Source organism: Micropterus salmoides, unplaced genomic scaffold (assembly GCF_014851395.1).
Source record: "Micropterus salmoides isolate LMB-PRFRI ecotype aquatic unplaced genomic scaffold, ASM1485139v1 Ms_hic_scaffold_22, whole genome shotgun sequence".
Classification (NCBI taxonomy): Eukaryota; Metazoa; Chordata; class Actinopteri; order Centrarchiformes; family Centrarchidae; genus Micropterus; species Micropterus salmoides.
The window spans coordinates 5,385,871-5,530,049 of NW_024041373.1; the positions used below are offsets into that span (position 1 = coordinate 5,385,871).

General features: G+C 40.9%; 5 protein-coding genes and 1 non-coding gene across 9 annotated transcripts; 3 read left to right on the plus strand and 3 right to left on the minus strand.

Annotated features, from left to right (window-relative positions):
* Nucleotides 1-5,721: 5,721 nt before the first annotated feature.
* rel (v-rel avian reticuloendotheliosis viral oncogene homolog) lies at nucleotides 5,722-20,301 on the minus strand. The gene is made up of 11 exons (XM_038737702.1): nucleotides 20,166-20,301; nucleotides 19,765-19,803; nucleotides 18,089-18,228; nucleotides 17,726-17,874; nucleotides 16,889-16,980; nucleotides 9,836-9,976; nucleotides 8,998-9,102; nucleotides 8,567-8,785; nucleotides 8,360-8,425; nucleotides 8,155-8,229; nucleotides 5,722-8,028 (listed from the first exon to the last, which is right to left on the minus strand). The coding sequence occupies exons 1-11, from the start codon at nucleotides 20,167-20,169 to the stop codon at nucleotides 7,118-7,120; spliced, it is 1,941 nt and encodes a 646-aa protein (XP_038593630.1). The 5' UTR covers nucleotides 20,170-20,301; the 3' UTR covers nucleotides 5,722-7,117.
* Nucleotides 20,302-23,366: 3,065 nt separating this feature from the next.
* On the minus strand, nucleotides 23,367-49,114 carry papolg (poly(A) polymerase gamma). Of its 4 annotated transcripts, none has more exons than XM_038737686.1 (24): nucleotides 48,222-49,114; nucleotides 45,102-45,260; nucleotides 44,742-44,808; nucleotides 44,491-44,572; nucleotides 41,168-41,277; nucleotides 40,302-40,355; nucleotides 38,048-38,159; nucleotides 37,690-37,779; nucleotides 37,383-37,521; nucleotides 37,179-37,251; nucleotides 35,544-35,664; nucleotides 35,257-35,341; nucleotides 34,323-34,376; nucleotides 33,968-34,087; nucleotides 33,522-33,631; nucleotides 32,977-33,098; nucleotides 32,702-32,859; nucleotides 32,378-32,496; nucleotides 31,887-32,089; nucleotides 31,703-31,780; nucleotides 31,559-31,618; nucleotides 31,319-31,422; nucleotides 31,093-31,196; nucleotides 23,367-25,642 (listed from the first exon to the last, which is right to left on the minus strand). In XM_038737686.1, exons 2-24 carry the CDS (start codon nucleotides 45,254-45,256, stop codon nucleotides 25,467-25,469), a joined length of 2,496 nt encoding a protein of 831 aa, XP_038593614.1. In that variant the 5' UTR covers nucleotides 45,257-45,260; nucleotides 48,222-49,114; the 3' UTR covers nucleotides 23,367-25,466. The 4 variants fall into 4 exon arrangements, with proteins under 4 accessions (XP_038593614.1, XP_038593613.1, XP_038593615.1 ...); XM_038737685.1 differs by lacking the exon at nucleotides 48,222-49,114 and adding an exon at nucleotides 45,983-46,434; XM_038737687.1 differs by lacking the exons at nucleotides 31,093-31,196; nucleotides 31,319-31,422; nucleotides 31,559-31,618; ... (1 more) ...; nucleotides 31,887-32,089; nucleotides 48,222-49,114 and adding an exon at nucleotides 45,983-46,436.
* A 198-nt stretch (nucleotides 49,115-49,312) lies between these two features.
* LOC119917390 (3-hydroxyanthranilate 3,4-dioxygenase-like) lies at nucleotides 49,313-55,681 on the plus strand. The gene is made up of 10 exons (XM_038737709.1): nucleotides 49,313-49,561; nucleotides 49,776-49,854; nucleotides 51,391-51,474; nucleotides 51,755-51,861; nucleotides 52,975-53,064; nucleotides 53,162-53,205; nucleotides 53,296-53,441; nucleotides 54,834-54,902; nucleotides 55,023-55,102; nucleotides 55,251-55,681. Exons 1-10 carry the CDS (start codon nucleotides 49,473-49,475, stop codon nucleotides 55,321-55,323), a joined length of 861 nt encoding a protein of 286 aa, XP_038593637.1. The 5' UTR covers nucleotides 49,313-49,472; the 3' UTR covers nucleotides 55,324-55,681.
* Nucleotides 55,682-61,142: 5,461 nt separating this feature from the next.
* Nucleotides 61,143-65,198, minus strand: LOC119917395 (transmembrane protein 229B-like). Its single transcript, XM_038737715.1, has 2 exons — nucleotides 65,017-65,198; nucleotides 61,143-63,363 (listed from the first exon to the last, which is right to left on the minus strand). The coding sequence occupies exons 1-2, from the start codon at nucleotides 65,156-65,158 to the stop codon at nucleotides 62,879-62,881; spliced, it is 627 nt and encodes a 208-aa protein (XP_038593643.1). The 5' UTR covers nucleotides 65,159-65,198; the 3' UTR covers nucleotides 61,143-62,878.
* A 3,303-nt stretch (nucleotides 65,199-68,501) lies between these two features.
* On the plus strand, nucleotides 68,502-72,907 carry hcar1-3 (hydroxycarboxylic acid receptor 1-3). Its single transcript, XM_038737706.1, has 2 exons — nucleotides 68,502-68,736; nucleotides 71,131-72,907. Exons 1-2 carry the CDS (start codon nucleotides 68,537-68,539, stop codon nucleotides 72,215-72,217), a joined length of 1,287 nt encoding a protein of 428 aa, XP_038593634.1. The 5' UTR covers nucleotides 68,502-68,536; the 3' UTR covers nucleotides 72,218-72,907.
* A 1,947-nt stretch (nucleotides 72,908-74,854) lies between these two features.
* Nucleotides 74,855-74,948, plus strand: trnai-uau. Its single transcript has 2 exons — nucleotides 74,855-74,892; nucleotides 74,913-74,948. It is a non-coding gene; the product is annotated as a tRNA-Ile (tRNA).
* The last annotated feature ends 69,231 nt before the right edge of the window (nucleotides 74,949-144,179 follow it).

Below are 144,179 nucleotides of genomic sequence, written 5' to 3' on the forward strand. Positions count from 1 at the left end.
TCAAGCTCTTGCTGGCCGGACAGCGTTCTGAGCTGTCAGCGCAACACTCCGGCAAGATGAGAGCAGGTGGACTCTGTGTCGATGATGCTTGGTGCTCAAACACAGATGGACACTGTTTCCCAAATGTCAGACATTTTAATGTGAAGATGAAACTTTCATATTATTGTTGCTGCTGTTTACATTCACCTCAGACGCAAATTTAAAAAATGCACCGCAGAATGTTGTATAAATAACTGTACATACATGTTTTTATTTTATATGTTACCATGTTTTAATATACATTTAATGTAGCTTGAAGGGACAAGAAATTTCGTTTCATAATCCAACTTTGTGCTGTTAAAGGACAAAAAAATATCCTTGTACCTTGCATATAAGGTCATTAAGTTTTGAACTTCAGAAGACTATAGATTATATTGAAAGTTCAACAATAAATATGCTGTTTGCAAATGAGTTGTACCGGTGAAATGAAAACCAAAAGCTTGTGAGTGGATTGTTGACAGTATTCTGTGCGCTGAGGTTAAATCAAGGTTCACTGTGGTTCCTTACAACAAGACAGGAAGGAAGCTACATACAGCAGTTCACCTCAGTCTCCTAATACAAGAGAAAACAAACATCTCCCATGTAGCACATCCTGGATTCCTTGGTAATGACGCTTCAGGACACACTGCTTGAAAAGTACCTTGGCGATATCGAATGCAGAGGTTTTCAAGAAACAAGATTAGAATCTAAATGTTGATTTGTTTCCTATCAACATTCTTGGCATGTTTGTGATGAAAATGTGAGTGACACTGATGTAAATAGGAAACTGTACAACACATTCACAGAATTACCATGAATGTCATTATAAATATTGGCATATTTGCATTGTCATTGTGGGCTTGGTTGTTGACATTATTATTTAGCTCTATACAGCCTCACAGAGATTGTAGGCTGTAGTTGAAATGTAATACGTGAATAACAGCTTGTTTAACAGAGAAAAGTGTCTTTGTAAAATGCAAATCATGTATATACCTTTTACCAGAAGTACTTCAAATAAAATATGTTTAGAAAGGCTGTCGTTCAATCCCTGAACGTTGGATTTTGCTCGTGTCAGCAAGCATCTGCCTTGTTGAAGTGCCACTGAGCAAGACACTGAATATCCATAAGCTCCAGTGGCTGACTATGAAGATTTTAGAAAGATATTCAGTAGATATTTTTCACATTCTTGCCACCAAATTATTGAAACCTTGACGTAACGATCAGTTTCACATGTGTCAGAATTGCACGTAATTTAAAAGAAATGACAAACCCAAAATGATTTTGCTGCCCAGCGATGACATAGTGACTTTGTCATCCTACATTTTATCTGATGTAAGTCATTACAAAGGCATGAGATAGATTATCATCTGTTTTTGGGTATAAACATGAGGAAATCTTATACAAATAAAAGGTGAGTAGATAGATTTCATATACTGTAAGAGGCATTGTGAAGCAACATTTAATAAGAGAGACTTAAAAGGGCATCTGTAGTTAGGCCAATATCTGCAAATGTGATATGGATAATTACTCATCTTTGTAATAAGAATTTAAAAGAAAGAGTCCTTTAGTAGTTTAGTACTAAAAATAAACACAAAAGCACCTGCATTTATTAAATTCAAATTCTAAATATTGTATGAATGCTCAATATCAAAGAACAGAACGACAATATGTCTTGTTGATGTCAGAGGTCAGAGGAGAATGGGCAGACTGGTTCGAGATGACAGAAAGGCAACAGTAACTCAAATAACCACTCGTTACAACAAAGGTATGCAGAATACCATCTCTGAGCGCACAACATGTCGAACCCTGAAGGCCACACCGGGTGACCCTCATGTCAGCTAAGAACAAGAAACTGAGGCTACAGTTCACACAGGCTCACCAAAACTGGACAATAGAAGATTGTAAAAACGTTGCCTGGTCTGATGAGTCTCGATTTCAGCTGCAACATTCAGATCAGGTCAGAATTTGGCGTGAACAACATGAAAGCATGGATCCATCCTGCCTTATATCAACTGTTCAGGCTGGTGGTGGTGTAATGGTGTGGGGGAAATATTCTTGGCACACTTTGGGCCCCACTGAGCATCGTTTAAACGCGACAGCCTATCTGAGTATTGTTCCTGGCCATGTCCACCCCATTATGACCACAGTGTACCCATCTTTTTGTGGCTACTTCCAGCAGGATAATGCAGAGTTCACTGTGCTAAAATGGCCTCGACAGTCTTTTGAACTTCTTATCTTAATAGAGGCTTGTAGAGATAGAGCTGTTTAAAAGTATTTAGAGCTAAACATTGTATCCAATTACTCAAGTGACATTACTCAACATAGTGACTGTAATTATAGTCATTTCCTTTATTGTGCAACTGGTGCCTTCTAAATGCGACCATACTCTGTACAGAAACCTGATCATTTAGAAACAGACTTCATAGAACACAGACATACAACAAGTCAGATTTTGTTAGCTTCAGACACGAACGATGCTAGCTAAGCTAAGCTAATAGTCTCCTGGTTTCATATTTGATTTACAAGTATAAGAGTGGTATCTTCCACTCTTACTCTAGAAAGTCATGAAGTGCATTTCCCAAAATCCCAAAACTATCTTTCGAAGGTAAGCAACTGATAGCCGTTATAATATCAGAATGTAAAAGATAGTGATGTGCGGATCGATCCTAAAGTATCGATATTTCTGATACCAACATTTTCTGCTCTAGGATCGATACTCATATAAAAGGATCAATATCTAAATACAGTCATTTGGAGTGAATGTGTGTTTTATCGTAAGTATCTTTCTATCACCAGGATGGTCTAATTATACTCAGTTGATAGGAACTACTTTTCCTTCCGCCTGTCAAAGTCATGCTTGCGCTACGGCTCTGTGGAGCTTCTTTGAAGTTAGCTGCTGCAGCCCTTGACATTTCCCGCGATTGAATACTGACTCTAGCTGACTGTAAAAACAGTCAAGTCAAACTTTGCTAAACATCTGAGAAAGTCTGTCACAATAACAGGATGATGTTATGAAGCGGCAGTTCTGAGCAGGATATTATTATTATAATTAAAGAATATGACTTTATTATGCATTATGCACTATTATTTTGAATTGGTAAGGCTACAGCCTACTCCTTATTTCTCTCATAAATACATAAACGGAAGGGGGAGGTCACATTAAACTAGAAATAAAATATGTATAAGTATTGATATCGGTATCGGCAATACCAGCCCGGGTATTATTTGGTATTGGATCGTATAGGAATTAAGTGGTGTCGCACATCACTAGTATGTAGTCTGATATTGTTTTACTGAGGTTAAATGTGGTTGCATTCTTCTGTTTTGTGCTGTAAATTAGGCGTGTTGGCACAAAATGTAATCCTGAAGGCAAAAGTGGCTTGTTAGCCAAGGGCTAGGTCAGGCCACAAAAGTTTCACTGCTCAGACTTTTCATTCAAGTTCAGTCTAGCTTAGTTAGGGTAGATTTGTTGTCATGTTTTTTGTCTGATTGAGAGGAAAGTGATGTTTTGACTAAATCATGATGAGGTAAGGTGAGGACAGGCTCAGAGTATCTCAAATTGAAAGTACAAAGTCATGTGGCTCTAATCACGTTGTTATTATGACATGTTAGTCAGAGTCAGAAATGCTCACTGTCAGGCTATCACCTTATTATCTCCACTACAGTAAACTGTTTATCACACCTAATTGCCGGAACTGTCTGCCATGCACCACAACCACTACTTCTCTATCAGGTGATTGCATTGTTTACAATCTGGGAATTTTACTTCAACTAGCTTCTACATTGTGATCTCTCAATGTATCTGTCCATCCCCCAAATTAGGCTTGGTCATCATTTAAGATCAAAACTGACACTTGCCAGACATTGTAGTGTTCTAGTAATTGATGATGTTGTCACTTATAAATATGATAAAATAAATGCTTTTACCAGGACCACAGAAAATACTTGTTTGATATTGCTTTAGTTTAAACAATCTTCTAAATCATTACTTCAGTTATAGGTAACCTGTTGTCAGTATCTGTTGACAACATTTATATTACCATGGAGCCTCATTTTATTATTATAACAGCAAGCCTGATAACAACATCTACTGACCTGCATCTCTAAAACTCACAAATTAACACATTCAGTCTCATTTGTCTAAAGCACACAAAGACCCATGTGGAAAAACTACACATTGTGGTTTTGCCAGTAACTTTCAGGTTAGCCATTTCCCCCATTCAAGTCTTTAGCGGCATTCAACACAATCTCCCCATGAAACTGATCAGCAAACTCAGCACTCTGGGTTTAAATACAACACCCTGCAACAGGATATTCCTCACAAACAGACCCCAGTCTATTCGGATTGGTGGACACACCTTCTCCACTCTAGTGCTCAACACGGGGAGCCCCCCCAGGGCTGTGTGCTCAGCCCCCTCCTGTTCACGCTGTACACCCACCACTGCATCCCTCGACATGAAGAGAACTCTGTTGTGAATTGTGGATGACACCACCATCATTGGCCAGATTTCAAACAACAGTGAGACTTTGTATCGGGAGGAAATTCATAATCTTGTAGAGTGGTGCTCAGAGAACAACCAACTTTACTGTTCAACGTCAGCAAAACTAAGAAGCTGATTGTTGATTTTAGGAAGAAGGAGATAAAGACACACACCCCTGTCTACATCAGCGGAGCTGAGGTGGAGCAGGTTCTTGTCAGCTTTCACAGAGGAGCAATAGAAAGCATCCTGACTGGAAACATCACAAACTGGCATGGGATGTGCACGGCCCAAGACCGGAGGGCTCTGCAGTGGGTGATTAAAACTGCCCAGAAGATTGTTGGTTCTACTGCCACACCACCAGACTGCAAAGCAGCTTCCCCCCCCAAGCTATCAGACTCTTAAACTCTAATTCATCCTCAGCACTGCTCCATTGATGATAGTTTATGATATCCATGCGAAGCTTACATTGATTTCAGCTCTTAGTGATTGCATGTGGGTGTTTTAATGGGAATGTGGATCCAGATCAATTTGTGAAGTACTTATTATCTCGTTCCACATTTTATTGCGTGCCATGCAATGCAGGGAACTGGTCTTGGTCTTGACTCGGTCTCGCCCTCCCTCGGTCTTGGTCTCGACTTCTCTCAGCCCCTAAAAGTCTTGGTCTTGTCTCAGTCTCGATAAACTCCGGTCTTGGTCTTGACTTGGTCTCGGTTCGGGCAGTCTTGACTACAACACTACTTTATATTGCCATAAAGCCTCATTTTATTATTAAAACAACAAGCCTGATAACAATCTTATTTGTCTAAAGCACACAAAGACCCATGTGTAAAAACTACACATTGTGGTTTTGCGGGATTATATGCCAGACTTATAATTTCCCCCATGCAAGTCTTTATGCTGAGCTAACTGGTTGCTGGCTCTCGATATATATTTATTAACCATACAGACACTTGGCCAGAAAGAAAATAGGTGCATTTCCCACAATGTCGAACTGTTCCTTCAACTGGCCATGTTATAATTGTGATAACAGACTCTGAGGTGACCCAATATAGAAAATAATACACTGGGCCTCCTTCCTATCCATTATGATCATGTGTCAGGGCACCTGGCCATGCTTTATCATTTGCATAACTGTATGCTTCCATGTGAAAAGCATGTAGAGCATGTAAAGTATAAGAGATGATAATTTGATACGAGAAACATATAATTAAATGACAAAAGATTTGGAATAAGACATACTTTGTTTATTAAGAACTGATCTGGTAAAAAATACATCCAAAAATATAAAACATTACAAATTACTTTCATTTAAAACACAAAAACACAAAAAACCCAAAACGCTCAAATGAGCTAGGCTTGAGGTGACAGAGCAATATAGGCTGCTGGTGCAGGTCACATTATTTGAAACCCACAAAAGAGCCAGTGTTTGTTCATCATCAGCCATGTATCCTATCACAATGTCCTCGAGCAAGACGCTCTGTGAGGCTACCAGTAAGAGCCTCAGTTGAATGAAAGAAAATTGACATGTGTATCTATAAAACATCTGGCAGAACGCTCTGAGAACTCTAATTAACACATGTGATCACTGGTATGACATAGTCATTACAAAGGAAAGAAACACTGAATGTGCTTCCTTCCACTTCCTCAATGGAAATTTCAGTACCTTGCCAGTTTTTGAGTGTTTCAGCATGGTTATTTGCTTTCACTCTCAGCTATGGCTAACATGTATGTACAGAGTGCTCTCAACTCTGCTAAGAAAATCAATAAAACAGTGAAATATGTAAGAATCCTTTACAAAGCAATAAAAAGTAAACCCATGATAATAAGCCATTTTCCTCTGTTTTATTTTCAAAGTCCCCCCACCCCCCACGCAGGTCAAACATAAAAACAAAACATAGATTTTTATACAGTATTTTGACAGTGAATCCAACTTCACCTGAGAAAGACAAAGAAAGAAAGTAGTACATTCACGTCTTCATAAATCTTAACTTTAGCCTGGAAGCCATCAGCATTTTGTTTGATGAGGTTATCGTGACACCAGCAGCTGGGAGCCGAACCAATAACTGAATTAGGGGGAGTGACTACAATGACGACGTAACTAGGCACCTCTTGAAACACCACAATGTTTTAGAGGGTACAGGATTGGGTTGGAACCTCTACAGAATCACACCATAAACCAATCAAACCATAAAATTCGGACAAGGCATACTTGATATAAAATGTGACGACGTTCTGACACTGCATGCTCTATTTCTTGTCTCAAATTTACAAAAAAATCTAATTTGATTGAAAGTTTTCAGAAGAAAGGTGTCCAGATTTTCCAGATATAATAATGGGAAGCAAAGAGCAATGACAGCTCACCAAGGGCCACGTTTGGCCAATTAGGTGTAGGAAGCATTCTTGGTGATGTCTTTGCTAAAGAAGGACCTAGTACGTAATCAGTTGTGCCACTTACAAGCCCAATTATGCCCACTGATGTAATAACCCAAGCAAATGCCCACTGGGCCTTACCAGGCCAGAATGGGTGAAGCATTTCTGGCTTTACAAGTCTAAACAAGACCAATGTATTCTTTGGAGCTGCTTCTGTTTATTACTTGATAACAAAAATGTCACTCCTTTTAGTCGTTTTGATGTGTTGATTTGATCCAGTCAGCCAAAGTTGGATAGTGGCCTTCGGTTGCCATGCTGTTTGAGTAAGGGTTTTGCACATTTTTAAGAGGCTGGGTGTTGCCACTACTGCCTGGCCTCATTGGATCCATGTTGGTACCATTGCTCATAGGACGAGGAAGCAAGTTGGTGTAAGTATTTTCTTGGCTTTCCCTTGGGGACTGCATGAGAGAAGCACGGGTCTCTTCCACTGTGATCTGGGGCTCCTGCTTCAGCTGGAAGCCTGTCTGAGACCCTGCTTCCACCAGGCCCTTCAGAAAATCGTCCCCTTCAATTCCCTGTAGGAAAGGGAAAGAGCCCATCCCCTGTGACCCCCCTCCACCTCCAGGTACTGACCCATTAAAGGTGTTCTGGGCTGGACTGAGGGTAGTGAAATTGGGCCACACAGTCTGGAGACCCTGGTTCTGGTTGCCAAAATGGTTCTGGACCGGGGTCTCAGAGGCGAGCTCCCCACTTTGGTGCTGCATGTGGAAGGTCTGCTGGGACTCTGACTGGATCATTCCGGTGGCCTGGGGGGCTGTATCCAAGCACTGCAAGTCCCTCATGGAGAGCTGAGGGAGGGTGTTATTCTCAAAGCTGCTGTGCTCCACTCTGTGGGGGTAACCAGATCCACGGTTTGGCTGCTGTGGCCTGCTGTTATTAGGGCGGGATAGATTGCTCATGACACCAGACGGGTTTATGGTGACTGTATTCATTGAGAGTGCTGGGTTGGGATTTGCCCATGAATGGCTGACTGGTACATTAGGAGCCTGTGATGTCATCATTACGTTCTGAGTGTTTGGTTGGTAAGGCTGGTTGAATACAGCAGGTTGTTGCTGCACCATAGGTGTAGGCTGTTGCCTCATGTACATGTTGCTGGGATCTGGAAAACACACAGTGACATTTAGTGTGATAACAGAGCAGTGTTCTCCTGACCTGGATGGAAATGTTGTATATGGCTTCACATTGAATCATTGCTATTTGAGGGAAACCAAGTTAAACCAGCTACCTTTCCGCATGTGACTCATGGTACTCTGTGGCACTGCTTTTGGCCTGTTCATAGCCAGACCAGCAAAAGGACTGCCTAAAGAAATACCAGAAACCTTTGTTACAATACATACATGTATACTGACATACAAAGGAAATGCTCCAACATGGACATGTGGAATCATATCAGATGGGTTGTACTGTACATACAGCACCATATATGTTACCTGACAATCCTGATATCCTCATCAAGTTCTCTCTCCTGCGCTTCTTCTCATTGTAGCCATAAGGATCTATAGCAAACACAAAACATTCACATATATATATTAACTGAATCTAAGTGAGAACTGGGCGCCAGTTTGTGTACACTACTATCTGAAACAAAGGAGTGTCGATAGTTTACCAATAATAGACAGAAGGAGATCATTGCTTACCTTTGTCGTCGGGCAGATATCTGAAATCCATCGGTTCACTGACTTCCTGATCAGAAGGTCGCCGCAACTGCATTTGCACAGTGACCGACTCTGTTATGGAGGTGTTATAGTAGGACGGAGTCTTGAAGACGATAGCTACTTGGCGATGAACATCGGCCTGGGAGAAGGAGCCTTTGGCCTCCCAGCCGTCAGGGGAGAAGAATCGCACCTCAATGTCATCTGGAGGAAAGGGGGATGATGGGAGGACAGGAATGGAAAACTGAATGAACATGCCAAGAGATGGCCACTAAAAAATGGATTAATGGATAAATGGATTGAATGACGATGGATGCAGGGAAAATAGATGAACGGATGAATGAGCAAACATACAGTAAACTGTAAAATGTGCAAAATAATAAAATGCTGATCAATTGACATTGATAGTGATTTACCTTTCTGCACTTTGTCACACAGTAAGAAGATCTCATCCCCTCCCTTAACAGTGCCACTGTTCCTGTTGACCCGACAGATCCTCAGCTCGGCTGTGTTCGGGGCCCCTGATGATGCAGAAAACAAGTTGTGAACATGCCACCCAACAAAGACAACACCTCTAACAAGTCAGACCTGATATTGCAAGTAAGACAACAATTGTTTCTTTTCCAAGAGTGACAATGTCAGAATCTGCCTTCACTTGATCTAGCTTTAGTGGCTCATTGTAACTGGTTCAGTATTTGCCTCTGTTTAGAAAAAAGACCACATTCAGTTTACGGTTGAAGCCTCACCAGGTTGAGTCACATGTCACATGCCTGCTGTCAGAAGAGGAAGTGCTGCTCAGCAACGGTGTTGTTGGAGGGTAAGTGTATAAAGAACTTCCCCTTTCTCAATATGTGTGAGGAACACTGAACTAGTTCACAAGTACAACACAGAATATCTACTGGACACACATACGCAGGTCTTGCTTTAAACACACCTGCACAGCTACAGGTATATACTGTATGAACGTATGTGTAAACACAGCTACTTGTGTAACTTCTCAATTCTGACATAGTATTATTAACATTACCTTAGTTCAATTAGTAGAACATATATAAAAGTTGAGGTAAGGCTGGGAAATGGCATGAATATTAGCACATTGTTTGCAGCTGTTATATGATCATCAGGTTAGGGATCAGTTTAACCTGAAGGTAGACACACCTAACCCTAGGCAGCCTTTTATTCCCGTCAATTGTAATTACCTAACATGACATCAGCAAGAACACATTGTGAAGCAGACAAAGCTCGGCCACTCACTGTTGTCGTAGATGGGGTTGGTGACGATGGGGCTGAGCGGTCGGGTGCAGTGGCCGTTCTCGTCCTGCAGGAAAACCTGGATGCACAGGCGAACCACGTTCAAGTCGTACTCCTCTGTTTGCAGCAGCTGCTCACGTGGCACTGAAGACACGAAGACACACACACACAAACACACACACACAGGTGTCAGTATCACAGCTAGGTGAGAGCAAATACTGTCGCTCACCAAAGGCATTATTACCGTTATAAGACAAACAACCAGCAATATAAGCAATTAAAGGGTCAGTTCAGCCAAATAACTGTAGGATGCAATGCTCCATGACCATTTCACCTTGGCCCTAGTGAGCTCAGATGGTTCTGGTTTTATGTGCTTAGGTTTTCACTTATTAGTCTCCAGTTGAAGAAATATTTGCATAAATTACTTAAATTAACATTAAAGTGCAGCACTGAAAATGATACATATATAATTAAATTACTGTCAGCAAAACATACTCAAAATTAAAAGTAATACAAATATAGATTACTGATTATTATTAATGTGTAAATAGCATTTTATAGTTGTAATTGGTAGAGGTGGAGCTAACTTTATTTTATATAGCGTTGTGTAGTTTAATCTGTTTTTAAATGCATCTCATCTTTTTGCATGATCTGTACATTAACTAGTAACTATAGCTATCAAATTAATGTAGTGGGGTAAAAAGTACAATATTTCCCTCTGGGCTGTTGTGGAGCATAAAGTACAAATACCTCAAAACAACAATTAAATGGAAGTTAATGGACTTTCGTTTGTGGTGCTCAAAGCACTGAAAAATCCGTCCATTAGCTACTGTATACCTACTTATTGTTCAGAGGGTTGCGTACGGGCATGAGCCAATACCGGTTGTCATTGGGCGACGATGGACAGGTCGTCAGTCAATGCATTGAAACATAACAGTTGATGACACCACTAAAAGTAAGTGGACATATACCTCTTTTTGTAGTTTGGGTGAACCGACCATTTAAGATTTAACATGGTTTAGGATTTAGCCTAGACTGCATATAACAACATATGCGTCCTACAACTGCATAATAATTGATATAATAACAGAATGATATAATAAACCGTGTGTTTAAAAAAAAAGTGTGTTGAACGATCAATGACATAAATATGTCAAACCATCAAAGCATAGATAGATGGATAGATAGACATTGACAGTCTATAATGTTCTCATGTTTGTCGAATGTGTAGGCTTTCTTTGGATCAACAGAAACACGTCACAGATAAGCTTTTTTTCAAGTGTCCACAGCCTACATTCTCATCTGCACACACACTCACACACACATACATACAAGCGTCACACATACCGCCCTCAGAGGCAACACACACAAACACACACCTTGCAGGGAGAGCTACTGAGACTCCCACACACCGACACACACACTAGGCTTTCACATCTGCGTGCTTTCTCTTCCTCCGTCTCTTTCGCGCTCATGCCGAGGCCATACTCGCCTACAATCTGTTGCCACGGTGACGCTCTGCGACGTCACCTCGGAGTGGAAAGAAGTGCCTGCGTGTGCCTGTGTGTGTGTGTGTGAGTGTCTGCATAACACAGAGGCTAGAGATGAGACTCCCTGCATGAGTGACCATGGTGGCTCCTGACGTGTGTGAAAGTGGTGGGACAGGAGCGGGCGTCAAGTCAAGTGTCAAGTCTTTACTTTTTGAGTCCTTCATCATTTGTTTCTAGCCCATTTTAATGTCATTGCAAAATGTTAACACCAACAGCATAAAACCAGAATTGTTTTTTTTTGCTGTTCCAAATGTATTCAGTGGTAATAATATGTGGATATTCCTAACAGAAACAACAAAAAACTGCAGTGCAGTTAGACATGAGCAGTCAACTCCTCATCCTTACTGAATGTGTCACAGGGCATGTTCAGTGCAAACAGCTAGCTAAGTATTTTTCCTGCTCTGTCTCTGCATGCATTGCATCACCAAGTGAAGTCACAGGTAATCAGTGCAGCTATAGGTCAGTTTGGATTTAGCTTAGTAAGAAGTCATCAAATGGGTGACTTGAGTCTGACTTGAGTCCACAGCTGTGGAATTAACAGCGACTAACATGTGTCTACCCAAGGATTTCCCCCACATCTCCTTGAGCATTTTTAGTGAGAAATTATACAATACAAACGTCAGCCTTGACCTGAAACTTCAAGCTTTGATTCAGCTAAAACATGTCAGCCTGGCTCTAATGTTTATAACAATGTTCTATATTAGAAGGCATAGCATTCAGACTGTCTGACCTGCTTTATATCATCTGCAGTTTAGTTTGGATACATCCAGCCATACAGAAATAGTTTGACATTTTGCTTTCTTTCTGAGAGTTTGATCAATACCACTGTCGTAAGTGTCTATTCCGCCATGAAGCTACATCTAGGAGATAGTTAGCTTAGTTTAGCACAAAGATTGGAAAGGGGGGGGGGGGGGGGGCGACAGTCTTGCTCTGTCAGAAAGGTTATAAAAAAACATTGCTGCCAGCACCTCTGAAGCTCACTCACTAAGATTTTATTTCTTTAATCCATACAAAAACTGAAGTGTACAATAAGACAGAATTTGTCACCTTCTGACAGAGCTATGCTAGCTGTTTCCCCTGCTTCTAGTCTTCATGCTAAGTTAAGCTAACAGTCTCCTGCTTGTAGCTTCATATTTGACGACAAAATCTCAGCAAGAAAGTAAACTATCTTTCTAAGGCTGATAGCTGCAACCATTTCAGAAGTATGTAAAAGAATGTGTAGCATACTACTTATTAATATATAAATGATACATCATGGAATAGCCTTCAGAGAGCATATTTGGAGTATGCAGTATTTACTACATAAGGGGTTCCCTTTCTGTTTCAAACAAAAAAACAAAAACACTGTGAAAATTAAAACATCTTGGGGCTGAATTTTCTCTCTATAACAATCAAGTCATGCAGCTGCATGCAGCTCTGCTCTACTTCAGATTTCTGTTGGGTCATCAGTTTGTCTGTTGTAGGTGGCAGAGACAGACACTCAATGGAGAAACTGAAGGAGGGAGAACTGAAGCCTCGCTTAATGTATGAAAGTGGAACTCTTATAGCAAATATTGATGGAACATACCATGTTGGTCTGTATGCGTGAGTGTTTGTGGAGTGTGTTATTAAAGGAGGCTGATGCTGGACAGGTGCAGGAAAGTGGGCTGTAGGTAAAAGTAGGGGTGAGTGAGTGTGTGCGGTGGAAAGAAGCTGGGCCCAGAGGCACCGGGCATCCTGGCTGCATGAAGCTGCACCTGCAGAGGGACGAGGTCGTCGGCTGTGGTGGTGAAGAGGACAGTGATGGTGGTGGGTCAGGGGTGGGTAGTTGTGTGGGGTGAGGGGTAGGCGGGGTGTGAATGTGGGAGAAGAATGTGAGAGTGAGAAAGAAGGGGAGGCGCAAGGCAGGTGCCAAGCTTTCACCACAAACAGCGTCTCCACTGCATGACTCACAATTTCAAGTTTCATGGCATGCATCTTTCAGTGTGTCTTACTGAGGCTGCGACAATGACTTCTGAATCATATATTACAGTTACATCATATATATATATATATATTTATGAGCTAACACACCGGTCAGTTTTCTAGTGTTGTTGCTTTACAGCACATAGGGAAATTGCTTTAAGTCGCACAAATTATATAGGATGGTTTGGGTACAAGTTGTAATGAAAGTATTTTGGCAATGGCAAATAACAGTAAGAGTAAAAGGCCACTGGAAAAACCACTTCTAACATGTTAATCCTCTTCAGTCCATCTATCACCGTGGTGATATCTTCTTTGCAACAGAAAGCTTTCAGGGTTATGGAAATTATTAAACCTCAGCCAATATATCTCTACATCACTCTCCTCCATGATCTTATTTGTGTACACCAATTATGATAAGGTAAAGCAATGAGTCTGGTTATGATGATTGGATTCCACAACTAATTTATGTAACTTGTTCAAAGTTGGGCTCTAAAGTAACACTGTTATAATAACCTATTATTTAGCTGCAGCAGTAACTGAGTAAACTATTAATTTAATTTAAAACAACTGAGCTATCTGCTCTAAGAAACAGTCCCTAGTAATTTAAAGTGATAGGTGCGGCTAGGCGGGCTTAATCGCTATTGTTTAAGAGGAAAAACTATGGGCTCAAATAAGGATCAATACGATTATCCGTTTTTTCTTTTTGTGAGCCTGCAAAAAAACTATTTAATTGTTGAAAAAAAAACCTAGTTACATCAAAGGTGAGGTTACAGAAAGTCTGAGAGGAGCGTATAAGAAAGCACCGTGACAAACGTTTACCAGGTGTACCACCACACCACACTGTGAAATGTGAGGAAACAGTAATACAGAAACATATTACTACATCACACACACACACACACAGTACTCAGTTCTGTGTCATCACCAATACAGGTGAGCTGAGCTTACTGCTAATAGAGAGTGACTTCATTTACTCTGTGAGCTCATTAGGTCTCAGACATTTCCCTTTCAACCACAAGGCTGTAGTGCAAACAACATCTCACATGCATGTAATGAGGTGGGGTCAGGAGGGTTTGTGTCTAAGTGTGTAACATGCTTGTGTGTTGGGGGGGCATATCTCCCCCTGACAGGAAGCAGCTGAGTTTCAAAGCAGAAGTGAGTTGAAGAGAGGGGAAGGTTTGAGACATGAGAAAAAGACATCCAGCTGCCCATCGCAGCCGCGTCTGCGGCAGTAAATACATTTTGTCTGTAACTGTTGTATTACCATGGCGCCCTGAAATCTGACATTCAGCTCCTATATACTACTATACTATTCACTTAGTTGAGCTTCACGTGACGTTGTCTCCATCACAAGACTCTGAATATTTCTCTGATTGCTTGTAATGTTGGTTAATTTAGAAATGGAAGCTGCACTCATTGTAAGTCAACAGGAGTAGACCTCATACAAAGTGGCTGTATCCAACTTTTAATTCCACCTTCAACTCCCCTGTAGCTAGACAGAACATGATCTGAACATGACAGCCCATTTCCCATGAACGGTTCTTCATGGACAAACTACTGACGAGAGTACTTGTGGTGCGATCTCATCCGCGTTAGAGGTCAAAGCCCGGGTCACCTCCAACCTCACTACACTCCCATTTAAATTAATAATCATTTTAAATTAAAAGTCCACCACTGCTAAAACTCCTCCATTAAGAAATGACATGGGGAAGATGGTAAAGTTTTAGTTTTTTTATAATCCACTAAATCAAGCTGCTGAGACCACCTCCGAGACCACTTGATTCACACAATAAAATATCTTGAAGGGTAGCAGTGAGGGCAGGTGTAAAGTCATAGACATCACTGCAAAAGAGACTACCGGTGTTTCAAGTCTTCAATTTGACAAGAATAGAGATGAAGTCACATATGGTGAAGCTCAATACACCGAGCAAAAGACTAAAATTGTCAGTCAGGGTTAGGCGTCGATATCACACAGGAGCCATCTGTGTAGAAGTTTTACGCTCCATGGTGTTTGCCTCTGTGTGTAGTGCTTGGGCTTTGCAGGATTTGCCCAAGTGAAAGTGAAGTATCAAGTATGAGCACTTTTGCAAACTCAGAAAGTCATAAATGAAAGCGTCAGAACAAGGTACAAACAATCCAGCAATGTGTGGTAAACAGAACCAGATGACTGCTTAATGAAGTTAATTCAAGCAGTTTCAGTCCCCACCTATTTGCTATTTGGACTTGCCAGCGTGCACTTTTGCTTAGTGCAATTATAAAAAAATTTATGATACTTTGTCATATTTGTAACAACCATACTTTTAGAGATCAAACACTAAAACTAGAAGCCTGTATGTCTTAATCAAACCTGATCATAAAACCTTCCATTCCCTCAATGGTTTTACAGTCCTATAAAAGCACCATAGCATACTTTTATCATCATGTCTGTGAGCCGGGGAACCCCCTCGGTCCACCCTCCCCCCTTTAATGAATCCTGCATTCCCAGCTCTCACGTGGCATCCTCCACTGTTCTGAATTGAGCAACTGTGACCAAGAATGGGGAAGTAGCTCAACGCCTGTTTGTACACGAGAACCGCTGTCTGTCTAAACCAGAGGACCACAGAATAGAAGCGCATTGAGGAAATGGCGTTAGTGTAGACGGTGTGGTGGCGAGAGAGCGGATTTTTGACTTGGTGTTAGGAAAATCTTCTTGACTGCCTAAGAAGTGGGTCAACAAGAAAGGAAACAATTCTTCTGAACACGCTTAACAGTATCAAGAGCAGTAAAAGCAAGAGCAGCAACAATAGTACCAGCTACAGTCAGTGGCAGTGCTAACAACGACTGTAGCAGCAGCAGCAGAATACAAATTATTCCACCTAAACACAATGACACTCTTTACTTCATTCACTAATTACAGTCCGAATGACATATTAGTGAACTGATATTATGAGCTGATATAGTAATGGCAGAAAAGAGATGTTAGTACTTCATTTTTTTAAATATATATTTGACCCTTACTTTTTAAAATGTGTGCTTAAAACATCTTTACTGTGTTTGTGCTTTCATTTATTGCTGTTTAATACTGAGTTAATGTCATAAATAAAAGGAGAGTCACAACGTTAGCGAACTGACTCAGCAATGTCCGTTACACAGCATTTGTTGGGGTCCTATTTTCAGCAGCGGATTTATACACAATTGGCACTACAGAGAGTATTTCCAGCAGCAGGACGGTGTATGTGGGATTGACTCAACGTAAACTACAGTAGCCATGTTGAAAGCGGTGAGGGAACATGTCATCCAGTGCAACAGTGTGACACCGTTTTTAATAGTTTTTGTACAATGGAGCTCTACGTCACAGAGGAATTATCAGGCTTTGGACACACATACAATACTTGTAGGTAGGATACATTCATTGTTAGCGTTTGCTCTTTTCTTTGGATTTATTGACTTTTAACTGTAGTATATGCTGCCTCAGTCCAAGATATGTGACAGAAACAGCTGCTGTCAGTCAGTGTGTACCCCCAACAAAACAGATGAAAACAGACGCAGACAGAATGTGGGAATTCGGAGCAGGAGGACTCACCATTGAAGGGGTTGATCCCTCTGGTAATTCTCTGGACGATCGCATCTTTAACTTCCCTCCTTCTCACACACTGGATCCCCAGATTCTGGAAACTGTGTGAATAATAATACAACAGGGCTGTGAGAAAGCGACCGGCCCTTACAGTGCTGCAACAAGCTGCTTATAATAAACAAAACACATGGGGCCACACGAGAGTGAAGTGTGAACTCAAAGAAGAATCCTGTTGTGTATGAAGTGTGTTTGAAGGTCAAAGTAATGATGTAATGACTCTAATCCATCTGGTTTTGCATGTAAAAGAGAACACCGCAAACTGACAATATTTTAGATAATGTTTGAGCTGGAAGTCTAGATTAACCTGAATTTACTACAGAAGTCCATGAGGGATTTGAAAATTACACACGCCAAAAGATACTGACTCATTCACACTCTCAAACACATGCTCGAGTACACACACACAAACTCTGTTTTCTCTCTCAAACACACAGCAAATATGGGTGATTTCACTTGGGGAATTCCCATATTACCATCCTCATCACAGACATGGTTTGACTAGCTTTGTGTGTGTGTGTGTGATTTGCTGTGTGAGTTTCCTCCTCTGTATCTGAGAGGTCACTGATTTAAACTCCTGAAACCATCAAGTGAAACATGAAATACTGTTAATAGAGAGCAAATTGATTACGTTGTGGTGTGTGTGTGTGCAACATAGAGGATGTGTTTACTTATGTTGATGACAGCGTGCTGATTAAGACTGAGACTGTTACTAATTACTCTGATGAAGACAGTGAAGTCAATGAATACAGCTACACCGAGTGTTGTTGGACAGAGGTGAGAACTCACGCGATCACTCTGCGGTCTGGACCAAACTCAGCCTCATAGAATCCGTCTTTACAGTCCTTCCCCACCAGGTCGTGTGGATGTGGTCGGTACGGCTCGTTCTTGGTCACCAAGTAGACACGCACCTTCCCTTTACCGCAGTAATTAAGGATCTGCGAAGGAAGATGAGTTTGCTTTAACAGAAGCTGATACGTATATAGATTGACAGACATGCATGCCAACTTGTGGAAAGAGGAAGAACAAAATAGGAAAAAATCAGGTGCTTTAAGGGCGTTGCACATTTTTCTACGATACCAATACAGCTAAATGTGCTCCATATGTGCTTTTATGTGTAAATATATATAACGATGCAAATATTTGACTGACCTGCAGACTGGGGTAGGTCCTGTTGTTGTCGGAGCTCTTCTCGCCGGGGATGCTTCCAGCCGAGCGACCCTCACACTTGTACCTGAAGCGCATTCCCCTCTGCTTGGGCTGCTCGAAGATCTGGATCTCTGGTTCAGGCACTAGAGAGCACAGATGATGAAAACAGACAATTAAGGGATGTGTAGGGGCAAATAGGGAAGGAGACGATAGTGCAGAGGCAAGGTGAATCAGTACCCAAATAAGACAGAAGTGTCTGCTTCTTGTTTTGCCTGTTTGGATCGCCACTAGTGGCTTTGTGCTGGGAAGGTGGAATCACCAAAAAACATCTTTTTGTATTGAATAAGGATCAATAAGTCAAGGGAAGGTCTTCTCAGTTAACGGCCATGTTTCTGACATTAAATAACCCAGGAAGCATTGAATTTGCAGGACAAAAAAACCCCACTCAAAATGTCTGCTTTGAAAAAAATCCATTAAATCGTTTGCTTAAACAAAAGTGTTAAAAAAATATAGCGGAAAAAATGTCCCAGCCTGTGTTTTGAGTTAATATTTTACTTCTGTTTTTGTATGTTGCCTAAAGCTTTGTGTAGAAGTGATATCTACCACCTGAAGATAGCTGCAAGTAAACCACCACTATGAGCCTCCTCATAGACACTGTCAACTGTCTAAGCTTCATGGAAAAAATGACTTATTGTACACCCTTCAGCTACAGAAAGATGAGAGTGAAAAATACAAGATGAAATGGGACTGATGAATGCTCTTTTATGTGTAAAACTGATTAGCACATCCTAATCTTCCTGTTTTTGTTTTGCTGTCACTGTTAAAACTGTCACTGTCTGGTTCAATAGTTCAGTAAGCTTATATTCAGTGATGGTTAAAATGTTTTGAGATGTTTTCAGAGTTCAGTAATGCTTCTCACTGAAAGAGTTTCTGACATACAGTTGGAATAACGTTATATGTAACCTAGATGTCTAACACTATTTCAGTGGAAAATGTAGCCCTGTTAGATGTACAGGCAAATTTTAAACTACAAATCATCAAATCCGGCAAACCTCCGCTGTTGTTCTGCATTCAAAACAAAGTATGATATTAGTTCATACTACTTAGACCCTACTGCATGAAAAAGAACTTGCACCACATGATGCCTGTGTGAGAGAGGAACTAAAACTGATCCGGGAAATGTGTCTGTTTTGGGTTACAGTACTTCCAATGATTTGACAACACGAGAATCAGTTTTTCTTGACATGAGAGCTGAGTGGCCAGCGTTCACACGCAGATGCTATGTAGGGCAAGTCATGTTACATTTTTGACATATATAATACCGTTTGCCAAAAACTAGGCACTTTCATAGCCCGCCTTCCTCATTTTGCAGCTACGCTCCAAACACAGAAATGAGAGAAGATGTAGCTCTCTCTCTCACACACACACACACACACATATATATAACACTGAACTCATACATCTCAAACTATGAAGACGTTTCCCAGCACCTTTGGTTGTCACACACACACAAGATGCTAAAACACACACACACACACACACACACACACACACACACACACACACACAGACAATGCTTAGCAATAAAACTAAATAGGGAAGTGAAAGACCCTGCATATATTCAAAGACTGTTTGACACATATACATATTGACTTGTGACTTTGTTAAAATTTACTTACTTAGGTGTGAATTGTCCCCTAGCATGGAGGGCATAAGATCTGAGGAGGAAAATGTGACATACAGGAGGAAATTAGGCAAATATACATGTAAATTAGATCCAAAACCATACGGAAGCATATTTCACTCAAACTGGTTTGTAGTGTTTTGTAACCTTCTTCACTGTGATTACAAGCACTCCAATCAATCATTGCAACAAGGAGGAAGTTTCGCTGTGTTCAACAGACTTACAACAAAGCCAAACTGTATTTAACTTAAGAAATAAGCACTAGTGTTGCTATTGTACATTTAAAATAAATAAGTTACATCTGAGTCACTACATGATTATTCATTACATTCTGTCTTACCTCTCATTCTCCGCGTAACCGTTGTTATTATACAGTAAATATCTGTTGCTACTCACCCATGATGAAGGCGCACTCACTCGCTTTCTCTCAGCCGTACCACAGGTTATTGTCTCTTGGAGAACCCCGAGCTCAATGAGTGACAGTGGACAGAAAAGTAATATTTGTTAGAAGATACCAGCGGGGGGGGGGGAATTCCCTCTGCCCCGCCCACTTGATCTGAACTGGCCAATGAGAAGCCGCATGACTCACATGAGCGAGAGCGCTGAGGATTCGCTACCTGCGCTGCGGAGAGTTCACTGCGTATCCTCCAAGAGCAGAGGCAGACTGAAGGCGACGGAAGGCTTCAGTTTGGAAGAAGCCGCGACAAATAATAAAAGCAAATACACGTGTCACACTGTGTAATGGATCAATATTCAACTATCAGCAACTCTTCACACTTCCTACATGTCACCACATGCATCAGCACTGGCTATACTTACTGTAAAGCACGGAGGCAGCAGCATGCAAACCTGGATGCCTGATGTCAGCCAACACTGACCAAGTTAACATTTTGGGTATATCATCTTGCTAGTTTGTACCTTTGTGAAATATACTACATGATCTATGAAAAACCCATGTCGTTTTGGAATAGTTCGGTATATAATGGAAAAGCTTTCTTGCTTAGAGTTCTCATATCTGTCAGCTACGTTGTCGGGGGCCAGCAGCCCACCTGTTAGCTCCGTTTGTCCAAAGGTGATAAAAAGAAACACACCCCACCAGCACCTCTGGAGCTCACCAAGCTTTTTATTTTTAAACTTTGTTTAACCCATACAGAAAAAAAATAATAATTTGCCTTTTTAGGGGTGTGGAACTTCCTGGAACAGTTGCCAGGCAATCTGTAGAGACTCCAGGAAGTTACTGCTGCCAGCCAAGAAAGTGGCCACTACACCCGTAAAACAGCAAAATAGGTTCATTTCTCAAACTGGACAACTAGACTAAAAACTATTTTAATAACATTCTTGTGTTGCGCAAAATCAATCATTTATTTCAGTAATTCAACTTCAAAAAGGTGAAACTCATGCAAAGTGAGATATTTCAAGCCTTTATTTGATATAATTTTGATGATTATTGCGTACAGCTTATGAAAACCCCAAATTCAAAATCTCAGAAAATTAGATTACATGAAATCAAAAAAAAAAAAAAAAGGATTTTAAATACAGAAATGTCAGCCCTCTGAAAAGTATAATCATGCATATGTACTCAGTACTTGGTTTGGGCCCCTTTTGCATGAATTACTGCCTCAATGCGGCGTGGCATGGATGCCATCAGCCTGTGGCACTGCTGAGGTGTTATGGAAAACCAGGATGCTTCAATAGCGGCCTTCAGCTCTTCTGCATTTTTCTCTTGGCAATGCCCCATAGATTCTCTACGGGGTTCAGGTCAGGCCAGTTTGCTGGCCTATCAAGCGCAGTAATCCCATGGTCATTGAACCAGGTTTTGGTACTTTTGGCAGTGTGGGCAGGTGCCAAGTCCTGATGGAAAATGAAGTCAGCATCTCCATAAAGCAGCATAAAGTGCTCTAAAATGTCCTGGTAGACGGCTGCGCTGACTCTGGACACAGTGGACCAACACCAGCAGATGACATGGCCCCCCCAAACCAACACAGACTGTGGAAACTTCACACTGGACTTCAAGCATCTTGGATTGTGTGCCTCTCCATTCTTCCTCCAGACTCTGGGACCTTGGTTTCCAAATGAGATGCAAAATTTGCTCTCCTCAGAAAAGAGGACTTTGGACCACTGAGAAACAGACCAGTTCTGGTTTTCTTTAGCCCAAGTAAGACGCTTCTGACGTTGTTTGTTGTGCAGGAGCGGCTTGACAAGAGGAATACAACATTTGAAGCCCATGTCCAGGACCCGTCTGTGACGGGTGTGTCAGTAACTCCATTCTCAGTCCACTCCTTGTGAAGCTCCCCCACACATTTGAATGGCCTTTTCCTGACAATCCTCTCCAGGCTCCGGTCATCCCTGCTGCCTGTGCACCTTTTCCCTTCAACTTAACTTTCTATTAATGTGCCTTGATACAGCACTTTGAGAACATCCAACTTCTTTTGCAATTACCTTTTGAGGCTTTCCCTCCTTGTGGAGAGTGTCAGTGATTCTGCACAACTGTCAGGTCAGCAGTTTTCCCCATGATTGTGAATTCCACTGAACCAGACTGAGAGACCAATTAAAGGCTCAGGAACCCTTTGCAGGTGTTTTGGATTAATTAGCTGATTAGAGCGTGACACTTTGAGCCTACAATACTGAACCTTTTCACAATATTCTAATTTTCTGAGATTTTAAATTTGGGGTTTTCATAAGCTGTAAGCCATAATCATCAAAATTATATCAAATAAAGGCTTGAAATATCTCACTTTGCATGTAATGAGTCTATATTAGTTTCATTAGTTGAATTACTGAAATAAATGAACTTTTGCACGATATGCAAATTTTTCAAGTTTCACCTGCACTTTCCTACTACCTGGATGGGAAAAAGCCACAACTTGAGAGACCTGTTATGTTTTTGTAGCCTACTGTGAACTACATTTTTTGATTTCATATGGTCAAATGGAGTCTTGAGGATTCTGGAAATACTTTGAGCAGGTCCAAGTTTAGTTAAATAGCCTTCAAGGTAGGGTGAAACCAGCCGCTGATCTGTCTTTGCATGTAAACACAAATACAAGCGGTATGACTACAGCGGATTATGCAGACGAGAAAGCCACTTAAGTTTTATCGGTTAACTCTGATATGCATAATGAGACCAAAAGAAACCATGGACTAATCTTAAAATCACAAAGTGCATTTCTCATTGAGATTAAAAGTTCATTCTTGACCTTAGAAACAGTCATTGACCAAACAATCTTCCCATTAGGTCTGTTAAGCTCTGCAGTTCTCAGTAACTTCACATTCAATTTAACGCTAATTTATTAAGCTGAACTGACACAGACACGAAAGCTGGGGTAGGCAATTATTACAGAAGCATTTTCTATTTGTTGAAATTCACTTTACATCCCGACATCAATCAATAAAATGCTCTGACAGAAAAACTTCAAAAAAATCTAGTATCTGTGGCTGCTGCAGGACTGTTGTAAGCACGGCTGTTTACCTGTGTGCACTCCTTTGTGTTGGTAATAAAAAAAAAAAACTCCCATCACTGCCAGAAGAGGTGAACGTGTCAATTTATGACAACAAATAATTGTATAAAAGACATATATAACAAAGAACACAACATCAGCGTAGTTTTTAGGGGTTTAATGGGTGTACAGATTCATTTAAAGGAAGTGATAAACACATACAAAAATACCCTTTCAATACATTTTAGAAACAAACATCTAAATGACTTGTTTTGTTAAATGTTTCTGAACAGCAAAACATGAATTGTCTGAAACAGAGTGGTGCAGATTTCATTCAAAAAGAGACCTACCTGCTATGAATGCTATTTAAAAAAAGATCACATGGTACAAATATGCAAATATAAATAAAGTGATAAGAAAACCCCCAATAATGAAGAATATGCCTTTTGAAAAACAGTTCTCTGTACATTTAGTTGGGGAAAACTGATGCTGGAAAATAGAGCCTGTGTTAACTCGCTACCTGCTCCGAAGAAGAGGGTACCTCGTCAGCATCACTTTATAGTATACATATATCTTCTGTGCTGAACACAGAGCTATCCAGCTTTAGACCATAAAGATGGAGGGTTGGGGCCAAAGGCAGGAAAAGAGTTGTCTCCTCACTCCCCCCCCCACTGGTGACCCCAGGATGCCTTTTAAGAACCTCCACAGGAGGCGCAGAGGGTAAACACCCAAAACGAAGGGAATTCTGTCTCTCTCCAACACATAAACACAACCGTCTATGCATGCACGCTCATACAGTCAACCACACGCATGCATACACACACATACACACACACCAGCACAACTCCTCAAAAAGCTTCGAACCATTTTTTCCATTAAGCACCAAAAACTTTCATGGACACAAAAACAACCAGGACCTGGCTTCATCAGGAACAAGCTGCACCATTAAAACAGACCACGGTGAACTGGTGGGGGTGGGGGGAGTCAAGCAGTTTCCCGAACAAATCACTTTTGTTGTTTGAGGTTAATTTTAGATGTCAGACAATCTGCGAATCACAGGGACACACAACCGATGTTTAAACACTTTCTTGTGACTGTCTAAACTATCCAGTGCTCACCGACCTGACATCTAGGGCTTAAACTCAAGGCAAGTGCACAGAAAACCCAGCCTTTAAATAATAATTACAAAAACAAGATCAACAATAGGCGTGACACTGAAGCTATACTGAACAGAAGGATTAGTGTAGCATTTTGATGGTTCTTCCAATGTTCTGTACTAATCCTTCCACGTGCTAAACAATACCTGAAAAGATGTGATCACTTCCAGAAAATGCACAACGTTTCCTGTTGTCTTAAGGATAATTTATTTGCGGTTACCTGCACCTGAGAAGCACTGGTGTCACTGGGTGTCTATGATCATCTACACATTGCAAGTCCAATACTAACCTGGAGTCCACTTTAGGTAGTTGTGGTGGTCCAAAGAGTTGTGGTCGTGATTTCCGTCATATCCAAGCAAACCCTCAATAAAGCATCCCTGCAACTGTATCCAAAACCTATACAGTGTTTACAAAAAATATCCAGGGCTTGAGACAAAGTTGTTTTGGGACAAGCAACAGAGATAAACAAAAAATTAAATTTTTTTAAACTTTTTTTTCTCATTTTTAGATAAAACTACAATAGAATGGTCAAAAGACTCAACAGTGATCTTTTGCTCTTTTTTTTTTAAGACAAAAAAGTTATGTACATCAACATTTACTGTACAGGAGATAAAGAAAAAAAAACAAACAAACAAAAAAAAACAAATCAGCATACACCAGAAGTGTGTAGCAAGCGTCGATAAATGTTTTGGGCCGTTTTAAAACATTAACGGGGAAAAAAGGGAAAATGAAAAGATGAACAGCACATTTTCCATCTGTACTGTGTACATTTTTAAACAGTGAGGGAGAAGACGAGTAAAAAAAAAAAAACACTTGCTGTAGTTCTCATGTCAGATATCTCCACGACTGCCGTGTTAAATGCCCTCTGCCTGTGAGAGTGACAGAGGGCGCTGACAACATCTGGTTTAACCAAATCACCTATCCACTGGCAAATCTGTAATCTCTGAAGATTTGAGGTGAGGTGTCCGTCCTGCTGCTTCACACTTGAGACTGACTGACCTGAACACGCTCCCTGTCCCTGTGTGAAGTCATCTTCTTGGTGTTTGACTTAAACTGTAAAAGCCCCACCCTCTTTGTATGTATGAATCCAGTCTACAGTTGTGTGTTCAAGCTATGTGGATTCTGGCCTTTTCTGTTTCTTTCAGCCTCTTGGCCTGCTCCTCCAGAGAGGGGGAGTGGGGTCTCTTTGAGGCCGCGCCGTTCAGCGGGTCAGCTCCTCGGCTCACCAAGGTGGGGATGGAGCTGCCAACTGGGGGCGCTGCATGTTTGGATCCCACGTGTTCTACAGAGAGAGAGAAAAACGAAAAAGAGACATTTTGGCACCTGATGCGGTTTTAGTGTCACTGTGCTTTCAGACCAAAAGCAAAATGAGCGTTCGGGTCATTAAGTTTACATACAAAGTCAATGCAAAGTTGCATAGAGCCGCGATTTCCTGTCGGGCGGTGCGAAGGGACGTGAAGCGTCACGAAGGGGGCGGTGCCTTCTCGCGTTGTGTGTGAACACTTGCAGCGAATGTACTCACGCGAGGAAAGCGTCGCGAGGATTAAATACGCGTTTGGTCTGAATAGCACCATAAGTCTTTTGACAAAAGTGGATCTTAGTTTTGTGTGGGCATGTTTAGTCACTTGATTTTTGTAAAACAAAATGAAATGGTCTCATTTCTGAGTTCCTTCGCCATTATATATAATAATAATAATAATAATCCTTATTTGTGGAGCACTTTTCAAAAACAAGTTACAAAGTGCTTTAACAAGTGTAAAGAATAATACAAAAAAAAGATAAGAGCATGAAAATTTAATATAAAATTAGTAAAATACAATAAATTAAAAGGGATAAAATAAAGTCAATAAGATCGGGAAAGGCTCTCCTATAAAAGTATGTTTTAAGAAGGGACTTAAGAGTTCACTGACTCAGCCGACCTGATTTCCTCGGGCAGGCTGTTCCAGAGCCTCGGGGCCCTGACAGCAAACGCTCTGTCCCCTTTAGTTTTCAGTCGAGACTCTGGAACAGACAACAGACCTCTGCCCGAGGATCTCAAGGTACGTGTGTTCAGCTGTGTTCTGGACAGTCTGGAGTCGATCAATAGATTTTTGGGTTAAACAGGTGAAAAGACTGTTGCAATAATCCAGGCGTGATGAGATGAAGGCGTGTAAAATGGTCTCGGTGTCCTTAAAAGTTAACATAGATCGAATTTTAGCTATATTTCTAAGTTGATAAAAACATGATTGAACAAGCTTTGTGGTGTGCTGCTCGAAATTTAAATTACTATCAAACCAAACACCAAGGTTCTTTGCCACAGGGTTAATGTGATTTACTAGGGAACCAGCAGATGGCAGTATTTGATTTGCCATCTGCTGAGACCCGATGACCAGGATTTCTGTTTTGTCTGAGTTCAGCTGGAGGAAATTATTTGACATCCATTTTTTAACTTCACAAAGGCAGTTGTTAAGTGAACTCAGCATTCCAGGGTCTGTGGATCTGACGGGCAAGTATATTTGTGTGTCATCAGCATAAATATGAAAAGAAATGCCATGTTTATGGATAATATGTCCAAGTGGAAGCAGATACAAGGAAAACAAAATGGGTCCTAAGACCGACCCCTGAGGCACACCATATTTAACTGGACAGAATGAAGAGACATGGTTGTTTACAGACACGCAAAACTTCCTATTTGACAGGTAGGATGAAAACCATTTTAGAGCAGTACCAGAGATCCCCACCCAGTGCCTCAGTCTGTCTAACATGATGTTGTGATCAATGGTGTCAAAAGCAGCGCTAAGGTCCAGGAGTACGAGGACTGAGCACATACCTTCATCAGCAGACATTAAAAGGTCATTGGTGACTTTAAGCAGGGCAGTCTCAGTGCTGTGGTACTTCCTAAAACCAGACTGAAACTTTTCAAATAATTTGTTATTTTCCAGCACAGTGAGCAGCTGTTTGGACACAATTCTTTCTAGAATCTTTGCAATAAAAGGCAGTTTTGAAATTGGTCTAAAATTATGTGGGAGGGAGGGATCTAAACCAGGTTTCTTTAAAAGTGGGTTCACGCAAGCCGTTTTAAAATAATCAGGGACACAACCAGTAGATAGGGAGCTGTTGAAAACAGAGATCAAATGGGGCCCAACAGAATCTATTACTTTCAGTAAAAATTTTGTAGGTATTATATCAAGTGGGCCGGAGGACACTCTCATTTGTGATACTGTTTTTAAAAGCTCAGACAAGTCGATGGGATAAAACTGGTTAAAACTCTGTTGTTGCTGGTGAGGGACCTCTGAGTAAGAGGCCACGGGGGTAATAGAGGCTCTGATTGACACCACCTTATTGGTAAAATAAGATAAAAACAATTCACAGTCATCATTACTTCCAGCTGAGGCACAAGGAGGGGTTGGGTTTACCAGCTGATCCACAGTCTTAAACAGAAACCTGGGATTGTGTTTATGTGTAGTAATGAGTTCAGAAAAATAGTGTGTTCTCGCATCCTTAACCATTTTATTGTAGTTAATTAATAAATCCTTCAGACTGAGGTAATGGACTTGGAGACTGGATTTTTTCCATCTGCGCTCTGCTTTCCTGCATTCCCTTTTGAGGCTGCGAATGCTGTCATTTATCCAGGGTTGCTTACTAGCTTTAGACGTAGGCCTAACCTTTAGAGGAGCAGTAATATTTAGTGGCGACAAGCAGATATGATTGAAGTGATCGACCAGATTGTTGGTGTTGGAATCAGACAGGTGTTGGCTTTGGCTCTGAAAGAATGCGCAAAACTTTGAAACACTTTGTTCATTAAAGATGCGACAACACATGGAGCTTGGTGAGGCGGCATGAGTAACAGGCGAATCGCAGCTAAAAACAATACATCTGTGGTCAGATATGGTCATGTCCACTAATTCCACAGAGGAAATGCTGACACCCAGGGTAAAAACCAAGTCCAGTGTATGACCACGGTTATGTGTTTGCCCTTTGACATGAAGTTAAAAGAAGTGGCCATATTTAAAAAGTCAGTTGCATTAGGGATGGGTATCGCTACTCGAAGCCTTTATGGTCTCGGTACATTTTTATTTGAATTTCACATCACTTGTCACGATCACTGCGTTCCATCATATCAATTAAAAGGCTTTTGTGGCGCAGCAGCGATCAGCTGATTTTACTCACGAAGCCTCCGGCTGCAGCTGCTTCAGGTGTAGTTGGTTTGATCGGTTGAACGTGCAGCATCTCTTTTCCTCTCAGTCTTTAGTGTAGTTTAGTCACTTGTTTAAACAGACTCCTTTCTCGTGTTATACTTGTTACTGTAGTTTTTGGAGGTTTGCGACTCACCAATAAAAAGGCAAAAGCACTCGCAGAGATCTTTCCATTCAGGTTATTGATCGAAAGTTAATATCATTTTCCGTTGTTTACTTTCAACACTCAAAAAATTACTTTAAATTCATTTCCCACAACTTATTTGGTCACTAAACTATTTCACTCCTCCTCTCATTCAAATATAAAATAAATTGCGAACTGTAGTCTTTCACCATATAAGACACATGAGGATGAACTAATTAGGATGAGGAGGATCTCACACAATTTCCTAATACTTTTAACAGTTATTTGAAACAAAAGATATATAACTTGCTTGTCTATAAAAAAAAAAAAAAAAAAAAAAAAAAAAAAAATAGGCAACCAATCAACTACTTTGGTTTCAACAGGTGGCATTTTATGCAAGATATCGAATTAAGTACTCTATTGGTATCGTTATCACTTTAAGGGTACTGGTTTTGGTATCGTAAATTTTAAGTAATACCCAACCCTAGTCGCCATCTTTATTGTGTACAGTTACCGTGGTTCCAGGTGTTGTTCTTTCACAAATCCCATGTCACCCTGCTGTGCAGTAATACAACAGATTGTAGCTGGAATTATGCTTCCCTGGGCTGCACGTGGGCCAGCATGCACAGGGTTTGCTCTGAGACATTTACACGGATTACCTCACTAGTTCACTACAGAGATGGAGACTCGAGTTTGAGACTCTGACTCGAGTCCCACACAGCGACTTCAGACTTGACTCAGACTCGAACAAAGAAGGGCTGAGCACAAAATAGGTTAGTAACCTGAGGTTAGTGAACATGTTTAGCTCAGCATTGACCATCTAACGTTAACTTGCTTCTTGCTTTAGGAGGTTAACGCCATCTGTCGTTAGTTATGAAAAGATGAATGAGCGTTTGCTTGCCAAACTTGTGGTGGTCGATTAACGCAATCATTTATGTCCCGCTTTGCTGCAAACAGGTTACGGGTTTTATTGTTGATCATGTAACGTTACAGTTTTACTTAGTTAACGTTACACTGGGCTTGAGAGTCTGGGGGTGTGTTTTGGATTTTTCATTAGTTTTTATTTTTTGGTCGTTCTTTGTTTTCAATTTCAGTTTAGTTTTAATTAGTTTTTACTGTGGATTTGCTAGTTTAGTTTTTATTTTTTGAAAATGCTTGGTTTTAGTTTGCTTTTTATTAGTTAGTTTTAGTCTTTGTCGCTGCATGATGCCAAGCTCAGCTCAGTTTTTTCACAACACATTAAAGTAAGTACAATCAGTAGAAATAATGCAGATTTGTGAAAAGGGACACCCTTTAAGCTATCTGAAGCTTGTACGTAGGGGCCAAAACACTAAGCAAATATTTTTGGTCTCTAGTATCCTGATGGCAAGTATGACTGGAAAGCAGTTATAAAATCTAAACCTTTATTAATAATAAAAAAAAAAAAAGGTATTAAAACAACGTGAAGCACAAAGACACACTAGCTGACATGCAGAACAAAACAAGGAAAAGAAAACCCAGACAGTGACTCACTACCTGCAACCAAACTAAACAACTCTATACAGTTGTTGCATTCATATTATTTTGTACACATGTGTAAAAGGTAATAGAGAACATGTTCAAATCCCACCAATTACGCAGCCGATCCCTACCTGGCTCTCCCCAACTAAGTTAGCCTACCCCTAACGTTACATGGGACAGCGGTCGCCAGCTGCTACGCTGCAGCCAGACGCCGCCCTGACCCCAGACTCTCGACGGACATGCAGCTTGCCAGCTCTTCATGCGGCGGAGAAGCCCAATACACCCGCTGCTCACCAACAGGTGCTTATTGGCTAATCACCGCGCACCACTGAACTGCTGGTCAGGCCCATAGGTCCGGCCAGACCAACTGACCCACAACGTCAGTTCCGCCGACTTTATATCCAATCAAAATGTAGGCTTATTAGGTCCTACAAAATAAACGAAAACTAAGGACATTTACATTTTAATTTTAGTTAGTTTTGCAAAACTACAATATAGTTTTAGTTCGTTTCGATCGTTTTTTGTAGAGACTCGTTTTTTATTTTCCAGCTCAGACTTGTGAGCATCTCTGGTTCACTAAAATACTGTTAAGCAAACAGCTAAAATGTTAGAGAACTTGTTAGCTTACTTAAAAATAAATAAATGTCTGCGTGCAATTTTTTTTGGTTTTGTTGTAGATGCAACTAGACACGAGACATGACAACAGTCAGTCAATACACTATGATTTCACATTATATTATTATTATTATTCATTTGGCCATTTTTTCACAAAATCATTTATTTATTATTGGTTGATGAAAAATGAAACAGTTTTCGTCTTGAGAAAAAGGTTAAATATTTTTTGTCATAGTTTTCTTTAACAAAATGAGCCCTGGACAAAAAAACTGACTGATGAATTACCAAAACTGTAGTGACTGAAAACGAGAGACTCACTTGAGCCAATGACAGGAATGGACATGCCCTTTTCTTCGCTGGCACGGGCTGGAGCATCAGTGGTGAGGGTGCCCTCAAACACTGGGGGCTTAGGAGGTGTGATGCTACATGAAATTGAAACAGACAGGCCACGACATACGTTAAGTTTAGTTAAAACATCAGAAAATCAAAGAACGGCAACATTTTTAATTGCTGCGATGGTGCTGGGAAAACAGTCCGAGCTCACTTGTGGCGGTTGAGGGCCAGTTTAATGGAATTTTTCACGACACGACAAGTGTTGCTGGCTGGGAGAGGCGAGGAGGCATCTGGCAGCTCCATGCTGGGAAGTCTCTGAGGTGGGAAACAGTGACATTATAAATCGCCATGCAACCTAACCTAAGTCCTTCACATAGAGAATGTTATTACTGTTAATTAAAATCAAACCATCCAGGTATAAAATGAAGCTAATGGTTTAGAAAGACTTTACCTGTGTTCTTGAGGTATCAATGGTTGGAATGGGCTTAGCCTTTGATCCAGAAAGGGGGATCTAACAGTGAAGAGAGACAAAATGTGATGTTTGTATTTCATCTAGCTTTACGCAGTTAATGGAAGCAGAGTTAATATCACCTACAATATTGGGTCCTTCACTGTGTGTGTCGGAAGATGGTGGATATGGCTCTTTAAATGTAGCATCATCATTGGACACCACCTGCAGCAAAAACAGTAGCATTGATAGTTGAATTCCATTTTTAAATCCAACACCAAAATGTACTCATACTGTAGCTTCTGGCCTGAACTCAGAACAACCTCCTTACCTCTGTGTCTTTGTGCCTCTTGGCCAGGTCCTCCTGTGTAGGCGAGTGTGGTCTCTTTGCAGGAGCTCCATTAACAGAGTCCTCCAGGCCGTTGGGCTCCTCTTTTGGGCTGCTGGTGGCGTTGGGCTTCACATCTGCACTCTGCACTGTGGTGATGGAACTGCTGGCTGGTGGGGAAGGAGGTTTGGCTTTAACCGGAGGCTCTTCAGAGTGAGAAGGAGACAGACTTTAATATCAGTGTAAGGACATTCTTTCAGCACTTGCAAAATCAACATGCCTTTTGTTATTATTGTTCTCTAGATTTAAAGTTTCAGTTGGTATTCATTATTATGTATACATATGGTGGCTATGTAACGGGACCATCTATTCTGCAATATGACTCTTAATGCTATTTCTAAAATATTAAAACAGCCTATCTCACAAAAGGAAATTTTAATTTTCAATACTTTATAGATAGTATCTGTGTAATAGTCACTGGAAAAATGACTCACTTGAGCCAATGACGGGGATGGACATGCCCTGGTCTAGAGCAGCGGGTGCCGCGCTGGGCGCTGGTGCTGCGTTGGGCGCTGGGGAGCCCTCCACAAAAAGCTGCTTGGGAGGGCTGACGCTGAACAAAAGATATTCAGAAAAAAAATATTCACATATTGTGGATTTGAGCCTCATCATTGTCAATAGTAATATATGACAAAGAAAAATAGCATATGCATTAGAATAGCTGAAGATACAAAAAAACTTATTAAAGCAATACAACTCTTTAATGTACAAAAGCACAAATAAACATAAACTACACTACAAGAAGAGGTGTATCACACCTATCATCTGTGTCAGACACAGGCTTGGAAGGTTTGCTGGTTGGAGAGCTAAAGGGAGTCCCCGAGTCCGTGTCTCTGGAGCTGTCCAGATGACTGCTGTCCAGAGAGAGCCGCTTAGAGCTCCCACCGTTAGAGCTACGGTTCAACTCAGCTATGCTCTGCAGAAAGTAGAAAAGGGGGAAATAAACACAAAAGACTAGGAGGGACAATATTAAAGACCATCATTTAAAATGATTAAAGGGCTTTGTCCCCACATGCACAGGAAGATATCTCACCCTCTTCTTCTTCTGCACCAGTTCAGGAGGCAGGTACTGATGGAGCTGTTTCTTCTTCACATGTGTTGCTTCAATCTTCATCCCTTCCTTCAGCATGTTGATATTGTTGGCTTGTCTGTACACTGCAGAGAACAACATCTCATGTTTGTGATCACTGGCTACTGGAACGAATGTATAAACAATTTACTGACTGTTGGCAATTACTTCAATTTTGACACTTTGGAACTTGAACACTAGACATTGCTGAATTAATATTTTCAAATACTTCTTACAGTCTCACAGTAACAGAAGAACTGACACAGGGCTAAGGGTTGCGCAATATTGAGGTATTAAGTAGTACTGTACTTATTTTAAAAGGATCTCTATATCTCAGACATATCTCTCTCTCTCTATTATCTCTCTCTCTCCATCTATCTCTCTCACCAATTACAACCTTTTAGTCATTGTGGACACTTGCACACAGTATAACTGTGCTGTAGCCTATTTTATCTTAAATGTTCAGTTGTTCCATGACCACCAACAGAAAGTGATATGACAGGACCTACCAGTGTCTGTAAAGGACTGGATGTCGTATGTCAGGTCAATGTTCACACTCTCCGCATTCTCCACTTTTTTGAAGATGATCCCAATGAACCACATGGACACAAAGTCGTTCCTGTTACACAACCAGCAAAATAAACAACAATGTTTATTTCAGAACATGTTTGTGATGCTAGATCAAGTAAATGCATACACTTGTACTCTCAAAAGGTCAACAGATTCCATGAGCCTGCCTAATAATTAACAGCAAGACCCTATCCAATAATGATTTCATGGCTCACTGACTTGGCAGTAGCAGTATTCACACATGTCAACAGGAACCATGTTCTAATTACTCAGGGACAAAAACCTTGCAAAAAATGTCTGATTAATGATTAGTAAGATTTGCCTTTGCTAATCTAGAACTAATTCTGAATGAGCTGTTTCTATGTATGGATAAAACTGGACTCACTCGTTGCGGTTTTCTTTGGACCCAGGGAAGGACTGGGGGTTGACATGAGCTAGGGTAATGTACTCATTCCTCTCCAGGTTTCCCACCAGAACACGGATCTTTGACTCCACCAGACCAATCCTGAGGGAAAATATCAGTATTTTTTCCAGAGGCGTCGGTAACAGAAGTTATCTTAACAGTACTCCAGTACAGTCTCCTGCCAGCATGAGTTCCGTTTTTGGGTTAGATTATATGCATTTCTTTTGTTATATTGTGACAGGTAATGTGCTACACACCAATTTAAACTCAAAAGAAATTCTCAGAATGTTGCACAGCCGACGCAGTTTAAATACAATAAAGGTTCTTTGACACTCACCATTCTAAGTGGTTTTCTTCTGTGGACGCACTGGCAGTCAGAACGATGTAATGCCTGCATAACAAAACAGAATATCAGACAAGATGTAGAATAACTCAACCCAAAAGGTTCCTTCTAAAAGACTAAATCGTTGTACAGGGACTGGCAGCATTACAGCAACGTCTGCCAAACCCTCCCTAGGGTTTAATTATGATGAGCTTCAGGACCATCCGAATGAAGACCTCCCTCCATACAATCAGTATTTGTGAAAGACTAGTGTGCAAGCATAATCATCTTGTGTCCAGCTCCAGTACTTCATTACATATATGATTCTAACCATCAACCTTAATTATACTGTACATGTGATATTAAGCATTTAATGATGTGATTCAGCAGCATTTTGATAATCAAAACTCCTGGGTTCAATGTGTTAAACAGAGGAACATTAAAAATAATCAGTCATATCAGCAAGTTGCTAACGTAGTGCCAGTGGTGAAACTGCAGGGCCAACAGAACCTGGCAAACAGTTGTGTTACTTGAGCTGCGTGGGAGGAACTTTCATAAACAAATGAGTCACCAAACGCTACTGACCACTGTTAGGATGAGTCAAATCTGCCCAAAACCAAAAAAGTGAAAACAGTAAGTTGTTCAGGGGAAAAAAAAACAAAAATACAACCTTCATCTGGTTTGAGTTTTAATTGCACAATTTTATGGCCTGCCAAGACTGTAAATGTCACAAACAGTTCATTTCCACACACCCTTCTATGATACTTACCAAGGTTCACAAAATGAATACAACTTGCATTAAAGAATTGTGATCTTCCTTCTAAGCAAGGAAACCATGATTGCCATATACACACACAAAACTTGCAGCTCTACATGTTTTATTCATCTTGCATTGATTAATAAAATGTTCCATCCATCAGTCCATTAACTGACAAAAATCAACACCTACTTGTACTTTTGGAAAAAGTTGGGTGGCTCAAAGAGTTTGGGCCATTCTGCTTTCCCCTGAAGAATCTCATCTGTGACGCTGAGGCCTGTTCACACCAGACACAGTGGGACAGAGACATATCAGGCTCAACAATTCAACATGCAAAATGACAATGTAAAATAAAAAGGTGGAGACTATAAAATAAAATCCATAGAAATGTACTATCACCATTGCCTTTCAAAAATCTAGGCGATATGAGATTTTAAGAACTGCATAAAGTGTTGTTTCAGTCAGGCAGTCTGCATTACCAAATTTGAACTCCTCGCTCATAATGGTGCGCGTAGATGTGGAGACATTGTACGTGGAGTTCTGCTGAGGATAGGCAGGTGTGATGATGGGCATCAGGTGGTATCTGTCAGATGGGTTCACCTATAAACAGCACAGGGACCTAGATTGGTTCACTGCAGACATGAGAACTTCCACTAACACATCTACACCCTCCATCCACCATACAGCATGATAAAGGCAACTTCACACCCACACACTAATGGCATCATAAAACCAAGGGTACACCCGATCCCTGCCGCCCCCTCACTCCCACACACAGGGCACATACCAATTCACTTCAGTCTTTACATTTCCCCTCATTTTCATTTTTTCCCCTCAAGTAACATGAGAAGCAACTTTCTCTCAAATGTGTGAAGTGATTTGTCAGCTAGTGATGGAGCCTGTAACAGAGCTTTAGCATCAGTAGTTATTGTAATGCATTACACCCAAAACAGTGAGTCATTTTAGCAATTTAATTTTTATGTTCTCCAATAAGACAAATATATATGTATTACATGTAGCTTACATTGAGCTTTAAAATAAATTGCCTGATCAGCACCAACACATGCATGCACAACCCATATTTAGATTGTGTACAGATCGGCCAAACCACAATTATATTGCACAATACTTTGTGTGTTTGTTTTACCCCGGGTGCCAGCCACTCAATGACCTCATACCACCAAAAGCTCTTTTGGGGTGAAAACAGAGACCGTAATTTGAAGAGCTGCTGGATGCTATCTGCACATGGCTTTAAGCCATTTCTGAAAGCAGCAAAGCATTTTATTATTTTTATGCACATTTTGTTCATAAACTTTAAGTCTACCTTATAATGAGCATGTCTCACAGCACACAAATATAACTAAAGTAACCAAAACATTTGTGTGTAAAACTGTATTTTCTGCCCAATGCACGGTGATTGTTGGCCGTACTGTGACTGAACGGAAACGACACCAACAGAAAATTAAAAAGTGTTTATTACTGAAGGGACACTACAAACATGACACAGCAATTACAACAGCTACAAGGTTTTCAACTAACTGAAAAATTCGTTTGGGATATATAAATGTATATCATATGATAAACAGCAAGAAAAATCTAAAGTCAAAACAAATATATCAAAGCCATGGCCGGGGGGGGGGTGAGATATCAAATAGACAGTCAAGAAGGGTGTCCTTATTTACTGCACAGAGGACTGTCATTTATCTGCCCACGCAGGTTTTTGATTGTAGTGTTGCACTGATGCGATTTAAACAATTGTCAGATCTGTTGTGCTATTCTACTGCTAATGCATTTTTACTGAAGGGGTGTTTCTGTCTGACAAAAAGACATCCACGTAGGAAATCTTCCTTGCTCCATGCTGCTCTGGCAAGCCTCCTCTGAGCAGCGATAAGGGCATTGGAACTCATTTAGGGGACCCGGTCAATTTCCGGGTCGCATGAGGACAGAGGAATGAGGAGACAAGAAATGAGAAAATAAGATGTACCTATACTCTAACTGTTGAGCTAACAATAAAATACCAACAAACTTTTCACAACTCAGCAGAAAACCGTTTCCTGTGTCTGCAACACACACACACTTATAAACATAACATAAAACAATGATGTCATACTCACTCTGGGATCCCACACAGGTAAATTCAGATTACTGTCCTCAGGCTGTTTCAATAGCACAGGATTTGGCCACTCCCTGTAGGATGGAAATGTAGTCAAATGTGTGAATACTCAAATACAATTGTTTGCACAAGGCTGTGAAATACTGCCATCAAGTGGGACAGGAAAGTATACGGTTATAGAGTGTTGTGAGAGCTAAATTCTCACCATTTGGAAAACACCAAGAAGAACTTGTGGACCAGCGTGGCAGCCACAGCGTTAGGGTAGAGCTGGCAGGTCCTGGCCACCAGCATAGCCCATGACACTCCACCCAGAAACCCCAGCATGTTGGAGTAGATCCCACGACCTGCGGACAGAGGACACATTACAACATCTATATCTTCAAATTCTACACATCTCCACACTTTTGAGCATTTATTTATTTGTATTTTTCTTAAACTGTGACAACTACTGAATATGACCCATGGATTGCAAGCAATAAAAACAGATTACAAGTACATTTAAATCCACATACGTTTTGCCCACAGTTTGATGGCTCTCAATGTCAGCCTGAAGTTTTCTTTGTTTGGCACGAGGTACAAAATTTCATCGGTCACTCGGCAGCCTGAAAAACAACGTGTCAGAAACCTAAAAACACTGACAGTAGTACAGTAAATTCCTAGTAAGAGAATGGTTAGGTTTCAGAAGAAAGCAAACTTACGTTGTTTAGATTCCTATACCTGCCACGACTAGTTGCTACAAATGTGACGTACTAAAAGCTTATTCTACTCTTGTACTTATTAAAAACAGCACCAGCATCAAGTATCAGGGATCAAGTCAATATCAGCTTCTCTACTGTATGTATACAATCCAATAGAAGTCATGTAGTGTACCATTAAGGCTGCGGATACACCGAATATCCAAGTTTCTCAGGATGGAGTCCCCCCTCAGGTCCAGGTTGTCGGGAATGGACTGTAAGGCGAGTCTGGCAAAAAGCAGGTCAATCTGCTCAGACAGACAGAAAAATAGGAGTAGAGATCAAACATAATTAGAAATCATCCATCTTCTATAACTGCCATTTAGGGCTGAACGATTAATTGCATTTGCGATATTATCGCGATGTGATAAAACGAGATTTTCTAAATCGCAAAGGCTGCGATTACGCTCTGGTTACATGACACGCAGCAGTAAACAAGTCTGAAGAGAAAGCATCAACATCGCACATTTCGCTGTATCCTGACTTGCTGAGTAATGGCCTAAAGCTTGACAAGCCACTAGAGAAATTTAGTGTCACACAGGGAAATGAAAGTAGCACTCGCCACCCGCAGGTAAATTGGTGGTGGGTGAAATGGTCGGGCCATTTGCCGCTTTAACGGACAGAAAGACACGTGTAGTAAGGTAAGGGTATTGTGGCGATCAGTGCATGTGTCTCACACACAGCCAGAGTTACAGCCGGTGCCCTGCTTACCTGCATCGGAGGCTGCGGGGGAGCCGGTGTTGTCGGAGAATTACTAAGCTTGTCTATTAAACACGAGACGCGATGCTTGGTTTTATTTTTGTTGGCCAACCTTTGAACTGAACTATTTTTTTGTTTGCTTACTGGGATATAGAAAGATCGACTAGAAGATTTGAACTGAGATAAGGACTCATTAATTGGTGGTTGAACTGTGGGTTTTGTATCGAGCGCTTACTGTAGCCTATAGCACAGTGTGCTGTAGTTTTTCTTGTTGTCTATAGGTAGGCCTACCTGATGACATGTGTTGGTTGTACTATACACCAATTTATTGCATGTCCATTTTGAATAAAACAGAAGGCAAAGAGCTTTAAAATTAATCACATTAAATCTCAATTGCAATATTGCTAAAAAAAAAAAAACAAACAAAAAAAAAACGCTGAACAGTCCTGTTCAGGGTAGCAGGGATGGATCTGAATCAGAGCAGATACACAAATTATTTTGCACTTTTGTTACAAATGACCCATCTCACAACGTTAACACTGACCGTCCATTATGGCAATATGCATGGAATTCTACACAAACCCGTCGTAGTTAAAGTCAATGGTGTGCTGCGACTAAGCACGCAAAACATAACAGCCACCTTAAACATCATAATGGAAACAAATGCTGCAGGTATGTAAGAAACAAGCAGTCAGATGTGATTTTCCAACCTGCAAAATACATAAATGCACTGCTGAGATAAGGCTTCAGCTAGGCACAACCATATTTCAACATAATGTAATTCTAATAGTTTTGGAAATATACTCGGCAAAAAAAGAAACATCCTCTCATTTACAACTGCTTTTATTTTCAGCAATCTCAACATGTGGTATTATTTGTATGAACATAAACAAATTCAACACCTAAGACATAAACTGAACAAAGTTTCACAGACATGTCAGAAACAGAAATGAAAAAAATGTGTCCTTGAACAAAGGGGGGCTCAAAATCAAAAGTAACAATCAGTATCTGGTGTGGCCCTGTGCAGGTGTTGTTACATGTGGTCTGCCACTGCGGAGACGATCAAATGTCCTTCTCGTCTCCCTGTAGTGCTTCCTAGGCATCTCACAGTACAGTGCAATTTATCGGCCTGGCGACATTGGCAGTCCTAATGCCTCCTTGCAGAATGCCTAAGGCACGTTCCTGCAGACAAGCACGGACCCTGGGCATCTTTCTTTTGGGGTTTTTCAGAGTCAGTAGAAAGGTCTCTTTAGTGTTTAAGTTTTTAACACCGTGACCTTAATTGCCTACTATCTGTACGCTGTTAGTGTCACAACAACCATTCCATTCCAGGTGCATGTTCATTGATTGTTTATGGTTCATTGATCAAGCATGAAAAACACATTGTGTAGCAAACAGTTACAGGTTACTGATATTTACAATCTCCGTCCTACCTATGCCTAAGAGTACAAATACACTCCCTATAAAAGCTTTCTCAAAATGGTAATTATTTCCAAGTACGGTGTATTTAGTGATGCAATACCCCTATATGTAGACAGCACGCACCACTTGGATCTCAAAGTGACATACCTCTATACCTATAAAAGTGTTGTCAAACTGGTAATTGTTACTGCCAAGTAGTGTGTATTTAGTGACGCGGCACCCCTATATGTAGAACAACACATATCACTTCAATTCTTTAAGTGACTTACCTCTATTCCGTCAAATTTGAATTTTATCACTGGTACAAAAGCGTCCTCAACAGCCTTAAAAAAAAAAAAAAAAAAGCACCAAGAGACAATATCACCAACAAATATGAGACAAGCCCAAGTTGCAAGAAGACACAATTTGCATACAGTAATATTCCAAAGACATGTAAAGTTATGTATTTCAGCATGCTCCTTAACACCTTAAGACCTAACACCTACGGTGTTTGGAAAATGTTTAGGGACAGTTCAAATTCAGAAAATATGAGCATAAAGTGGAATGAGTGTGTTGCTTATAGATGTCTATGGAGGCCAGGGCTTCAAGATTCAATTATCATGCTCCTCTTACAAACACAGGGTTATTCTTGCAACATCCACCAGTGAAAGTTCGCTGAGCTGTACCGCTACATTTTTGTATATGATCAGCAAGATGAGAACCGAAATAAACGCTTCAACAAAAAAGCTAATTTGATAAATGTATTTAAATACAATTTAGTGTCACCACAAAAATAAACTAAAGGGGTTTACACACTTTTTCCATCATGGTATTAATAAATGCACCTTGGGAAATTAACACTGATAATCAGTAGCCCTATCACCACGGGTCTCACTCATCTGCTGAATTACTACATTACTCACTCTAGTACAGGGCTTTCTTATTCCTCCACCTATTCAGCAGAAGTACACTTAGACTCAGCCATGCACAAGAAATACAGCAAACTAAACCAACATTAGGTGCAGTTTTGAAGGTCAGGGATGAAACGGGGGCTTCCCTCTAAATAACTTTGTGTGGGACATTTGACATAGAAACCTATACATACGTACATTTTTTTTAACCTGTGCTTTAATGACAAAATGCCACATAGACTTACCCTCAGGTCTTTGATCTCTTCGTGCTGTTTCAATTTCTCAAAGAAAGACTGGAAAAAGTCACTTCTCTCTACATGGCGTGGAGCCACACATAAGGCATCAATATCAGCTCCTGGAAAAAACAGTATCTTTAACCTGTGTAATCTGTGTTGCCTAGTAGAAACAATCTGATAAATGAACACAACAAAGTTGCTGCATTCTAGGCTAAAGAGAGTTCATGTAATAAAACATCACGGATAAACAAGTGAAGTGCAGAAAAGACCCCTAACAAGTTTTCTGACTGTCCAACTGCTTTGGACAGTCCCAGCCTATAAAATGTGGATTTAGATATTTTTTAACAAACAAAAACTACAAATCAGAGCTGGTTTTGCTGCACACTGATGAACTTGTGAACTTTGTAAAAAGCAAAAATGAAATCAATTTCAAGTATTTGTTTGCGTCTGTAAGACTAGAGGTGAGTCTAAATCTTCCATTTGCTGTCCTGACACCATATCCATTTCTCTATACTAATGCATCATCTGTGAACTGAAACTTGAGCCGCTTTTCATTTGTTTTCTCTCCTCTGCATTTCACTTGCTCACAACTGTGATACAAAGAAGTTCAACTGATTCAGGCTACGTCCACACTAATACGTTTTCATTTAAAAAAAATTTTAAAGGAAAATGATCTCTTTACACAAGTGTTTTAGTACCATTTCAAAAATTAATCTCCACACCAACACGCCTGAACACGCATATCACGAGACAATTCACATACATCCACGGGAACCCTAATATTTTTGCTAGTCCTTGCACACGCGGACTGACTGTATTCAGACCAAATGCGAATTTAATCCACACAATGCTTTCCTCGCAGGGGTTTTATAGCTGGACATCCCTGGAGTGTTCACACACAATGCAATAACACAAATAAACACAACTTGCCATTACTACAGCTGTATGAACCCAAAGTAAACATTTTGCTGTGATTAAATAGCAGTGAACGGATCAAACTGATGCCGAACTAACTACAATATGATGCAGATTTGTTAAACATATGAATTCACGCTTTGTCAGGTCTGTCAGCAAGACAACATCTAAAATGTTTATTTTCTGAATGGAGTTTGGATCAATCAGGGCTATGCTATGCTAACTTGGGCATAGTAAAGTACAACGATAGCTGTAATAAAGTTACATACACATGTTTTCTGAACTCACCAGGTAGTTCAACCTCCTCGCTTTCTTTTCTCCCAGCAATGTCCAGTTTTGTCCGTTTTTTATATAAATATGAAGTAGTGCCAAACGACGCTAACACCACCACTGGAACCGGGTGTGCACGGAATCTAGCTGCTGAGAAGTTCGAGTGAAGATAAATAAACGTTGTAATCCCAAAAACTAAAGTAAAAAGCTAATTTAATAACAGCAGTTTACTCCGAGCTCCTCCCTCGAGCAAATGGCGTAGTTGTCAGAGCATAATCCAGTTCACGGGTGTTTACTTGTCCAAAAGCTGGAGCGCAGCTCCCTGCTCCTCTCTCAAGTTTAGCAGATCTCTGCCGGCCAGCAGATTTTCAATCGCCCGCTCTGCCTGGCCCTCTCCACACAACGCTCTGAAGCTGTCGGTGACGTACAGACAATCTCAGCTTTGATAGGCTAGACTCAGCGTCATGCGAATTTCTCGCTTGCGTTGAAAATATTCAACTCATGCGAATTCCTTCGCGTTGCCGGCACGCCCCCTTCGCGTCGCCTGACAGGAAATCGCAACTCTAAGCGTCCTTGCATTGACTTTGTATGTAAACTCACCGCCCCGAACGCTTGCTTTGCTTTTGGTCTGAAAGCACCATTAGGCTCTACTATGTCTGTATGGACAAGCAGCATGCACATAACTCAGAAGAAAGCTCGCGATATGGTGGATTTTAGGTGCAAGAAAGGGAATCTGTGACCAGATGATAGCAAGGTAGAGAAGAAAGCAAACCACATGTTTATAGTGGCTTTTGTGGAGCTTTTTCGTTCACCACGGCTTGGTCTACAGCAGAACTGTGACAAGAGCTGGTCTAGAGTGACGTCAAAGTCGCATCAATTCCGGTGTCCAGGCTCAGGTCGCATTTAAAAAAATAAAAAATATACGATCTGTATCGGATTTACACATATCAAAGTGGCCCAAATCCGAACTGGAAAAGATCAGATTCCATGTGAATTGGCCTGTTCACACTGTTGAAACAAAATACAGCTAATCTTCACCTTGCATCACCTAGTAGATGGACCAGAGTTCGGCCTTATCAAGGCGCTGAGTCAGTCAACCAGAGACTTATTGTTTGAAAGTCACAGGCCGTTACCTTTGGCTTACTTTAGCTCAGCAAATGATCCTAACGTGACCTGGGGAAACCTGTTTGATATTACCATTACCAGCTGACAAATCAGGGAAGGACACGTTGTGATTGATAAGACCCAATCAGGCAGTGAACCTGGATGTCTGTTTCATCTGAAAATTCTCAGTTTTGCGCCAGTCCAGAAAAAAACGCAACCCCAAAGTTATCAAACTGAAATGAGTTGGCAACATTTTCAAAAGTCTACAATGCCGGAGTAGTGTGGAAGCTAGGCGTAACCATAGCAAAGTCAAAGTATTTGTGTGGATGTAACGTTAATGACAAACAATGTGGCAATTCTCACGTTTGACTTTTCCAGAAGAGCAATGGGTTGTTATAAACAAAGCACTGCAAATTGATCACCGGTTGGATTAGTGGATATCAACCAGTGAATAGAATAATTCAACCACCTCCAGCACCATTACCAGTTATGCAGATTTGTTCGGAACATCCTTAATTATTCAGATTGATGGCACACACCATAGTGTTAAAAAATGAATAGTAAAAAACAGCATTGTATTTTTTTGTTATACATCTAATTATTTAAAGAATATACTTTTTGATCTCACTTGCTGTGTCCGTTGTTTAAACCATATTCACACAAGGGCCTTCAGTATACTAAGCCAGTGTTTACCAGCTTTCATACCCTAAAACTGGCATTGTCATGTTCTTCTGCCATTGACTGTTTTTGAAAAGACTAGCCACGTGCTTTAGTATAGTTAGGGTGAACTGAACTTCTCAAAAACAATGAAGCATGCCAGCTTAGACAGGGTCGACTGCTGTGTGGCAGTAATGTTCTGTTACTGCTGGGTTCTCTTTGCTCCATTTGAAAGTCAATATAGCCAAGCAGACCGTGCAAGTGTTATTAAAGTTTAATGCTGTCAGTCACCTTTCCTGGCATAAAAAAAAAGTGTTGAGTATAGTTGATTGATGATGTTGCTGCAATGAATGAACACTAAAATATCAAACATCAACTAGACATACCTTTTGTGTGCACTCCAAGCCGGTACGAACCAAATGTAAATATCTTGCCTCCAACACAGCTTATAGCTGATGGTGGAAGGTTCTGTAGAGGAGAGAAAGGTATACAGTGAAGTCAATATGGAGTCATTTCCTCTTTGTGGCTTTACTATAGAAAGCTTTAGTGTGTCTTGTGATTTTTTGTCCCCATTAACAACCCCCATGTTACATCATAACTTACACTTAAAGGCATTCAACACCACAAATGAGCATACCTTTAGTTCACTGATCTCTGCTATCCATTCTTTAACAAAGTTATTCAACTTCCCAAGAACTGCAAGTCTGAAAGGAGATATAAATTTTAGCAGGTGCTTCATTCACAATACACACACCTCTCACTGATCATAGTGTGAGGATGAAAATGATACAAATATACAACACACATTCAAAAATTCAGTTTTTAGTAGTCTTCAGTTGAGACTACCAAAGAAGTGCTGGGGCATTATTTTACATGTGTTCGTGTTACTATTGGCACTACTTCTAAGTGCAGGTGTGCTTGCTGCAATGGAAGGGATGTAGTCTAGATACCCAATAGTTGTCTTGTTGTTAATAAAATTATACTTGCTGTTCCTCACCTATGGTTCAATTCCTCTTCATCTTCAAACACCCCAAAAGGTTTCATAGCATCACAGAGCTTCTGGGTGTACTGGTGGTCTATTTCTCGCGGGGGTGCAAGGCTAATGGCAGAGGTGATGCCATAGTGTTTCTGAGGCTGCTGCCCACCAGGCATGGTGCTGAGAGGGACACGACATGGAAAACATGACATGAAATGACAGCTACTACACCACGTTAATTTTACAATGTCATGGTTTCTAAAACCAATATATGAACTCACGTAACGTTAAGTTAAGACATTTATCAGCCAGTCAAAATGTATAAGGTGCTATTCTTTACTAGTTGCTGTCGCTCTCCTTTAAGTTACCGCGAACCCCATGTGTAAACACTTAGCAAAGTGACACATTTACATCACTTAAACAACAAGCGTATTAAGGTTAATTGTTTGTGATTCCAAATCTGAAACGTGAGTTTACCCAAACTGCAGAAACGTGTTTGAAATGTGCCACTATTGAACCCAAGCTGGCGGCGAACGAACGTTAGCCGAGAAGCTACAAACAGGTTGGAAGCGCTAACAAATTGGCTAATTTAGCAAGTTAGCAAACGCTAGCTGGCTGCTGCGGAAGAATTGGTTTTACTAATGACTCGCTTTCTGGTTAGACCTATTTCAGAGTTGACATTTTCTTAAAGAAAAATAAGTGAGCCTTTCGTTTTTTAAGGCATATTTACATTATAGTTACCCAACAACAAACAAGCGACGCGGCCAACTATCGGTGGCTGCAGGCCTTGTTTGGTTGTTGTGACAGTTGGCTAACGTTAGCTTTTAGCCTATTCTTTAGGACTCTCTTACACGCGAACAAAAATGTTCATAAATGGACAATGTGCCACATGCATGACTTACCTTGACATTTCTTTCATGACACTCTAAAAAGCTTGCACTGTTTTACTGCTGTAAACCCGTAAAAAACTAAGAAAGTCAGCAAGTGGAAATGATAACAGCCTCGACCTGATTACAACAATGGTCACTTTCCAGAGAGCGGTTCAAACCTTCCCACTGAACCGGAATCACTTCTTATAAGATAACGTATCAGCTCGTAAGCTTGAAAGAATATTCATATCTAATTAATTTACAAAACGCACGAGAGCTTTTGGATGCTAGCAGCTAAACACGCGTTTAATAGCTGTCAGGCCCGTTTTTAAATTCAAAACTACAAAAGTAACGGCGTTTGTTGGGACAACGTCTGCGTGCAGCACGCTGAGCAACCATCGTCAGGAGCCAGACACCGCCTCGCTGAGGCCACAGATCACGTGACCAGGCCTGACACTGCTCAGCCAAACCAGACCCGATCCTGCACAGCTAGCTGCAACATGTTACCCTCACCTGTCGCACACGGTGAGTATGAACGAAGTCGTTAGGACGAGATATAGCTGGACATTTATAGTTTAATATCTTGAAGATTATGTAGCATAAAAGCTAATGTATAATGCTTAGGTGAAAGGGTACTTCGGAAATGTAGCGTTATGTTGGATAATACTGGCTATAACCGTTACATTTTAAACTGTAGAACTTAAGTATTCCCCTGCTGCGCAAACCTTTTTGAGAACCACCTAAATGTTAAGGACAAGGGGAATGTAAAATAATACACTTTATTTGTGCATAGTGCATGTCTGTATGGAAAATAAAAGCATGTCTGAAAAGTAAACTGCTGTGTTGTGTTCAATATTGCTGTGTCCACCTGAGAGCAAGACACACTGAGGGAAACAAATAAAGGTATAAAACTAAAAAGAAACTAGATGAATAAATGTTGAGGTGTACTAATATGTAATTGTAGTGCCAATAACTTGTTTTTTGGAGGAAAGTATGCTACATCATAGGCCTATATCATTTGTGTTTCCTAAGAATATATTTAAAATATAGCCTATATATCTATGATCAAAGGTGTCAATGTCAGTTTGGTGTGGTGGGAGGTGGCATTTGTGGGTCCTCTGGGGTTCACAGATAGCAGAGCTTTGTCAGAAAATCGTAGGGGTCACCATGACAGGACCAGTGTTGGCTCTCTTCTCCCCCCACCAGCTCCTTCATGTCTTTCTGTTTACTTAGGGGTCATTCTTGTATCCAACAAATCTTTCCTCATTGAGTAGCCAGAAAGTTTACCTTACTGAGACAGAATCGGTCATTCCATTAATTAAATCTGCGTTGATAAGCAGTTGGCACCTTGCATGGCAGCCATTGGCATTAGTGTATGAATGTGCGTGTGAATTTGAAGGTGCTTTGAGTGGTCAGAAGATAGTAAGGCACAATAAAAGGGCAGTCCATTTACTGTTGTTCTTGTCAGCCATTATGCTGATAATTAAAGGATGTTCAGAAATATAGAAATGAAATGTTTTACTTTACACTGTTGAAAAGTAGACTACCTGGCTGAACCGGTTTTAAATAGTCTATGGCCTGAACATACCAGACTTCTGTATTTGGCAGGAAGGCCCAGCTAGTCCTTCTGGTTCTCTGAACCAAAGATTGTATGTAATCTCACCAGATTAAGCAGCTCTATCTAGTGGTCAGTTTCAATTATTACACTTAGTGTACAGTAAACTAAAATGAATAGGTTTGATCATCAGCCTTGATCGACTTTAGTGTATCAGTGAATGATCAACACTTGGTTACAGTCCTTGTCAAACCTCTGCTCTCTTTGGTGCTATGGAGATGATGTTGACACGTGAGATTACACTGCATCATTTTCCAATTAACGTTTGACAAGAAGTATAACTAATACAACTATAATATGTGGTTGTTGGCCAATGTTTTAGATTAAATATGACATTTGGTTTTCATTGATCAGTGTATTCTTTGCTCAACAGTGTTTAATAACCAAATACCTCATCAAAATGTGGTTGTGCTCTATGAATTTACACCAAATTATGTAGGCTATTGTAGGCTATGTAAAAAAATATTGTGTTATGTGTAGGCCTATAGCCTACTTGCTTTCAACCACCAATTATCCCTATTGTAATTCATTAAAAACCTTTTCTGTGTTTGTTTAGTGCATTGTTGAAGTTTTGATATTAATGGCTTAGTATGTTCCTGACTTCCTGTCTCAGGAACTACTCTGGGCATCACCCTGAAGACCTGTGAGATAACTTACCTTTCCAGGAGAAATGTGCTCAGTGTTGCCAGCTTGATTTCGTGAGTGTTGCAATGTATTCCAATAGGTCAACATAGTCACCGCAGGACAACACTTGGGCTGCATGCCAAGTCTCTTAATTGCACTCCACGTTTCCCTCACGCGCGTCTTTTCCTTGCAAGGAGAGAAGAAACGAGAAGCGACGTCAGTCGGCTCTAACAGCTGTAGAGCCTTTTGATGGAGATGTCTGCACACACGCACTGTGCTAAAACCAATAAAGGCACGCAGTTATCACTGCCAGAGCAGCGTGTTTCCCTTTGTAGCTGTTACCTGTTCAACAAACAAGCACATTCTATAGCCTATTTATACTATGTCCTGCTCTTTTCTACTGCACGGTGCTTTTATATTAGGCTATCTAATTGTTTGCATATGTATTTATTACTATTCTGATGTGAATTAATTATTGAATAACAACAATATGATTATAGTGTCTTTTGATCATTGGAAATGACTTAGTAGGCTAAATGTTCCAGAGAAATGTGATGTGATGATGTGACTCATCAAACCGACGCCCAAGAATGCCATGATCAGCCTCACATGTGATGTCATGGAAATGAAATGTAAAACATTTCTTGCTGACAGACTCGCTTAGTTCAGTTGTATCCATAATAAAGGATAATGTGGGAATAACGGATAATGAAAAGAAAAAAAATCTTTCTAATAAATGACAGTTGTTTGTGGTCCTTTAGTTGGTCAGACCTACAATAAACACAGATTTTTATCTAGATGGTGAATCAGACAACAAGTAAAATATAAAGTAAAATATAAAACTTGGGAGTTGAATCAGTTATAATGTCTACACTCTGGTATGAAACTCCAGCAACGTTGTGATGTCAGATGAGTACGATCAGCTGCAGCGACCAATCAATAACTTATATCCAAAAAGCGGGCGTGTCGGCCAGTAAAAAAAAAAAAAAACTTCCTGAAGGCTGCTCTCGTGTGTCTTCGCTCATGGCTCCTCGCTCTTCCAGCAGAAATAAGAGCTTCGAGGCGATATCGATATCAAATAGGGCCTGTGTGGCTTGGTTTACCCTATATTAACTTGTGCAAGCAACCTTTAATCTTTCTGGGACAGACTCCTCCCCACTTGTCCTACACCCACTTCTGCATTTTGGACTTTCAGTGTGAGTCAGATTGTTTAAAGTAGTCAGGCTAACAGACTGGTCACAGGGTCTGAAAAGTGCACGAAAAAAAGCCGTGTCAATTTCAAAAATGAGCAACAGCCCACTTCTTGTGAATGTGGAAAACTGGATTGCAGAGAACCAGAATGCTTTTCTGCCACCTGTGTGCAACAAGCTCATGTGAGTAATTTTAGGAGGTGCTTCTTTGCAACAACTTGTGGGATTACATAATGTGATGAACAATCAGCAGGTTATTTCACAACTTTACAGCAATTCAGATTGAAAAATTCTATAAATTAGTGTACAGTTTTGGTAGATATAAACAAATGAAGGACTAACACTTCCACAGTGAGGACATGTTGTGAGTACACTGTTTAATTGGTCTTTCTCTCAGGCACTTTTCCCAGTTGAATATCATGTTTGTTGGAGGTCCTAATACCAGGAAGGATTATCATATAGAGGAAGGGGAGGAGGTAAGAAAGAAGTGGGCTACTGATTTATTCTGCATAATGTTTTAGATTATTCCATGGATTATTTAATGCAAAATCTAATATTAAAGCTGGAGTGCGGGGTTTTTACATGCCCATTACATTCACAAACAAGTTCACACAATGCTGATTAAGCCTATCACCTCCAGGTAAATCCCTCCGTATTCACAGTGTGTTGTTTTTAAATCTGGTGTCTGTGGTGACTTTCCTGCACTGGCACAGGGGTAGTGATGCGTTTTACTCCAAACAGCAATGATTGGTTTGCCAGATCTGAAAGGGGGGAGCAACCCAGAGCCATGTAGAGAGCGCCACGGTCTGCCAAACAAAGTCCACTGGAGAGAACGTTTATTATTGAGAATTGTTTATTTTGTTTATTATGATTGTATAGGTTGTGTTAATATGCTTTGTAAATGTTGTATTTTATGCAGTCCTGCCAATAAAACCACTTGAATTGAAACTGAACAGAGATAACACTGCTCTCTCTCTCTCTACATGGCTCTGGAGCAACTGTAAAGATGGAGTAGGCTATAGCGAGTAGGAGTAGCCTATTGCAAAGCCTATGGAGAAGAAACATAAGAAGTGTCCAAGAAAAAGTGTCCCTGAACTGTGGAAATGTCTCTGTATTTTTGTAACCATTTCTGAAGATGAGCCTGGGGCAAGTTCACCTGTGGGCATATATGGTTGACAGTGTTTGTGTAGTTACACTCACTGCCAGAAAGGGACACAAAAGTTCTGCACTGTCGGTTTAACTACAACAATACAAATCACTTAAGTATAACTTTTTTTCTGTGGTTGCACATCATCAGGGGGAGGAGAGACATATCAGTATATAGGACATTAAATTCCTGCTGTCAGTTTAGCCTCCAGCTCTTGATTTACCTGCATTACATTTACACCACATGACCATTAACTCCCCCAATTTCCTCCACATAATAACTTCCTCTTAAAGCAAGACTTTCAAGACTATCTGCTTTTTCTGGGTGGGTTCTGTTGATTGCATCCTTTGCTGTTTGGCTTTTTGAAGTTTACAGTGTCAAAGTATAAAGGTTAGTCAAGTGACAGGCACATAAAACATACACCAAACCGTAGCGATAGTTGAGTAACAATTTTAGAGTTGTGGTCATTTTCTGTACTATCCTAAATTATGACACTAATACGGCAAAACCAGAGATATAGTCTTTTTTTAATCCATGGATTCTTCTTCATTGTAAAAACCAGGAACTTGCATTACCCACAATGTGACTCACCCGCCAACAGTTTGTGTGTGTTATGCTAGTATAGTGGCTAATGTAGCTAGATAAGGGGCTGGCTACAGAGGTCTTGGTAAGCTCAGTCCTTTCTAAATTCACACCCCAAGACAAAGATCTCCCTGGAGACACAAAAGGCATCATACAACATTTGTTCACACATTTTTCATAGTTGTTTTCCCCAGCACCTTTAAAAACACTTTGATGTGTTAAATCAGTGGCGTTATCCTGTAATCCAATACTTCTTTTGCCTCCTATCTTCTGTTTTAAATAGCTGTTCTTCCAGCTGAAGGGGGACATGTGTCTGAAGGTGATTGAAAATGGCAAACACAAAGATGTGCACATCAAGGAGGGAGAGGTGAGCGCTAACATACTTTTATGTACTGTTATTTTCTTCTTCGGCACAGTTGTAGATTTGTCAATATAGTCAATTATAACTATAGTCCACCTTGAGGCAGTACAATTCACTCTGTCATGGCTCCTTTCAACGGTTTAGGATTTTCTTCAAATGAAAATGAACTGGTCATATTCCACAATGCTCCAGAGCAACTTTGTCAGCAAAATCAGTGTCAGTGTCTCATTCACATAGTTTTTTTCCCTGTCCGTCTGCAGTGCATTCATTTCTTCCCTGCTTTTAGATGTTCCTGCTGCCTGCTCGGATCCCCCACTCCCCCCAGAGACAGGCCAACACTGTGGGACTGGTGGTGGAGAGGAGGCGGCTGCTGACTGAGACGGACTGCCTGAGGTTAACTACTGTACCTCCCCTTTTCTCCCCCTTTGTTTTACTCGTCTCTTCTTAAGCAGATAATAGCAGGGGATACAGAACAAATGAACCAAATCACAATTACAGGAAAATGAAAACTCTGTTTTGTTGGAGAAAGCATAGGTACAGCTTTTCTTGATTGTTTTGATTCACTGTCTGAAACAAAAGAGCAGTTCTGAGAACAAATTTCCAGTTTCCATTCGCAAAACATCAAACACATGTTGTAGAACATGCCGTGTTTCCAAAGCTCTTACATCATCCATCAGAAGCACATACTTGTGCACGAAAAGAAGATCCTTTAAAGAAATAAAAACCCTCATTCAAGACAGCAAAAAGAAAGGCAACCATCTTTTCATCAAATCACGAGATCAAACCTGCAGTCATTTAGAGGTGATACACAAAATTGAAAGTAAAAACTAAATATTTTAGGCAGCCTGTTTACTGCTCAATATCTTGTCTGTGAATTACATTATAGGTCATAGACTTTTATCCGCATAAACTACTGTATTATTGTTCCTGACTGGACACCTTAAATAAGATAGTTTGTGTGAGACTTCCAGTCTTAACATGACGGTACAAACATCATCACAGGCCAGTTTTGGCTTTGCATCCATGCATCTTTATCTTTTTGTCTCCGGGTGTTTTCACACGCAGAATGAGTCAACACAATAGAAACAGATAACATATCATTGGGACCAGGACTAAAAATATTCCGAGCAATAAATTCATTTCACTTGAAATCTGCACTCTGTCTAAACTTGGGTTAAATGTTTTTCTATGTGATGGTTAAGTGGAAAAGGGAACAGTTTTTCACAGTGTGAAAAGAACCAGAATCCATCATTAACAGTGAAGGGAATGCAAGTAGTGATCACTGCATTTGCAGTCTTAGAGCACAGTTAGCAGAAATGGATCAAATTAGTATAAAAAGGTAAAAACTACACTATGACCTGAAATACAAAGACTATTTTGTGTCTCAGAAGTATACTCTGTCCAAATAAAGCATACGATTCAGTGAGAAAGTAACAAAACAGACCTATACTGTATGTAAGAGTTCAAGCAGCATTAACATTACACTCTAATGTTTGGTGCTTTCAGGTACTATGTGGAAAACACCACTGATATCCTGTTTGAGAAATGGTTTTACTGCCAGGATCTCGGAACCCAACTGGTGCCGGTAATCAAAGAGTAAGACGTTTTTTTTTATCTACACATGTCATCTCCATCAGATCAGGTTATTTGCTTTCACACAGTTTGTTGTTGTTGGTTGACATTTTACATGCAGGTTCATGGCATCAAAGCAGTGTAAAACAGGACAACCTGATCCAAGTGAGTTGTTCTGAAATATGGGATTCCTGTTAAAAAAGTCGAATCTCTGTCCATTTTGAACGGGTGTCGTGGTTATCTTTGGATGAACAGATGAAGTCTTCAGAGAGCCTCCATTCCAAATGAACACCATGAACGTGATGTCACCCTTCTCCTTTAAGGACTGGCTGGACAAACAGAGGCCGTCACTGGCCAGCAGCAGGCCCATTGACATGTTCGGAGCTCAGTTTGAGACAGAGGTACCAGGAATCAAGTTATCAGATGTGTTTTCTTAAAATATTTGTATCCTTGTTTCCTTTTTCTTTGATCAGATAATTGGTGATTTAAATCATAACAGATGCAATGAGAACTTTTGCTTGTTAAATGAAAAATGGATTTAATAGAAAAAAAAGTGTGTTTTCAGCGGCCAGTAGCGGTGTGGTTTTAAGAATGCAACCAGGTGTGTGCTTGTAAAGCGTGCTTGCTTGAACTCATGAGAGAGCACAATCCGAAACACAACCGTTTTCATACAGAAATCCCACAATAAACGTGGTAACAACGGCATGCCTACTGTGGCTTTTCTCACAGACATGTTCAGGTTACTTCAATGTTCCCTGCTCACAGGCAGATCAACACCAGCTCTTGAAAGTTACGAATCAAATAGAGGTAGGGCCGTGCTAATGTGGCGTGAGTTGGCTACCATGCCTTGCATCAAGGCTAGTACACAAATCACTACACTGTTGATTTTTTGACCATCCTTTCTTGCATTCTTTCTTGAAGTCAACACTTTGACATAATCCCGGTGGAACACAGGATAGTAATATGGGTTGTGTTAGTTGGTGAAGTAATGTGGAAACCGAGACAACTTTGCACTGGATAACGTTAACAGCTCAGTGTTATAGCCGGCGAGCTAATGTGACTCTCTCCTGTTTCTCCATCCTTTCTGATGTTCACTGTTTTCACCGACAACATCTGAATCTCGTTTGGTCTGATGGTCTTCAGCACATAAAATGTTATTGTTGTCTTGCATCCTTACGTGGAGTTTATGTTGGAGTCTGTGTTATGCTGGCAGCCGATTGTCTTGTGGTGTTAGTGGACTGCATGTAGTTAGCTGCGGTGTTGTTGCTGTAGTGGGAGAGAGGCTCAGGAGCACGCACAGGGTGTCCTCACATTAAAAGCAGATTAGTGGCTGTCGCAAGCAACAGAGAAATCAGGTGTGTGCTTCAATTCTAAGTGAGGCTACAGTCCATTGACAATAAGGCAGTGAAAATTTGATTTATTAATAAGTGATGTAATGGAAAAACTACATATAGCCCCTTTAAAGGACACATGAGGTGTACAAAGCAAATACAATTCTTGGTATTATTATTGTATGGTGTGACTTATTGCTGACCACTGTCAGAATGTGTCCTCCGATGATGGAATGTTTCAGTAAAATAAAGTGAAATTGAAATGAAATCAGAAACCAGAGAGGAAATTTTGGCATTTTACTGCCTGTGAATTATGAAGCTTGGACTGGGCAGCTTTCAGGTGTGAATGTGCAAAATAGAGGCTTCCTCTCAGTGAAGCTCCCCTGAATAAATAAAGGTAAAAAAAAAAAAAGTAGCTCCAGTGGATTTGATAAATTTACAAACATCTTATGACCATGACAGGCAATGGTGTTTGGACCTGGGCAGACAGAGACATCAGTACGGCAAAGTGATGTGTGGATTTGGCAGCTGGTATGTTCTCTAAATGTCCTGTTCCTTCTGTAGCTTCATATATCCAACCAGTCTCCCGGAACTGTGTGTAGCTGTCCCTATGATATCTGTGTCTGTGTAAAAACCTGTCTTTTTTGTCAGGAGGGATCCTCAAGAGTAACTATGAATCAACAGTTCACTCTTTCTGCCGGTGACAGTTTACTCATTCCTGAACAGACCCAGTGAGTCACTATTAACAATTAATGTCAAACTCTTCCAGTTAGTTCTGTGCTGTTAAAGGAGGGGATTTGACAGTCATGACTTGAGATATTACTTTCAAGACTTTGTTTTTTACTGCAGAAAAATCAAGCACTGCTTCTTCTTCTGCAGGTACCAGTGGCAGAGAGATGAGGGGACTGTTGCCCTGATTGTGGTCCAAAACCCTGAGCGGAAGAGACCCTGAGCATCACTGCCAATTCACACACATACATTAAATATCTGTATATCTAGGCAGAAGAACTCAAGTCAGCACAGCTTGAGCTCAATTAGCACACACCTACCCAGGTGGAAACTCAGAGAGTCATAATTGATAATTGATCACAACCTTCAGTAGAAAAACTGACCCGAGTCATCTTATTCAGTTTGGAACAGTTGTTACAGAGACGTGAAGGAAGAGATAGAGGACACCGAAGATGAGGAATAGGGAGAGGAGTAGGTGGGGGACGAGATTCTCTGGCCTGTCCCAGACCAAAGACGTGATGCTTGTTGTTTGGTGTGTTGTACTGTACAGTACATTAAGGAATAAAAAGTGTGCAAATGTTTCCATTTGTAGCTTCTTTTGTTGTGTTCATCATGTGAAAAGGTTTTAGAAGGGGGGAAACACAAGCAACATTACTTAAAACCAGTTTTTGTAGAATTATTTTGTATTTATCTCACCAGTGTGTGAGACTGTGTTGTAGTGTGTGTGTGTGTTTGTGTGTGTGTATTTCTCAGGGCTTGTGTGTTATGTCTGAGGGTGTGGAAATGTGTTTAAGTAATCGAGAAAAACTGTAATGAAAGTGATCTCTGGGGTCAGTGTTCATTTCAGTATTGATAAACACCAGAAACTATTGAATCTGAAATTTAAATTGCACTTTGTCGTAATTCTGCACATTGATTTTTATACAGACGCTCAGTGGGTCGTCCTCTAATCACAGTGTGTGAATGAGAGGCACATTGTGAGGCACTTTCTGTAAATATTGTAAAAGTACAATATAATTGCAGGCAATCTACCATTTCCAATAAATATCTGTAGGGATAAAATTGAGTTGTGAGAACGCACAGTCTGCGTTTTTGACTTTTACTTCCAAATTACCACATTTCAGTGTTTTTTCATCAACTGCAGTAGTTTGGCATGAGCTTAATTTACTCCATTTTACACAGGAACTGTGTCAAAAAAACTCCCAATCAGGCACAGAGCTGATGGCTCACTGCAGAGGGGTCGAGGCGTGAATGTAATAAGGACCATGCAACGTCACAGTGCTTTATCGGTGCCATTTATGCGTCCAGTCACTACAACCACAACAAGCAGAGGAGGAAGATCCATGAAACACTCCCAGAAGGTTTATATTCTAATATGCCCAGGATATGTAGTGCTATTGGCTGTAACAACAAAAGAAACAGGGCTGCAGTGTAATCTTTGCAAGCAGTTGCGCCTGTACTTCCACCAAAGTGCTTGTTTTTGCCACTGACAGGCTCAGATTGTTATTACAAGTGTGTGACAAGTGTGTAAAGGATTCCTCCAGAGATAGCCCTGGCTTGGCTTTGACTGTTTCTGGTTAAACAAAAAGGAACTTACTCATTAAAATCACTGTTTTGTCAGGCAGATTGGGGCTAAAGTGGGCCCCTGTAATTGAAGTGAACCGTGTTCCCAGGGTAGCCACACCCGATCCCTCAGCTACAGCTCCTACTCCATCTGCCTCGTAAACTGTGATGTGGTATGTAGATTTCCTCTGGAGGTAAAAAAAGATCAGTATCACCCTTATCTACCTAGCTGTCAACACTACACAATCCCAGTCCTAGCGTACCAATCTGATTGGCTGTAAAGACATAACACAGGTTTCAACATGTCTTAGAAATAATCACATTGTTATCAGATGGTATTCATGTTTTACGTGCCAAGTTCTGCTTGCCAGGTTCTTGTAGCTTTCCCAAATAAAACCCAGAACTGTCTGGACATGACAAATTGCAGTTTTTCAGAAATGGGTGTTGCTATGGATGAGTGGTAGGATCGTCGTAGGTACAAATCCATACCTGAACATACACCTGTATTTATTTGTGATGAAATGATGAGTCATCATCTCCTGATAAGATAACCTGCCACATATACACCAGGATAATATTCCCAAGTGTGATTACAACATATCACATTAATATTAAACTCTATTAAGTATGCACTGACATTTTTAAAATGATATTCTTTGCTTGTTTTCTCCTATATTGTAATTTGGCAAATAAATCAGCAAATTAGAGCTGCAATGTTTAATCAAGTAGTTGTCAACTATTAAATTAACCTCCTACTAATTTAATAGTTGATTGTTTCTAAGTTTTTAAGAAAATAAAAGTCAAATTGATTCCAGCTTCTTAAATGTGAATATTTTCTGGATTCATTACTCCTCTATGATGGTAAACTGAATACATTTGGGTTGTGGACAAAACAAGACATCTGAGGACGTCTATGAAGATTCTCAGTCATCCAGGTCATAGTTATCCAACGAAGGTTAAGTCAAGGGCAACTGGACTTGGTTGAAGATACTGGAAGACGTTTCGTCCCTCATCCAAAGGACTTCTTCAGTTCTGACTGACTGTCATGGAAACTCAGCTATTTAACCTCAGTGGGGTCGTTGGCCCGGGTCATCGATACCGCTGGTTCGTTAGTGTTCCTTGTTTCTGTGACGACAGTCGTTACAGTCGTTAAGACTACGTGTGTCCAGGACTGAACGACCATCGTTGGTATCTTCAACTGAGGCCAATAGGTTACGTTTGTTGAGTTTCCTGGGAAGTGATGAAGGGGGCACTTACATCCTGTGGATACCCTAAATGGACCTTTGTGAAAACAGCCACAAGATCCAAGAAGAACAAAACTACAGGGGAGGAGGAAAAGAAGGTCAAACGCAACAACATTGTGATTCCATACGTGTCTGGAGTATCAGAGAAACTCAGGAGGATTTTCAACAAACTTAACATCCCTGTGTTTTTTAAACCCAAGAACACACTAAGACAGATGCTGGTACACCCCAAAGACCGCACACCCAAACACAAGAAAAGCAATCTAGTGTATGCGGTCCAATGCAGTGAGGAATGCACAGACCTGTATATTGGGGAGACTAAACAACCACTACACAAACGCATGGCTCAACACAGAAGGGCCAACTCCTCAGGTCAAGACTCTGCAGTCTACTTACATCTGAAGGACAGAGGACACTCGTTTGAGGACCACCAGGTGCACATTTTAGACAGAGAAGATGGATGGTTTGAAAGAGGTGTCATGGAAGCATCTACACCAGGGTCGAGAAGCCGTCATTGAACAGGGGAGGGGGTCTACGCCACCACTTATCACCCACTTACAATGCTGTCCTTTCGTCACTTCCCAGGAAACTCAACAAACGTAACCTATTGGCCTCAGGTGAAGATACCAACGATAGTCGTTCAGTCTTGGCCACAGGTAGTCTTAACGACTGTAACGACTATCGTCACAGCAACAAGGAACACTAACGAACCAGCGGTATCGATGACCCTGGCCAACGACCCCACTGAGGTTTTCCTGCCAGTCAGTCAGAACTGAAGAAGTCCTTTGGATGAGGGACGAAACGTCTTCCAGTCTCTTCAACCAAGTCCAGTTGCCCTTGATTTTAACCTTCGTTGGACATCTGAGGACATCATCCTGGACTTTGGGAAATAGTGATGGACATTTTTCACCATTTTATTGGTTGTATACATGTGCATAATGGGCCTTGTTAGTTACATCAAAGATGAACATGCATTTAATTATAATTCCAGTATAGATCTCTCAAGGCCCATGTCCCTCTAGAGACATACTAGGTGTGAGCCCTCCTCTTCCAGGTCTCTCCAATCACATGAATCAATGATCAAGAATTTCCCCTCGGGGATCAATAAAGTATTTCTGAGTCTGATTCTGATTCTGATGAAGACAAGAACATCAGAGAAGTGGTGAAATGAGTCTCTTAACTTAATGAAAATATCTCTTATCAGGTGACTCATACTAGGAGCTAACTAGGAGGAAATGCTGTGACATTTCATTATTGATTATTTAAAAATTAAATACAGGTGTGTTCTCGTCTTTACTTTTACCTGAGGAAGACCATCTGGGATTGAAACATTAAATAAAAGCAGTTTGTCTTTTTTCGTGTGCATAATTTGTTCTGTTCTTTTCTGCATTTCTCCATCAGGCTGCAAGAATGAGTGTGACAACTGTGGTTAAATGCAAGCTGCTCGCACATCACTAGCTTGAATATTTACATTATATATAATTGTAAGAGCAGTAGTAGCTTTGAAGATATACTTTGTGTATATATTACTAAAATTATTGGCATAGAAACATAAACATAAACATAACACAACATCTCAGTGTCAGCTCGGTTCTCTGATGTACTGACCTCAGACCAGCGTGTGCTGTTACAGTTTCGCTAAGTTGTTCACTAACACAGGTATTTGAGACACAGTGACCACAATCTGTAACTGATGTACCAACCCCCTGAACCAGTTCTGCTAAAAAACAAGTACATTTCCTGCTTCACGCTCAGACTGCAATTCTAAACCACACATTTTTTTCACACTACACACAAGTCTCTACATGTGACACTAATCTTCATGATCAAATCTATTGTGTTCACAACTCTGTTGCCTCACATGGGCAAACGCATGTTGCACTTTTGTTCAGTAGGCAATCAGAGGTTCAGCAAAACTGTGAAAGGGCCACAGGTGAGCTCTTCTGTTTTGGAGTGGGAGAGAGAGGCAAGTGGAGTCAGAGTAAGAAGACGAGGACAAGGAAGATACTAAGACTAGGGAAAGCCATAATCTGTGAAGAGATTCAGGCCACCATTTTCTGACACTGAGGGAGACTGGCCAGACAATCAACCTACAGCAGGTTCACAGTAGCGCTCATCATCTGCACTGTAGTACTGCATATCGATTCAGTACTCAGTGATTACTGTAAGGCAGATGGACTTTGCCTTAACAAGTCAGGAGTAAAACTGTTCATCCCTAACCGTTTTTACGTCCTGCATGACTAATCTTTTCCCTCTGCCAAGGACAAGAGACAAGAGGAATCAACAACAAACAAGAAAAGACATAACACAGCACCAGAGACACCATGAAGGAGAGCCCCCCCTAACCCCAGCAAACCCCATCCAGGTTTTTTCCCCCAGTCAACGCCCCCCCCCGCCCAAGACCAGATCAAAATGCTCGTCACTTCTGGGACAAAACCCAGTCACTGGTGGGACCAAACTTACCCCCCTCCTCCAATTTTCTCTCCCCTAAACTCCCCTCAGAATCCACCTCCTGCTTTGGGTTTAAGTCCTCAGCCACTGTTGACACATTTAACACGGTCACCGTGCCTGGCACCTCTCCCCCCCACGACACTGTCAGAATCATCCTCTGTCTCCCCAGCCTGATAAAAGCACAGCACATGTGTACAAAATACAGCAAGCTCTAACAGATATCTGCTGCGTCCAGACTTCAAGACGTCGCTTTCCAATGCGACAGTGGCCTTCTCAACTCCTCTCTTGACATTTATAGACGTCAGGAAAAACGTTTTTGTCAATGATTATGTCATCAAGAACAATCTTAATTTTATGCTTTTAACTGACCAAGATAACAGTGCAGCTGTTCTCATTGAGTCTACCTCCTAAATACTGTGCAACCTTTTTTGATAACTTTACTGAACTGTTGTATGTAATCTGTATTGACTTTGACTGTGTAGTTATTAATGGTGATTTTAACATCCATGTTGGCAACCCCCATGACAGGGGGACTACAGAACTGTGCTGTGTTCTTGATATTATGGACTGACTCAGCATGTGATGGAGCCCACACACAATAAGCAGCACAGTATGGACTTATCCAAGGGGTTAGTGAGGATTATTTCTTTTCTTTTTTTTTCTCACAGCATTTGCTCATATCTCTCTCACTTTCCTATTGTTTGTTCTGTGTGAAGAACACTTTACAAATCCATCAGTGTTTGCTGAGATGTATACACAATCTTTTAGAATAAAAAACATCACATTCTTGTATTTACGTTTTATTTTTGAGTATGAAAACACAACAGTTTACAACATTATGTAGTGAAACACTGAAAATGCGAAAGGCCTACTAAGTGTATCATTGTAGTGTTTTCCGCTCATCATAGGGTTTTCCATCACTTCAGTGTTCAGCTGGTTTGTGTCATTTAAAGACAACGCTTCATTTTGAGAACATTACATTATAGAAACATTACATTTATTCAATTTTATCCAAAGCGACTTATTGCTATATATGTCAGAGGTCACACTGGAGTGACTAGGGGTTAATTGTCTTGCACAGGGATACAATGGTAGATGTGTCACAGTGGGTGGGGTATTGAACCCAGGTCTCTCAAACCAAAGGCATGTGTCTTATCCACTGCTCCATCACCAGACATAACAGTGTTCTGAATGCAGTGTTTGCATTTGCAAGAGATTCGCAGATTGTGGAGTTTTGTGTGTGAGTTTTTGTACTGAAAATGAGCCTTGCTTTCAGAAAACGTGTGTAAGCAATTTAAAAAAACCTGTAATTTGCCTGTAACTATCAGAGAAGAGAAATATAAGCTGCTAGAGCTATTTGAAAGCAATACACCTACTGTAGCTTGCTGAGGCATGGCTGCAGTAGGCCTACAGAGCACCAGCAGACCTGGGACCAGCTGACCACTCATGACCAGATCATGAATGCATAAAATAATGAATAAAAGTAGTGTGATGAATGTATCCAAATGTAACAGAGTAAAAGTAATGGGTTTTCTCTAAAAACTTTAAGAATCAAAAGTATGCTGCATTAAAATTACACTTGCAACTACAATTTATTCAAAAGCGACTTGAGTGAAACTGAGTAAATGTAACTCGTTACTACCCACCTCTGCTTTGGTTTGATGTCTGACTCACTGTAACCGGCTTACAGTCAGACTGGTTATGATAATGTTTTGTATTCAGTGACTAGTGGACAGTCCAGATCTGAGTTGATTTAAACGATACAATTTAATTAAATGAAATGTTTGGCATTTTTGGAAATACTCTCATTCTCTTTCTTGCTGACTTTTAAATGAGAAAGTCAAATTCTCTCTCATGCCTGTGTGTTAAGTACAGAGTTGGACACAGGAGGCATTTAGTTTAGCCTAGCATGCAGACTGGAAGGAAACAGCTAACCTGGCTCTGACCAAAGTCTCATTCATACACACAATAAAATGTTAAGATGACAATTTGTAGTTTTACAGGGAGTAACATGCTGTAACAATTTCTTGGTGACAAGCTCCCAGCTAAGAAATAGTCCAGCTCCAAACCCCCATAAAACCACAACTTTTTGTGTTTACACTTATCTAGCTCTTTCCTGCTCTTTGTGCTAATCTGCATGTACTGTAGCTTCATACTGTATTTAACAGACAGAAATAAAAATGCTGTCGATCTTCATGTAACTCTTAACAATAAAGCTAATTAACTTATTTCCCCAAATCCCAAACTGTTCCTTTACAGCTGTCATCCAGTAAGTTACATCGGCTACCAAATCAGTTGCCCTAACATAAAATCAGACTGTGAGAGACAAAAACGCTCACAAATTGAACTGAAAAAGGTTGTCCGATTTAATGACACAGCTCAGGGAGGGGCAGCATGTGCACCAACCTTTTACAGTAATATCAAAATGTTAAGATCACAAAAGTGTGGTGTTCCTAAAACAATGTCCATGAATGCTTTATGGTTGCCCTTGGAAGCACATTATTCCAGACTGATATCAGTTTAGTTGTGCAGTCTTATCCTCAGAGTGTTCCTGATCACATGCTTCTCTGCTAAAAATGCTGCCACAGCCCATGGTAGTGCATACTCCAGTGTAACCAGTCCTCCCAGGTTGTACTTATAACCTGAGTAGTCCCATGGACATGCCCCCAGCAGCCTCAGCCCTGCCCCCCAGCTGAACTCCCATAGGTAAATGAACATGGTGTAGGCGATCAGACGCACTGGCAGTGGGTGACGCTTATCCAGCAGCTGGGATCTCAGGCTCTCCATGAAGTAGATTGCGGTAGCGTACATAGGCAGCGCCCACAGGCTGCTGTGACCTGCCAGCCTCCTGTCCTGGGTGCTGCACCAGTCCCACACAGCAGTGAAGACCACCTCACAGAGGCAGCCATGCAGTGCGTACACATAGAGGCGAACTACAGCAGAGAGTGGACGACTTGAGACTCTCCCATGTGGCTCTGCTAAAACTTCATCTTCAATACCAGTCCCTGTCACAAAGAAATTGTAATTGTAAATAACTTAAGCAGATTTTTCAAAAGATTCTTTATAGTTTAGAGTGAAGGTATGGCCTTCAGGCCTATTCCATCTAAAGAGAAAAAAAAAGAAAATTTGCATCCCTAATATCATCCATCCATCGTCAACTGCTTTTCCTGCGTACAGGGTCACTGGAGCCAATCCCAGCTGACATCAGGCAAAAGGTGGGGTACACCCTGGACAGATCACCAATCCATCACAGGGCCACACATAGACAAACAACCAGTCACATTCACACCTTAGGACAATTTACCTGGCGAGAACCCACACGACAGACACAGGGAGAACATGCAAACTCCACACCGAAAGGCCGGGGCAACCAGCACTATCCACCACACCACACCACCCTTCTCTAATATCAGTTTACATAAAATATGTATGAGCTTGATGATGTTAAATTTGACTAACATTCTGTCCCAATAGAAATTAAGTGCATAGGTTACAATAATCCATTTGAAATGCCTGTTATTACTACATTTTGGCTCTTTAATGAATATCATTTAAAATTTAATAGTTTGACATTTTGGGAATTTATTATTCACTTTTTGCTGAGAGTTAGATGGATGATCAATAACACAGTATTTCTTGGCCATGAGCAGTAACTTCCTGAAGTTAAAAAGTTACTGCGCCCAGACAAAACATTGTTTGACGCACAACCCTAGACAAATTTTTTGTATTGATTAAACTATGTTAATTTGTAAACCTTAGAGGAGCTGGTAAGTGGATTTTGTTATCTTTGGACAGAGCCAGGCAAGCTGTTCGCCTCCATTTCCAGTCTTTATGCTAAGCTAAGCTAACCAGCTGCTGCATCCAGCTACATATTTGCAGTACAGACATGAGAGTGCCATCAGTCTTCTCACGAATGAGCGTTTTTCCCAAAAGTTTGACTATTACTTGTGAAGTTAAAGCTGGAGTGCGGGACTTTTACACATAAATGAACGTCTGTTCACACAATGCTGATAAAGCCAATCACTGGCAGGTAAAGATTTTAAGGAAAATGCAAATCTATTTCAGTGACAGATGCTGTCCAATCAATACATTTTTGACCATAATAATCTGAGATATAGTTATGCATGTAAGTGAAACTGATACATGAAAGAAAAGTATGCATGTTTATGTTTATAGGATGCATACATTAAAATGAAATAACATTTTAACAAGTAATATTATTTCTTTTTGAAAGAGCCCATCCTTTTCTCTAGATTTTCTTTGCTACATTATAATACCTCCAGTGTGTATACAGTCCTGTTTTGTCGCTCCTCCATGGGACACACAGCGTGTGTACAAGCTCTAACGGGGATTAGAGTAACAGGCTAATAGCACGGCTTATCAAGTTAAAGACTTTGAAAATCTTCAACAGGTTTTCATTCTGCACTGGAAAAAAAGTGCCATTTACCAATGCCACATGGTGACTGTATCTGTCATTAAATTATTTCTCCTCAAAATAAAATAGAATCTACAGTGGTCTCACAACAGCACTGAATAACTCCATCACTTCACTGACTTCCACCAATATAAGGATGCAATGACAACAAATGCCATATTTTGCCTCACACTGTGGTCTTCTACAGTTATCAAACATAACAATACACAATGATAATTCTCACCTTGGTCATTACTACCTCGTTTTCTCCCCATAATTAGTTTTCTCGCCTCCATCCCTGGACAGCATACGGGTCTCTGTGCCTTTGTAATCCCTCTGCTTCCCTGTGTGTCTGTGCGTGTGTGTGTGGATCTTGGGCTAAACATTAAGCGGCTCCGTGTTATCAGAGTGAGACAGTGATGTCTCTGTCACAGGCTGAGGCCGTGAACCAAGGGACAGACGCGGGAAGCAAACCTGGACCACCTTAGGAAAGTATATCTGTGTGCATGTACTACCAATAAAAGTATTGATCTCACAGTGGGAGACTGTGGCTGCATGAATAGTTTCTTTTAAGCATACCGTAAGTAGGCAAATGTATTGATGTGTGTTGTTTGAGGGCAAACTGGGAGGTTAACCACAGCAGCTGGGTGTGTCAGGGAAGCTGTCATATCCACATATTGCTAAATACAAGTACTGTGGAACTTTTATTGGATTTAAAATTTACAATGCATCCACATTTCTTTTAAACTATTTTAAAAACTATTTTGCAAATTTTGGTTCCTAAGCTACCAGCATATTCAAAAGTTATTTCTGAATTTACAAAAAAATATTATCATAACAGTGCTATGTTCGAGTTGCAAAGTTATTAAGTTATTATTATTAAGTCAGTCAGTTTTGGCTGCAGTAAAGAGATTTATGACACCTTAGGAAGATTAGTCATTGATATGCTTTTATAAAAGTGATAATTTACTCACTAAGCACTTACAGCAAGACTTGTGCTGAGAAATAAATATAAACACATATTAAATATGAACGCAGAGCTCTACGAGTAGTTTCACACATGCACAGCACACACTGTAACCATAAAGTGTCCCTGAGAGCAGATGTCAGTCCTGACATGGTGCTACTGCTGGGTCCTGTGTGTTTGTTTTGTGTGTACTCTAATAAAACAGTGTGATGAATGGTGGACCTCTAGATCAGAGTCCAGTGATTCTCGCAAATACACCTTTAGGGCTTGGAAGGGGGACTGCACCGCTGCATGGGAGTCACTGACCATAAAGTTATTGGGCTGACAAAGGTCGGACTGTTCACACAGTGGTGAGCTCGGCTGTTTATGTGTGCGGTTTGCATTGTTGTCACCAAAGAAAGTTTGGTTAGGGAAATTAGCATTTTCTCTTTCTGCAGGCACAGAGAGCCTTCACTCGTTGAGTCAGTTTGGTATGGTAAATTGAATGGACCCCAATTATATTGAAATCAGTTTTTTATTTTATTTTAACATAAGTTTTCTGAAAGCATAGGCTATATTCTCTGAACTAGCCTATGCTAGTTTTTTTTGTGATTTATATACACAAATCCCCCCCAAAAATCCCGCAAAATGAGTAAAAATAGTATTGTTTTCAAATGACACACAAACACACACGCGCAAATATTGTAAAATATTTTTGTATAATTTCTTCACTAACTTGCAGAAGAGGTATATGCATATGGGGGACTGGGGTCAAAGACCTTCCATCTCCAGGCAGAAAAACACTAAAAGTGTGGGTGCATCCTTTGCATCTATCTGGTCTGACACTCTCTGAAACAGGCAACATGACATTTCCAGAAAAAGACCTACAGCGGTCAATATGGTGAAGTACAAAACAATGGAATTACTGTCATATGTTTATACAGTGCTGATGGTATTCATTGATTGTGGGAATGTACAGAACGTGCACATAGTCATAGGTCAGTACTTTGTGTTTAGTTCTTCCTCCCTGTAGAGTTTCATCCTCATGTGGTTCCTCATGTGGTTCCTCATCTAGTGCATGGCAATGGTCCAGTGCCATTGTTTTTCCTGATTTTAGTTTGTATTTACTTCACCGATATGGTGTTGTTTTCTTGAACCATATTGACAATTAGGAGACAGAGGAAATTTCCTGCCACATTGTGGTGACGGGGGCTACAGATAGTATAGAAATAAAGAAGTAAACACTGTAACTGTGTACGTAGATATACAGTTGCCAATCTTCCATTTCTGTTTACAGTGCTATGACCCACTTGCAATATTGTACTAAAGTAATTGCTGAGTACTCTGCTGAAATGCAGTACTATACTGTAATGAGAGTAGATTTCTTACCTATTTTTACCTATTCTCATTTACCAACGGATGCTACAGTGAACCCTCTCAAGTTTGATTGTCTTCCACATTTTTAGACCACACGGTCAATCAAAGTGGCCTGAATCAGAGGTTATGGCTCTCCTTGGTCTAGCTCTTCTTTCGCCTTCTTTGAGTTTAGCATTTTGAATGGTGTGCAGGAATTTTCCTCTGGTTGCTTCCTCAGCGGTAAAACATAGCAGGTAGTTGTAGGTCATACTCATAGGTCACAGCCTGTGACCCTCCAAAGCAATAAGTTAATATTCTCTCTCCTCTCTGCCTGTTTGTTTGACTGATGGCTTGACGCAGCTGGCTTGCTAAGGCTGAACTCTGTCGTTCATCTCATAGGCAAACCAAGGTCAAGATTATCTTTATTTTGTTTCAAACAGACAGACTGTCTGCCCTTTCAAAATATGTGACCAGCTAATTACAAAGGGACTAACTTCCTGTGCATAAGCATTGTGTCTTGTTTAGAACCAATATCCAATAGAATATGAGTGAAGAATACCCTTATTTGAGCATATAGTGACTCTCAGTAGGGAAAGATAAATATCCCCCATCAGGAAGTATCCTTCAGATTTGGTTTTGGCACTACATGGTTTGGCACAGTACTGCTGCCCCCATTTTCTCCTTGGCCAAGTCTCAATAAATATTTCTGTGTAAATGAGATGATTTGAAGTTGGGCTGATGTTAAAGCAAAAGGTCAAAAGAAGAACAGGAGGGCTGTGATAATGTCAGTCATAATTGGATAAAATGGACTGAGGTGAGGTAGATAAGATGTGTTTAAATAAAATGAGATAATTTATGATGAAGTGGCCAGGTGACACTAAATTAGACACTGATGTGACTTGAAATTAAGTTGATGTGATTAAGTGAAATGATTTACATTGACAGAAAAGAACCTGAACATACAAGGCAGACTAACACAGTTTCCTTAGAGGAAGTCTGATACAGTACAAATGTCAGATACAAATACAGTGATGTGTGCAGTACGTACAATATAGATTAACACCTATGCATATACATAATAGTTACAAATATTAGAGACACAGTACAGTAGAGACAAATGTATCAATTAAGCAACATGTGTAAATGACGATATGGATTTACTTATGAACACAGAGGCAGAATTTCTTACTGTAAACATTAATAAAAGTATTACTGTATGTGTGTGTGTGTGTGTGTGTATGCATGTATTACTGTCCTCACCACCACCCACAACTCTCTGTCAACAAATAGTTGTCTCACAATAATTTCTGTTTTTTAAATGATGAATTCTCATTTATCAATACAAGATTCCTTGATAAATTCTGTCACATAAAGGTTTTTTAGAATAAAAGGTAGGATAGAGGTGTGTGTTCTCAAATACCAGAAGTGATTTTCTTGCAGCTTCCTTTGAAATCATCATGTCATGACAAGCCCTCTGGGGACGCCAGCTTTTAAACAGAGACTGCAGCAAGAATCACGTCTCACTCGATCACTTTCACTGCTTGAAAGGGATGTGTGCATGTTATTGTCTTTATCTGCTGAATGCATCGATAAGACAACTCTGACTTCTGAAAAGTGGGTGTTTTTTTTAGAGGGAACCAAAGATTTCATTGTTGACTGCTGGTGAGTGCCAAAATGTTTACCTTTTCCATATTTTGCATTGTACATTCTTTTGAGTTTAGACCTTATACAGTGCTTTGTCATATACAAAGCATTTTAGAGTGTATAGGAAAAGTGAAATTGTGTTGGCATTAAAGATGCTCTCCTGTCCTGTAAGAACATGTAAATGTCACTCTCGAAATTACTGTATTACCTTGTCTTGACAACTGAGCCAGTAGCCAGTCAGCATAGCATAGCAGAAAGACTGGAAACAGGGGTATAGATTAAACAAATGAATTGTAATGTGTTAATTAGAGAGCTTTTGTGTTGCTGATAGTTAGTTTTTGTTTCCTCTTGTTTACCATCCTTATGCTCAGCTACGCTAACCGCCGGCTGGCTGTAGTTTGATATTAACTATACAAATATAACAGTGGTACCAATTTTCCTATTTCACTCCCAAGGAAGCGAATGAGCATATTTACATTAACATGGATTCATTAGACAGAGGCTTTTGTTCAAGGCACTGAAGAAATTAGGTACAATCCAAGCCACAGTAGATCAAGGAGAAGCCGCAGAGAATAACTGTGTCTTCAGACCAAACGTAAATTTAATCGTTGCTTTCCTCGAGTGGGTTTGATCACTGGACCACTGCCGAGTGTTCACACACAATGCGATAATGCGAATAAACACAACCCGCAATTACTACAGCAAAATTAAACCAAAGTAAACATTTTGTTGTAATTTAATTGAAATAAACAGAGCAAACTGATGCTGAAATAACTGCAACATGATGCCTTATTATTAAACATATTAATTCATGCTTTTTCAGGTCTGTCAGCAAGACAGCAGGACAGCAACATTTAAAATATTTGTTTTTGAATGGAGTTTGGATTGATCAGGCCTGTGCTATGCTAACTTGTTCACAGTAAAGTACAACGATAGCTGGAATCAAGCAACACACACATGTTTCCTGAACTTACCGGCCAATTCAAATTCCTCGCTTATTTTTCTCCAAGTAATGTCCAGTTTTTTCCATTTTTGTTATATAAATATGAAGTAGTAGTCCCGCTGCTTAGAAGCGTGAGTGAAGAAAAATCAACTTTTTAATCCCAAAAATTAAAGTACAAAGTTAATTTAATAAAAGCATTTAACTCAGAGCTAGTCTTGATTTGTGGATTCCGGGGGTTTTATTTGGGGGGTTTTTGGTTCCATGTCTTGTGTTTCTACTATTCTGCCTTGTTTATTCTTGTGATGATTTTATGTTTGGTCTAGTTCTGTTTTCACTGTCCCTGCTCTTCCCCAGTCATGTCCTAGTTGATGTCTTAGTGTGTAGTCCTGGGTCTGTATTTTACTTCTGTGTCTTAGTTCTTTGATCTGTTTACGAGTTAGTTATTTTCTGTTTAGATTTTACATGTGTTTTGTGTTCTATTTTGCTCATCCGGGTCGGTTGTCATTTGTTCCTGTTATGATGTTGTGACTTTGGTTTTCTGGTTTGGGTTCCGTAATTTCTGTTTTTGTTCATGTCCTGGTTCGTGTTTTGTTTTGCATCTCTTCTTAGTTTAGTGTCAGTACTGTTTGGTTCTGTTTTGTACTGGTATCTGTCTCTGTTCCCTTACTCTGCTTCTTGTCTGTGTCTGCCTTGATTGTGCCTGCCTCTTTTCTGTTCAGTCTTTGTTGCATCCTCGTCGTATGAGGAGTGTTCTGCCTGTTCAAATCCTGTTTGGAGTTTTTGTTGCCTTAAAAGGATTACAACCTTTGTTTGGACTCTGCCTGCAATTGCGAGTAACACTGTGTATTTGGTTGGAAATAAATCATAAGAACTGCATCCTATTTGTTTGTGTCTGCATTTGGGTCCACACTTCCGTTTTCCTGCTTCTGCACTCAGTAATCCTGACAGAGCTCTTCCTGCCAGCACAGTTGTCAGAGCAGAATCCAGTCCGACTACAGGTGTTTTCTTGTCCAAAAGCTCAGGCGCTCTTTCCTCCAAAGCTCCCCGTCACTCAGCAGCTGTCTGTAGGCCAGCAGAGATTCAGTCCCTCTAGTCTGCCTGGTCCTCTCCAAATAACGCTCTGAAGTCGACGGTGACGTCGAGACAATCTCAACTCTGATCGTGACAGTGTCATGTAATTTTCTCGCTCAAATTGAAAATTTTAAACGCGCGGGGAATCCCTTTGCGTGGCCGGCAATGTGTCCTCCGCACTGCCGGACTGGAAATTGTGCCTCTCTGTGTCTTTGCATTGACTTTGTATGTAATCACGCTGCGCACAACACTTGCTTCGCGTTTGGTCTGAATGCGCAGTAAGTGCTGCAACACTCATTTGCATGTATTTCCTAAAATGTCTAACTTTTGCTTGAACAATACAATCAATGAAATATCAATGTGTAAACATTTTTCTTTCTCGTTTTCTCCTGTTATAGTTTTCAGAACATAAAGTCTTCTAAAAATAAGGAGCAGTGGAAAAACCAGAGAGCTCTGACTGCATTCACAGCTGAAATGGATTTGGTCACTACTACCACCGTGGCGATTAATGAAACTAACCGTTTCATAAATTGCCCATCCATCCACAACATAGGAACTCATTTCCTGCAGTTTGTCATGATTGTTGAGATGATTGTGGGCCTCCCAGGAAACATAATCGCTTTGTGGATTTTCTGGTTCCGCATGAAATTTTGGAAACCCCACACTCTCTTTCTCTTTAACCTGGTTCTAGCTGACTTCCTGCTCCTCATCAGTGTGCCTTTCCGCATCGACAACCACCTCCGAGAGGAATACTGGGTGTTTGGACCGGTCTGGTGCCGCATCAACCTCTTCATGCTGGCTGTTAATCGCTCTGCCAGCATTGCATTCATGACAGTTGTGGCACTGGATCGCTACTTCAAAGTGGTCCATCCGCATCACTGCATCAGCCATATTAATGTAACTAAGGCGGGTTGGGTTGCTGTCCTGATGTGGACTGCTGTGATTGCCATTCGGATTCCACTATTGACCACCAACCTCCACCAGCAGGATGGCAACGTCTCCCTGTGTCGCAGCTTCAACACATATGATAAAATCCCCTTGGGTATAAAGGTATACTATGTAGCCTTCGTTGCAGAGTTTTTCCTGCCCTGGTTCTTGTTGTTGTTCTGCTCAGCCCGGATTGCATGCTACCTGCACCAACGGCAGATGGACAAGCAGAAGGGGGTACGGAGGGCCATCCGAGCAGTGGGGGTGATCAATTTGGTCTTCACTATCTGCTTCTTGCCAAGTATCATCACAGGCTTGGGTGGGATGTACATGAAGTATTACCACCCCATGGACTTAACGTGCTACAATCTGCTCACCCAGCTCTTTGTGATGTGCATTGGCTTCACCTACCTCAACAGCGCTTTGGACCCTGTCATTTACTTTTTCTCAAGCTCCATGTTTCTTGATGCGGTCAAGAGCTCCATCTGCCACCTGTGCTTTAAGAAGAGGAAGAATCTCAGACCAGCATCAGATCATGCCAGTAGCGTATATTTATAATGTTATATCGTATTTAATGGATAGACTTTCCCAAAACAAGGTCATAGGTTCAGTCCTCAAAAGTCAACCTAGAAGTGAAATGGAAACATGTTCTGCTGCCTTCGGTATTTATTCAGACTGGGCTGACCTAATTGGCCTATGTGTAAAGAGGGTCCATGAACTGTCTGAGTTTAGACTCAGTGTAACAGGACAGGCACATGAAAGGGCATAATCACAAGGAAATCTGTCACACATAACAAGTGTATTTAGAACATCAACCATATCATACACGACATGCAATGAACACACAAAAAGTAACTAAAATAGTTATGCACTAGTAGTACGCTGGCTAATGACTGTAAACTAAAACACTGGAGAGGGTTTAAAATACAGAAAAGACTAGTTGTTCGATAGCTAATGTTTACTTCCTATTTTATATGATTAGCTCAGAGGAATTGTTTCTTGTCGAGGAAATAAATTAGTAACCTCTGATAAATGCTTTTGCACTGCTTAAATATATACACATATGTGTATTGCTGTTTTAGTCAGGGTAATGCCAGTTGATGACAGGAATGATGCAGGGGAATGCCCTGACAGGTACAAAGTACAGGGAGCTTTGATATAACATCAGAATAAATACAGCAACCAGTTGAGTTTCTGCAAATGTTCAATATTCATGGATACGAATGCCAATAAACGAAGTAAATGTGAGTGTTGATGTGTTCACTGCATTTCTTTCTTTCTATATAGGATATGTACTGATGCTATTCTCAGAGGTGTTTATGATAATGAAATGATAACAAAATGTTATTATGTATTTTATTACATCAAATATTTGTCAAAGGAAAAAAACAAACACATAGCTCTTGAAATATAATAAATAAGCAATTCAGTATAATAATTTTGTTTCAGACTGTGAGGACTGTGTGCTTTCTTTTTATTATTTGTTTGTTGACAGTTTTATTATAATCAGTCTCATCTTAACTGCCCTCTCTTGTGTGTTCAGTTTTATTATGATCAGGAAAGATGTGTGAATATGGGCTGTTGATATTAACCATTCGGATGTGGGCAAATGACTGCAGCAGAAATAGGGAATCACAGCAACGAACTTAGTAACAAAGAGAATGACCAAATTACATCTTATTACTAATTCTTTAGGTGTTAAATAAGGGTTGATTCTTATTAATAACAACTTATTATTGAGTTACAGCACACTCTTTCATTTCACTTCATTCATCATTTCATTCACATCTGTAGCCTATTGCAAATCAGAGATGTGATACCGCTGGTTCATAAGTGCTCCTGGCTGTTGTAACGACCGTTGTTATGGTTGTTAGAGCCACCCCAGGCCAAGTCTGAACGACCATCGTTGGCATCTTCACCTGAGGCCAAAAGTGAACGTCTGTTAAGTTTCCTTGGAAGTGATGAAAGGACAGCATTTAAGTAGGGGAGAAGTTGTGGCTACCAGTCAGTCAGAACTGAAGAAGTCTCTTGGATGAGGGATGAAACGTCTTCTAGTATCTTCAGCCAAGTCCAGTTGGCCTTGATTTGAACTTTCTTTGAATAATAATCACAATAAGCATAATAATATCATTAACAATATATAATATAAAATAATGTTATCATCGTCATCAAAGGTTTACTTTTTTATTTTCTTAGAGGATATTCTTCTCAACTGTCAGTTGAAGCTGTACACAGAACACATCAATACAACACCAGGTAGGCTACACATCAAGAATACACAAGCCAACAGACTTCAGCGCAGCCTACAGTCAGTACAGTGATGCAAATGTTTGAAAGGGCAGCATGCAGCAGTAGCCTATACCTGGTAAAATGTGGGTAAACAGAAAGATGCAGAAACAGATCTTGATAAGTGGAGGATTTTTAATTACTGCTTGCTTATCAAAAACAATACTGTCTTTTATAAAAGCAGCGACACAGAAGTAAAATGTACAAATGTATCTGGCATGTATCATAAAATGATACATCAGGCTGCTTGTTGAAAAAAATGAAAGTATTAATTGTTCATCTTGTTTGGAGGTAGAGAATGGCACACTAGAGGTAAGTTAAACACTGAAGAATTGGTAAAGGTAACGTTACATTCGTGATAATTTCATTATTATAACAGTAGCTACATTAAGCAATTGTTTAACCATTTACTGCAAGGAATGATATACTTTGAAAATATATACATGCTGTGTCTCGAGGTGACAATGAGCATGCGACGTGGTTGACCTAACCTCTTACGGCGACGCTTTACGTAACTTACTGGCTATAAGGTATATGGCTCGTCATATAGGATACAATATGCGGGAAGCAGCACAGTCTATGGGGAAGACGCTGTGAGGACACAGAAAACCACTGTCGTATTATTTTGCCATACATTGCAATTTGATGCTAAAATTGTACTGCGCGTTAGCATTTCTTTGTGCTCGGTAACCCTGCGGACACGTTTTTAAAGCAGTTAATTTAACACATTCGCTGTCATTTCATTAGAGTTGTTCAATCCACCGTAGTCCTTTCGTGCTTAAGTATAAAACATAAAAGTTAGCGTGGAGTTGGTGCAGTAGGGCTCAAAGAAAACGGTGAAAACACATACGGAAGTAGTGTGTTCACGGCTGCTTGTTTATAAACCCAGCTACGGTCGAAACAGAGTGAGCTCCAGTGGCGCAATCGGTTAGCGCGCGGTACTTATATGACAGTACGTTGCAGAGCAATGCCGAGGTTGTGAGTTCGAGCCTCACCTGGAGCAGTGTTTTGATACTCAGTGACTGCAAGATTATGCGAATAAAGTTTATTTTGTATTACAAATACCATGAAACCTATTCACAACGGGACGCCGGTGCTGTCTCATTGTGACCAATCAGCCCTTATCCAGAGTAAGTGCACGTACTTTCGATATGAAGTAGTCTACAAGGGCACTCTTACAAATAAACTGCAAGACAGTGGGATTATTATAGTGATGCTACAGAAAATACTATAAAACAGGCCACAGTAAGGTTCCTTAAATTCACTTACTATGGACACAACGTCAGTACATATCCATTTTAAACATATTGGGAAGCAATAGAAAATATGTATACTATTTTCATATTTGACACCAACATTTCCTTTGGCCAAAGACATATTATCCATCACCCCTCAAAACAACAACATTATATTGAAGTAACATGTAAGATATGACTTATGGTATTATTTACAGTACAAACCAGTATAAAAAGTAGTATTTCAGTTTTACCATAAACAGGGGGCAGTATTGCTCCAAATCTGAAAAGATCAAGTCTTTGAACGTGTGGTGAAATAACACCACACTTACAATTGGTTATATGCTGACTTTATATTTCCATCTTAAAATAATAGTTTACAAATTGTATAAAATGGATGTCAAATTGGTAAGTGGCATCAAACCCCACATTTTGCATGATGTGTGATTTGATTTCCATTTTCAAATAGTTAAAGATGGATATTTAAACTCTCATCATGCCATCTTTGAAGAAAATAATACTTCAAGTCGTATCACATATAAGTAAAATTATTTGTCTCTTTGTAAATTTGACACAGACAAAGTTCTGTCAATCGACATCTGCTTTTTTATCACTTCAGTTTCCAGGAGACTCACTTTTAAACTGGGACCAATTTTTTCAGTTAAAGAACTATGGCATATAGTAAAATTCATCTTCTAAACACCATAACATGTTTTAAAGTCACATGAGGACTGCAAAAATGATTTTTTCATGCAAGTGATTAGATCATGAGTGTTGATAATATTCAAGAGATCATTGACCATGACACTTTGCTGATCTGCCATTAGGGGTCGTTGTTGTCCACTGTTTCGACGCGCCCGTCTTTTTTTTTCTCCCCCTGCTGACTGCTTGAATATGACTGGCTGTGTCTGCTGTTTGAATGAAAACAGTTGGCTTTGCTTTTCCTACTTCTGCACTCTTTGTATTCCTTGTGTGTGTTCTCATCTCTCACCCATTCAGTTATGTTTTTATGCAAGCCAGCTTTATTATCTGGGGGGAAATGCCGCAAGACTTACACATATGGACTATTACACATCGGTCTGAATAGATTTTAAATTTTTATTTATTTATGTAGGCTGAGAACAATCTGATTTTTAGAGCTTGTCATATGGTTACTCTGACATATGAGTTTAATGAGCAGGAGTTTCTTTTCATTTTGCATGCTGCCCATTAAAACACTCCAGAGTAGTTTAGGAGAAGAGTTATGGAGTTTTGATGATGGAAAGATGGATACATATAGGTGGATCTAACATGATTCAAACTTCATTTCAGCACACACTCACACACTGGTTTCAGCAGTCTTAACCTTAACATGGATGAGTAAGATGCATATTATTGACTGTCACATGCTCCAGCACAGGGCTAATGTAGAAAACAGCCTGCTTGAGACTTCAACTTGCTCCGTTATGATCACTTGAGGCAGATGCAATGTGCATGAGATCACCACTTTCGAATGTGTGTGTGTGTGTGTATGTGCATGTATAAGAGTGTTGGTTTGGGGTGCAAAGACTACTCGATTACCCTCTCAAGTAAGGAGTATATAGTTTAGAATAGTAGTTTAGTTTACAGTTTATTTATAAGTGTGCACTGGTGAAAGCTCACACACGACATACCCAGTCTCATCTGATCTAACGAACATAATGTCAGAATTTCAGACATTTTCATTGCTGTCCCTATCATCACCGTACCATACTTGTTTGTTCAAACATTTGCAGGAGAGCCAGTGTTGTCTTTTCTCCCCCTCTTTCCATAGCTGACTTCTCTCTCCTAACTTGACTCCCAGCGTGAACCAGACTTCTCAGTAGGTACTTTGATACTTATTTGTATACATGTTAGAATAAATGTAAAAGTGCAGTCAAAGTAATATAAAAAGTATGAATCAGTTATCATTAGAAGAAAACACCATTAGCATACTGCATCAGATATGATTAAGATGAGAGGAATGGTGATGCAGAAACACTTAAGAAAAAGAGTATGCTAAAGCTAAATTTGAAGTAATTTTAAATTAATCTATCACTCAGCCTGGTACTTATAGAAGTGTTAGCATTAAGTCTACTGTCACATAGAAAATGCAAACATTTTAGTATGTATGAAACCTACTGTCTCTCAACATATGCTGAAGTGTTGCTCCAGTGTTTGCATAGAGGTCGTTGTCTGTAAATGTGTCATTTTCAAAACTTAGCATAGAGTTTAGTGTTTCTCCAGTTTTATGCTTAAGTGTTAGCATGGAGCCTTTTGTGTCTTCTTTCAGTCAATGTGGTACAGACAAAAGGTGTTACCATATTATTATGCAGTGAGAGTTTACTTTCTCTCAATATAGTGTGTGCAAGTGTTAGAGCATACCGTTTCTCAATATAGCTATGCTAAAGTGTTAGCATGCGACACTGTGTATGATAAAGTGAATCAACTTTATCACAACACAGCACATGTTTTAAGTGTTAACATGGAGCCTTGACTGTCACTTTATTGTTTGCTAAATCCTCAAGAACTGCATGAACATGAATAGTTTTGTGTCCATTTTCACTTCACTTAACAGGCCAACCTACCAAAAAACTCTTTCCTTCACAACGAGATTTTTTCCAAATTCCTGTTGGTCTCAAACCCAAGCAATGGTGACATTGGTTCCTTACGTAAAATGTGCACGGTGTACTAACAGCGGTATACCAGTATACACACCACACATCTTTTTTGTCATTATTACATCAGGGGTTAATGTTGGTTATACAGTAAGGTTCACATCAACCGGCACATTCCACTTGGGATGCATTCTGTCTGTCTGTGAAGTATGTGGGTCATCGTGTCTTCAGCTGTACAATAGCTTTGGTTTGTTATGATTTGAATATACAGCCCGCAGACCTATTTCATTCTAATGGAGAGGGGTAATCTGGGTCTGTGCATGAGTATGAGTGATGAGTGTAATTAAAGGAGAGAAAATGTTTGATGGGAAAGGAAGAGTGGGAGAATGAGAATGAGAGACACTGTGTGATGAAGGAGAGACCTGAGAACAAACAGAACCCAAAAGCACCGTAACTGCATGTCTGTAGGTGTTAGGACTGCTCTCATATCTCTGCCCTGATCAGGCCTACAGCATTAATCACCTCCTCTCATTAGCTGTGTTTATGCACACACACCACTGCAAAATATTGTAAATCAGCGTAGTTGCTTTCCATTAAAATACCACATTTATCACCAGCACTTTTATTTGATCACTTAAATATACACTTGCCATGAATGCAAACCACCAGTAATGAAGCCTTAATTTACCTGCTACCAACTTTAGATTAATTGCTTCTATTCCCACAAGAGCACTTTGTGTCAAAATGATTGTGGGGGGATATACATGCATTGAAATTCCCTCAGAATTGAGCAAAAACGGATAATGCAACCCACAACTTCCAGCTCTAATGCAGCATTTCAGTGTTTTGAAAGGTGTCCTGCAACAGTATATTAAGATCTGTAGATCCAAGTCCGCCCCCAGCCTGTTACTAACCATAGAGCTATGTGTTACAAGCTATAATTCTCATGTGTCTTTGGTTAGCACTCGCTATCTAGCTGTCTGACAGCTCCCAGGCCCAGCTGTTATATATTGTGGCCCGTAGGCTCTGGTCATTACGTGTGAAGGTATAATTATTATCATTATTGTAGAGTTTTTTTTTTAACCTTCCACTGCTCTCTCAAGCCCGGAGCAACTTTACTGATGAAGCGCCTGTCAAGTTCCCAAAAGGAAGTGATGTCATTTTGCCTGGCTGCACACCAGCAAACTTTGAGGAGAAAGGTGTGTCTTGTCAGAAGTGGTGTGTGTGTGTGCTTATGTGTATTGGATAACCTACGGCAAGGGAGGATGAAGCTTTTGAGAAAGATGTGTGATAATGTTTGTTCTTAGGAAGCCAATTATGTGACTGTTCTTCATGGGAAGTGTGTGAATTTTGGGGTCATCTGGTGAAGAATTCCCAGATGTGCCATTACATTTTCACTTTCTCAGGAAAGCTGTGAATGTCTCCCACACTTCATCATCATATTTAGCAGCGACTGGTCAGGATAGCATTGTGTGTGTGTGTGTGTGTGTGTGTGTGTAGGTAATTGTTGTGTTACCGTCTGTTCACAAGGCACTCAGCTTTGCACTATAGGTCAGTCAACTCAGCATGAGCTAAAGTGTTAGCATACAGCCTACTGTCTCATGGAGCATGGAGTCTATTGTCTGTCTATGTGGTGTTTTCAAAATGTATAAACAGTGTACTGTCTCTCCAATCGTGCTCTAAAGTGTTAGCATGGAGTCTTTAGCGAGGAGTCTCCTCTCTGAGAAGCTCAACTTTATGCAAATGGTCTCGGATGCAATTTGAGCAACAAAAACCATGACACAATGACAGTGAACATACTTTTTATGATGGCAGCATTTTCTGTGCTGACACTGTGACACAGAATTAGCAGAATGCTAAAGGGAAATGCTACAAGGTAGTCTACCTGATATGGATTTGATTTGCCGAAGCTGGAGGCTTTTGTTTTGCACTGCGTCAAAAGATGAGATCAACTCATCTGCCCTGTGTGTTTTTGCCAGAGCCCTCTCTGGAGCAGTTGTCTCAAAGAAATGAATGAGAAGGCTGTGTCTTGTGGCGTAGTACTATTCTCAGTCATACCACCCCAAATCAACAACTTCTGCCAAAGTTCCACTAATCGATGCTTGCAGTGGGTGAATGTAACTAACAATTATACTTTTACTTTACAATTCAGAGAGAAATATTATAATTTTTACTGCACCATATTTATTTTACAGCTTTAGTTACTAGAACTTTGCAGACTACAATTTTATGTACAAAACATGATAACAATGCATCATGTTTTACATCTTCATCATGTATGTAAAATATATCAAACCCAACAGTATATAAAATAGTTCAAATAAGTTCCACTTCGACCAGATGCTAATTACACAGTGTACTTACTTTTACTTGTAATTGAGTGTTTCCGTAGCCTGGTATTGCTACGTTTACTTTGTCAATTTCTACAGAGACTAAAAATAAATGAAAGGTTGCTGGTTACTGTAATTTGTGCTGTGCATTCTCACTCAGGAGTAATGAAAAGTGAGTACAGCAACAGGTGGCAACTGGAAACTTGTATAGTTTTCCAAGTTTTACATGCACTGAACACAGTGCTGAGCCTGAGGAGCCAGATGCACTTAAGAAGTGGAGTGTCCACAAGTGTGTGCGTCGAGGACAAGGGTGTGTAAGGCCAGTTGGCTGTCTTCCCTGCTGCACCTCCTTAACCTAATTAAACATCCCTCCAACAGCCTGGCTTGTTTGCCAACTCCAATCACACACACATACGTACACACACAGACACAGTCTTCCTGGAAATTACATGGATTTAAAGGATTTGCAGCACTCCGCTCTTCATCTACGTCCACTTGGGTCAGTTACGCAACATGTTGTATGAATCAGTGTGGTGTGAATGTAAAGGTGCACATCACCGTACTCATTCCCTTGTTTTATATGCAGGAAATTTGTACTTAGATCTTTGCAACAAAATATTGCAGTGTCCTATAACTTCCAGGAAACTTGGACTTGAAAGGCCTTCCCTTCTGCAACTTCCTAAATCTTCCCAGCAAGGTTTAAGGCTTTCATTTATCAAACTGCAATGGGAGTATTATCATCCCAGCTAGACATTTAGTTTGTGTCCCTGCCTCCACCCCTCTCCCGTCCCAGGGTTCTGGGCTAGAGGGGCCTTGTGAACAACCACATCCTCTATAAGGCGCCTGCCCATCCAGATATATGTCACAAATAATCTGGGGAGTGCTAGGAGTGTGTCTGATTTATGTGTGCGCAGAGCCCTCTGGAAGAGGAAGAGTGTGTGACCTGATGGAGGGCCAGGATCCCTAAAAGGGTCCTTCCTAAATTTCTGAGCCAAGCAGTATTCTTGGCTTGACTGACCTGAACTCATCACAGAAAGAGAGAGGAGAGATTTTATATGTTAATACCAATGTGTATTTGTCTTGCTTTCAGGCTTGTCTCTCTGACTGTTTCTCTGTCTTTTCCCATGAACAGTTTGCACGTGCAAATACACACACACACACACACACACACACAGTTTAAAATCTCACGATTTGACCATTCTTTAAACATCTGCTTCTGCTACAACAGACACTGACATAAACACACACATGCGCTTCCCTCTGGTCTCCATGACTTGTGTATTTGCTGCTTTGTTGCTACGATAAACACCATAATCTTCATTTTGGCATGAGCCAGGTGCGTTTCATCAATCCTCCAAATACTTAATATGGAATCAATGACTTATAATGCGTCCATTGTGTCCATTTTTGCGCACTGCGTAACAATCACAGTATGAGTCACATGCAGATGGTATAATTACCAGAATCATGACCTTTGATAAAGGAAGCAGACTCTCTGATCCTGTGCCAGTGTGATTGTGTACGCTACCTGCTTGGCCAGCTTAATGTCACCGGGACTGGAAAAGGAGGGAAGGCAGCCTGAGTAGTGTGTTGGTGTATTTAGTGTGTGAGAGAATGTGTACATGTGTATTTGCTTGTGTTTGTCTAAGCAAATATTTTATGAGTTTTTATGAATGAACGCAATGAATGTGTTTTTCCTCTGATGTTTATATGTGTTTTTTGTGTATTAAAAATGACATCATAACTAGGAGGGGGTCAAACTCGTCTATTAGGTCTTATATCACATATCTACATTTGTTCTGCAGATTGCTTTCAGTATCCCTGTGGCTGCTGAGCGATTGTTAGCAAACATTACAGTTTCACAGACTGACAGAATTAGGCTCTTATTGGCCAACATGGCTTAACGGCTAGGGTCATATCGCTGACTGGTGGTTTGACATGCTCTTGACAGCGCTTGATCGCGTGTTTTTGCGTTTTCATGTAGACAGAGATTTCTTTTAAACAAAGGAGGAAAAACTCGGGTTATAAAAATACCCATGTCCGTGTGGACTAGACCTCAGTGTATGTAACTGAATGCATGCTAAATGCAAAAATACAGGCACTGACCCATATTCCTCCCTCTCTCTGTCTTATGTGTTCTGCACATGCCTATATCAGCATAACACATAGGCAGACAGGGCACATGCGTATGTAGTGTGTGTGTGTGTGTGTGTGCGTGCATTAGTCCTGGGTGTTGTGTGGATCTGTCGGCGCCCAGCCTATCGCTCCCGTGGGCACATGAAGGGCGGTATGGTGGCTGGGGGCTGGGAGCTGCTGACATGACCGCCCAGTTCAAAGAGATAGAGCAAGAGATGCAGGGGGCGAACGAACAGAGCAGCTTTTATATTCACCTTGGCCGAGCCTGGGAAAACTCTGGATTCCCCCCGTGTTCGCCTGTGGTTACAGGCAGGGAAGCAAGTGGACTTACAGGTGCGGCACAGTGCTGCTCAGGCTCTGTGCTACGCCATAATCTGTCATCTGTTGAAAAATCTCAACAATATCCCATGTATTTCACTGAGAGCTAAGGGCTGGTGGAAAGCACGGAGTGTAGTGTAGTGTGGTGTGTGACAATGCCACACGCCGGCCAGTCTAAAAAGTATAAAAGGTTATCTTGATCTTTCCATCAGTTGCTAATGATGCTGTTCCTTTTTGTGAGAGGCTGAAAATCAAGTCTTCTGACCTCTATCCATGCCAATTGGGTGCATGTTCTGTTTATTGGTGTACTTTCCGTACTTGCAAATTAAAAATGAATGTCATTTTCTCTGGTTTCCATTAACAGACTATTAGTAGTAACAGTAATTACAGGTAAGAAAAACATTATTTGTTTTATTTTTCTTATCAATTAAAAAGTCCTCAAGCTGTCAGTACTAGCTTGAAATTACTATAAATTCTCTGACAGCCTTTATCAACCTCACTCAAATGCAGAGAGAACCAAGGTTTTAATTACAGTACAGTAATAATTTCCCCTGATTGATAAGAACATTTTTCCTGTTTTCTGATCTGTGTCAGTTTTAATTTGGTGTTGAGGGGGATTGCAGATGCAAACTGAACTCTTGCTCCATGTTTACCCGTTGTCTTGATAAATTCAGTATAATTTACATTTCCTCTGCAGTGATTCCATCAGTACAATGACAGAGTCATGTCATTTTCACTAGTGATGGGAATTACGGCTCTTTGTAGGGAGCCAGACCTTGTGGCTCTGTTCCTTTCCGAGAGCCTCTTTGGCCTCCCAAACAGCTCTTCATTTCTGCAGGTCACTGCCTGAGTTATTTTCTTATTCGTTGCAAGCTTCTTCATCTGCAATACATTGGAATATTTCGTAATAGTGATAATTAAAAAGTGTGATATGTCAGCTCCCGTCATTCACTAAAAAGAGCCGAATCATACAGCCAGCTCATTTGCAACCAATGCATTTACTAATACTCACCACTCTGCTGTTCTTACTTTTAAAACAGAATTACTCATTCAGTAATTCTTTCAATATACTTCCATTTTTTTTGCACAGTTAAGTTACTGTTATTGAAACTTCATGTACTGATGTTTAACATTGAAAAACCTTCCAGTGTCTCAAAAGGCATGATCCCTCCCATTCCTAGCAGGCTTTTAATTTGCAACATGTAGGCTACAGGAAGAGTTCTGTTTATGGTAACTTAGGAACAGTTGAAATACAGCAAAGGTGAGGTTTCTGTTGGACACACAAATTATCTGTACTCTAATATTAAAATTTGTTTATAATAAATTCACCCTTTTTTCATTTTGACATATGCTGTACTTTATATCAGTGGCTCTCAAACTAAACTGACACAAATGAAATGTTTTATTACAGAAAGTATATGAAATATATTCCAGGGGTCCTTCAGGAGGTTCCAGGGGGTCCCCAGAAAAAAGTTCCACCCATAAGAAACATAGTGACTGAACACATAACTATTTTGGTCATAGATTTCATGCACTTTCAGGAATAAAACATCTAAAAACCAATCTCCAATCAGATGGGCAATCCTGGGACAAAATCTTGTCAAATGGGTGGTCTAATTTGTGTCAGTTTAGGGGTCCTTGATGTGAAAAAGTTTGAGAACCACTGATATATTCTTTCACTGTGCTCCTTATGGGTGGAATTATAGTGAAAATAAATGATTCCCCTTTTTTCGCTGGGGACCCCCTCAAGCACCCCTGGTGGTCCCCTGACCTCACTTTGAGAACCACTGCTGTATATAATATGTGTATGGTTAATATACATTTATTTATATATTCATTGTTTTGTATTTAAATGCTGTACATTTTAATATTATGTAGAGCCATAGAATGCAAACACATGCTACTCATGCCAAGTCCTACCCATTTTACCCCTCACTATGGTCTCTCTTCATCATCATCCTCATCTTTCTGTGCTCCCTGTGGCTCCATGTAGCACCATTCTTCTCTGCCCTATAAACAGGTTGGCTATCACCTCCCAAACTCCACGCTTAGAGCTTATAACCTGCAGTCCATGCGCTCACACCTGGCTGTAGATACTGTTATACTTGTTTCTCTGCCATCCTGCCCTGCCCCAAAGCTGCAGAACACCCCCCCCCCACACACCCCCCCAGCAGCCACACACAAATTAGCCTCCAGGATCTTTATTTTTCTTATATTTTTAAACTCTAACGTATTTTTTCTGACACCTTCCTTAGGGCTGACTAAGATAACACTTGTTGCTGGAGCGGGCTTACGTGTACATTGGCAAGGCCAGGCAGGTGTCACTCAGCAGACCCTTGCTGTTATATTAATAGTGTTTTATGTATCGCCGCAGACGGCTATGAATGTGGCTATTCAGCTTAAGTTGCAAGGAAGGGTTGGAGAGTAAAGCGAAGGAAGCTGTGTGTGTGTGTGTTTTGTAGGACTGGCAAAGGTAGGCTGGTATGCTGCGCCAGTTTCTGATTTGAGTAATCGGGTGGGGGGGGGTTAGTTGTTAGTGCATGTGTGAAGGGAGGGGAAAGGCTGACATCAGTCCTTCCAGTGCTGAGGGGGTTGTTGCTGTTGCCATTCTCAGCCTGGAAGAGCTGGAGCTACAGCAAACATTTCTATGGAACTTCACATCACAGGGGCTTTGTCATTTCCTACTGTAGACACACACACCCACAGATAAACACACTAAGGGAGACTCAAACGCACACATGGTGAAATACAGTCACACAGACTGGCATACACATTCTCACACACACACACACACACACACACACACACACACACACACACACACACACACACACACACACACACACACACCAGCAGATAATTTCCAGTTTAATTACAGAGCAAAGGGCTGACACTGCCGCATTATCACTCCTGGTGAAACCGGCAATTATGGCTCAACATTAGCTGTAAATCTGCCCATATTAATAAGGTAAAGCTGGGCTGGGGGTGCAGGGGTTACAGCTCAGTGTGTGCGTGTGTGTGTGTGTGCATGTGTACAGCATGAGTAGGCACTTGCTTGCACATGTTGCTCAGACTCGGGGCTTAAACACATTAGGCTGCATGCAAAGAACATGCTTTCAGGGGAAATTTATGAAGCCTGACAGCGCAGTGCGGGCGAAGCAGTCATTTTCACTGAATGGAGTTTAAAGGTGCAATCTGGCATTTATTTGACCATCCACACTCCCATGTGCATTTAAAGGTATTGGACTTAGTAGCTGCCATCTTTAAAACTTTGTTAAGCCATAGTAACTCGATACAAATGTTTGACATATGAACCAACCTTTGATGCACTTTATCAATCTTATTTTGGCCTTGTAAGAATGGAAGTACATTTAAAAGTTACAAAGTTGAAACAAACACTGTAACTGAAGTAGCTGACAATGATTCAGTGGGGAAATCATATGCTAATTTTATGTTGTGCTAGGCAATTTATTTCAGAAGCTTTTTTTTTATGGTTGTGAGGTCGTTATCAAGGTGATGGATACTGCTTGGTTTGTTAGTGCTCCTGGCTGTTGTAGAGACGTTATGTTCACCGGAGTGAAGTGAGGCCAAGGTTGAACAACCTATGACCGTTGGTGACTTCTGCGCACAGTGCGCAGAAGTCACCAACTTTCTGCAGAGTCAATAGCTACAGACCTCCAAACATCATGTGACCTTCGGATTAGCTCAAACGCAGTGCGTAGAGAACTTCATGGAATAGGTTTCCATGGCCGAGCAGCTGCATCCAAGCCTTACATCACCAGGTGCAATGCAAAGCGTTGGATGCAGTGGTGTAAAGCACACCGCCACTGGACTCTATAGCAGAGGAGACGTGTTCTCTGGAGTGACGAATCACGCTTCTCTGTCTGGCAATCCGATGGACGAGTCTGGGTTTGGCACTTGCCAGGAGAACGGTACTTGCCTGACTGCATTGTGCCAAGTGTAAAGTTTGGTGGCGGGGGGATTATGTTGTGGGGTTGTTCTTGATGGCTTGGGCTTTGTCCCTTAGTTCCAGGAAATGAACTGTTGTTTTGGGCAATTTCATGCTCCCAACTTTGTGGAAACAGTTTGGGAATGCCCCCATCCTGGTCCAACAGGACTGTGCACCAGTGCACAAAGCAAGGTCCATAAAGACATGGGTGAGCGAGTTTGGTGTGGGGAACTTGACTGGCCTGCACAGTGTCCTGACCTCAACCTAATAGAACACCTTTGGGATGAATTAGGGCCAAGACTGCGCGCCAGGCCTTGTCGTCCAACATCTGTACCTGACCTCACAAATGGTCAAAAATTCCCATGAACATACTCCTAAACTTTGTGGACAGCCTTCCAGGAAGAGTTGAAGCTGTTATTGCTGCAAAGGGTGGGCCAACTCCACATTAAATCCAACATATTAAGAATGGGATTACACTAACCTTCATGTGCATGTAAAGACACGCGAACCAAAACTTATGGTAATATAGTGTAGCTAGTGAAGCTACAAGCTACTCTTCACTGGAAGTAGGTAACTACAGCAACACACTTATGTTAAAAGTAACAGGATACGCAACAAACTATACATGAGATCTAATCTAATACACTGAAGCCATTTTACATCAAGAAACATCTACTGTTAAGTAATACAATAAATAAATTCACTCATTATTTTGTTAGTTCTTTTTGGTTGCTTTCAGTCAACCTATCCCACTGCTCAGAGGAAAAAAGCTTGCTACTTATGGGATTATTTTCCTATTTTTATTCAAGAGCATGGTCTTTCAATTTGCAAGCATGACTTATTGATGTCACGTTCAGATTTTTAATGCTTTCCCTCAAAGCCCTGCCCCCGCACTCAAACATCCCCTTGCGCTTTGATATGCTCTGCTTCTGCTCAAACTGTGTGCTTGAACTCAGATATGTTGTTGCTCGCACAGATTTCCTGCCTCCAGCTTCATCCCTTCTCCCCGTGCTCAGGCTGTTTCTCGTAAAATGTTTTCTCTCAGATAAAAAATCTGAGAGCAATAACCCTGTCAAAATCCCTCAACCGATACAATGCCAGGTGTAGTGTTGACCAATGAAATGATCCCCGCCTCGTGCCCCCCAGAGGAACGCAAAATTCAAGAAGACACAAATGAGCTACTTTTAATACTAAGGGGAGACCAAAGGCTTTCTTCTCCTACTTCTCAAATTCAACTTAGGAGAAACAAGCATATACAATCTCATTTATGTCTTACTCTGAACAAGAGATCTCTAAATAATCTTAAATATGTGTAATTAGGACTCCTAAAAGTGGATCATTTTGGGGGGGTTTTATACTCCCCTACATTTCAAATCCTGTGTTCTACATATTGCTGTTTATCTGATCCCTGTAGTTAAGTTACTAAGGCCCCATCCACACTACTGCGTTCTTGTTTAGAAACTTTTTCTACATTGCACCTCCCATCGATACTAAAACGGCGAAAACGAAGTCCTTAGACGGAGAAGTTAGAAAACACTGCCGACCCCGTTTTAAAACTCTATGTAGCGTTTCAGTGGGGATTTGCAAAAATGGCGGGCTTTAGAAACGATGACACAGACGCTCACGTGTGGCTCTCTGATTGGGTCTTATAAGTCATGTAAAGCAAAAACACGATGCTACTGACAGAGTTTCTGATTTAGTGTTTTTATTCAAATATTTTGTACCGTGCAAATAACACTTACCTTAGCCTACACTTGTATTGTGCATGTCGCTGTTTACTTTGCGACTTTTCAGTCATTTTAATACAGATGGAGATCAGTCCTGATACGCTGTGGAGATCATATTCTTTTTAAAACTCCATTTTTAAACTAAAACGCAGTAGTGTGGATGGGGCCTGAGAAGAAGAAATATAAATATTGTGATTAGAAATAACACATTCATTAAGAACTGAACGCACACAAGAAATGAGAAACCAAGTCATATACAATGAGCAATTTTACTATTGAAACTTAAGTACCTTCACTATGGAATACTTAAATGCCTTCACTTGAGTATAAGTTTTAGGACTTTTATGGCAAATATGGTATTTGTACTTTTCTTAAGTAAAGGAACATTGTATTATATGTAAAGACAATCATTAATTGTATATGTGGCTGGATGGTTCAGTGGCAGAGTTGTTGCTCTTAGAATGGATGATCCCACATTCAAATCCTGCTCAAGACATCTCTTTCTCTTCTCCTAAGGACAAAAAACTGGCCATTAATGAGATAGCAAGGTATCTCGCTCAAGTCTCAATTATGACTCCTCCTACGAAATGCATATGAGAAACAGGTTGGACAACACAGAAACTAAACGATATTAGCGCTAGTTTTGAGCCCTAAACTTCCTCAGTCACCACCTTCTTTTCTAAATGTTAACATGTTTCTCCAATCTAAAACATTACTAGTTTGCATTAATATATTTTTATACTGTAGAGCATAATCCAGTTGAATAACGTCACTTCTAATATACTGTATATATCAGCCATCAGCCACCCTGCTCTATAAATATTGACATTGGCCATTAAAAAACCCACATTGCGTTTACTAAGACGTATAACAAACATTCCGGCAACGAGGCAGGGATCATTTAATAGGTCAACACTACCTGGCAACACCTGGCATTCTATGTGTTAGGGGATTTTACCAGATTTACTGCACAAAAAATCAGAGAGCAGAGCAGAAATCTAACAGAAAATGTGTCACGAGCGCACAGAAACAGCCTGAGCACGAGGAGGAAGGGAGGAAGCTGGAGGCACGAAATCTGTGATGGTTTTTGAAGGAAAGCATTACAACATCTGAATGTGAAATCAAAAAACCATGCTCACAACTTGAAAGACTCTTGTATAAAGAAGAGAAAATAATCCCACAGCTACTGGACAAGTCACGTGTATATGAAACTAGCTACATATCCAACGAAGGTTAAAGTCAAGGGCAACTGGACTTGGTTGAAGACGGTGGAAAACGTTTGTCCCACATCCGAAGGACTTCTTCACTTCTGACTGACTGGCAGGGAAACTCACCTGTGGCCATTCCACTAGATTGCAATCTAGTGTATGCGGTCCAATGCAGTGAGGAATGCACAGAACTGTATATTGGGGAGACTAAACAACCGCTACACAAACGCATGGCTCAACACAGAAGGGCCAACTCCTCAGGTCAAGACTCTGCAGTCTACTTACATCTGAAGGACAGAGGACACTCGTTTGAGGACCACCAGGTGCACATTTTAGACAGAGAAGATGGATGGTTTGAAAGAGGTGTCAAGGAAGCATCTACACCAGGGTGGAGAAGCCGTCATTGAACAGGGGAGGGGGTCTACGCCACCACTTATCACCCACTTACAATGCTGTCCTTTCATCACTTCCCAGGAAACTCAACAAACGTAACCTATTGGCCTCATGGGAAGATACCAACGATGGTCGTTCAGTCTTGGCCACAGGTAGTCTTAACGACTGTAACGACTGTCGTTACAACAACCAGGAACACAGCGGTATCGATGACCCGGGCCAACGACCCCACTGAGGTTAAATAGCTGAGTTTCCCTGCCAGTCAGTCAGAATCTCCAGCATCTTCAACCAAGTCCTAACTATGACCTGGATGACTGAGAATCTTCACAGACAACTAGCTACATAAAGTAGCCGGAAAAAGCAGTTAGTAGTGCTGCATGTAGTGTCAACTACTGCCCAACACTGCACAGCATTGTCACATTTGACTTGTGCATTGAAGTTGTAAAATAAGTGGTTAAAGTCACAAAAAGTAAAAGGTTATGCTGATGATGTTCAAACCTTTTTTTCCATTTCTGACTGTGTATTAGTAAAATCAAATGCAATGAAAACATTTCCTCTTCCTTTCCATTTCAGTTTGGAATGAAAACATGGACCCCTTCTCAGTCTCCCTGTGTGTGTATATACTCAGTGCCCAGGGTGGAGATTAGGTCTGGTATTAATGGGATGTCCCTTGCTGCATGTCTCCCCTCCCCTTCCTCACATTCCACTGTCCCAAATATACACTCACATACACGGCCTTATGTGACCCCTTTCCACCCTGCCCTACTTGAACATACACTTGCACACACAGTCACACACGCATTCCCCGTTGGCAGTGCTTCACTCCCTCTCTCCCTCACTCCCTCACTCACTACTTCCCTCACCCTCCTGGGCCTTTGGACATCAGAGCAGGCCTCACCAATCCCCCTTTAGCAAGCATCCAGACCTGTTAAACCAACAGACGGCCAGGTCTATTGTCCCACAGCTTGATCTGGAGTGTGTGTGTTGGTTTGGCCCGGACGGTAGGTTAGGATAAGGTTTGGACAGCGTTGGATCCCCTCTAATCCCAGAAAAGCAGAAGTAAATCCGAGTCCAGGACCTCCGGTACACCCTCCTTCACCTGCACACACACACACACACACACACTCAAATGTGCGCACAAACACAAAGTGTTATGATTGCCATAGTGGACCACATAAGATTAACAATGTTGTCTTTCATTACCTAAAATCTGCGTTCATTCATCTGTACATTCATAACACATCTGGCTCTAGAAGCTTTGTGACTTTGTGAATAGTCAGTAAGCTTGATAGCTCTATCACTACCAGATTAGCTTGTTCAAAAGATGTATTTGTAGCAGTGACTCTTACCTCTCAACAGCCTGCAAACATTTCCTCCCTTGTAGAGTAGTTTATACACAAACACGAACAGAGGAGTATAAATAAAAGTGGATGGATTTTCTTTGCTCAGCTGGCAAATCCATTGATTGCTGTGTTTCAGTGGGAGTGAACTGCCACAAAATGTTTTTGAATGCTAGCATGGCCTTGCATAATAGTAATTTCTCAAATGGATAGTGAAAACTCAATAAACATTTGAACACATATCTTAACCCTAGCCTGAACTTTACCCATACCATAACCTAAACCTAATTCTATTATTAACCATAAAGCCAGGCCCAATTATAAGGCACATTACTCAGTACAGTAAGACAGCATTACCCCAACATTTGAAAAGATGTGGCTAACCATTCTCAGAGGGAAAAAAAGAGTAGATTTCCACTATGTGTCATTCCTTCTGTAATCATCATACCTTTAATTTCCCACACTTTCAGTTTTGAACCCCTTTCAGGCTTCCTGTTGCCATACATAATACATGATGCACATTCAAATGCCTGTACATTCAAAACAAGCCTTTCTATTCCCCCTGCCTCTTCTGAACATCCAGCTCCTGAACACTCCTCTGTGACTGTTTCAGAGGAAAGAGTTAAGCCGTGGGGTGTAAGTGTAATGCACACTGCCCCTGCGAATTGACTTTAAACGGGGGAAAGAAAGTCAGAACACGGCAAATGGTTTTGATTTATGGGAGCAGAACCACATTTGATATTCATTTCCGCAGCTGTGGCCAGCTAAAAAAACAGCCACACTGACAATGGTGCAGTGTAGCCTTCCAGTGTGTGTGCGCGTGTGTCTCAGAGCCTGCGTGCGTCAGTCCTATTTTAGAATTGTTTTGGGGCTCTTTCAGTCAAATTTGCTGCAGATGTTTCTGATTCGCCAAACACATATAATAAGTAATTATTGAAAACACCTTTCGGTTGCCCAGGGTTGTGTGGTGCTTCGTTTTGTGTAATCGAAGCTGTGTTTTTTTTCAGAGAGGCGAAGGATCCAAGAGTTTATTGAAAGCCAGCAAAACAGCCCTGCAGTCTGTTTCCTGAGAGAAGAAGGGAGAAAAGGGCGCTTAAAGAAATATTCCCCCTCCCGCTTCAGTGAAAAGACAGAAAGAAAGACAAAAGGGAGGGTCTGGAGATGGAGAGATGAAGAGGGAAGGATCAGCAGCAATCATAGCCAGTCAGGTGGAAAGAGATGAGAAGATTTGGTGGTTAGAGATAGAGGAAGGAAGAGATTGCTCATTGTTAGGGTAATTAACTAACTGACTCCAACTAACTCCAACTAAGACTATAATGTGGCATGTAAACTGTAATATTTGATTAAGAATAATGAGCCAAATTAAGTAAATCAAGTATGAGAATAGACATAAAGAATTCTTACATTTTGAATATTTTTTTCAGAATTTCTTCAGCATCAGGAGGATAAATCTACTGTTGGCAAGCACGCAAACATGTGTTACTAAAACTCTCCATTCAGGGAACACCCAGTGGAATATGAAAAGTAAACTGAAACATTCATGAAATGTACGAACCAGACTGAGGCCCCATCCACACTACTCCATTTTTGTTTAAAAACCGAGTTTTAAAATGAATACAATCTCCGTCCACACCAGCGTTTTAGGTGCGTATCAGAGTTGATCTCCGTCTATACTAAAACAACTAAAAACCCACATCTACTGAGCATGTGCGTGCCGGTGTAAACATGAAGCAGATGGTCTATTCTGTAGTTACTGAAGATTTGGCGAAAGAATAAAGTAATGCAGACAAAGAATCACACCAGATTTTATTTTACATGGTCCAATTATGAGCTGGGACTGTTACTGAATGTAACACGGGAGTGTGGCGGCGGAAAACCGACTGGGAGTCATCGCAAAGTAAACGGCGACAGAAGTGTTATGTGCACGGTACAAAATATTTTATTAAAAATACCCTGTCAAAAACTCACTGTCATCAGCATTGTATTTCTGCTTTGCATGACTTATAAGACCCAATCAGAGAGCTAAACGTGAGCGTCTGAGTCATCGCTTCTAAAGTCCTCTGTTTTTGCCCGTCTGCACTAAAACCAGAGTTTTAAACCAAAAAACAGGGTCGACAGCGTTTTGAACTTTAAAATGCAGTAGTGTGGATGGGGCCTGAGATATGAATTACAGTTGAAATTCAAAACATATGGAAAGTGTAATAACCCTCACAAAGGGTTAAAAAATTGCTCACAAATGGGAAATACATCCATCTTGACAGTGCTGTTCCTTTGATGAACCAGAGAGAAATGGAGAAAGCGATTGTAGATTATTAGCCATGTTGCATCATCCAGTTTTATTTAACCTCCTCTGTCAGAACGTAAAATCATCCACAAAAGAGGAATTTATTTGCAGACAATCATAAGACAGAGATCGATGGTACAAATACGTATTTTGAATAAACCATGTTAACTTATTGTCTCGTTACTAAGCTAACAAGCTTGCTAACCTAAAAGCATGCTGACACACAGCAAGTTTGCTGGTTTGGAGAACTTCTTTTCCCTCTTCTGTATTTAATGAAATGATAAACATACCTGAGAACAACATGCCAGCCAGGGTGGGTAAGAGAAAGTAAACAACAAAGAAAATAGAAAACTTTGAGCTTTCTTACTTAGCAAGCTTTTTGCCTGTCTTTTTTGCCTTACTTACCTTTCTTATTTACAAGCAAACATGACAAAGTCAATGTGTATGTGGAATTTTGGTATAAGTTGATTGTCCTAGTCATGTCTTCACTGTACAATGCTCTGTGCGCCTCCCCAGTGGAGCTGCATTTACTTGTCGCTGGGTAAAGTCTCTATGACTTTAGAACTGTGTTTGCACAAGCTTGCATAGCAACAAATTGGTGTCTGCGATTCTGTGTGGGAGTCTGAGAGCTTGTTCTTTATGTGGGTGTTTGTGTTCCGCGTGTGTGCATGTCATTTAGAGAGAGAGAGATTGAAGAGAGAAAAAAAAGGGAGAGAAAGAGATTGGAGACAGGATGGGGGATGACGGGCTGGATCTGATTACGGGTTGGAATGGCTGGGAGGGTTTGCGGTGCAGTGCTTTCTCAATAGTACATTCCTGTGTGCAAGCTGGGGCAGGATCCACAGCTACAGACTGGCCTCTGCCAGAGGGATTGAGCAAAAAGCACGTTGTCAGAACAAGCAGCAGGTCAGGACTCATTTTTAGTAGGCCCCTGGTAGCAAGATAGAAGATGAGTTATTCACACACCCTGCACCCACCTCCATGGGACTGAAACAAGCTTTAACGGGCCTCCTGATCTGCAGCTCGGAGGTCTAAGGTTGGAACGGAGGTTTATTGTTTCTGGACACAAGGTGAATTTTCAATTCGCATGCCCTCTGAAACTGTCAACATAGAGTGGAGTGACCTTTAAAGAAGGAAGCCGACTTTTTCAGAGGCCCAGGGGTTTGTGTGGGCCAAGGTTTTGTGTGTGTGTGTGTGTGTGTGCGCGCATTCCAGTGTGCCAACAGGAAACGTCTGACAACTGTACAAATCAGCGCTTTTAAAAGTCAACAGCTGTATGCCAGCGTGACCCCGCAGTACTGGAAAAATCAAAGACTCACCTGCTCTTTTGGGTAAAATGTTAAATGTCGCCAATGGGTGCTTGGCGTCCCTTCCCTCCCTTCTACATAAAGTTAACAGATCAGAGCTTTACCTGTTTTTTATTCCCACTGGGAATGAGCCAAACGTCTATCTTTATATTTAGCTGTCTGTTTCGTCAGGTAACTGTCTGACTTGCTGTTTGCACTTGTCAGTAAACGACACTGTTTCCCTTCCTGTCTGTCCAGATTCTGCGCTCTCTCTCTCTCCTCCTTTCACACACACACACACACACACACACACCAAAGCACTCCCTCTGTGTCAAGTTCAGGCCAAGGTTCTGACACGAGTCAGTGAACAACACAGAGGTTCCCATGCTGAAAGCTGATAAGAAGGAGGCTTTCCTCCCACTGCCAACTCCTCTCTCCTCCCATGCAATGCTAGGCTGTGTGTGATTTAATGTGCGCGTGTGTGTGTACATGAGCAGATGTGAATGGTTAGGGGTGAGGGTGAGGCAGGCCTTCGCCCAGGCCTTTGTTTCCCTCTCCCTCTCCTGCTGCCATCGCTGCTGACGGTAAACACCTCCACCAGCTCACAAAAGACCCCCCCCTGCCCTTTAGTTTGATTTACTACACCAAGGAAATAACATTAACTTGTCCATGCCCACCACCCCCCACCCGCTCGCTCTTTGTTCACAGGTTTGTTTACTATTCACTGTATGGAAAATCCTTCAGGAATGTGGAGGAAGTGGGTGTTTCCTCCCGTAGCTTGAGTTTTAATGGGGTTGGGTGGAGGGGAACAAGAAACAGGAGGATGGGAGTGACTGTTCCAATATCCCACAATGCCTCAGGTGGTCAGGTAAGCAGAGTGTGTGTGTGTGGAGTTGGCTTCAAGTTACCCGAGGTAGCCAATTTTTCATCATTCCTTAGGCTACATTAATTAGTTAAGCTTTATTTCGCTGTTTCCAAGGTAAATTTTTTATTTTCAATTACAACTTAAAGGCAAACAAGGAAGAGGAGGCTTAAAGTGGAAAGACATTTTTTTTTTTTTTACAATCACAACTACGGTTGAGTGGGTACTTGGTTGAAATGAGTATCCAGTACAGATAATGTACTTTTTACGAGTGATTAAAATGTGTCAGTATCTATTTTCTAATAAACTATAAATATAGGAACCTTTTAAAAAAATAAAACAGTTCTTTAACTATTGTAATCAAAAACTAAGGCTGTTTGTTAAATATGTCTATGAAGATTCTCAGTAATCCAGGACATACTGGACAGTTGCCCTTGACTTTAACCTTCGTTGGATGTTTGTTAAATAGTTTTCCAATCAATATAACATTTCAGCCCAAACCAACTTCAGGCTTAAATAACTAACTGTTAGTCCCGCCCATGACTGGGTTAAGCTCCGCCCGTTACAGGTTTAATTGATAAATTCCCTGAATTAACAAATCAAGTAAACTTTAACGGTTTATTAAGGGATTAAGAGGTAACTTCTCAATTAACAATAAATGTCTCCCTAAAAGCATACCTTAACATAACATAATATCTTACAATCCATTAACTTATAGTTCATTATTTTCCCGCTAGATTCATTAAAATCAAATAATTATTAAAGTGGTCAATCCTTAGTATTTTCAGGTGAAATGTCAGTTTAGAAAGCAGCGCATTCCCTCTTTAATTGTTCTTTACATCACTGTCAGTTTGTCATGCCAGTACTTTACTGTTGTTGTTGTGTGACAGTTGCTGTGGTGACCTCTGACCCTAACTGCTACCAGTAAAAAACACCTCTTTGAGTACACACACACACACACACACACACACACACACACACACACACACACACACACACACCTGTGGGCACCTGCAGCCATCCTCCCTGAACTCTGACCTCAAGAGCTGCAGTAACTGCTTATAAAGCTCAAAACCTGTGTGCCAAGCTGTTTATGTAAGGACAATCCTGAAGAGGAAACATGACGACAGTAACAGTGAGTGTAATAATTATTCTCTGTTCGTTCCTGGCACCTGCAGGAATATATTTACTGTAAGATGTGTTTGCAAATACTGTGGGTCACAACCTTTCTATTGTAAGCAATACTTAAGCAGATGACCCCCTCACCCCCCCTCCCCCTTTTGCACACACACACACACACACACACACACTCACACACACACACACACACGCACACAGCATGGCCCTGTGAAAAGGGGCTGAATCATTTGTGTTAATGAGGGCCTTATATTTCCATGCTGCTCTGATTCTGACTGTGTCTACGTCTGCCTTGACCGCTAAAGAGCCCCAGCTGCCCACAGAAGTGCCTACAAGGGGATGCCTGCCTCCTGACTCCATATGCTCTCGTGTTTGTGTGTTTATGTTTGTGTGTGTGTCTGACCAGCATGAAAAGTCCATTGTGTCCCTCTTTTTTGTGTGTGTTCTGTCTCCCTCCCAGCTAGTAGTAGCAGATGCAGTGGCCTCCTGGATGGCAACAACTGAAATAAATCTGGGGTGAAAGTATTTTCTTGGAATGAGTACCAGAAAGTTTGGATTATCCCAGAATAAGCAAGCAAAATTGTACACTTTTGTGTGATGTCACTACTTACCTGACATGCCCTATGTTATCCCAGCAGAAAGAAAGAAACCCGAGGAAAGAGTTGCAAACACAACAAGTCTGATTTGAATTCTGGTACCTGCTATTTCAGTGGTTTGTACAGGTGGACTATATCCGTGTATGTAGAGTTATGTAAGTGAATAGATGATGGAGGGGATCCAATCTGCGTGTGGAAGTCTGTTTATCTTTGCAGGTGATGATGTGATCTCAGGTGTGTTTTGCATGTGACTATGTTTGAGGAATCTGGCCCCATCTTCCAATCTGTCCATCTCTCAGCGCTCTTGTAGTAGCAGATGAGAGTCCCACCTCCGTGCAACAGATGATCACAGGACTCCTTTTCTGTTTTGTGAGAACAGGCTTGTCACACTGGTATGTGGCCTGTCTGTTAACACTCAGCACATCAGCACTGCTACTTAACAGCGTTTATGTGTTTATAGAGCTAGTCATTGCTTCCTTTGGACCTTCTTATAATATTTAGCAACAAAACTTAAAATCTTATTTGATATCAAATAATTTTCCCAGTATATACTAATACTTTAAATGCGATCATGCTTAAAGAGACTTCGAACTGTTGTCTTCCTCTCTGAAAACACACGTCCAAGGCGATCTATTGGTACCACAGCAATAAGCAGAATTCCAATTAATGGGCACATATGAATAAGTTTTATTTTTGGAAATAAATACTTTGGATTGGCTTTGGTAGGATTTTAGGACCGGTCTGTAGTGAAACTAGCCTCTCCATGCCTTAAGGAACCTCTAACTTACCTCAAACAATTTTATTCAAAGGAAACCTAATGTCTTTGGTGATCCCCTTAGTTTAGCAGTACTTTTTGGCCATGTTCCCCGCAAGATCAAAATAACTGGTGTGATCCCCTGACTTTTTATCTAGAGCCATAATTAGGTTCAAAATTTTACCTACAAATACCTGCAAAACTAATGACCATGAAATTGCCATCAGTGTATCGGTGGTAATTTATATATTAGCATGCTAACATTCTATACTAAGATAGCGAAGATGGTAAACATTATACCTACTAAACATCAGCGTGTTAACAATGTCTTTGTGAGCATGTAAGCCATGGGCTGCCTCTGAAGAATGAATGAGAGCCACTGCTAAGAGATCGGCAGTTCGTTCAGTGAGCTAGCGTAAAGAGGCCAGCTATGTCGAGTTGAGAGGAAGCAGGGAAAAAGAGCCAACATACTTTCACATCTAACTCACATTCAAACTGTGATTTTATTTTGTCCAAACCAGAGTTGATGATTGTTGGAACAGTGGAAGGAGTAACCAAGACAGTTTTGGTGAGTTTTATTTTGTTTTATTGAGTTTAAATGATGTGTGTTTACAAGGCAACTCAGCTAAATTCAGTGAAATGGAGAAACTTGAATTCAGAAGCTGTGCAATTGTATTTTTTGTTTTTAATAAGAAAAATAGGTGTAAAAATATTTTTTGCACACAGCTCAACCAGTCCACTGTGGCCTTCCTGCTCTGCTTGTGTGTGTGGTACAATGAAATGTGTTGGACAAGAAAACAGGTCAACTAAGTTATGCTGGCCGCACACTATAGGATAATTGTGCCGATTTTGGGTCAGTGTTCCCGATCCAAGGCTCGTTGGAGCAGATTATCGGCCCAAATGATCCTGTAGTGTGAAGGGGTAGAGCCATTTTCTAATCTTAAGGTCACCAACTGGGTCGGGGAGCCTGCGATCAGAAACCCACTATAGCCCTCAAAAGCAAACTGACCGGGAAGCATCACCAACGTGCTGTGTGGATGAACCATGCTGTTTCCCTCTTCTCAGCCATAAGTTCATCGGTTCATCCACAGTTTTATGCTCTTTTTTGTTTTTCTGTGCAAAACATAGAACATGTGTGTACTATAACATCCATATTTGTTTTAGTCACGTTTGGAGTGAAAGCCCAAGTCCCCAGAATCGCCACTCTGAAATCATTAAGTATAAACATCAAGTGTGTGGTTTTCAAATTGTTGAAGATTGTGGGTTAGCATACTGTCGTTACAGTTGCTGCTGTGAAGTTAACATAACTAACACACAAATCATAGCTAGAACAACTGGAATAGTGTTATGTGGCGGGGTGCGGGCCACTTTGTTTGTTTCCCACTGACAGAGCCAGGACTGTGTACAAACACCAGATTTTTTATCAGCGCACACACAGAATGGACAGCTAGCACACCTTGAGCAGACACTGGCTGAATTTGTAAAATATGTGTGTATTTTATTAAAATTGCTTAATCCACCTTTATTTAGCTTTAGAGATGGAGGTAGTCGGATTCTTGAGCTTTGAAGAGAGCCAGTTAAAGAAGAGAGATAAAGCGATGCTAACCTACGCTGATATCCAGAAGCTTGAGTGCAGTACTACTGTATCGGTACTAGGTTTTCAGATTACTTGGTCACATTGAACCCTACTTCATATACAGTAAGATCATATAGGACTAGACCATCAAGTCATAAAGATGAAGATAGAAAGAAAATTGAGCACAAAAACTCCTCAGACTCTCAGTCTGAGCATCCCCCAAAGTCAAGAGAGACAATTCGCCACATGGATGGATACAGTGAGAGGCAGCTTCGCTGTTTGTGGTTGCTCCTGCAGATAACATGTAAGGGTGGAGTTAGGTATGTTTTGGATCAATAGGATTACTGTAATTGGCTGGCTCGACTGCAGGGGCAGAACGGTCTGGATGTCATGGCAGAGCAGACCATGACCTAACGGATGATGGAGTTAAACACATCGCACAGACAGCGTATACGGTTGCAAATTGAATTTAGGAGAACAGGAAAACAAAACTGCCCATAATCTATTTTGAAATGCAAACAAGAGTATGGGCGTGTGTGTGTGTGTGTGTGTGTGTCATAGTGCTTAAAGCAGGATTGCTCCTAAAACAAGGACTGGTGATAGTTCTTGATGTACACTGACAGCTCCTGCCGTCTCACCCTCCCACACACACACACGCACACACACGCACACACACGCACACACGCACACACACACACACACACACACACACACGTACTCACAGGCCCAGCCCGACAGTTAACCACAGTGTTTACCATTATCAGATGGACCTGTAATCTGATCTCTCAGAGAGGAGGAGAGGAGGCTGAGGAGATACAGGATAGTGGATAGTGGAGTCATGGTCAGGAGAAACAGGTATGCGTATGTGTGTGTGGTTCAGGTGGGTGGTGGCAGTAATTGCTACCTCTAAAGCCCCCTGGGGTGAGCTCATGATATGTGCTGTAATCTGGTGTTGCTGGTGCTGCTGGTGCTGCTGGTGGGCTTGGGGGTGTTTCTTTAATCAAACCAATACACTGCCGACTAAACCTCTTGGCTCCAAGGTTCTGGGTGTAAAATGAGCAGCCAATTGAAAAGCTCTGACTCTTCTGCTTATCTTCGGAAGATCCAGAATGGCCGTCTGTGTGTGTGGAAGCACATGCATAAAACAGTTGTAAATTTCTCCTAAAACTATAGTGGCAAAGTTCAAATAATTTGTAATCAGTAGTCAGTTAACACCAGGACATGCTGGGAAGCAGAACCTGTCAGTAAACATAAAACTAAACTAAAACTACCATTCTAAAATGGCAGTATTGCTGCAACTCTGTGTAAAAAGGGTTAGTGTTTCTTTATGTTGAATGCAGTCGGGTACTACACCAAAACTACAGTACATTTACTGACACCGCATGCCCCTTGGCTTCTATAGATTTGATAAATTCAATTTTAACAATTATTAATCAATTGTACATTAATCATTGATATCCGTACTGAAAATGCCCCCCCTTCCCATTTACTTAGCTTCAAAAACACAGTAAAATACAAAGAATTAACTGTGTAAAGGTGAGGAGAGGTTGGTAATAACCAGCCTGTAGGTCAATATATATCTACATGGCTGCCCTTTGTCTTTGCTTTCTCAACTGTAAATTGTAGCTTTGGGTGCAAAGGCCCCAGTTGAGTTTCCCCTGACCCAGCATCTCCTCCCACCGTGTCCCACAATGCAGCGCTGGTGCCAGGGGAAGTGTAGTTTGGGTTCACGCTTGTTTCATTGTGTTTCCAGAATGCCACATCCACAATGGCATGAAAGACGTCTTGCTGGGGGAGACGGGTGAGGGAGGAAACCGAAGCAGCTGGAGCACACTGAGCCGAGAGGTTTTCCATTGCAAAGCGAAATATGTTTCGCTTTTGTGTTGTTGTATCATAACAATAACAACAAGAACGTCACAATGCTTTCCCTCGATCCGGACTCTGTTGCCGCTTCCCACATTCACAGAGAGATGTTGTTACCAGTTTTCATCGAGCCGTTCAGTATGCCCTTGATTTCTGCCTACGTCACAGTGATTTAGGCTCTTCCTGCTATTTGGAGAAATAATGCTGTGAACGTATGAATGAGAAGCCAACTGGGGGGGGGGGGGCTGGAATACAAAACCACAGACTGAGATGACATTTCCTTGGATTACGTTGTTCTCACACAGCTATAAATAAGCAATGAAATTTGGCTGACCAATAATATGGCTGTCCATACTTGAACACGTCCTCATTCCTAAACCTCATATCTAAATTTCTACCAAAATAGGTTGATTGTCAGTTGTCCCAAAACAAAAACCTAGGTCACATGACGTTTAACACGTTGTAGTTTGGTTAGGTTTAGTCAACAAAATTACATGTTTAGGTTTTGGAAAAGATCGTAGTTGGATTAAAATACATAGGCCTACGTTACGTAAATCACGCACAAATTGTTATTCAACTTAAGACTTTTAATATGTCACCTTTGACGTTCTTTCACACAGGACTTTCACAAGGCAAGGCAGGTTTATTTATATAGCACCCTCCAAACACTACAGCCATTCAAAGTGCTTTACAGACCCGAGATACAAATACAGACACAAAGGTACTTTGTAGTGTAAAAGTGATAATTAACAGGCAATAGATATTATAAGTTTTATAGTTACCAAGTGAAAGTCGTAAGTTTACTTGACACTTCCATCAATTCCACTACCCTCCTGCAGACTTGGCTGCTCTTCATAATATGTCACCTGACTTTTTCCACCACTAGAGGTGGTGGCCTAACAAAAAACATAAACTTGGGTGGAAACAAGCTGCTGCATAATTGAACTATGCTATCTGGGCTGGAGGATGGGCTGATTTTGCTTGTTTCTGTAACTCACTGTTGAAATATGAACTACTACAATGACTGATGGAAATTTGATATGAAAAGTGATACAGTTTGAGGGATAGTAGGACTCAATGGCTAACATAACAAGCCATTTTAATAGACTTTTTCCAAGATAACTACATAATGATTTGTAAGTGAATAGATTCAAATAAAGCGCACAGTATTATACTGTGCAGAAAACATACAAGTCACAAGAAAAGCATTTGAAAGTGACATATTTTCCTGTCATTGACATAAGCCTTCAGTCTTCATGCAGGCAAGTTATACAACAAACATGACCCAGCTTTATAATGTCAAAGAAGACTGACTATTGTTGTTGAGGTTTGATTGATTTCGGCAAATCACAGTTTAGGGTGTTATTATGGGTAAGTGAGTCATCCTCATTGCGCCAACCGCAGGCCTGTTCATGTCTGAGAACATCAGTCGGTAACCAGTGAAGTCAGTTATGAGGAGTGCACATGATGACAGTTACGCAAAAATAATATGTGTGTGTGTGTGTGTGTGTGTGTAAACCAGAGGTGAGTGTATACAGCATTGCTCAAGCTTTGCTTGAGTTTGGCTCTCGTGGAAGTGAAGGTCTCAAATATTCTAAAAGGTGTTAAATTAGATGTTAAAGCTGGCTACAGTAGCTAGATAGCCGACAGCAAGACATAGCATGCTAGCTATCAGGGTAGGAAACAAGCATATACAGGAATAGTAAAACATCAGAAACAAAATGAACTTGGACATATTTAAGTATTGTTAAAATTAGAGCCCAACCGACATGAGCATTTTAAGACTGATGTTCTTTTATAATATTATATGAGATTTTGAAAAAACTATACATCACGTCGACCAATGACATAATGAAAAATTTTTTTTTATTGTTATAAATAGTACAGAACAAAAGTAGAGCTGAATATGTTAGCTCATTTATATGTCTTTCAAACAGAGATGTTGCCAACAGGGGAGTTGCAGAGGGCCCTCTGGTGGACAAACTATACAACATCAACACTCATAACATAGAGCTGCAGTAGGGAATTCATTTAATAACCTTTTGTCATATTTATGTCATCCAGAAAGTAGTAGTATGAGATAGATCATCTGTATAAAAAAAGGTCCACTGCTCCCTGAACAACACAACCAGGAGTCAGAGCCAGGAGTCTTCAAAGCAGTGTCAATTACTGCTTGTACACAAGCTGCGCAGCCCGCTGCCCCTCCTCGCACATTCTCTCACTCAGTCAAGCTCAATATCCTCAGCTCGTAGCTTCAGAGGTTTTGCAAACTTAATGTCCGATAAACAACCACCAGCAATGTAAGAACTGGCCATTCCTTTGCTGACAACAGTGTATAGTTCAAAACACGTGTGGGATCATGTCGTAGCAAAGATGAATGACAGTCTTGTTTCTGTAATCAGAGATGCTTAAAATCATTAGAGTATTTACTGAATAACTTACAGTTATTCTCAGATGACTTTGTCACATTTTAGAAGGTAAGAAAAAAAGATTCAGTATTATATATTATATTTGTGTCTAGGTTATAAAAAAGCTGCCAGATATTTCTTTCTTTATGTGCAATTGAAGTACAACAATAGTCATACAAAAACAACTTTGTACAAGCCAGAGGAATCCACTAAGTCCATTGAAGTTCGCTGAATTTAATTTTAAAGTTAAAACTATAAAAACAACTAGAAACATTTAAAATAAATATAGTTTTCTTCTCTTTAATTAAGGTGCCATAATGTTTGAAAGCAGGGTTTGGAGTCAGTTTATTTAGATTTGTGGATATACATCCAACACATACTGCTATGCAATTGGCTTTATGTATCACAGGCTTTTTAAACCAACCTTCCACCTGTGGCTTCTAGAGAGAGCATAGTTAAAAACTACACATCTTACTGTAAATGGCTACACTGTTCCGGTGTTTAACTTCAGAATCCACCAATCACTGATATTTTAAGGTCAGAGGTGTGAGACACCACAGTTATAAAGTGAGAACTGATTAATGGGCAAGCCATAGCGATCAACTGAGCCTTGAGGCAACACACTGATACGCAGACATACACACAGAGTTGTATCCATACACACAGATTTATAGCTCTACTCCTGGAGGCATGAGTTACTTGCTGTCTCCCTTGAGATGTAGCCACACCTAGAAAAGAATGACCCCTTAGAGTGGCAGTCAATCATTGTTGCCCAAAGAACATTCCCTGTAAAGCTGCGAATTTACGAGACGACTCATGTTATCTGGGTTTCCCATAGGACGCACCCACACAATCAGGCCCCAGAGAACACTTACATATCTGTCAGAGCACTTTAGTTGCTGTGTTACCAGTATATACAGAGTATAAAGAGTTTGAGGTTACACAGATAATACTGGTTAATCACAAGCATCTCTTAAACCACTTCCAATCCAATATATAATAATTAACCTGGTTTAATTGCTACTTCTATCTAATTATCTGTCATTTACTCTTGTGCTCATCTTGTGGTGCGGGTCAACCGGTCAGTCTACTGATTGCTAGTTACAGTTTTTTTCAATTGCTAACCTGCATTGGTCAAATCTGAAGTCACATTGTCAAAACTCTTCACACAGTCAGCAAAACAGAAGTGGATGTGGACCAAACTGTGAGTCATTTTTCATTGCTTTCACACAAAATGCATTCAATGACCACTTTCTCTAAAATCCATGAACTCTTTTCACATTACTACTTCACCGCCAGCAAAACACTATACTGTATATCTGCAGCATGTTTTTCAGATGCTAACACACTGTGTCCAAAACTGTTAAAAACACATTCAGAACAAAATGTTTTCAAATTTCCTGCATTTTGCTGTAGCTGGACAGATACGGTATATATAGAAAATCTTTGCAGAACATTTACATCCATTGGCAGCTGAGTTCTGGACAGTCTGGAGTCGATCAGTAGATTTTTGGGATAAACAAGTGAAAAGGCTGTTGCAATAATCCAGGCGTGATGAGATGAAGGCGTATAAAATGGTATCGGTGTTAACATAGATCGAATTTTTCCTATATTTCTAAGTTGATAAAAACATGATTGAACAGTTCAACAAATGTACGTAATGCTTCCTGTTGTTAGTGTTTTGTAGGTCAGTGTGTTATGATGATGTTAATTTATGCTTTCTGAGTGGGTATTGTTGCCAGTGTTTTGGCTGGACAAGTTTATTTTGAGGCTTATATGAAGTGTTTTGGTGGTTTAAGTGACTTTTGGAGGTGAGATTAACTGTTTGGCCAGGATGCATGTTGGTAATGCAGACTGTGTGAAGAGTTTTGAAAAAGTAGCTTCAGTTTTGACCATTGCATCTTAGCAATTGAAATACTGCTGAAATACTGTATTAAGTGTGGTTCTGCAGTGCAGCTAACAGGTGTGAGTGTCTGATCCACCATATAAAACTGCTGGCCTCAGGCTACTGCTGTAAATAAGAGTGGACTCTACCTGAACTGCTTTGTTTAATTCTATTCTTCAGTCATTCATCTAATGTACAGTACACTCCAACTCTCTGAAATATGACGTTTCTTGGTGCTTTTTTACAACATTAACCACTTAACAAAACAAAGGACTTCAAATCCCACAATCAATGCGTAGAATTATCTTAAGAACCTGGCTCACTTAATCTGTCATGGTGCGACTCACAGCCACTGGTGTCACATTAGCCAAAACTAACCTCTCCAATTGTTTTCAGATCAACCAGCCATTTAAATTACAAAAGAGCAAATCCAGTCACGTGGTAACAATCCATGCATGGAGCAGGTCGAGCCTTGTTCGGCCTTACCTACTGCAGAGTTCGGTATCTGTATACTCTGGATGGTGTACTTCAGCAACTTGGATTTGCTTTCTGATTTAACGGCGTACACAGTTTTGGGAAAATTGCCCTGTTGGACATGTTTAGCTGAAGGTAAAAAGTCATATCATATCTATACTTGTATACGCGTATTTCTGCCCTTTGAGCTATAGAATCTGGATCTGTGTGTCCTATTATTATTATCATTATTATTGCTTTCATTATTAGTACTATTGTTCACTTTCAATGATATCTGCACCACTTGCTCCTTTACTGTTGTTTTGCATCTCTATGTGGATATCACATTGGGCTACTGTGTTCCATCTCTCTCTCTCTCTCCCTCTTCCCTAACCATTCGATGCAGACGGTTGCCCACCTTGTGTCTACGTTCTTTTTGAGGTTTCTACCTGTAAAAACGGAGTTTTTCTTTGCCACATTCCCCTCATGGTGGGAATGGTTGGGTCTCTGTAAACAACATTACATAGAGTACAGACTAGACCTGGGCCCTGTTAAGCCTGAGATGAGGGAAACTCTGGGCTTTCTGTTTCAGAGACCGAGATCAGTAACCCCGGCAACTTACGCTGTGAACCTAACCTCTTCGGGAGGAGGTTTACTTCAACAAACGCTTAGTTTCTCTCTTCTTCTGTCTGACATTTCCTCATTCATACTGACAATATCAAAGCACATATTGCAATGCAATTACGTCTTTAGAAACATGATCTTGAACATGACCTCTTTTATGATCTGTCATCGATGGATGGACAGAGAGTTATCTTTGGACATCGTGGATTTATCCTCAGCACAGAATAAAATCTATAAGCTACACTGTGACTCTGTGGACATTAAGGCAGCTGTCAGGTTGGCAACAGTTGAACAGAAACACTTTCTGGGGTGCATAAGACTACTGGAGTAGCCTAAACACTGTTTAAAATAATCTGTATAAATCTGATCAATGAACAGTAATCTTTCATATTGTAGTCGCACTTATTGGAACATTCCTATCGTAGTTATCAACTGGAAATTATATGAATATTTCTGAGTGAGGATGACCATGGTGCAGCTGAAACAAATTAATGTAGTTTAAAAGAAGAAGAAAGATTTTATTAATGTAAAATAGACGTTTAAACATCACAGTCAGTTTGAACCTAGACACATTTTCCCCTGCAAAAAATCATTAATAGGCTAACCTACTGGGTAGGACTGTGACTTTACAGTCGCAGGTCCATGAGTAGCCTAAACTGTTTCTAATCTGTTCATTAATATTTTTCATCTTTGCCACCAGCATTGTTTTCCGTCAGGTTACAGCTGAATAAATACAGACTATTTAAAATGAATATAATGAGCTGTTGGAGAAGCACTTTATCATTCATTAGGGAAATTCCAGTCTGGTAAATGATGAATGAACAATGCTTTATAAAATGTAATATTGGTAACATATTGACTCCTTCCTCCACTCCTGTGTTTTAACATATAGCCTATCATGGTCGCCGGTGGCACGCATTTATATTTATAGCTCCACCCGATTAAGATGGAGGATCTGCCTTTATTTACCTGTTGCCATGGTGAATCGTAATATCAAAGCTCCATTGATGATGGCTTTTTTTTCATCCCCATGCACACGCTTCCATCAGGTTCAACATAGTTCACTGTACTTATTCTGATCGGTTTTTCTGAAATCGGAAACTTGGAGTTTCAAATCTCAAGCTCAGTCAACTCAGAGCTCAGGGTTAAGCTCAGAGTTTGTTAAACCTACTTTCTGAAACAGGGCCCTGCTCTAGATGAAAAATCTGAGAAGATAACTTCTGTTATGAATTGGTGCCATAAACAAAATAAAATAAAATTGAATTGAATGTACCATAACTATTTGTTTCATTAGATTGCCAGTTTTCATTCCCAAAGGCCTGTGTGTATCTGTCCAGCCCTCTGTGTGTGTGTGTTAGGAGGCTGCAGGGTGGAGACTAGTGACTGTGCATGTGGAGACCCACTTGCCAATGGTGACAGGATCCGTCAGTGTTAGCCAAACCCAGAAGGAGATAGAATCAGTAAATGCGAGCCGAGGCCTGGAGCGAGACAGCCGGCTTACTTACCCTCTGCTCAGACCCTGAAGTCTCCATTTAGAAGGAGGGGGAAAGTTCTCAACACTTTTCAGCAGCTTACCCACTGCATTTCCATAAATGGAGCCTTTTGTATCATCATCACCATCATCATCACCACTTTGTTGATTCATGGTAACAGTAAGTGGTCCAAGTAGTGAGTGACACTAAGGTGTTTGAATTCATAGGTGTTTGCTGCTTGTCTTTGGATGTTAAAGTGTATATTTGTGTGAGCTTTGTAGATGTATTTTTTGGGAATTGTGAGTGTTAGCATGTGATTATACATTTTTCTGTTTTGTTTTTTTTAGTCTTTCAAGCCTCTGTGTGTTAGTGTGTGTGTGTTTCTGTGTTAGTGTGTCACTGTGTGTGTTACCAGAAGACCAGCGGTATGGCTGAAGGCCCAGCCATGAGAAGCAGCAGGATGACATCAGAGGACAAACTGTACTCATAACAATGTTCGTTTCCACGTAAACGGACAGCCACTTTGGGCACGTCTCCACGGTGTCGGCCCGTCACCTCCAATCAGCAGCCGTCATCATCATCACCGTCCAATTATGTCGTCCCTCAAACCTTGACCCCCCCCCTGCTGACTGCAAACTATCCATTTCACACTGCCGTCCCTATTCTTTCCCTTGGTACCTCTTTCTTTGTCCTTCTGCTGCTGTGTCTCTCCATCTGCCCTTTCCCCGCCTCTCTTTCCATCCCACCCTGTCTGTTTCTCTCTCTCTCTCTCTTCCTCTTTCTCCTTCTGTGTTGTTGGTGATGGCTGTTTTTCTTGGCAGGTGACGAGGCTCGATAGTGGTTTGGTCCCAGTGACACTGCACATTTTCCCCTCGTTCTCTCGCTCTCTTCCTCTCCCCTTCCTTTCTCTGACGGTCTATTCTTGGCTGTGCGTCCTCAGCAGTTTATAGGCGTTGCTCTCCCAAGGCGTTGCGCTAATTGTTATTCCATTTCCCCATCGCTACATCACTGCATCTGAATGTGTTACTGATTGACTTTGTGTGCGTGCGTTTGTCCATTTCTGCATGTGGTCATGCAATCAGTTTTGTATATTTGTGCAAAAAGCATGTTTGTATGTACGTCCTTCTGTTTAAGTGTGTGTGCGTGTACATTTAAATTTAATTTTGTATATTTACGTGTGCGGGTGTCACTTATCACCCCAGAATCTCTTGCTTTAGGAAAGCCTGGCATGATTGCCAGTGTTCCACAGCGAGCGGGACAAGTGTTATGTAATTAGACCTAGTTCTATGGATGTTGCAGATGTGTCTCAGTGTGTGTACGTGTGTGTGGGTGGGTGTCATGGTTCGCTATCCATCTCTAGGGCATCTGCTCTCCATTATGCTTTAATGGATGTCAGATAAGAACATGACAAACGGATGCAGAATGCCTAAGAAACACCCCGGCTGCCCCACTGGGGGAGCTAGAGACTCATGGAAGAGGGGATAGCGCTTCTATTTTTCCATCTGTCCTTCCCTCTCTTCCCACCAAGGGCCCAAAAATCTAAGCCAGATAATTTTTGACGATAATTTTTATGATTTGTGTTGGCTCTGCTGTGGTGCCAGATGGGTGGGATTCGCCACATAGAACAATACAATGAGTGCCAGAACTATTAGACAATCATTTGAAGGCATTTGAAAGTCAGTTTGTTGAACTTTTCTGTGGCTGGCAACTCGACTTGACATTATTTGAGCTGTTTTAATGGTCTAAGCCCCACCTAACCTGCTGATACTCCAAGCAGGTTAAAGTAAATGTTCAAATTCATTTGTTATCCTTTCTGTCTGTTCCTATTTATATCATCATTCTTATCCCTTTGACCTCTTTTCTCTTCCTCAAATTTTCAGTCACATCTTACAGTTAACTAATCAAATTTGACACTTTTTGTAAAGCAGGGAATGCTTTGGTAACACATCCATGGCAGACTGACAACCCCGTGGTAAAGAAAAGGAAGTACACACTAAAAATCACTTTGCTTCAATAGAGCACAGACACAATACTGGGTTACCTGTACTCACTTCACCAATGTGTTTTTATATCTAGTGTTATTGTAATGTTTTAAATCAGTCAGGTTAAGCTCAAGTTTTATCTTAAAACAAATGTGTTGTTAGTTTTATAAAACAATGTGCAAATGACGTTCAAGACTGCAAAGGATACAGATATTATTACCAATCAGTAAGACATAGTGCCATGTAAAGTTTTAAAGCAGGAGTGCATTATAACGGTTTGCAAACCATACCATGTAGGTTTGGGTAATTAACTCATCATTAATATAACACAAAAGTAACACTCAGTTAAAACAGTTCATTGTCTTGGGTGGTACACCCATTATTACACTGGTGCTGCACTGTGATGTTTTTGTAAAGCAATTTTCAAAATTAATCAAAGTGACAATAATAATTGAAGCATATGAAAAAATATTTAAATCAAAGCAAGCAACAAAAATGGGGGGCAAGAAAGTTAAAAAAAAAACGTCTTTCAGAATTAAAAGGTTTTGAGATGAGATTCAGAACAATCAACAGAGTTTGCAGCAAATATCACCACATTATTACCTGCCCATTACTTAACCTTTTTGTGTCCCCTGGTCTATGTACCACTTTACATGAGGGGAGCAAAATCACGAGGTAAGAGGAATTACTTAGGAACTACTCAATGGAACATGGATCAATTTAGGTGTGCAAAAAGAGCAACAAATTATTAATTAATGAGCAATTAATGCGTCTTATTATCAGGGTTGAGCGAGTACTCGGCTGAAATGAGTATCTGGCACAGATAATGTACTTTTTATAAGAATGAGTATCAGCAGAGTAAAATGTGTCAGTATCCGTTTTCTAATAAACAACCAATATGGGAACTTTTATTCAAAAAAACTTAAGGTTAATTGGTGTCTCTAAAATTGTCCTTGGTGTGAATGTGAGTGGTTGTTTGTCTATGTGTGGCCCTGCGATGGACTGGCGACCTGTCCAGGGTGCACCCCGCCTTTCACCCGATGTCAGCTGGGATTGGCTCCCGCCCCCTGTGGCCCTGTACGCAGGAGAAGCGGTTGACGATGGATGTTCTGTAAATAGTTCTTACTAGTGTGATAAAAAAAACCATTAGCTAAATGAAGCTAAATTTTGAGGCTGCTCTGTAAATTGTTTTCTAATAAATATAGCAACCTCTTGAACCCATGTCAATTTCAGGCTTAAATTAACGATTTTTGGTTAGTCACGCCCACTTATAGTTTAAGCCCCGCCCATTTGGATACAGACTAAAAAAAAATATGATTTGTCGTATCAAAAGCAGCTTTCAACACGATCGGACTGCAACAACACGTCACTTGTGACTCTAAGGAGAGCCTTCTTTGCGCTGTTCCTCTGATGGAAAAGATAAATATCCCACCATTCTCCCCCTTATATGCTTCTTTCCCCCTCTGTCCCTTCTTTTTCTTCTCCTGGATCACCTCTCATTTTTCCAGATGGTCTTTTCACACTCCATTCAATCTGCTTGGACAGCAGGAAGTCAAGCCTGTATGGGACACTGGAACATTAATGTGTCCCCTTTGGATGCAGATCCACCCATTGGAAATGAAATGGAACTCTGGGTTCTCTGGGATCTTCCAAGCGAGCACTGCCAAACTGGCAACCAAGCCAACAAAATGAGTTATGGTGTAGTTGACCTTGATTTAACTGCCATTTGCTCTGCTCACTGTTTTCCCTTTTCTTAGTTGCTCGACATGCCGGAACTTAATTTCCAAATGTGAGACAGCTTAATCTTTATCAAGCTTTACTGGTGCTTGATTTAGTGTTAGGTATTTTTATCAGTTGTACGTGGTATTTTAAGTCAGAAATCAAATTCTCTCACACACTCTCTCTATAATCCCCTCCCTCCTTCTTTACCTCCACTCCAACTCCCACCCAACGATGGTCTGGTTTTCATTGCCGCTCTCTGTTGGAGCGCCAGTATGCGTCAGAACATCCCTGTGGCCTCTTCAAATAAAGACAGTTATGCACATGACTTAAACCAAGTGCTATTCCAGTAACCATCTTCCTGACACAAATCAGGTGAACTTGTTGGACTCCTGTCCTGTGTTATGACCCCTGTCCTGTGTTATGACCCCTCTTTGAGACTGTCAGAGTGGGGTCCTGGAAACAACTTGTTTTATGACGGAGAGATCCCATAGACCTTCCATTAAAACCTGCGCAGACTCGGGTATGTTACTGCTGAAATCCTGTTCCACTTCTACAAGACATTTAAGGAGGGGCTCAACCTTTTGGGAAATACGATTTTTTGCTTTCTTACTTATCTAAACTGAAACTTTATTAATGTGACCAGAAAAAGCAGCAGAATTTTTTTTTTACACATATCAAGCATGTCTCTACAAGACCAAATATGTGTACTTACGAAGAAGCTTAAATCTAGACCTACATGTTGGTGGGAGTCTTGTTGTGTATTGCTGTGTCATTTACAATGGGAGGGGAGCCGAAATGTCAGGTCAGCATCAGCATATGTGTGCATCTATGTGTGATTGTGCCAACTCATTTCCCTCTCGCAAGACGTCACATATGGACGCATGGTCGTCACCATTTACGTCACTTTGTAACGTACTGGGGATCCCTATAGTGCCATAGTTTAACGCAGTGGGGGAAGCCCTGAATGCCAGTTTCAGATGATAAAAAACTGCATGCTGATTAGTATCGGGGATGATGTCGGTCTTAGGAACATTCTCAAACTCACAACGTAATCGCTTGGCCTCGCGGGGTTGCTCTGTGCTCGGGTGAACAGGAGAATTTCCTCCTGTTGATGTCCTGATAACTATTTAGTAAACAGTAATAGATTCTGGAAACTCACAAACAGCGAGGATCGGTCTCTCCTCAAATGATTTGTGCTGCGCATCGTGTACAAGACAATTCAACTTCGGCAGCGGGTGTGGGTCGACCACTTTACCTCACTACTACTACTGAACACAGACTGTTTCTGCTGCTCCCTGATAAAAGAAAAGTGTTTCTGCTGATACCTGTTCAGAAAAAAAAAAAAGAAAACAGATTTATATATGTTAACCTGTTACCCAGAAGGTGCCTGTTATGATGTTATGTGGCTCTGGACTGTAACTTGTTTTAACAAGCTAGATAAAAGGTAACGCCCTGGCAGTGGCAAATAGCTTTGGTTTTATACTCAATTTGATTACGTTAATGTTTAAGTTGAGATTTACAAGAAATATTTTAGTGCTACTGTGTAAAGGGAATACTGCTAGTAAAAAGCACCTTATTTGTGTTAGCAAACCACATGTTAGTACATTTAAATTAAAAGTGCGCAATACACTACTTTAGAATTCATTATTCAATTTTGCGCATAACAATGCGATTAATTGCAGAAAATCATGTGATTAATTGTGTTTAAAATTTTTGATCTTTTCCTAACCCTAACCAAATTGCAACATTTCACAACTTTTAACAATGTGCAGTTTCAAAATGGTGATGTTTCACAACGTTAGCGTTTTATTTTGAAAGTGTAATTGGACATATGGTAATTGCATATTTATTGTTGCTAACCTTACCAGACGTTGCATATTTATTGTTGCTAACCTTTCCAGACGTTGCATATTTATTGTTGCTAAGCGTTGCTAACTTGACCGTGGAGCTCTAAACGTCCAAAAATGATACTGAAAGGGGTACCCGAAGGGCCTTGACCAAGCGTTAATAAGTGACGAGTTGGGAGTGAGAATGTGATGCAACTGCATATTCGGTATGTAAACACAAAAAGACCCTATATGAGTATTTTTGCAAATCTGTATAGGTTGTACATAATCCTGCTTGTGTTTATACACCTAGTGATCCTGCGTTACTGTGTAAGTGTGTTAGTACTGATTGCAACACACTTGTAACAAGCCTGGACGAGCAGTCAGTGGCCATTTATTGTATGTGTATGTGAGTCTGTGTGTGTGTGTTCATGAGTCATGAGGTTGGAGGTGGGGTGAAGGTGCTGAGAGACACCTAATTCCCGAGTACAGATACAGACCTGGATGGAGCATTGCCAAGAACACAGGAGTATTACCTGTGTTCTTGTTCTGTCTCTCTTTCCTGCCACCACACACACACACACGCACACACACAACTGTGCTATTGTGAGAACCCTCCAACAACTGTATCGACCCCTTAATATAAACTGTATATTACCAACTCAAAATTTGGAGGAAAAAGGTGCAGCACTCATGAAAAAAACAGCAAAACAGCCTAAATAGAGAAACTGGTTCTTCAGCACATAAAAAACTACCTCCCAGCCAGCCTGGACCCTCATCAGTTTGCTTTCAGAACTAACAGATCCACAGAGGATGCCATCTCCACTGCCCCGAACTCAGCCCTCACACATTGTTGTTTTTTTGAGAAAAACAACAATGCTGTTTGTGGATTTCAGCTCAGCATTCAACACAATCTCCCCATGAAACTGATCAGCAAACTCAGCACTCTGGGTTTAAATACAACACTGTGCAAATGGATATTGGACTTCCTCACAAACAGACTCCTGCCACACCACCAGACTGCAGAGCAGCTTTAAGACTCTAATTCAGACTTTAATTCATCCTCAGCACTGTTCCAGTGATGATAGTTTATTTCTGTTCACCATTTTTCATAATTGATTCTTTATTAATGTATATTGTCTGCTATGCAGCAGAAGGGAGTTACAAAACTCAATTTCACTCTACAACTTGTTGTATTGTGACAATAAACCTACCTACCTAAATCAAAAGCTGAAGTGCTATGTTGAAGAGTGACTTATGTCTACTGAATGAGAGGGTGTTGATTCACCAGTTTGGCACTACTTTCTTGGGTAGCTGAGGCGTCTCTCAGGCATTTTGTCATGTTCTTATCTGACATCCGTCAAAACACAATGGAGAGCATTGTGTTGGTGGTATGGTCAGGGATTGCAGTTCTTTTTAATAAATCTAAATTTAAAGTTGCTCCCATATAGCAAAAACAGAGGGCTCTGTTCATAAAAAGCTGGGAACATAAAGAATGGCTCACCTAAAAATGTATCTACCTCTTGTCAGAACACCTCCATACGTGCATTTGACCCTCAAACCAAAGAATTTGTTTCACCACATATACAAATAATAAATACTGGCACTGTAGCAGTTTTTAGACCAATGTCCAAATTACTATTCATGTGAAAAAAGCTCATGAGGTGTCTCTTTTAACACTTTCATGCATGAATTATGATAGCCTCTGTTAGGATTTTTTTCCCAATGTGTGTGTTTTTATTGCTCTTTAGGCATGCAAAATAAAATTAGAATTCATTTTTTTTTAAACACACATTTTTCAAGGAGTTTCTTACATTTCCACTAAGGTGGACAGCGTGCGCGTAAGGTTTTAACTGAAAAAATATTTATTTAACATACCAATAAATAAAATGATATATTATGTGAAAACTATATTTTTGATGCTGTTAAACTAATGTGGTTACATATTCTAATACTGTTTAATGCAATGCAAAAACGTTGAACCTCACTTCTTACTCCTCGGCCTCTCTTTCTCAGCATCCTCAGCTCCACTATCACTGCTGCTAGCATTTGAGGTTTCTCCTATTTCTGGCAGCCATTCATCGTCACTGCCACTAGTATTATACTTACTTAATTCTGATGGAATTGGCTCCACTTTCCTGAATGCCTTTCTATCACTTGCTGCAACACACTAAATGTTACTCACATAATGGAACTAATCTGCACAAAATATTGTTTTTGTTACAAAACCTGCAAGTGTAACATAAATTTACATCCAAAAATGTTAGTGCACATGAAGTCTCAGTGTAGTTTGATTGTAGTTGAAACATAGCCAGCGATGCATAACGTCCAATTTAGTGGACAGATGATTATTTGTAATTTGTGTCTATTAGAATACACTGAAGAATAAACTGGAGCTTTTGTCGGTTTCTAAATTTCGAGTTGTTATAACTGCTAATGTAATAAAATGCATTAATAGAATCTTGTTCACCCTCAGGACCAAAGCACACCAGCACACACAGAAAATATCCTCACATGACTATAGCACTCCTCATCTTTTTTAACACAGTGACCCCAGTGACGAGTGCTGGCTGCCTCTGAGTCTGCTCGCCATTCAATCAGCCTGTCTCTGATTATTGAGTGGTGGGTGTTCTCCATCTTTTGTCTATGGTGGTTGGAAATGCAGATCCTTGGTGAGGCAAAGCATGAGGTAAACTTTTTGGAGTGTTTATAAAGGGACTATAGGGGACTTATGGAGGATTACACGGGATTTCCAAAGGATTGGTTTGGTTAATAAATGCAGGCTTGTTGGGTCCTGCTTTTGAGCGACAGAAAGGGAATTCTAGTTGGCAGGGAGACCAAAACATCCATGCATGTATGCACAAAGAAATGCATGCACATTCCTCATTCCTTGCAGTTGTTGTGGTGAGGTGAAACCTGTGGCAACGTTTCAGGAGACCTCTTCATCTGATCTGGCCCGCTCGTAAATCGAAGAACAGATCAGTGGAAACTGCACTGGCTTGCTCACACTACCTCACACAAACACACACACACACACACGCACACACAAACAGGCATACACATCTGTAAAGTATCATGGCCCCCCATCCACCAGGGAACTATCGCTGGGCTCATGAAAAACAGACAGCAATCACCATCTGAGAGAATGAAAAGCAGTAGAGCGTGTAAAGAGGGGGGGGAACCATAGGAATAGGAAAATACCACAGCGTTAGATCCAGTTTTCTTAAACAATTGGTTGGAACCCAAAATGAATCAGGGGTTTAGTTTTGTTTGCTCCGCATGTAAAGGAACACCAAGATGTGTCAATGAGCATGTTTTAGCTCATTCATTATAGGCCCCAAGCAGGAGTTCTACTGTTCTGGGAAAACAATGCAATTTATCCCTCTGTTTCCTCAGACATTTCTGGCTTTTCTCACTGAACACAAGGGGGACATATAGTTGTCACTTTATACATTATGTTAAGTAATGTGCAAAATGGGTTTTTGTTTTCCTATTTTCCTGACAGAAGTTCATTCATTGGAGGTATTTTGTGTTTCTCTTCAGGAGTAAGCTTGTGCAAAATCAGATCATATGATCCTGGCCATGAAACTCTTCTGAATCATTAGTGCAAAACATGAACAACTCTATTAGAAAATATATTGTTCTTTGATAAAAACTCAAAGGTACAAGCTTATGTACATGGAAACATAGGTGAGATGTCAACTGCAACTCTCATGGTGCATTTCAGTCAGAAACATCCAATAACAGAGCTTAATTTTGCAACTAACGATGGGCAGAAAATGGATTTCACAATCTGCAACGGACTCAAAATTCAAAAATGAATTTTGAGTCCGTTTTGAGTGAAACTTTTGAATGAATTCAGAAACTACGGAGCTATTTTTTGTTCAGAACTGAGATGTAGAAGTATTTTGAATTCACTTCTGCTCTGACAGCTTGTTGAGGTGTTTCATGCACGTTTACGTCTTCCGCCGCAAGCGTCTGACACAACATACACTCCTATTTTAAACAACAGCTGTCCACAGAGGCTGTGGAACAGCTCGCGTTTCACTTGCACTGACTGGACATAAACACAAGCTGAAGCGTATTTATCTGCTTCAAGTCTATTTTCTTCCGTTTATCGCCCATATCTACTGTGATTGTGTGTTGGACTAGGAGCTCTGCCAAACCACGCATGACATACACACTTGTCAAATGTGTGATATTTTGAAAAGATCTGATGATGTAAAGTCAAGTTACAACAACTTCTTGTATCATGGTGAAACATCGTAAGTCGTCACCGCGGGCACGGCATTCAAAGAAAACTCACAGTTAGCTTTAGATTGCACCGCAAATTATTCTCTTAATAATCCCTAAGAATCAAATGTAGAAGTTGAAATATATTTAAAAAGTATAAGATACTCTGAAGAAATTTATTTATTTTTGCTAACTTACAACAACTTAAAATTGTTAACCCAGGTCTCTTACACCAAAGGCATGTGTCTCATTCACTGCACCATCGCCACCCAGAAAAAGGGTGGATCTCCAACAATTGGATACTGAAAATATGATGCACACCAGGAGAATATGGTAGGTTTATGTGCTGTGTGTGTGTGTGAGTGTGTGTGTGTGTGTGCTTGCGTGCATGCATGTGTTTAGATTTTGTGGTCCACTGAGTACACATAACTCAAAAAACACACTCCCGCTTGGCACAAAAGACTTCAAGACAGCTGTGATTGGCTGCAACAGGGCACACTGATCCATGATAAATCCCTGCAGAGAGAGAGAGAGAGAGAGAGAGAGAGAGAGAGAGAGAGAGAGAGAGAGAAATTGATGGAAAGAACGAGAAACCAAGGCAGATGTAGAGAAAGATTTAGCCAGATTGAGAGAATTCCTGCCTTTATTGTATATGATGCAAGCTACTTGCCTCTTTAGCCCATTGACCTTTTGTACAATACTTAGGGAATGAACATGGATACACACACACACACACACACACATACCCACGCACACACACTTCCTCCCTGATCCTTTATTTTGCAGACAACTCTCAGCTGGTCTGGACTGCAACCAGCACTACTGACTCTTAAAGTAAACACACTGCAGAGATATTTCAATCTTATCTCCATCCACTCTCTTCCAACCCCCCCAACACCACCACCCCCCACCCAGCACAGACACACACATGCATACAAACACACACACACAGACACCATCCAAACATCACCCCTCCCTCCGTCCCTCGCCTGTTGATAACTCGTTTTTTACAGTGTGCCTTGAGTGTTTTACAGTTTTGTTTGATTTATGAGGCCTTGGGTTGTGACATGGTAATAGCAACTGTACCACATTTTATACTTTTTAGAACCAACTGTTACACATTACAACGAGACTGAGATTGAAAAGTAAGGAGCTTATCCATTATATTTATATATAAAGCATAGTTTAAGGTCAGTGAAGTAAAATGACATTGGTAATGCGGTTATCGCCATTAAACATATATGAAGTGCAGTCTGTAAGTAAGACAGTGACACATTATCTATATCTATCATTATCTTGTTTAAGGTCCTGAACCTATTTGATTTGAACAGAAACAATAACTCATTGCCCCTTTTATGAGCAATATCTCCAATTTTAAGCAAATACAGCAAGACATTTATGGTGAAAGAGAGGAATGCCAGTCACTTGACCTGATTTTAATAAACCTTTTTCATTTGCTGAACACTAGACTGAATGTGAAAAGGGAAGATATATGTCTGCTGATGCTTATGAGAAATAAGTTTGCGACTTGCTGGTTAATACAGCGCAGCATTTAGCAGCTAAAGAGACAGATATTTCCCTCAGGGTGGAGACCAGGACAGTGAATGTTGAACTTATTGGCCCCAAACACAACTCCAAATGAAGAATAATGCTTCTCCATGTCTATTGGATGTGTTAAGAAGTACCTGTCTGTGCAAAAGTAGATAAAACAAACAAACAAAAACAATGTGTATGGAGCCTTAAATATATGACTTTATGTAAATGTAGCTAACCTTTCTAATTGCTCCAAACATTATGGGTTCCCTTTACAAAGTGTTCATAAGTTGTAACTAATTGCTTAAATACTTGTTAACACATCATTTACCAATGTTTCATAGATTAAATAAAAGCAACTTTTGGATTGGAAGGGTTGCAGAGCACCTGGAATAAAATGCACTCAACTTATTAACATTTGAAAAAAAATGCTTTATTAAACTCAAGTCGATAGCATTATTTAAACACTCATTCAGAGTTTTTACTTACCATCATTTATAATTCAGAATAAAAACTGTCTGACGTGCACAGAAAAATAATCCCATGTTCTAGCTTTATTAAACCATTAGATCAACTGTTTATGTAGTTTGAGCTTTTCATGTATAAACACTTTGATTCTTGAATCACGCCAAGTTTGCACCAAGAGAGTTGCATCACCTTCTGAGCAGCTGTGTTGTAGGCGATCCTGAAGGAACACTCACTGTGACCAGACAGAGGCTCAGTCTGTTAAAGCTTTTAAATAACTGAAAAGTGTTGATTATCAAAGGGAAATACAGGTGTGTGCCAATATGTTTTTTGGGGGGGAAGATCTGTGACATCATTCAATCAAAACTAACTAGCGTCATAGGACACTAAATCTCTCTACTGGAAGGCATGACAACAGCCTACTAAAATGAAATGTTACGCTATCTGTGTAACAGGGATTATACCTGTCATGCTAAATTTCAGTCTGATTGGCATAACATTCTGGTTATTAAAGTAATAGTTTGACATTTTGGCAAGTTAGCTTAGCTTAGCATAAAGACTAAATGCAGGGGGAAGAAGCAAGCCTGTCAATGCTGTGTTAACATGTTAGCTGTCCACACAACACAACTTGCCATTTTTAGGCATCAGTTTTTGAACAGAGTAAACAAACAAGATATAACGTGTTAATTAGCAAGCTTTGGAGGTGCTGGTAGTTTATATTTAGCTCACAAATATGTAAGTCATTACTTTTTTTCTAACACTCAACTCAAGAAAGCAATGCAAAATATCAGACTATTTCTTTAATGATTAATGAATCATTTAGCCCCACATAAACCCAGCTATTTGCTTAAAAGGATGATTTAAGGTGTCCACATGGCTCCATAACTAACGGGGTTTGATTTCTGTGATGCCCATATCCTGACAACTGCAAAGTCCTGCTATCAGAATGCAGTCTTTTTGGTGTGTGTAGGAAAGGCCCAACCCAACCCTCCCCCTTCCAAGATGGGGCTCTATCTCACCCATATAATTAGGGTCAGATTTTATCATCACCTCCCCCCTACCTTCTCCTCCTCCCGCTCAATCGCTCCAGCTCTCTTTCATCTCCCCCGAAAGAATGCTTGTTTATCTTTCGCTCTCTCCAGATAGGATAAGAACAAAGATGCTTTTCGTGGTTCTTTTTGAGAGCACATGTGCATGAATAAAGTTATGTATATATTTGGTGGACGAAGGAGCCCGCTTTGAGCAAACATGTGTGTTGAGTCAGTTAGAGATATTGTGATTTTGGAATGGGTCTACTGTGCACATGCATGGGTGCACACACATGCACACGTATGTTTCCACTGACTTATTTTGACAGGTTTAAATTTCAGGACTCATTCCATCATCTCCTCTGTGAAAAAAGGGATAAGCATTTGTTGATATAAAGATATTCTATTTAAGGCACAGGGGGCGAGTGAGTGATATGAAGAGACGTGGGAAGTGAGAGAGAGGCACTGTCAGTTACGTGTGTGCCTTTTACTGCTGTGGTCTGATGCTCATTTACCTGCAGTGTTTTCTCAATAAACTGCAGGAAAACAGCACTAAGTACTGTTTTTTGTCATGTCAAGAGCTAATTGGACAGTTTATGTGTGTCTATTTGTGTGTGGACCCTCACAACACTATGACTGTGGAGGCAAATGGCTGACACCTTGGAGAGTGAGGTACCCACTTCAGTCTGTGTGCTAGTTGTAGGAAAAGACAGCTTCTATATGAGATTGTGAACACATGAAACCACACTCACAAATTGGTAAATGCATCTTTTAAACAGCACACACGGAATATATTGTAAGGGTAGATTTCCACATTTTTGGAGGAGTGGTATTGTGTGTGCAGGGCACGAGCCAATCAAATCACCTCCATCCTCCAACACTGGTAAAGACCAATCATATGTGATCTTCATTCCTCCACCCTTCCTGTGCGTGCATGTGTGTATGTGTGTGTGTGTGTGTGTGTGTGTGTGTGTGTGTGCGTGTGTGTGTGTGTGTGTGTGAGAGATCTGCATCTCAGGTAGGCTCTGCGGCTCCCATGTGGAGGGGAGGTGGGGTGGATGATTGGATGTAGGGAGTGCTGCTGGGAGGAGGATAGAGGAGGGTGCAGAAGAAAAATAAGAAACAGCTGGTTGTACTGAATCGCTCTTGTCAAGAGAGGGGAGAGGGGGAGAGATGGCGTCACTGAGAAAACTGCTGCATGGTCTGAATGGATTGTAGTGCAGTAGTAATGCACATGTGCAAATCTGGAGGTCTTTTATTTACTGTGTTTTCATATATTTATTATATTTCCTTTAGTTCTTACAGATAATATTATCATGATATCATCTTTCCTTATCAGTTGGTATCTTATGGCCTCTGGCTACCCCAACTACCCAGGGTCCTCGCAGGGATCATTACAGTTTAAGATCCTCTGATGTCTCCCAATTGAGCTGTTGTAACTTTTCCTCTGGAAAGTCTAGTGTTCAAAGAGTCAAGCCTCCACCCAGCCATTAAACACCCTCCCTGGGTTGGCCTGCTGGGAGCCCCACATAGCCAGACTTCTGGATGATGCTCACCGATGAGCTAGAGGTTGCTGCTAAACCTTGAAAAGCAAAGCAGTTTATAATCACAAAAGGTTTATGAGATTACCTACAGTATGCATACTACTGAAGTGGCAGACATATGTTTATGGTCAGTATTGATTATAATAAAAAGCCCATCTATACCGTCAGATTCATGTTACACAAACCCTGTTGAAGCAACATTGCTACAACAAAGTTTCTCCCCTTTGTTGGATTTTGTTGTAGCAATGTTGCTTGTTCTTAGATCTCAGGAATTACTGAGTACATCAGTACTGACATGATGTGATGGCCAAAACTATTAAAATGAGACCCAAATCTGATACAGTTGCCAGTATATTCCTAGTAAGGCCAACATTAGTCCAAATCAAACCCATACATCAGCCTGACCCTGTTCACAGCCCCTTGCTGTGAATGTGAACATGTGTGACTGTACAACACCAAATTTGATAATCCCTTTTTTAGGCTATTTGATATGATTTATTTTAGAAGGTTGAAGTCCGCAAACACTAATGTCATATGGAAAAAAAACATTACATCACACAGCTGTGTGGCTGTGAATTAAAGATCCATGTTTTCACACTCCATGAATCATCTTGTGACTCCTTTGGGGCGTGTTAGTGGATAGAGGAAGTAACTGAAGGATGGAGAAAAATAAATGGTTGTGTTGCGAGGTTCTTGGATTCAGAGCAGGGACTGAGAATTGTGAAGTGACCCCTCACAAATCATAAAGTGTGAGTTTGGTCCATTAGCAGTCAGTTTGTGGCCATTACTCAAATGTTCAGCCTGTACACCCCCCACCCCCCCGCCCCCACCCCTTCATTTTACTCCAGAAGACCCCCAAACCATACCCCGCCAACCCTCCCTGCCCTCCTCAATTTGCCCCACACTCAACCCTATAATTTGGGTGAAAGATTCAGCGGTTGTTATTTTTATTGAATTCCCAATAACGTTGCCGAGATTACAGTTAAGTGCAGGCGACTGGAGCTCACAGTTCTGTTGCGGGAGCCATTCTGGGGCCAGTGGGATGCTGAGATGCCAAGGTGGGAGGTAGGGAGGTCATTGGTTGGCTTTTACACAGCACAGGGGAAAACGCAGGGCAACAATCATCGCATTTATAGATGGCTTGCCGCACTCTCTGGGGCCAGGGCAGACGCTGCCAGGTTTAAAGCCAGCCAGCGGGCTACAGGCCACTAATAAAGGGATTTCATCCACAGGGAGTTGTACAAGCACTCCATAGTATACAAAGTGTGTGTGAGTGTGAGAGAGAGACTGTGAGAATGTTTGTATAAATGTACATAAGTGTGGTGCATACACATCCTAGCATGTTAGTGTACGGCTAATTGAGTTTGTATGCTAATGAGACTGCTTCTGCATGTGTCCATGCATTGAATTAAAGCTCTCCAGTGCAGCATGACGACACTCATGACTCAAACTGTTGCAATCCAAGGTTTCATGTCCTCTTTTATGAATTTTCACTGAATGACATCGACTAATTTGTTCCGCAACAGTTGTGTTTTTGTTGCAGTTGCTAAGCGACGGGTCTATGATTAGCGATTCTGAATGGAGGCCGATTTGGCCCTTCTCAAGCTCACAGTGGCGCCAAAGACAAGGCTGTTATTCATCCTTCCTCTCAATCAGTAGTGTATCATACTTACAATCTAATATGTGTGTGTGTGATTGTTATGATTTAAAGACCTTAACTTTTGTAATGCTGGTGTTGCATTCAAGGACACGTATCTGATTCAAACTCCCTAAAATAGTGTCATCATGCCCGACAGTTGGTGACTAGCTGCTGCATAGTACTGCTCAAAACAAAAGCAACGCCTGTTCAATCCAGTCCACTCCGCATCAACTACTACTGTAAAACTTAATAAAACTTAATAATTGACTTTTCCCTAAGTCATAGTCCAATCATAGCTCAGTGATCTACTAGGCATGGCAGGCCTGTCAAGCTATGGAGTTTTTCACAAGTTAAAGCAATGTGAGTTATATTAAGCTCTCAGTATGATTAACACTCATACAACATAAAGAACGTGTATTTTTTTATAACAGACTTTCCAAAAAGAGCAAAAGAAAAGAAGCATTAAACAATGAGTTTGTGTGCTCTAATGTAAGCTTCAAAAATTTGCACGTCCGGCTAACTTACCTACGACCAACAATAGTAACCAAGCAGTAACTTACTGCTAAGGCCAAGAAGAAAATCATTAGCAAGCTACATATTAATTTGGGGTGTTCCAGGTTACATTCATGGCTCCTGGTTGCTATCACAGTCACAATAACGTTAGCAGCTCTGTCCAGCACTTTGTCTGATTTCGGGAGTTCACACTCCAGCAACATTATCCAACTTTACCCAAGATAGTGATAAGTTCGCCAGACACATTGGGTAGTCCTTAAAGCTGTTTTGTACTATTTGTACTGTTCAAAAATACGAATAAGTATCGATGTTAAGAAGCCAAACAGATTTATGTTAAAATGACAGTCTGACTAACTAGCCTTACACTGCAATACAAGAACAATGATGTTTCTGTATTTCCATCCCCTACGTTTTCTACATGGATCATCACAGTGATGATGCTGCTCCATAGTTAAAGAGCAGACATAAGAATGGTAGTGATCTTTTCATCTAACTCTTGGCAAGAAAGGGACATTCCCAAAATGTCAAATTGTTCCTTTAATGACAATAAATTATTGGTGAAATTAAGTATTTCAGGCGCTCTCACCAAGAGAAAACATGTTCAAGTTATTTTCATAGGTGGAGTGTTTCTTATACAAGAAAAATTGCTTTGACATTTACAACACAGAAAAACATAAGTGCAATAGTGGAAAAAAAAACTGCCACTCAGTGTGCAACAGTGCCCCAGATATCTACAACACACTCACTGGTCTGGTCAGTGTAACTGAATTCTCTATTTGAGTGTTACAGAGTATAGAATAGTCTGGCCTGCTGTGTGTTTTACCCCTCTGGTCTGTAGGTTTGAACCTCTAGGGTTCTACTACACTTTCTCACGTTCCTCATCACACACACACACACACACACACACACACACACACACACACACACCACACATACACACACACACACACACACACACACACACACACACACACACACACACATACCGCATATACAAACACACAGTGACACACGCTGAGTCTGCGGTTGCCCAGTGCTCCCCAGAGAGCAGGTTTGGTTACAGCTTTGCATGAATCATAGTGGTGACACTGCAGACACTTGACTCCTCTACTGGGGGCACTTCAGAGCCAAAATGGTCTCCGCCGCCTGCCCACCACATGTCTTAGTACCAGACACAACACTGTTTCTGAGCTGGTAACAGGTTTAGACTTTTCTCACACTTTAAATGACATTATGGTCTGTTTAATTCTGTCTCCGTGAGTTGGGCCTGCAGTTCCCAGGACCACCAGACCACCCTACACAGCACAGCTGTCTGTAGTGTAACCTCCCAGATGATCCTCCCACTAATCCTCCTGTAATGATACTCTAATTACTGGAGAGACACCAACATGGTTTTATCCTTCTTACCCTGTGCAACCCCAAAACCCCCTGAGCCAGAACTGTGAACAACACAGCCTGAACTTGCTCACTGCCTTACATAACACAACAAAGAACAATTGTCAACACAAACAATTGCTCTTACATTTACTTTAATGCTGGAAAGTACATGTTGCATTGCAAATGTCACATTAACTAATATGCAAATTTCAAGTGGATGTGTTTTATTGACGTTCAGGAAGTCTCCTCCCAAAAATGCTAGTGTTCTTTGGTGCTAACTAATTTAGCTGCATCTCGTTTCTCTTTTACATGTGATGATGGAAACAAAGCTCATCTATTTATGCCATCAACGTTTAGGAAGGATTAAATCTTAATTAAATTTTTTTTTTTGCTGTTGTTGCAACAAATCATGTTTTGGACCAAAATATGTGTGATAAATGCATTGTGTCACTGTGTCATTTCTTTATCAATCAAAGTGAGCATAAGAAACTAAAACACTTAATTGCTAATTTCATGCCTCATAAATTAATATCATATTGAGTATAACAAGAAAATAAAATTATAGTGCGAGATTTAACATTCTGTAGCATATTGTTTCCCAACCTTTATTGTTTGTGACCCTTTAGCAGCACAGTGTCAGGCTCAAGAACAACTAACATGTGTTCAGTTCACATTCAATTCAGCATTTAGGGAAATACCCTTATCTGCTCTGCTGCTGAAAGTTAGATTGGCAGATATTCATTTATGAAGCTACAGCCAGCAGGTAGCTAGCTTAGCTTAGCTTGAAGAATCAGCTGGGCTGGTGTAGTGTCATCATCGCAGCATTATTGTTCGGACACCACACTTGCTCTGTCCAAAGGTAAAAATACACAACTTAGTGTGTAAAAATGACAAGTTGCAGTTGACCGTTGCTTGGCTGGGAGCAGTGACTTCCTCGAATCTTGCCACCTTGAGATTGCCAGGAAACCAGCAGGAATTAATTGCTCTCATCCAAAAAATTGTCTGGCACTTAACTCCCCCTCCATCTGCAATGTGGAGTTTTTATTTTTTTGTTTTTGTACGAATTAAACACCAAATATATAAGATTTGTTCTTAGCTAACTAATGGTTGATGGTATCAATCGCCTCATCTAAACCACTCAAGAAAACAAAGAAGCGCATTTTCCAAAATATCAAACTATTACTTTAACAGTGACATTGACCAGAAGCCCAGGCGGTTTTAACCAATCGTTGCTCTTTAGTTTTATTTGCAATAATCAATGAAAGCTTCTGTGAGAGCCTTGAGGAACTTCTTTGTCTGTCAGGATCGTTCTTAAATCATAGTCTTGTGTTACTGTACATTCCTCCTCTGTCTGTAACTGAGAAAAGGGCAGCTGTCTCACTTTTTTCTTCCTTTTTCAGACATTTGATAAATAGTTTCCCATTCTATAACTGCTGCTCTTCTCTTTCTCTGCCCCTCCACTGGCCTGGAAATGTGTAGCCGTGTGACCTCTGACTCCTAAATGGCATGGAGTCTTGTTGACGTAGTGAGCGGATAGGAGCTGGGCTGCGTCCCATGGCAGCTTCTCAGCGTTTGCCAATAAAGCAGCAGTGTGATTTACTCGGGCCACTGCTGCCAAAAATAAGCAGAATAGAGTTAAACTTGTCCTTGGCAAAGAAAGATGTCTGATTCCTGATTGTGCCCCGGCCAAGAACATCTCTCCCCTGCCTCTAGTGTACACAAACACAGACGCACACACACACACCAGCTCTGTCGCCCCCGATTCGTTGTGTATGCGTGTGCATGTGTGCTTGTGTGCTTGTGTAAGTGTTCGCTCAGACCCAACATGTGTTGTGGCTCATCAAGCCAGAACATGGAAACTCTGAGTGGCTGCAGATGTTGAGAAGGGGAGAAGATGAGGTTTTTTTTGGTTTTAACATGCTTCCTCGCACTCCACTAAGACGCCTCCACAGACCTTTGTCTTATCCCACAATCACTGGGGCTTAGAGGGGGATTTCAGAGTCCACATAGTTCTCACTGTCCATCACCCCGCATCTCTGTACAGTAATTCCCCAAGGATTAGGGCTCCAAACTGTTTCTGAACTGACTGCTATAGCCATGCCCTCGGTCAAATAGGTAGGACACATACAGAGATAATCAATTTAGAAGCAGATCCAAAGGTCAGAAATCTGAAATGTTTGCTAGAAAGTCTGATTTACAGTTTTTGAGGTAAATTAATCAGTAAGCTGACTCCCAGACTGACCATGAATAGAAAGGAACCACAAAGACAGACAGTTAGGGAGGGAGGAAGAGAGAATCCCTCAAATATGAGTGGGCGAACAGAACAGACAGTACCATCCATTGATAATGCAATTAACAGGCACTCATGCTTTCAGCCATCATGACTAATCTTGAAATGTCACAGCAGTCACTCAGGAATCCACCCGCAATATCCCGCGGTAATCGCTTTTGGCATCCGGATGGGCCTTTGGCCGGACTGCTGCGCCGCACAGAGGGTTATTCACCAGATGAGACGTGTGGGAGAGAAAGCTTGACCTTGGAAACTATACATTAAGCCTGTGGTGTTACCGATCTCTCACCATTGTCGTCACACTAGCAGGGATTCTCACACTCCCCCCACACACACCTGTCTATATGTGTCTGGGATTTCGCATGGCGATGGTGCTTTTCGTGGTCGTAAGGTCACCCTGTGTGTGTCGACTGAACAGTTGTTGTGTCTGCGTTGTTTGAAATCTCTTTAAAAATCTTTCTGAATAAATCATCAGACTAGTTTTTGGGTTTTTCATTTCAGTCAGCTGCAGCTCCAAATTTATTTTGGATGTACTGACTGCAAAGGTTTGGGGGCCAAATATCTGCAAAAATATTCTGTGATACAAGGAGTCATGGGAAAGTCTCCAGTTTCTTGTCATTTCCTGTCAGTGTTTGCCATAAGAAGTTTGTTTAATATATCACATTTTACTCAGGTGCAGATGAATATTAAATAAGTAAAAGGATAACATAAAATCTAAACACTCCTCTAAAAGCAGACAAGGGGTTATTATCCTGCTCTATAAACCATTAGAGGTACTGTAAGACAGATATTGCCAAATTCCTGGAAATACTTTTCTAATATTCAAGAGTCCAATTCATCTCTCACATTCAAGTGTTTTATTTCAAAGATTCAAGTGCCGATGGAGTTCAACATTATTGGTTCTCAGGCTCTTTCAACCTGAAACAGTTGAAGTGAAGACATGCTTTTTACAGTCTGGCCTGAATAAGTGGATATTTTTAAAAACACAAATCTTGTGTTGGACTGAAGAAAATGAAACATACCGTATGTCACAATACTCAAATACTCAACATATGTCTCATGGATAACATACATCAGCTTTTCAGCCATGGTACAAAGAAGCCAACAAGTCTCTCTGGCTTATCATGTGTCTAATTATACACTATCACACAATGATAGTCAAGGAGCTGTCTTTGACATAACTGCACAATCACAGGGGCTTTAACTTAAAGCAATCCTCTGTCCCTTTACTGAACAGTGGTCACTGTGGCCAAAGTGGCAACTACATGCTGGAGTCATAAAGTCAGCAAACTACGTAATGTCAATTACTCTGCCTTAATTACCGTCTTAATTTTGCTTTTAGCTAACATTAGCCACTGTAAGCTACTGGTCATATGAGACCAACTAAGGCCATATGAGCAAAACCCATGAGTATATTGATTTGAGCTGGGATGTGTTTTATTGAAAGAATTCATCTGTCAATTTGTAAAATAATGAATGTGCTATTTCTTCTTTCATAGGTTATATAGTCAAGGTTGCTTTAATCTCTAGTCGTTGGGCAGTCAGACTTTCAGTTAGAACTGTCAATTGGCAGTAGTCAATTCAGCATATTGAAGGTTCAGGCAACTACTGCATGCATGTTTCCCCTTATTTTTCACCAAGCAAAATACCAAAGTCTGATAATGCCAGTGCAAAGCAAAGGAAAACATTAAAGAGACCGTTGTAATTATTAATCAGGTGCATTCTAGATTTACACTATCTTAAGTAACAGTAGGCTAGTTGTTTTGTCTATCTTTCTGCCAAGCTCTGGGGATGGCAGTGTCAGCCGGTCAGTTGGCCCACTTTGGATCATTGAAAAATCTTAACAGCTATTAGAAGTATTACCTTGAAACATTTATTGTCCCCAGATGAAATATGAATCCTATTGACTTCAGCTGCCCCCTGACTTTTAATCTATCGCAACAAGCATGTCAAAGTTTTCACTTATCTGAAATGAAACATCTACTTGATGGATTAGCACACACGACTTTGACGTCACTCTACAGCAGCTGTTGTCACAGTTCTGCTGAAGATAGAGCCGTGATGAACGATTTAAACATGTGGCTCTCTTTCTTCTCTACCTTGCTATCATCTACTCACAAATTCCCTTTCTTCCACCTGAAATGCACCAATACACCGGGCCGAGAGCTGTCTTCTGAGTTACGTGCATACTACTTGACACAGTAGAGAGAGAGAGAGAGAGAGAGAGAGAGAGAGAGAGAGAGAGAGAGAGAGAGAGAGAGAGCGAAGTGGCTCCTTGTTTACTTCTTTTTTTCTTTTTAAATCACCTTTATTGCAAAAAGAGGGTTACAATTCAAATGTGAAGATATACATAACAATCCTTTTTTACTTCTGTCTTACAGCGTGTGAGACGTCTTATGTTTCTTCTGCGCATGTGGGTGACTTTCAGGCCACGGACAGTACACACTGGGGTCTAATATGAGCCACATTTAAGCAATAATGTGAACTATCAAACAAAAAATCAGATCTTGGAAAAAAATCAGAATTGAGCATTAAAACCTGCAGTCTGAACGTAGCCTAAGTTTTTTGTAGATTAGGAACACAAATTGCTGTGCTAAGTTGAGTTGCCTTAAGCGGGCCATCAGCTGTAGTCAGCTGGACGTTCAAGTGCAACTTGGCAACTCAACAGAGAGGGTGTAAAGCATTTGATCAGTCAGCCTCGGTCAGCTTGGTGCTGGGCTCAAACAGTGGAATTATCTTCATTAACAGGTATTAATGACCCCCAATCCAATCCATGTCAGTTTTTTCCCTCTGTCTTGTCTGTACATACTGGTTGTCCTTTCTGTTTATACTGGATGTAGAGTGATGTGAGCTGTTGGCAACTGAGTTTCCCCATTGGGGATTAATAAAGTTTTTCTATTCTATTCCATTCTATTCTAATGTATCGAGGCATTTTCCCATGCTTTTACTTGGCTTTTTCAAATGCAAAGTACCTACATCAGGAAGAACATGGCCTGATTGCAGCCTTTCCAGTATTTAACACACCACACAGGGTTCTGGCAAGCACTACAGTCGCTGTTCAGTTGAGACAAACAGATGTAAGAACTCTTTACTCTTGCCTTGTCTTTTGCTGTTGTTGGCATATCGAGGAGGAAGACTATGATTCAGCCTTGATTATGACTTTATGTGGATGATGATGACAAAGATGTCAGTGATGTTGACAGCAGTGGTGATTTGTCTTACGGTACACTGAAAACAGTTTCAGCACCCTGCATTGGTGACTGGATACATATTTATGTAATGTTAGAGTAACTTCTGCTAAACCAGTTCTGCACTTGGACAAATAAAGCTGAAACTTGAACTTAACACTGCTCTCATTATTCTTTCACTCGCTCTTTCTCCTCCTGATCACTCCTTTCCTCTCTGCTACTCGTCCCATAACCCCTTCCCCATAATCCATTGAGGAACCCTTATGCAACCCAATCAGGACGCTATTTAGGGAAATCAAGTTAAATAAACTGTGATGTGAACCAAATCCAAATATGGACTCTTATATAAGAATGAGGTTGCTTCATAGATGAATGGCTCTTGGACTGGACATTGATTCCCAAGGCTGTATTTATTTTCATTACAATCGCAATAGCTTTGCATGTGAGCATTGTGCCGAAAGCAAACGAGAAAAAAATTAATTTGAACTAATTTAATCTTAAACAGTCACTCCTCAATCCTACGGTTTTAACATGCATCTTGGTGAATGATTATTTCAATAAACAACAGTTTCCCATGTAGATTAGCTGAAGGCTATAGAAAGCTTGCAGGTACATGTGCAGGTTTAAGTGTGTTGGTTCATCTGTCTGTCACTGGATCTTGTTGCTCATCTTTTTGCCGGTCCGTTCCAGCATGTCTGGATCAAACTGTCGTGTTCTGACAGGAGACAATGCCGCTAATCCCTGAGAAAGAGCACTTTTAGTTGTGAGGAGTGTTGCATGATTTGGATCAGGGTTACGGGTTTTTACAGGAGACTCTGACGCATGATTCTGTCAACAGAATCAAACAGGAAGACATAAATGTGCAAACAGCACAGCGTGGAGAGAAATAATGTTTATTCTGAAGATGAGATGAAACTTTAATGATCCTGCGGGGAAACTGGGTGGTTGCAGTGGTAACATACTGTTGTGTGATTCATCAAAAGGAAAAGGGAACATGGAAAACATAGGGTATTTAACATGAAAATACAAGTTAGGCCATGTGTTGGTTTGGGTTCAGAATAGGGGGGCATACTGTGATGTCTAGGGTGCTTCACCCAGACCGTAAAAAAACCTGAATGTGAATACATACTTTTTTAAACCAAATAACACATGATAACCAATGATAATGAAACTGGTCTTCGTTCCTTCTATAAATTTGACACAAGAATTTCTGTATTATTATGCACTAACTCAACAAACTCAAAACAAATGTTGCAGTATTTACATCTCTAACCACAAACAAAGACATATAAAAAGGCAAATTATTTAATTAAATGTAACTTATTTTCTCCCAAAACGTACAGATGAGGTGGAGTGTTTTGAGCCCTGGGCAGTGTCTGCAGAGCTTCCTGTAAGGCTGTGATCAACACCAACAAGCTTCACCAACCAGGAGGTTGGGTATTGTGGAGCTTCCTATCGCTTGAACTTAAGAATGGGTAAGGCTTTGGTCTTTTACAAATCTGAATGTTCTGTATGAAAAGTGAAAATATGGTACAGCTTTACATAGTCACCATTTAAAGGCCGACAAAAGGACAAATGTCGTAATTTTCTTGCGCTGGTTGGTAAGCGAGACAAGCTTTGAGAGAGATGCCAATTAACTTATGGCGTAATTACTTTTTTTGGGGGGGGGCAATTTTTCCTTGATTGAGGACAGCCGAAGACAGAAAAGGAAACAGGAAAGCATGCCAATATTATTGTCAACCACAGCAGGAGGTTGACAGAATGGAGCAGAGAGAACACTACACTGGCACCTGACCAGCTTCCACCCGGCTGCCCTGAAGGATGCACCAGTGTCTGCCAGTCCCGCGCTCTGTCTGCTTCAATGGAAATGTTAAATGAAAACACCATACAAATCCACACATACAAATACAAAGCAGCAAAATATATATGTTGGATATTTTGAAAAATTTGTGCTGTTTATTGAAACACACTTCCTTGCACTGCTAAAGGACTATGCACTATATTATACGGTCTTGTGTGTGCGTGTGTGTATCTTTTCAGCTGTATTTGGCATTATATGATTGCGCGTTACGACAATAAAAAGGCATTTGCCAAAGCCTGTTCACCCTGCTGCCATCTGGGAAGAAATAGATTAGATTAGATTCTTTATTGTCCTTTTCAGGAAATTTGTTTCCACAATAACAATAAAAATATAGAAGTTACTGCTGCTGAACAACTAGACTGCAGAGCAGCTTTTCCCCCTATCAGAGACTGACTTTTAAACTCAAATTCATCCTCAGCACTGCCCCATTATTTCTGTATATTGTCTGCTACATAGCAGAAGGGAGTTACAAAATTAATTTCACTTTACAACCTATTGTAATGTGGGGACAGACCAAATCAGGCAGTGACGTTGCTTTGCATTTCAACACCGCCGCCGCCCAACCCCACCTTCCCGTTCTCTTGCAGGTTTCGTTGCTTTCTGCAATTGGTGTTTTCCACTGCTGTTTCCTGGTGTCCCCACCCCCCATCCCCGTTCTCTTGCAGGTGTTGCATGTGTAGTCCTTTCTCTGTGGTGTCTGTTTGTGTGGTGTTTGTACCCCCTATTATCAATACATAATTAAATAAATAATAATACAGACAAAAGAATATATTAAAACTCTCTTGTTTAACTAAAATATGTTTTTTCCCCGGGCTGTGGCCGCTGCATAAATAAACTCCCCCCCCTTCAAAATGAATGGGAAAACCTGCTTTTTCACCGCAGCACCTGATCTGGTCAGAATTTAGCATTAGGGAGGGACAAGTGAGCGAGATACACGTCTTCTTTGTTTGGGAAGGGAGAGGGAGCTAGGGTTTATTTTGTGTGGTTGTGTTACTAAATGTTCTAAATAGCTAAATTCACAAGTTTGGACATACCGTCCCATTTATTGCTTCCTTATTAAGTTTATACAGTTAGGGAAACTCAGGACACTCGGTTACACTATTCTATGCATCTTGAAGAAAACTTACACTGTGCTATATAAAAACACTATTAAAATGCTGCATATATCTATATAAGAAATCTTAAACTATACTATACAAAAACATTCTCCCCTTCATTCCACTACTCTCATGCATACACTTTGGACACACAGCCTGCCCTGCACTCCCTGTTCCCCACCCACATGCCTCCAGAAACACCTGCACTCTACTGATTGCATTTTTCAAGTTAATTGCTGTGTTTGTCATGTTGCAAATGAGCTGCTGCATTCCTTTCCCCCAAGAGGACTTGGAATGAGTACCACCTCCAGAGCAGTGCTGAAATTTAGGTTTAGGTTCAAGCTGGTGGTACAGTAAAAACAAAAAGAAGAAGCAAAAGCTATAAGGAACACTATACAAGTTATGGGTTGTTTTTTTATAGTGGAAGAGGCCTGTATGTGGCCTGACATGTGGCAAAATCCTGGGAAAAAAGAAGTCCATCAACCACTTGAAACCACGTAATAATTGAAGGCGACCCAGTTGAGTCAGGACATTGTTAAAAGAGTGTACGTTTTATGAGAAAATCATACTGAAATTAAAGTGTGAGTGAGCTTACATTCATGTTCAAACATTCTGAAACAAAGAAAACACTGAAAATAAAGATGATATGAAATTAAAAATAACAAATAACATTCTAAAATTGACGGCAAATGTGAAGAAATACATGAACTTGGGAGTGTGAAGAAAACAGATTTAGCCAGATTTAGAAACTTATATCACTTCCTGTCGTTAAGCAATTGGCTTGCTGCGTTCACTGTGTCAGGATCAACATTGATATTGGCTGTGTAATGATTGGCTGGAATAGATTGGAAAAGATTACTATTCCCCAAACTCAGACTAAACTCTGTGCTGCTTTCCATCTGACTAGCCGAGAAATGGGAGAGAAACGAGAAGAAGCGTGTAAAAAGAAGAAGATAACGAGGATAATGAGGATGACGAGGATGACGAGAAAGTGCGTTGGCGGTGTTTTAGTGATCCATCTCTTGCGTATGAGCCTGAGAAAGACAAGGCTTCATACACATCTCAGCTGACACCCCCTTTCAGCCTCTGTTTCAAGTCATGTGGTAATCCCACTCTCCCAAAACAAACATGGCTGAATGACCCTCGTCACTCGGCTTTGAGTAGGTGTTGTTCTTTAATCCCAGCTGGCTGGTATAACTGTTATCTTTGTATATAAATATCAAGATTTATTGATGAAGTGTTTTGATCTATAACGTAGGAAAAGCTTTGCAAGAGTATTAAGCATTAAGGCTGTGTTTATCTGTTATGTAAGCATGACAACGCTACAGAGAGCCCTCACCATAGATAGGACAAAAACATCCACCATCCCTTCCTCTCCCTCCTTCCATCCCTCACTCTGTGCCCAGGCTGCTTCCTGTAGCTGAGCTCAGCACTGAAATCTGCCGCCTGTCTCTCAGCCCCGACCTTTGCCCTAATGCAGCGGATAAGGAAGTGTCAGTGGGAACCGGCAGGGTCAGGTCGGGTCTCAGTCCTGGGATCCTGGTTCCTGGCTGCTCTGCGCCTCCCCCGCATCAAGCGTTCCACATATGTTTCCTGTTGTTTTCCAGACTAGAAGCGCTGTGCCGGCCCAGCGTAACAGAGCAGAGGCCTTTTCCTGAGACTTTGTTTTGCCTGGCCTCGGGGAACGGCTTAAATTTAGGTGTGTGCGACAGAATAACCCTCGACCCCCGCAATCATTATATGTGCTACACTCCCGACACACACACACTTTTCTTATTTTTTTACCCCGTGCCTCCCATTTCTGTAATAACCTGAGAGCTGAAGATCAGGTCTGTAGATTGTAGGGAAGAAGGGGGAGGGGGATATGTGTCATATGTGTGTAGTATGGTTATTGAGATATAGATCAACTCCATACTGGTCTTTTATTAAATACCGGAGCAACAACTATTTTGCTAGGACGTACAGATGACCTCGGGCTAGTGTACTGAGAGTACTAGAACATCTTCAGCAGCAGGGATAATTTCACAAATCAATACTGGAGATGTAGAATTGTTTCAAAATCCACTTTCCGACATGCAGAGCTTAATTTGATTTATTACTAAAAGTGCTGGAAGCGCACATAAAAAAGAACTGGACCAATTACTACAATTCATCTGATTCTGAAAAGTATTTACCTTCATTCAGAAGTACAGACTTCCCCTCCTTTGACCCTGTTAACAGAGCCAAAAGTGCTCATGATGGAAAGCTCTTTTGTGTAAACATGATGGACTAAACATTTTTATCATCCAAAATTTCTGAATGCGAAAATAATCAGTTGGTAAGTGTATATGGTGTATTGTAGAGTGTCTCCAGAAAGCCCTGAGAGTGTGACTGAAGATTGCAACATGTCCCACTTCAAGAGACAGTTTGACAGCTCTGGAATATTAACCAGTGGAAATTGTACTTCTATTTTTACCTAATTATCTCCAGTGGAGTGCGAGGCCAGGCTGTTTGTACTGCCTCAGATTTTTCCGTAAAGGGGGGAGACTTTCTTAGAAGTAGCCTGTACTGTTTCAGAGCAGGACTCATCTGCTCTCTCTCTCTCTCAGGCTCTCGCTCCTCCGCTGGGACTGGTCCTGAGGGAGAGGTGTTTTATTCGAGATGTTTAATTGAAAAGACACCAAAAGCCGAACCTCTCCCATCGCAAACAGAACGCGGCTCTCTCACATTTCTAGGATCTCAGGAGGCCCCTCGGCAATGCCCCCCAAATGTTTTCCATCAGGGAACCGGCACGCTAATTTACAGTGTGGTGAGAAAAAACTGGCGGCTCAGCAATTCACTCTCCTACCCCTCCTCCTCCCGCCAACCGCCATCGCCGCCCCTCCTTCTCCCAGTTCTCCCTTTCTCCTCCTCTTTACTGACACAGCAGTACTGTGCCAGTGTATGACATCACAGGCCCATCTCCAGAGCACGCCAAAACAATCCCAGCAGTGAATAGAGCAGGGACAGGAGAATGGCTTCCATATGGGGTGCACCCCTCCACCCCCGACTACTTTACCTCTCCCTCCCTTTCCACAGGGGCGGAGGTTGATGGGCATGATGGGAGGACAAGAAGAAGAAGAAACAAGAGAATTGGCAGTTTATCTTTCCGAGTGAAATTTGAAAAGCGGCTTTCATCTTTGGCTGGCTCGGGGCATTTGCCCACAGCCAAGCCTGCTCCCCCAAATCTATCATTTTATCATCTCTGTGTAGACAGGAAAGACGGCTCATCAGGTCTCTTTCTCTCTTGCTTGGTGATTGAGGAAATGGTAACTGGATCTCGGTGCTGGGCTGCTCTCCTTCCAGCCGCCGCAGGTTTGGCTTGGCTGCGTGCCAGCCAGCTGCCTGACACTCCATAGCATGGGAACGTCCTGCCTCCCTGGCCTGACTGCAGCGCCAGCTCCCCCCGAAGCACCGTACACGACCAGGACACACACACACACACACACACACACACAATAAAAAATACAATAAATGATAAAGATGTATTTTTTAAGAAGCAGGTTGTCACATATAGGAAGTGGTGCAGCAGAGTATGTGTGGCTGACTGTACTCCACTGGAGTGGAGAGAATAGAGGCCTGCACAAAGAGATTAATGAATGTCTGCCCTTTGTTCTCTTTCAGCCCAGGGGGTTTATGGCCCTACAGTTCCCCTTAAATCTCTCTCTCTCTCAGATACACACACACACACACACACACACACACACACACACACATAGGCTACGCATGCATGCACACAGGCTCTGCTCCTTTATATCACAAACACAAGTCCAGGGCTCCATCTCTTTCTTCAGGCTGTGATTTATAGGTCCTCAGTCAGGGTGAAAGGCGTCCCACAGATGGAAAAGTGTGTGTTTTGTGTGGGGGAGTGTGTTTGGATGTGTGCGAATCTGTGTGTGCATCTGTGCATATTTACACACATGCATTTCCCAGTGCACGAGTGTGCGTGTTTGCGTGTGGTGTGTGCGGGGAGATGAAGGAAGAGAAGCCCTCTTCAAAGCGGCTCTAAGATGCCATGGCAGTGGAGCCTTTGTTTGGCTGCCTTGTTATTTTTCCCATTAATCATAGTTAATGTCCGTCTAATCCTTCCTGCGCTGGCCTGATTGCTGGCCGGGGGGTCATCATCAGCAGACAGAAAAAATAACACAAGAAGAAGGAGGAGAAAAAGACGAGGGGGCACTTGCTGCTCCTCAACTCCGACCCTGGAGCTATTGTTCTGCTAATTGATCACCGCTGATTGAGTTCAGATATTTCAAGGGTTAGATACTGCCGTCCTGATCAAAGGAAAACGCCCTCAATTAATCTGCTGCCGTGCTCAGAGGATTAACACATTCTTGGCCCGCTGTCTGCAAACAATGTACAGAAAGAAAAAGAGAAATCTAGAGTTTGGAGGAGAGGGGGGAGCTGATGGTGGCAGTGGTGGTGGTGAGGCGAAGCAGCAGGTGACCCAAGGGAGTTAGAGGAAAAGGCCGCTTCAGCAATCAAGAGGGCTTAGCCGTATTTTCTTCCCTCAATGAACTCCTTGTCCCAGAGAGTCTGTGTGTGTGTGTGCGTGTGTGTGTGTGTGTGTGTGTGTGTGTGTTTGTGTGTATGAGGGGGCTGGAAATATAGACTTTTTAAAACATCAATATTGTTCCATTGGATTTCTACATGGAAATTGTGTAAGTCCCATACATGATGATTTTTCCCAGGATGTGTAGCAGAGCTCGAGCCAGGTTGTGTGTGCCAGAGCTGAGTTTCCAGGCAGGAACATGGAGGCCTTCTAATTTAGTGTTTAATCAGGTAGAAAAATAAAGGGGAAAGGGCTGGAGTGTGTGTGCACCTGCTTGGCTGCTGTTCCTGTGTGTGTGTGTGTTTGTAAGGGTTATGTTCTTGTGTGTTCACATTAGTTTTTGATTTGTTAGGTTAATTAGTATTTGTACATACACTCAGTTGCCAGTTTATTTGGTACAGCTAGTTCAATCTAATGCAGAATTTATAGCAACTTAAGGTGAGTTCAAACAGAAAGTGAAGTTAATGTTAGAGGGCCAGACTGCAGACATATCCAACAGAAAGATGGGTGCGATTAGACATAAATTTCCCCCGGGAGGCACAAAGTCAGTGGAAGATGCCTTTGCTCAAGTTGAAAATGTTCAATCAAATCAGTTCATGGTGAGTTTTAGGATCAATCAGCTTAGCTCTAACACAAACAAAAACAGGTACACCCCCCAATACACATGAGGTGGTGCGTCCGTTTCTAGCTAGCTCACAGCTAACATCTGTACTGTCGGTACGAGGCTGTTTGGATATAAACATGGACTGCACAAACGGCACAGCGTTCAAATTTGTGTGAAGGAAGCGAGGCGAACGTTTGCTTTCTGTCTGATCGTACCTGTATAACCTCAGCATGGCATGTAGTAACATACAACAGGCACAGTGTTCAAAATGGGACTAAGCAACAGCAGAAAAGTTAATAAAACTTAAATCTCCTCTTTTTGGTAGTTACTTAATTTTGACCAAATAAGTCAAAACACACACCAGGGATATACACTGATTTCATAGCAAAAAGTTTACAAATCAGTTGGACTTGGTAGCCTTAGTCTTGTGATAAGGCTTGAAGCAGAGAGAAGAAGAGGAGGGAGAGATTGTGAATGAAAGTGAACAAAGCAAAGTCCAGGCTCTCTGTTTGCCTTTTCTCTCTCTTTGCGGTGTGTTTACTCTTCAACATTTACTGTAAAGGAGGAGGAGGAGGAGGAAGAAGGAGAGGAGGTTAATGGGTTTGATTTCACAAGACTGACAGACTCACATTTCAATATTTGCAAGGGTTTGTTTTGGAACTTGCTCTCATAAATGTTTGGCAGAAACTGTCTGCAGCTCCGACTCATTAGATCACGAACAGAATAAAAGCCATTTTAAATCACAGAGTACAATAAATATTAAGGATTTTCATGTTGTTACATCGATGATGGCATATTGGCAAATAGCTCTTCACAGTAGGATACACAGAGTATTGGCGTGGCACATGAGAACCAGGATCTGATCTACAGTCAAAACTTAGTAAAGATATTTTCAATTAGTCAACCATTAATATTTGCCAACAACTAAAGCTGGATAAAGAATAAAGAACTAAATACAGTTATTCCAGTTAAAATAGCTAACCCCTTGCTGCCTGATGTGCAGACAGATTGCCAACAGCAGCAATGATTAATATCCTAAAGTTGATGTGAGTTTTGGCATCTTGCAAAAATCTACGGCCTGTATCTCTGGTATTATGAAACCTAATTATGGTTTGCGTTAATCAACACTGTCATGGTTTTGGCTTCCCGTTTCCCATTGCGGATCTGATAAAAATACTTACACACATTGCTGAAAGGTTTGTGAGATATAAATGTTCAGGAAAATGTTACTGTGGCATCCACAACTGATTATATAATATATCTCCCCTGATATAATGGTGTTACTGAAATATTCTTTACAAAGAAGAGTTGGACAGCTTGCAAAAAAATGGACCTTAATGGACATTAAATGGCAACAGGAAAAGGAAGAACTCCCTTAAGATCGAATATTAAAAGGAAAAGGAAAGAAAGAAAATGCATGTTAAAGTCAATGAAGGACAGGAGACCCATTCACAACCACAAGGAAATGTTTTGATGCTGCTTTTTAGACTAAGTTAGAGCCTGGGCACACCTCAGGTCCTTAGGAAGGCTGTTACCTAAAACTAAAGACAGCTACACCAGACTTTGAATTGACCCCCCTCTGCAGCAAGAAGACCAGTACCAGGTGACCTGAGCGGTCTGTTCGTTTGGCATCTAATCATAGCTTTTAAACATGTGGAGCACATTATGTAGCAGCCATCCAGGCCTTAAATTCGAGCCTATGTAACTTCTGCTGAACACTGAGGGTGGTTGGGGTTGGTAACACCAAGATTCTTCAGGTGACGCACATTTGTACATGCACAATCAGACACTTCAATCTCTCTGGGCAACTGAGTAAAGGACTGCAGTTTACTCCAGATTTCATTAAAAGCATTTAATTTATTTCCAAGCTTCACTATGGTATCTGGTGGGTCATGAAATGCAGTACTGAAATACTTCCCATAAGATACTGCTCTAGTGGGAGAAGGGAAAAGAGAGAGAGTGAGAAAAAGAGACATAGAAAGAGTAAGAGCCACCATGGATGAAGGAAAGAAATGAGAGTGAGACTTGGCTGTGCCAACCTGCAGGATGATTCAGTCCAAACCAGCACTATCACCACCCAGATAAGTCTCCCGTCTCTGCTTGCATCTACACACACATATGCTTTCCTTCAGTGGAAATTCCCTCATCATGACTCCCGTTATGATAATAATTGTTATGTCCAACATTTCCATAGCAATGCTAACAAACATCATCACCAGACAGCAGAACTGCCAAACTTTAGGAAAGATAAAACATCCAAATGTTTGGCAGTGATGTTATCACAACGCAGCACTGAAATCAGTCAGTGACTGCCTACACTTGCTGTATTGAAGTTTAAATTAATCCTCAGTCAAGGGATTTGACTGCTTTGCTTCAGTGGCTCTAGTGCTGATGATGAGGTGTTGCAGGTGCTCTGGGTGAAACAGGTTTTCCCTGTACAAGTCCAAAATTAAAACAGTGTCACAACCACATCTGGTCTGCCGTTACCTCTCCCCAAGCGAGGATCTCGATTTAATGGTTGTGTGTGTGTGTGTGTGTGTGTGTGTGGTGTGTGTTTGAACAGTGTGTGATAACCTGGGGAGCAATGTAACGTCCTGATCAATGTATATCCCAGTTATCTGTTATACCACACCTTTTCCTGTGACAGGAAATCAAACGGCTGATCTGCGCTGTGCATGTGTGTATGTTTTAAGGCTGTAGGTCAAGTTATTTAGCACAGATCATTGACATTTTCTGTGAGATTAAGAGCGGAATCACAGTCACGAGGGGACCTGTTACAGTACGTCTAGACTGGAAGGTTGCTCATTGTTACAGCTGTCCAACAGAGTTTAATAGCTGAGGTGACCCATTATTTTTTAAGAGCAGTTCAACTGCTCATATTACAAATAAACGAGCAACGGGGTACATATTCATTCATTACAATGAACATGGCCTGTGCAGTTTACTCTGACTCAAATCCACAGCTGCCTTTGTGATCTCTAGAGAGTAGTTCTGTGTTAGGCAAGACATCACCAAGCATGCAGTTCTGTGTTTACACCAAGGATGTAAGAGATACCAAGATGGTGCTTACTCAAATCAAAGTTGCACATTAGGCAAACACAAAAAAACAGTTCTTCAGGCTCCAGTATTTTTGGCCCATAGCAAATGCATTTTGCACATGGTTAGAGAGCCATAAAGTCCACAGAGGCAGGAGGTCAACAAAGCATCAGTCTTTAACACGGGAGGCCGCTGGTCTTTTCCCGTTTCCAGTCAACACTGGTTTCCATGGCCAAAATCGTTCCCTAACCTTTACCAAGTAGCTTTTTAACCATGATGACGGAGGTCCCCTTAACGTAGCAATTATCTAACCTAAACCATGATGGTTCCCTAACCATAACAAAGTCATTTTTGTGCCTGAATCTAACAAACGTTAACCATAGTGTCGTCAGATCAGAAAACAGTTTGAATTTTGCTACACTGATTTGTAACAGTTTTGAGGGAACTGACAAATGTCCTGCCAGTAGAGGTGTCAGATATCATCTGACTCTTGTATGTATCATTCTGGAGGGAAATTACAAATGATCTATTTTGTCATTTAATTTCAAAACTTGGTTAACCGAGCATAGGGCATGTTCTCAAACCTTTTTTTGTTTTTTACACAGCTGTTTCTTTTGTAAATGTTGTGTACAGGAAAAAGTGAGTTTTGGCTGATTTGCAATTACAACTGTAGCCACTACACCAAAATGTTAGGGCTGTTCCTCAGGGCTTTGTTTACACTGCTTTAGTAGTTTGACGAGCTGCAAGGAAGAAGCTACACTGACCATGTAGATTATTATTGTCCTTTCAGTCAATGTGTTGCTAAAAGGTAAGATAAAATAATACTAGCCTTATCCTTTAGCAATATAACCAGTGTGAGATGGAGACTGCCAACATTCACAAACATCTCTTGAGTACCTTTGATAGACATACACTGATTTTGAAAAATGCATCTTTTAACCACTTTCTCAGACTTGCACACATGGATTTATGACCCTTGATTCTATGTATACTCTCTTTACAACCATATGCCTTGAATGTTAGATATGTGTTCACCGCAATAAACTAAAGAAACCTCAAGAATCCATTTATTTCAAATGACAAGCAAAACTTTGGCTGGCTGATATTAACCACGGTCACACTGTTTCTTCCTTTGGTGGGTCAGCTCAACTGAAGCTGAGCAACATCTCCCATCAGCAGCCAAGATAACAATAGCCATTTTCCCCGCCTGTTACTGTAACAACATTTGTGCTACAAATGGCAGTGAGCAAGCTCAATCTGTTCACTGAAACAAAA

Bases quoted from the DNA above. Each gene is read 5' to 3' on its own strand.
- rel (XM_038737702.1), bottom strand. The intron at 18,229-19,764 runs GTAAGTAAATTT...TGTGCTCTCTAG, and splicing joins AGGGGACAATTCACACCTAA to TGCCTGAACCAGAGATCCAG. The intron at 8,230-8,359 runs GTAACATATATG...GTATTTCTTTAG, and splicing joins GAGGATATCAGGATTGTCAG to GCAGTCCTTTTGCTGGTCTG.
- papolg (XM_038737685.1), bottom strand. The intron at 32,860-32,976 runs GTGAGATATCTT...TACTTTCTGCAG, and splicing joins TGGTGCAGAAGAAGAAGAGG to AGCATAGCTGAGTTGAACCG. The intron at 31,423-31,558 runs GTAAAGTCTTTC...TTCCCACCTCAG, and splicing joins TTGATACCTCAAGAACACAG to AGACTTCCCAGCATGGAGCT.
- LOC119917390 (XM_038737709.1), top strand. From the start codon at position 49,473: ATGAGCAACAGCCCACTTCTTGTGAATGTGGAAAACTGGATTGCAGAG. The intron at 49,562-49,775 runs GTGAGTAATTTT...TCTTTCTCTCAG, and splicing joins CCTGTGTGCAACAAGCTCAT to GCACTTTTCCCAGTTGAATA. The intron at 53,442-54,833 runs GTACCAGGAATC...TGACCATGACAG, and splicing joins GAGCTCAGTTTGAGACAGAG to GCAATGGTGTTTGGACCTGG.
- LOC119917395 (XM_038737715.1), bottom strand. From the start codon at position 65,158: ATGTTTAGCCCAAGATCCACACACACACGCACAGACACACAGGGAAGC. The intron at 63,364-65,016 runs GTGAGAATTATC...TCTTTGTGACAG, and splicing joins ACGAGGTAGTAATGACCAAG to GGACTGGTATTGAAGATGAA.
- hcar1-3 (XM_038737706.1), top strand. From the start codon at position 68,537: ATGACAAGCCCTCTGGGGACGCCAGCTTTTAAACAGAGACTGCAGCAA. The intron at 68,737-71,130 runs GTGAGTGCCAAA...CTCCTGTTATAG, and splicing joins GATTTCATTGTTGACTGCTG to TTTTCAGAACATAAAGTCTT.